Raw genomic sequence first — 144,179 nt, forward strand, 5'->3', positions numbered from 1 at the left:
AGTGGGTTTTATCTGCAATTTAAAGAATGCTAATGATGAAAAATGAAAAATTAATTGGAATGTGCGTGTTTTTTTCCAGTTGCCACAACCTTTTTATCCCTGACATCTTCAATCGAAGTTACATTCTATGGTTGCTGCTTGTTATTGCTGAGGTTTACCATCACACAGATGGTGAGCTGCAAGCCATAACTCATTTACATTGTTAATATTTGTGGTATTGCCCTTTAGATGGTGGGTAGCCATAGGCTGTAAGCCTTAAACCACTTACTCTGCCACATCTCAGCTGAGTTTGGGAGGAGCATCTGAGACTAAAGTGGTTTTACTTCTCCCAGCCATTGGTATCAATAGAGAGACAAGACTAGAAAATGGGCATGGGGGCAGAATTCTGATTTTGTTGTTGTTGTTACTAAGAAGGGCTGCAGGCCACAAAACTGATCAGGGTCACCAAGGGATATTGTAACACAGTGTGCATTACAACATGAAATAGTAGTTTTTACTTTCTACAGCTCAAGCTATGATGGCTGAAGGGCATCCCCAAACTGTGCAGTAAGTTAAGACTGTGCAGGAATTAAGCAATCAGTGGACTCACTGGCTCATTATGCTACTGCCATTGTAGGGTAAGCCCATTTCTGAGTGTGAAGGGGAGGTTGCTGGTTGCTCCACCCCCTCACACAAGTGACTTTCCCTGAAGGCAGCTGTGTCATAATGTGCTGTGCTAGGTAAGTCCACTTGCATATAAGGGAGAGGCCAAGACTGGCAGCTGAAGGAGCACCACCAGAGGGACAAAGTCAGGGTAGGCATTAGAGGGCATCAAGGACAGCATCGGCTGGGCTCTCCCCTAAATTCTGGAGCTGGCCCTGAAGGAGCCAGTGCACATTAGGACATTAAGGCCATAGAAAGTTCCTTCATTCCAGGAAGTTGGCAAATTCAGATATCTCAGACAAGAAGGAGGACTGAACAAATGGTTCAAGAGTCAGGAGCCCAGAATAGAAGGCAAGGTTGAAGGATCCTAGACTAATCACAAGGGAGTGTCATGCTGGCCTCCAAAGGAAGTACATAGAGGAGTTGCTCCAGCACTGCTCAAGCTGGATTAGCTTTGGGATAATGCTGCAGGAAAGTGCATTGCTCAATCACTCTTGGGAAAGTCAGTGCAGGATCCAGAAAATGTTGTTCTAGCCCTCCCTGATCTGCACAGTCTGGCAGTGTTGGCAAGGTTCTTGGGCATCCATTGCATCTTTTAGGTGGTGGTGAAGGCTGCAAGATGGAGTTTGCCAAAGAGGAATCACTTGAATGTAAGGTTGCTGGAACAGAGGCATGCTGGAAATGTAAACAGAGCCATAATGAAAATGTACTAATCTCACTGGCTGATGTTGGTGTAGGCTTCCCATTTTAGCACATGGCAAAGCTTGACTGGGTCATTTGTATTGCATTTATTGTTCTACAGCTAGCTCTGAAGACACTGTCTATGGCAGCGTTTCTCAAACTTGGGTCCCTGGTGGTTGGTGGACTGCAACTCCCACCATCCATGGCCACCGATCCTGCTAGCTAGGGATGATGGGAATCCAACAATAGCTGGGGACCCAAGTTTGAGAAACACTGGTTTATGGTTGCCCTTGCTCTCTGCTTCTGGTGCACTGAAGTCAAAATATCAATTTCTAATGGATTTGCTGCCTGGTGTGGCACACCCTCAATATGGCACACCTTCCCCATTCCATAGGCAGAAGCCAACTAGACTGGTGGCTGAAAGTGTTGAAAAGGGGATTAGCCTTCTCCATGGCACCTGAAGTAGCAGGCTACTTTAGGTGGTCAGGATAAGCTGTGTAGCCAAAACAGCTCTGCCCTCCAACCGAAGGAAATGGCTGGGGGGCTTCGGAGAAACAGCTGCCCTTCTAGCATCAGCTAACTCAGATGGTCAACTTACTTTATGAAATAGTAGGGCTAGCCTTGGCTGATGCCTTCATATTGGGCATGGGATCCACTGCTCCGATCAAATACACATCTCCCTGAGAATGCAGTACGGTGGAAAACAGACACAGAGGGAGCTTCACAAGGGGTCTTCCACATAACATCTAGTTTAGCTCTAAATCTGTGGAAATGATGATTCCCCTTTTCTCATTTTATTCAAGTGAATAAAACTTTAATAAATAAATGTGGCAGCCCTGGACTTTAGTAATCTTTTCCGCTGATTCTAAGAATTGTTTTACTATACTGCAAAGCAACAGCACTTAATTGAAACTGAATGCACTGGCAACCTAGGGAATGCAGAGTGTGACGAAAATAACTAAAATTTCTTACAGGCATTGGCAAAGGGGAAATTGTGTAACTGCCCTGATGCAAACACTTGCAATTGTAAATTCTGATAGCTTTTAAGGAGGGGAAAGGAAGTGAATATCAACAGGTTTTATAAGATCAATTTAATAAGTTTTTTTTAAAAAAACACACACAAAAAGCACACCACTTTATACACATCTGTCTGTGTTTGCTTTGTGCATGGTGCAGAATTCACGGTGTATAACAACAGTTATAGAGCCATGAAAAGAAATTGCTTCAATCAAGGAAATATGTTTATAAGATTGTCCGAGACCACAAACCATTATATGTAAATAGATTTTTATGGGGTGCGGCCTTATCAACAGGTGGAAACAATGAATGGAATCAAAGAACAGCCTAAATTCAGTGTGTTCTGGAGTAGAGCAACTGTAGCCAGCACCAGACAATTCCAAGAAGCAGCCATGCCCTTGATAGCAAAACTATGACTCAAAGCTAGTGTTATAGAACCTTTGTCTTGAGGGCTGCATGCAGCCCACCGAAACTCTCTGTCTGGGCCACAAGACCAGTGATGGCTGGCGCCCGTTGCAGCTGGTAGAGTGGAAGACAGGGGGACCAGCTGTAGGTTGGAGACAGAGCTTATGAGAGCTACGGCCAACTCATTCTAGTCTTCTCCCTATCCTCTTCTCTGTGTCGTTCTACGAGGGCAGCACTTGAGATCAGGGAGGAGGAAGCTGACAGACAGTGGCACTCATTGGACTGGTAAGAAGGCAGACAGGTGGGGGATATCTGAGGAGAGACTGAGATTGGTGGGCAGTGCCCCAGGCACCCAGATGGAGCAACAATGGAGTGCCCCAGCCATGCCCCTTCTCAGTGCCTCTCCTCAGGTGCCTTTGCCTTCCTGGAAAGTGTCCTTGAATCGTGCTAATACTTCTTGCTTATCTGGATGGGGGTGTTTTTGTATGTGTGGTGAAACCTCTTACTTCTGTGGCTAGAATACAAGCCTACTGTGCTTTGCCCACTTCTTGGCTCTAACCGCTGACATGTGGCTTCCAGAAGGTTGACCGCAAAGGACTACAGCCCTTGAGGTGAATAAGGTTCCCTGCCACTGCTCTAAACCTTATAGGGCACATGTAATAGACAAGGAAGTTCAGGGGCCATATTTGAAAGGATGGTTCCTTATTTATGAACCTTATTCATTTATGAGATGCAGCATAATAGCAGGTTATTAAAAGGACCACATATTCTTGTTCTGACACACACAAATATGTCCTTTTCTTACCTTCTCACAATGTGTTCTTACTTTAGAACTCTTCAGGCAAGCAAGGAATGTGTTGTGGGAAGAGGCAGTAAGGCGAGGACAAAAGGGGGAATGGTTAAAGAGAAAGATCCAGGCAGCCCAAGGGGGACTGAACAGAAGAGAAATGGGAAAGAGGAAGTTGTTGATACCAAATCCCCTCTTTGTACATTGGGGAGGCAGATGGGGACATTATAACACACACACACACACACACACACACACACACACACACACACACACTAAGTGTGATTTAAGCTTGGGATGTGGAATTTGTGGCTCTCTCTATATTGTTGGACTCCAAGTCCCATCAGCCCCAGCCAGCATGAGAGTAGTCAGAGTTGATAGAGTTGTAGTCCAACAACATCTGGAGGGTCTCCGATTCTCCATCCCTGATCACCTTCCTGCAAAATTGCAACACAGGAAATGCTGTACATATATATATAAATTGATAACATCCAAATAGCAAAGTGTATGGAAGGAAATGCCTTTCTCATGAGTACTCTCTTGTCCATGAAGATGTACTTTGAATTCTCTGATCTTTGGAAATGAAACTGGTGTATACATAGAACCGGGATATTTTTTGGGTGGTGATCCGCAATTTCTGGTATTTTATACCAAGGAAGACTACCAGGCATTCTTGCTTAACCCTTTTAGGGCTGGAAGACAATCTTACTTCAGTGATCGCCAAAGAGAGAATATCTACTTTTGTTCTGCTTTTTTTAAAAAATAATAATAATCTCGCTTCCCTTGAGATGTTGAATAGCTTGTTTTAAACAGAATTCATATTGAAATCTATCTTGAGTGTCCTGGGCAGCATCTAAATGGAGAGGAATAAATAATTCCAACTTGTATGAATACAAAGTATGGCATGAGTACTTTTTCTGCCACAAATACGTGGTACAGATGGAAAAGCATGTGCATTTCCCCTATGTAGGACAAACGCAACGTATGAAGCGACTCTTAACCATACTTGTTGCTTAATCTTCCTTCGTAGCAAAAGCATTCTTCTTTTTTTACTTCCCCGGACAACTTGAAATGATTTAGAAGATGCCAGGCCAACATTGCTAAGTTCTTTGTATGCAAACATCGGAGCATTAGAGGGGGAAACAGGAAATGGAGTGGAGACTTTGAAAAGAAACTGTCTGGAGAAGATGGAACCAATATGCTTTTATTTTGTGTAAATACACAGTTCTTCGTCAAAAGAGAGCAATCATGTGGCAAAGGCAGAACCGTTGTGTGAAATGGTGGTGAGTTTCTTTTTTAACAGATAAAGGGCACGTCTCCCGACTCAGATTTACATCTACAAATGTTGAATGGACACACACACACACACACACACACACACACACACACACAGTTTTATCTTTTCTTGATATTTTCTTGTTCCTGTCCTAAAACTTTAGCAGTTAGCAAATATTATCTGAAGAACAGAGAGCAAAATATAAGGTCCCACATCAGGTTCAGGGCCCAGCATCCATAGATATTGACAGTAATTCTTTTCTGAACAAAGATAACAATAGTGAGATTATGAAGCTATCTGAATATCATGCAGTGCCATCCTATCTGTGTCTTCCTATATGGGTCTACCTGTAAGGGTCTACCCATGGTGGGGGGCAGATGGATACACTTGCTCCTTGTCTCAGAGGTCTAAGCCAGCTGGGGGGTCCCACCAGGGACTGGCTTTTGTTTGAGTTTATACCTTTATTCTAACAAGACTTTCACAGCAGGAAAAGTTTCAACATGCAGTATACTGTACTATTCTGTGTCTTGTTCCAGCCCCAGTCCTTTTTTCTGACTTCAAGGTCTTCTACCTATCTTACCAATGAGTGAAGCCATATGCACAGATATTAGTAAAGACCGTAGGCTAGGCAGCCTTTGACGACTGTCCTGCTTTATTTCTGTATATGCAGCTAGAAATAGAAAGTTTCTAGGAAGATGTGTGGAGCAGGGGATACTATTGAGCTGTGCCTTGAAAAATTGAATTAGTTATACATGAAAGGTTACTTTACAATTCAACTTAATAAGAGCTACTGGTGTGAGCAGCTCTTTTGATGAAAATGCCCCTTGCTGTATAGAGCCTCAGGTCAAATCTTACTTCCTGAGTCAGTTCTTTTGTACCACTTTTGTCAAGCAAAGAATAAGTAAGTTGATGGATTTGGTTCCCTTACTATTTATTTCTAACATGTATGACAGTGACCCTGGAAGCATTTAGAAGCCAAACCAGGAACATATAGTGCAGGGTACCCAAAAAGGTGCTGTCCAGATGTTGCTGAACCGCAGCTGCCATCATTCCTGGCCATGCTGACTGGGAGCTGGAGTCCACCTGAAAGGCCACAAGTTCCCCATCCCTGCCCAAGGCCTTGTTTGCTGTCTAGCCTCCCTCCTCTGGGATGTCTAATAACTAGTTTGACATGCCCCACATGAGGGTAAGTGGGCAAGTCATGCTTATGACCTTACCATGAAAGCATTCAGTCACTGTATTGGGGGCCAGGGAGGAATTGCCCACCCCCTTTTGCGACTTATGGGCCTGTCTTCTGTGGGTTTTTGCCTTTGCAATTGTCAAAACTAACTTGGCAGTTAAGGACTTGGATTGGATCCTTAGTCTAAGGGGGGGGGGGGAATTGGGAGCCCCACTTCCTGATCCAGGGGATCAGGGTGCCCTGTTAAAGGGGTCCCAGGGTAGTGTTCTGTCCAGATGCCCAGATGGGGCAGATGGGCCATTGCATCGCCCCTCACAATGGTGAGCATATGGGGTTGCCCGACTTGATATATGTCAAAGGGTGTCAGCGGCTGGACTGAGGAGGAATGCTGCGGGCCACCCCCCCTTCTCCTGAACCTTCCCAAGGGCAGGAGCAGTGCCGGATTTATGTATAAGCTAAACAAGCTATAGCTTAGGGCCCCACGCTCTTGGGCCCCCCACAAAAATATACTTCTTAATTGTATTTCAGTTCAACAATTACTTTGTTAAAATAGGTCATGTTTTGCTGCTTCCGTGCATGCATGTGACATCATTTTGAGCGTCTGCGCATGCGCAAGTGGCGAAATCCAGAAGTAACATGCTTTGTTACTCCCGGGTTCCCATGGAGCGCAACCCAAACGCGCTCAACCTGAAGCACATTCAACTCGAGGTATGACTGTACTAGCAAACTGGAGGTTAACCTAAACCCTTATAAGACACTAACATGTCGTAACACACAGTTTGGAAAGCTCCACCATAGAGTGTTCTCTTTCCTCCCCCTCCCCTTTGAAGAGGTTGCATTCTGAGAAATGCGGACACAGCCATGAAGCAAAATCTACACATTTAGAGCAGTATGATACCACTTTAAACATGGCTTCCCCCAAGGAATCCTGGGAGCTGTAATTTGTTAGAAGAACAAGATCCCCTTTCCCCTCACAGAGCTACGATTCCCAGAGTTACTGGGGAAGAGAGATTGCTTATTAAACTACTCAGAGAACTGAAGCTCTGTAAGGGAAATTGGGACCTTGTAACAACTCTTAGCACTCTTAAACTACAGCTCCCAGAATTCTTTGGGGGAAGCCGCGACTATTTAAAGTGGAATGCTATTGCTTTCAATGTACAGTGCAGATGGGGTCATAGTCTGTGTATCAGACATTAGGGCATTAAGTTAAAGTGAGGGAGATGCTAGTAATTGGTACTTTTGCAAAAACAAGATATTTCTTCATGTTTGTTTCCCAATGGATTTTAATTTAATATTGCCTGAAGCAGCACAGAACAGTTCATTATCTTCAACAACAAAAAATACTGCCGTCCTTTTAAAATACAGCGCTGCTGACTGAGCTGAATGCTTCTTATTTAAACTTCATCAGCCTTTCCATCATAAATTCTGTTGTGGAGGAAAGGGGAGGGTGTTGAATTTATGACTTCAGCCGACCGAGTCGCATGCAGCAGTTTGGGGAAAGTTTTATTTTGTTTTTGTTTCTTTGGTTCTCGTATATGGCTCTTTATCTAGAGATATACACAAAAGAATAATTCACACAACACTGTCTTACCATATGCAAGGTAATGAGGCAATATTACAATTGCCTCTCTCCCATCTCCGAACTGGCTTAAAAACAGGATTGGCCACCATGCAGGGTTTAAGGCTATCAGTAACTAGTAGTCACAATGGCTGTATGTATTGGAAGAGGCATGCCTCTGGACACAAGTTGTTGGGGAGAATGAGAGTGATGTTGCGCTTGTTTCCCATAGATATCTAGCTGGATACTGGATGAAAAGGAAGCTGAACTCGATAGACGTATGGCATGATCTAACAGGGCTCTTCTAGTGTTCTTAACTAAAATAGTTTTCCATTTCTTTCTTTCAGTGTGAACAAGGATGATCTAGATGTGATACTGGCCACATGTCATGTTTATTATTTATTCCCCGCCCATCTGATTGGGTTGCCACAGCCACTCTGGACGGCTTACAACATATTAAAAAAACCACAATACAGTGGTACCTCAGGTTACAGATGCTTCAGGTTACAGATGCTTCAGGTTACAGACTCCGCTAACCCAAAAATATTACCTCGGCTTAAGAACTTTGCTTCAGGATGAGAACAGAAATCGTGCAGCGATTAGCTAAAGTGGTATCTCAGGTTAGCTAAAGTGGTACCCCATTAGCTAAAGTGGTACCTCAGGTTAAGAACAGTTTCAGGTTAAAAACGGACCTCCAGAACGAATAAAGTTCTTAACCCAGGGACCACTGTAAAACATTAACATTTTTTTAAAAAAAAACTTCACTATAGGGCTGCCTTCAGATGTCTTCTAAAGGTTGTATAGGTACTTGGCTTGGGGGGTCACATAACTCCAAACCCTCCAACATTTCTCTGGGGGGGAAAAGGGACATCCTACAGAAAAGCGGGACATTCCAGGATCAAATCAGAAACCAGGATGGCTTTTGTAAATCCAGGGTTGTCCCTGAAAAATAGGGACACTTGGAGGGTCTGTGTATGCGTGAAATACATTCAGCAGCGATGTTTGTGGCACAGGCCCACGGTTAGTAGAAACGATATATTATTCTAAGAAGGAGTGGAATACAAGTGCTGCCACAGAAAGAGTAAACAACAGACTTCAGTAACCTTAATACTTGTCCTTATGTGGCACCAGAGCTGGCCAGTTGCTGACACAGGCTATACAAAATACAGCCTCATTAAGAAACCACACACACACACACACACACACACACACACACACACACACAGGTTTGGAATTGTAAAGTGCATGACCTTGACAGGCTTGAATTCCACAATATTTTATGCAGGTTTTTTCGTGCCTACCTTCTTTCTTGCCAAGTAGTGACTGAGAATCTTTTCTTGGATGAGGCTCAGCTGGAGTTATGGGCAAACAATACTGCAAGGACGTTCCTTCCTGCTGACACAAAGTATTATGCTGATTCTTATTACAAATAAATAAAACTGTGCATTAAAAGCCTGAGAGGAAACCTGTGTGGAGAGGGGTTTGCAGGGAGAGCAGCCGTAAAGGTCCCTCTTGTGTCTTAATGCAGAGTATTGCTCACTTCCCTAAGGAAGGAAACAAAGCATCCATAGACAGCAAAATACAGTGGTCCCTCAGGTTAAGTACTTAATTCATTCCAGAGGTCCGTACTTAACCTGAAACTGTTCTTAACCTGAAGCACCACTTTAGCTAATGGGGCCTCCTGCTGCCGCCACGCCGCCGGAGCACAATTTCTGTTCTCATCCTGAAGCAAAGTTATTAACCTGAAGCACTATTTCTGGGTTAGCAGAGTCTGTAACCTGAAGCGTATGTAACCTGAAGCGTATGTAACCCGAGGTACCACTGTACATCAAAATGCAACATATTTACATATATTATCATTTAAAAAACCCTCATAAATATTGCAGAGCAAAACAGCTATCTCCTGAACAGTCCAGGAGGATTTTATGCCTTAAACAAACTGGCCTCATAGCAACAATATTTCCTAGCTTGCTGAGGGCCCTACACTATTTGGCATGTGGGTGTGAGGGGGATGCTCATGCTGTAAGACCACTCAAGTGAAGTGCAAGATCCCTTATGAACTTCCTGCCATACATTTATTGAGGTAGTCAGGTGGCAGTGTGCCAGCTTACTCTTCCAATCAAGGCGATACATTGCCAGCGTCTGGGATCAATACAGGAAGCAATTCTTTATTTTTCTGCATTCGATCACGCAGAACTATTGCCATCACGTAAGAGTAGAAAGTGAGTGACCCTTTTCAGACTGAGGGGTGCATTCCCCCATGGTATGCACCACCTTCTGGGGGTAGCAGAGCAAGAGGTAAATGTGGGCAGAGCAATGGATCCGACTCCTACCTCTATACAGTGGTACCTCGGGTTAAGTACTTAATTCGTTCCGGAGGTCCGTCTTAACCTGAAACTGTTCTTAGCCTGAAGCACCGCTTTAGCTAATGGGGCCTCCTAATGCTGCCGCGCTGCCAGAGCACGATTTCTGTTCTCATCCTGAAGCAAAGTTCTTAACCCAAGGTAATATTTCTGAGTTAGGGGAGTCGGTAACCTGAAGCGTATGTAACCTGAGGTACCACTGTATAGTAGATTACAATCCAGTCATGTAAAAGCCAAATGTATCTACACACCAGAGGCACTGGGGGGGGGGGGAGTGGGGACACGTGTGTGATGTGATGTCCCAACATCATGTCAGGATGTCAGAGGAACCAGGGGGCAGAGCCAAACGCGGCAGCAGTGTGGCTTCAATGACCAGTAGCCCCTCCTGCTGCCACTACTGGCCGGGGGCTGCTTCCCCCTCCGCAGCAGCAGCAGCAGCAGCAGCAGGAGAAACCAGCCACTGAAGCCACGTTGCAGTTGGCCCTGATATTCTGAACATTGGGAGGACCCAAAAGAGTTGGGGCCCCAGGCGTTGGCACCCCTGCTACACACACATCCAACAGTCCCTTGTTCATGCAGCCAAGAAGCATTATCACATTTCATTGACACAAAAGCACTTGAGGAGGGTGTGAAACTGGGGGAGAGTCCCAAGATCTGGGCATCTGACCCCGAGACCCTGCATTCCTGACACATTGCTATGCACTAACGCATTTGGAATTAAATCCCACTGATACTATGGAAATAAGTTCCAAGTAAATATGTTTAGGATTGGGGAGCCGGCATGCTCAGGATCATGGAACACTGATTACCTATGAAAAATTAAGCATATTGTTTTTCCACAGGACAGGGGGCACACAATCATATTTGCACTATTATGTGCAAGAAAGTGTCTGTGTCCCGCTCCCGTTCTCATTGTAATCTTAAATATACTTATTTGAAAGACACTTGCACTGAACAGTTTGACCAGCTTCTACAAAAGCAAGATCAGGTTATGAAGTACAGGGTATGTGCTGGTAAGTACATTTAGAAGTACAACTATTTCCCCCTGTCAAAAGACTCTTAAGTGTTTTTAGCTGGGATGGAGATGGCAGGAAGGAAAGGGCAAAACACCCCACACTGGGTAGCATAGTTGGCACAGCGGTCCAATCAGTGGCGTAGCGTGGGGGGTGCAGGGGGGGCCGGCCGCACCGGGCGCAACACCTGGGGTTAGGGCAAATCCACAGGTTAGGGGGCGCAAATCCACGGGTTAGGGGGCGCAAATCCATGGGTTAGGGGGCGCACATTACTTGCCTTGCCCCGGGTGCTGACAACCCACGCTACGCCACTGGGTCCAATTAACACAACCCAGTGGGAAGTTCTCTTGTGTAAATATTAAAACTGCTGTGCTCTAGCACAGCTCTCATTTCCTTAAATGGGAAGTACACAAAAAGGATTTCTGACATTTCTTACGTACTACAATGCTCTCATCTTTATGGCTCCTAAAGCCTAGAATTTGCTATCCCCCCCTTTCTTTAACACCATTGGCATATGTAAGCCAGTTTGGATGAATCATTGTTTATCAACTAGAAGCCTGGGTCAAATCTGTTATTAAATCTGTTTCTACAAGAGCTATGTAAACCAAACCTCACAACGAACACATTCTCTGAAGTTTGCACAAATACCCCACCCCACCCCGGTTTTTTTGTATGTGCATATTGAATGTGTGAGACAAAGAACACAAAGGTGAAATAATTGTAATATGAATTGATCTTTTAATTTTGTAAACCGATTCTGTTGCAATGTGTGAGGGGGAAAACATTGATCTTTGTTCCCACAGAAACATCTATCAGGGAAGTCTGCTTGCAGCTGCTATTTTGAACAGCAGCACAATGGCAGATGGAAATGCAACTGTGCAGAGGCAGCATTTTACAGGAAGTCATTCCAACGAAATAGTTCATGCAGATGCAATGGTTTTCACTATTCTACTGCAAGACTTTCAGATTGCAGTGGTGCAGTGAAAGCAGATGGATTCATGTCCCAAGCTGCCTTACCTGAATACTCTTGTTGCACGCAGTGGCATTTCAGGTAGTTAAAGCATCACTGTTTCCATGTATGAACCAGGCCTAACACCTAAATCCAACGAAAGGAGCATAAATGCAACTACGACTGTGTTGAGCTAAGCTTGTGTATCTCTACACCCAGGTAAGAGCTAAGGTGGGATTGTGACAGGAATCGTAGCTCTTCCACTCCCAGCTGCAAACCAGGTGAAGTGGAGCATGCATGTTAAGGGTGCTGGAGGGCAAACAGGCTCCTCTCGAGTCCTAGGCTGATATCTGCATAGAACATGATGCACGCGCTAGGCTGGATTGTGTCTTGCAATGTCCTTCATTAACCTTCACAACAGCTATTCTTTTGAACATAGTAATGTGAACATCAGTGAAATAAAAACCCTCACACAGTTTCCAAAATTCATAGTGTTTATTATCTCTAGTATCATATTATATTGCATAAATACTCTATCCTTGTTATATGTCTTTTTCTTTTTTTAAAAAAGTGATAACTTAGGAGATCATATTAGCCAAGAAATATAAAAATAAATAGGTTCATTATATGCATTTTATTACCAATTATAACCCTTCTCAGAAGGGAAAGAATATAAATACTTATAAAGTACGCATCCTCTATAGCAATATATTTTACTATATACATATGGAGAGCCATATTCTCTCATAGTCTATGAACTAGCACATCCTTTTTAAATATGCAGGGGCTGGCATACTGCTGTGGATGGACCTGCTATCCCGCAGCAATCTTCCCTGCTGTACAAGTGATTCAAACAATGCAAATTTATGGGGTGCCATGTATTAAGCAATTTTCTATCCATAAAATTCCATTAACTCTTTGTAGAAAACATAAGAATATTACTTTTGACAAGGTGGAGAGCTTTATCTGAACAAAATGGTGGCTGTTAGATAACTCAAATAGTAAGAATTTAGGAATATGTTTTCATGATGAAATCAGGCACATGCATGTGCTTCAAAGCTAAATTTGGGTTTTGTTGGAGTCCTGTGGAACAATTGTGGGCATGAAGAACAGACACACATACAAGGGAGCGGTCAATTCAGGACAGTGAGAACAGTGTGCGGTTCTCAAACTGCTACCATTCTAACTCTGCAGGTTGAGCATATCAGCTACAATGAAGAAAAAGGATCTCATTAAATCAAAAGGTTTTAAGAGCACTACATTCTAGTTATCAGGAGATTTTACAAGCAAACATCATTGTAATTGTTTGCTTCCTGGTGGAGAATATCACTCTACTGTTATATAAAACTATTGATAGCAGCCATGAACAATATAGTTTCCCCCCCAAAATACTGTTATTTTTTTTGCTTTTGTGAGGTAGGCAAGAGCTGACCAATAATTAAGCTTAGAGGAAAATGGTCTTCCCTCTCCAACTTTGATTAAGAGAGGGATTTTATCAGTACCATAAAACAAACTCCATAAGTTTTAACAAAAAACCCAACTCTCACTAAAACATTGAAATGTTTGTTTAAACTTCTTTGGCCACTGCCTATGTTTTGTTTAATTTGTAACAGACTTAAAAGAGGAAATTGTAATGCCTCAGGACTTTTACCTGCTGAAGATGAAACAGCTAGCAACTAAGATTGTTTTTTTTATCAGATTTTCAGTTGACATGGTTTTTTGTTTTACATTTCAGTATGCTATCTAACGTTATTTGCACTGTTCCATCTCAGTGGATTCCCTGTGAATTTTCCACGCGAATTACAATTGCTACCTCTCAATAGTTCATTTTCAGTGCTTTGGTCTGAAGGGGAAAAGAAAACAACCAACTTTAGCTTCCCCAACCTGTTACGGTTTAGCTGCAGTTTGTAACATTACAGAAGTCTATTAAATGTTTAGGTTTCTTTGAAATGTCACAGCTTTCGTTGGACAATGTGGCACCATCAAAGGACATGCATCTTAACAACCTCTTCTTGAAGCCTTTCCCACATGTCTTAGAGCATGGTGACCAGTCTCCCAGCTGCCACTGTGGGCATGGTGTGTCTGCACACGGCCGGACATCGCTTGGCTTGAGTTCTTTTGCACAGTCTGTGGCAGGCTGTCCATTAAGGTCTCTGCACTCTACAGATCTCCTCTGCCAACCAGTACCACAGGACTTAGAACATTCTCCCCATTCTTCAAAAATCCATTCAGATAAGATCGTCTCCTGAATTGCATTGAAAGAATCAGTCTTTTTGCTGGGAGGTTTCTCGGAACCCGCTTTCTTCACAAAATAGCTGTATTTGATCTTAAGTCGAAACGAATCACCCACGGTAAGGACCTGTATTGTTAAAGGTTCCTTCAGTGGGCTGAAGCTGCGGATTCTTTCCAGAGGAGCTGAGGAGCCGCTGTATGTCAACACACTGCCTTTATGGGTGATGTCTTGCTCCACAGTTGATAGTGTATAGTCACCATTGAGAATGTAGGTGCCGTCTGCAGCTTTAATAGCAAGGAAGCTGCCGTCCTGCCTGATACCTCTGTGATTCCGTTGTTTAACTTCTATGTTCGTTGCCCCAGCAGGGATCACAACAACATCATGATAACCAGGTCTAGAGGTAAGAAAAAGAGGACAGCAGTTGAGTCTCCAGTATATCCTTATCTACTCAAGGATCACATTAAGTACAGAAACTTATGATTGGCTAGATCTTTGCAGCTTCAAAAGTTGAAATTCCTGTACATTACCACAAGCTTTAAGTAAGCTTTCGATTTTAAAAGATGAAAGTTTGGTCCCTCAGCTGAACAATATAACTGCTCTACAATCCTAGTGGATAAGACATATCTGTAAGCTATTAGGAACAGCTAAGGATAAAACCCCACATACCTGGAACTAGAAAGTGTTCCAGACACTTTCTTGCAAGTAGATCCATTTCCTCCACAGACGCCACATTTATCAAACTTCTTACTGGAGCCTATGATGCGATCACAGCCAGCTTTTACACATTGCCCCTGGACACAGACTGAAGTGGACTCTGGGCTACACAAGGTTCCATCCACCACCTTTAAAGAAAGCAAAGAAGCCATGATTAGAAGGGCACACATGTGTTTGTACTAACACTAAACATTTTTGGCACCAGGTACAATCCACCCAGAGTTAAACACTTTTTAATCACAATAGTTTCAACAGAGGAGATATTCAATGGTCCCCACTGAAAATCAATAGTGGGCGTCATAATAAAACTGTAATTTTATTGTCCTTGTTCAGTGAGTGTGATGCATGTGTAGAAGTGGGTTTCCATAAACACATGACTGGCTGGATTCTGGACTACATGCATAGAAAGGTACTGCCTAACTGCTTCCTGGATTTCTATATCCAGCACTTGGGGGTTGTGCGCATAGTTTGTGATCATTAGGAACTGTGTTGGTATAAAACTGAACAGAAGTCCAGCTCTGTAAGCTAGGCATCTGTGAGGATTTTGGGGGGTTGGTAGGGAATGTAGCAGACTACAGCCTCCTCTTCCCTCTCAGAATTTAAGCCTCCCCAAATCTCTCACATTGGTGTTCAGAACTGACAACACTAAGTACTTTCTTGGGCAGTTGCTCATGCATAGCATCACAAAGACAGCTCACTGCTCCTTGCCTATCTCTCTAGATCAAAAGTTATAAATTTATATTCTGTAACAGCAACAAACAGACTTTGATCTTCCAGCACTTGTGTCAGCAGGAGCCTAATTAATTTCTTCAAGGATCAGGAAGTCAGCATATAGCCAAGTAATATTTCATTATGAAGAATACAACTATACCTTACTTTAAGCTTTGGGGGATGAGTTTATCTGACTAACAGCTTCAAAATTGAAACTAAATCGAATAAAAAGCATTTTATCACTTTTTAGAAGTTAGATGTTTGTTAATTAGGCATTGCTATGGTGTAGAGAGAGAATGAAGGAACCTGCTGGATCTTAGCAAATGAATAAATTCAGATACCATGTAAAAGATTTTCAAAAGTATTTTAAAAATAAGATATAGAAACAGAATGACTATTCACACAAATCTGTTTGCAGTGGGAAGATTGGACTGCCGTGAAGCAAGGGGAGTGAAGCTATTTGAATAAAGTGTTAGCTTCCATATAAGGGTGTGCCTCTCTAAGCAATAGTTAGGAGCAATAAAATTTAATGGCACATATAAAACTTTGCCTATAAGTAATATGCACCGACACTGACACCCACACCCACCTTAGGCTGAAGGACAAAGAAATAGCCAGTGCCTTTTGCAAGGCAGGTAAGCTTGCATCTGTCTTTGGGAGTGACTCCAGCAAACTTGGGTGTCCATTCCACTACAGGCCCAGTTCCAAAAGGAGACTTGGAAATGTCATTGTGAGTCTCACACTGTTCCTCCCTGAAGGTTTTGCCTGTGTACAGAAAATACATTTATTAGGCATTTTGAAGATATTACAACTACATTTCCTTTCTATTTGAAAAAAAACTGATTGTAACTTACCATTGTTGTCTGGACAGTCTTCAATGTTGCACGACCTGTACTGCACCCGCTTTCCCTCACAGTATTTCCCGCCGTTCTTGGGAACTGGGTTGTCACACTCTCGCAGAGAGTACTGCACTCCACCACCGCACGTCCTGGAACACTCTCCCCAGGAACTCCATGATCCCCAGGCACCATGAATAGGGGTCTACATTTCAAGACACAGAAATAAGCCCACATATTAAATACTTTTGGGGAAAGCATCTATCATTAGAAACATATTTTAGGCTGCAACTCTGTGCCCACTTTCTAGTGACTGAGGCTGCGACCCTATGCATGCTTACCTGGGAGTAAGTCCTACTCAAGTAAGTTCCACTTATTTCTGAGTAGACATGCATAGGATTGCACTGGCACAGGATCTGCTGGGTCCTGACCTGGCTATACTACCAGGTCATGTGACAGCAGCAGGGCAATTTGTTATACCAGCCTGGCAGCTAGCCTAATGGAGTGTCATTTTCCTCTGCTGCCCCTGCCCTAGTTGGCATGAGTGGTGTGACTGTGGTGGGAGCTATGCTGCCCCATTAGGCCATCCTGCTGCCAGTCAGACGTTTGGACTGCCCCCTTACTTCTGAGTTAACACACAGAGGATCACTATACTAAGCTAAAATATTTAGATTTATCGGAACTAAACTTGAGTGGCCCAGAGTATTCCTAATTTGTTTAGCCATATCTTCATGCTGCATTTTAAATGGTTGTGCATAGGATCTTGAGGTGAAGGGCAGGTAGCAAATCAAATCATCATCATCATAATCATTATTACTATTAATTATTATTATTTATATTCCACCATTTCCCCATTCTGGGACTCAAGGCAGCTAATAATAATTACACTGCACATCATCACTCTTGATTAGATCTATATTTTCAGGTTGTTGTTTTTTTTAAAAAAATAACCATACTTACATCATAATGCTTCCTGTCTGTCTTCTCAATGCACTTGCCATTCATGCACCACTTTTCCTCTCCACAAGTGGTGCCGTCTGCCCAAGGGAAATGTTTGGTTTGGCACACGAGCAGTCCACCAGACATGCCAGTACACCACAAAGTTGTACATGTGCTGGCTGCATCAGGACAGTGTTTGGAATCTTCTCCAAATGTGAACTGGCACTGCCTATTCACATCATACTGTGTTCCAGGCAGATCAGAAGGGAGTTGGATAGGCTTGTGAGGCTTGTCCAGCAAACACTCGCCTGGAGAAAGGGGGGGAAAGAGTGACAGAAAACTTTTGTTAAAAAAAGTTGGGTTGCTTTTCCTGTAAATAGGATAGTATCAGAAAGAGATTTGAGGGATTTCTGTTCTGAGACATGCACTCACTAGGATTTTATTTATTTAACAAAATGTACTGCAACAAAATACGTCTAAGCAGGTGCAACAGAGATATGTTGAACGATTGCATGAAAGTGATCAAAATAATGATTCAAAAGCACTGAGGAACATAGGTAGCAGTCTTAAGGCCACTGGGCCCACGCAGCTTAGTAGCCATGCTTACTAGGGCTGATGGGATTTGGAGTCTAACACCATCTGCTGGATGGCAGGTTCCCCATCCCTGGTGTAAATGGATTGGCAGTGGCTCACTGGGGTTTCAGACATGATGGCCTTTTCCTTGCCCTGTCAAGAGATGCTGGCGATTGAGCCTGGACCTTTCTGGAGGCAAAATGTGCCCATCTTTGCACACTACAAATGTTATTAAAATGACTGAAAAAAGGAATGTTTTAGACTATTGAAGTGAATCTGTCAATATTTGACAACATATTTTCAACCATAAAATGGAAGTTGCCCGTTGAACTTCAGATCACCCCTATGATCTGGCTAGTATAGCATTCTGTTTCCAGTAACAACCAAGCAGAGGCCTCTAGGAAATGTGTATTGAGGTTTCAAAAGCACCAGTCCTGCTCTATTTGCCCTCTCTCCCTAATACTCAGGAGCATGCTGGACACGAGCACAGGGACTGCATTTGTGTTACTATGACCAATAGTTGTCTGATAAAGCTGAAGAGCAAGTAAAATATGTTCTTGACATTGTCACAACAGTAAGGATGTCACACACAGGCGTTTCCTGTTTGGCTTAGATAACCCACCCACATGGCTGAATGAGCCAATTGTGTGGTGTTTTCTCATGCAGTCAGCACCCACCCCTTCTGGAATGGTGCCAATTCTGTGGGAAAGACCCATGTAATCCCCCATCCTTTAAATAATTTCCCAGGTGTGTGTAAGTGTTCTAAAGAGCAAGTAACAGCAGACTTATATTAGAAAGCAGCATAATGAAGTGCAGAATTGGTTCAGATGGCTGGAAATTAAAGTGTTAAATGTAAGCAGTATATGAACCCTAGCATTACAGAGATAAATTGAAACCACAACTTACCATGGCCATTATCCAAAAACGTAGTAATCATATAAGCACTGCATGGAGACCACGGCTGGCTTCGATCCAAGTTGGAAAGCATAGATGCCATCATATGGGAGTCTCTGCTTACACCATTAATACCAGCACATTGCTTTGCATCGTCATGGGGCATACTGAACACATGGCCTGAAAAGAAAGGTAGCATCATAAAATCTACTATATACGTTATGACTCTTTAAAATTACCTTCTGTTACACTAAGTATTAAACATCTGCATGGATGTAATTTTGATGTGTACTACTGAAGAAAAGAAGTCACAGTTTAGGAGTCCCAAGGACAAAATGATAACAGAGCAAGTTTTGCGTCAGGGTTGCAAGGCTATCTGCCAGGGTTGCAAGCAGCCAAAAGCTGCAATTCAGAGTATAAGTAAACTTTGAACAAAAGACCCTCTCTTACTTCCTTTGGTAATTCACATTTGGCCAATGGACCCACAATGATGCCCTGTGGAATAAGGCTGCATCATGCAGCATTGGAGAATTTTGAAAATAGTGCAGATTGGACTGCTCAAGCAGTTCTGGCACTGTTTTTATGGCAACAAAACTTTTTTTGCCATGTATTTTGAAGGCAAAGAGAGTAAACCCTCAGCCATCTTGTTTGGAATGGCAAGAAAGCTGCCCTTCCAAAATGTTATTTGAAAGAGTTTTCTTCCCCACCCCTGAAGATCAAGCTTGGGGATGGAGCTCATTGCATCTCCTCCACTTTGCTGAAATGCCAAAAAAGAAGAAGAAAGTTTTTGGCAAAACACTTTTACACAGCACTAATTAAAAGGCCCTTTCCCCCCATGATTGTTCTCCAAATGCTGCCCAACTTTATGCAGATTCTCAGTAAGGTGGCTGTATCACTTCAGACTACACAGACATGGGGATGCTACCTATGGTCTTGTTTCTTCAGATTACAAGTGGAGGCTGGCATAACTGAATGCTTCTCTAGGCAGGCGGGGAAATCAGAGAGAAGGGTTCTCACCTATCCTCCTTAAGATCTAGTTTTCTGTGTAAATTGATATTTTTTTGTTGTCGGATGGACACTCAATAAGGCATGCCCCCCGCCTGTAGTCTGAAGAGGAACAACCCAGGCAAAGGTTTACCACCTCATTGAGAACTAGACCACAGTAACAGAATCATGCTGATTTAATAGCTTAAATGCAGACTAAAATGCATAATGTATGTTTTAAAATAAATCAAGGCTGCCACAGATCTCTCTTGAATCTCAATTACCTAATTCATGAGTGGCGGTAAAAGCAGCTTGCAAGCCATCATCTTCTATGACAGAGCAACTGCGGTTTGGATCACAGGCTGTTCCCACATCAGCCATCCCAAGTGTATCACATGTCTTGGCACCACAGAGATCCTATATAAGGAGAAGAAGAGCCAGTTTCATTATTAATTAGGTCAGGAGCTTAACCTTGGCATGAAGAGTCTTACTTTGGCAGTTTGCCTTTCCTTCTGGAAAGAGCATTAATACTCAGAATTTCAACAGGTATAAAGATAATTCTCTCTTGGAAGGACTTGCACAAAACTTTGCTATGCTAATTGTGGTAGTCATGCTGCAAAGAAATATATTTTAAGTCAATAGTGTAAGTTTCCTATGGATGTTTTTTAAAATAAACTGTTTGGGTAATTATCCCACACTATAATGTATGAGTTTCCCCCACCTACTCTATGCAGTTGTGTGGCAATGGAAATTTACCTAGAACTTCTTGTGAATGAGTTCCAGGTGGATTTGCCGTTCAAGCAGGAGCCAACAAATCTCACAAATCAAATTCTCAGCAGTATGCACGCTGAACTACTTACTTTCTGTAGTTTCCAAAATGGGTAAAATTACAAAAAGTATAGAAAGTAAAACTGGTGAATTAACATATTTCTTCAGTGACTGGATCTTTGGAACAATATTTCTAAAAAATTCAAATGAAAGGTTTCTGGATGCATTGGTTCCAAAGGCTTGTGATAAATAAGTAAATAAATGTATTATTATTTTTTTAAACTTTTAAATCCTGTCTTTCCCCATCATGGAACCCAAACTGGGTCCCAGCTAGTCACCCATCCAAACACTAACCAGGCTCAGACCTGCTTAGCCTCAGCTTAGCCTATGTACTTCCAGACCGTACTTGGAAATCTGCCAAACAAACACATTCCTTTTTCATTCTTTTCTCCTTACCTGTCTAGTGAAAAGAATTGCAGTGTCATAATGCTCAGGATGCCGGTCACTAGGAGGATTGTGTTGCTTTTGCCAGTTGCAGAAATTTTTTAAGGTAAGCGCAGCATTTGAGGACACATCAGGCCCCTTCTGCTCATCATAGATGACCATTATTTTCACTACCACCAGACTGACAGAGTTCCGGATGCTGGGATGTTTATACAATTTGGCAGCCACAGACAGGAGTGTCAGAAGATAATGTTTCAGCCCATTGCCATGGAACTCTGCCATAGATTGGTCAGCTACAAGCAAGGTTTCCACATAGCGATGGCTTGACACAAATCTTTTCTTCCTTGTACTTCTATGTCCTGTATTTTAGAAAAGAAAAATAAATAGCTGACTGAGGACTTGTTTTATACCTAGAGCTTGAACAGTAAACATTTCCGACAGCGTTTAAAGTAGCAAAGATGCAACTTATTATTATTATCAAAAGCAAATTCTGTAATTCTTTTTCAATCCAGGCAATATTTCCATCACAGGTAAAAATATAAATCTCCCTTGCTGCTGTGAATCATTCTTCACAAGCAACCTAGGCCAAGATTGAGAGTCTAGAAATAAGAGGCTGACTCAGGATCAGGTCCAAAGTCTCATCATGGATCCATGCATGTTACACGTGCCCACGTTTCTGTGCTTGGCATAATATTAGGAGTGGGGTTTCCCCACTTTTCTTGGAAATGGCACACCTCCATGCTGTTGACAGCTGCTTTCTTGGTTTGGAAACAAAATTCCTTGCCTGCCTGTAGGAGGAGTTATTCCTCTAAGAAAGGGAAATTGTTCCCCTAATACTGCCAGTAGAGAAGCGAGGGATCATATTCCCTCTGCAAATGGGTAATGCCTCACGTCTCCATTGAGCTCCCTGCTGTTATAGTCAGGCAGAAAGATGCCCCACCTTCCTACTGCTGTAAGTTAAGTGTGCTGCAGACAGACACAATTGCTGATCCTCTTAAACAGAACAGAATTTTGTCGTCTTGTTGATCAAATGGTAGGCTACAGTAAGTGGAAGCCCAGCTCACATCAACTGAGGAAAAGCTTTATCCTTTTTGCATTGCCCGTTCAGCACTCAGTTTTAAACTGGAGTGTGATTTCCATGTGGAACAGCTGTAATGCTATTAAAAATAAAATTTGTACTTAAATAAAAGCAAAGGGTGTGTATGGAACCAGGAATGAACATACAATTAATTTGCAGTAGGATTAAAATGACTAGAAGCATGCTTGGAAGAAGTGCCCTCCCCCCTTTCCGGTAATAAAACCTTAGGATTATGTCATGCTGGCACTAGAAATCAAAAGCCTTGACTAAGATTGTGGGGCTCCACGTGGAAAGCAGAGTGCAGGGATAAAAGTTTGTGCCAAGCAGCCAATTGCTACTGTGACCCAGTTCTTGTGACCTCACTGCATCACTTTCTATGCTCCAGACACTGTGCCCTTGTCTTACTCCTACTGCCTTTTCCTCTACTTTCTCATTGGTTGCATGACTCATATTAAATGGTCTTCATTCACAAGCCCTTATTGGGCTGGAACTTCCCCTTTGCTACACCTGTGTCCAAAGGCATGGTTGTGAATGATCATACTGTACAGCAATTACCACAATTTTAGGATACTTTTGTGTCAATAAAGATCTGCCTTCTTTTCCCCCCATGAGCATATACTTGAGGATACAGTGAGCTCGATTCACTATTCATTCCTTCCCCTTGCCCTGTGTAATTTGCAGTGGAAATTTCCTAATCATAAAGGCCGTGGAAATGAGTGGAAGCAGCAACAGTTTTAAGTTTTTCATTTAGCTACGGGGGCTGCCCTTTCCTGCCCATGGAGCTAAAGGCAGCTTTGGAAAGGAGTGACTGATTTAAGATGAGGAAAGGTACAAGGTAGGAAAATATATTCAACAAGCATTTACTGCTGGAATTGGTGCTCGAGCTTCAGAAAACCAACAAGTATCCTGTGTCTGTGTCATCCATAAAGATCCAGTGATATAGATGGAAATTATACCTGAACTACCTCCTCTCCTTCATATTTTGGGACTAACAATGGTTGTTAGATTACTTATTTCTGAATAATTCTGCATAGGTTAAGGCTGCATTCCTATGCACACTTACTTGGGATTAGCTGTTATGTCTCTGGGATTTGCAAACTGAGGAACCTAGGATCAGAGTGCAATCTCTAATTTCAATAGAGCGTATGTTTTACTGTTCAGAGAGCACAGATTTACATATTTAGGACTCAAGAGTACCATCAATGTAATGTGATGTAGATATGTTTATTTATGAGTTAGCCAATTAGCCATGACATTGTTTCTTAGCCAATTGTTTCTTAGCCAATATATACAGGATTGCAGCACCACTGCTAATTGCACAGTTCTGCCTTGTTTTAACTCAAGGGAAACAAAATCACACTGCATTTAGGGTATGTTCAATGCAGTCCAGTTTACTTAGTAATTGTGTTTGGGACTGTAACTCAGGCTCTAATGAATTGCATTTCGACCCTTAGCCTGAACATTGTACATTCCTACACAAGCACTCCTACACATGCTTGATGGGCAGGATGACCCCATTTAACTCAGCAGAATTTATTTCCAAGCAACATAGGATCAGGTTGTGTGCTCATTAATTTCAATTCATATTCTGCTAAAGTGGTCTCCTCAAACTAGTAAATGCCACAGTATTACCCCTGACTCCTATGAGGTTATGCTAAAATAAGAGGTTTGCAGATTATGATGGACCTGCCTTTTTCATTTATTTTGGACCCCCTTACAACAATCTTTTTAAAAGGTTAGGGTCAGCTTTCCTCATTATATGAACTGCAGACTATTTACTTTTTAGAAGCTTATAATTTTAAATGGTAGAGGGGCAGGGAATATAGTAAGTACTTTGGGGGGGGGGGTTATTCTAGAATAGGTGGGCACAACTTGGCACCTGGCATCCTGTAATGTCTAACACTGGAATAATGGATCCACACCTAATTTACTCCAGAGCAGTCCCAAACAAAGACCTCCATGTGGACAATAAATGTAGGTCATTATTGGGCGATGCATTCTTGTACATGTTTATCGGGAAGCCAGTCCCACTGCCTCCAACAGGACACTCTCCACTTGCATAGGATTTAAACTGCTTGGAAATGGTGCCTGTTGCAATCAATGGAACTTCCAAACAAATACTCTTAGGATCTAAAATAAGGACATTTCTGAAGAGCTTATTCAGCCATACAATCGTTGCAAGCATTCTTAAGTGCGACGGAATGCAAACTCTGGAAACTACACTTATTTCCCTAAGCACAAGCTAGCTTTGTTATAAATCGATCTCTCTCTTTTTGCACCCACCCCCATTTTTTAGAGTGGCCAATCGGAGGAAGTCGACTGCAGCCTTTGGACCACTCCGGGCGCTTTGGCAAAAAAGTGCGGCCGCCCGGGCGCATGCGTGCCACGCCGCATCCCGCTGACGTTCCCACAGAGCCTGAACTCCCTTGGCTTGGAAGTTCAGCGGCTTCCCCGCCAAGGACAGCCAAGTGCAGGGAGGTTAATACCTGCGCGAGCCGCGTGCTCCGGTGCTGCTGCTCCTGCTGCAACCGCCGCCTCCTTCTCCTCCTCATGCAGCTGCGGCCGCCCTTCCGCAGCCGTAGAGGGGAATTCGGAGTCCGTCACTCCGCACTTCGCTCCGCCGTCTTGCCGGGGGCTCCTCCGCAGCCGGCGCCGCAGGACGTGCAGCCGAAGCGGCTCGTCTCCTCCTTGCGGGAGGGAGGCGTTGGCCGGTTGAATGAGGTACTCGACGCCGCGCAGGTAGAAAGCCCCGCGGAGCCCTCCGCACAGGCTGAGGGCGGCGGCGGAGTGCGCGTCGCCGTTGACCGTGCCGGAGTAGAAGCAGCCGGCCAAGGCGCCCGGCTGCTCGGAAGCCTCTTCCTCTTCGCTCCGGGGCCGGCTGCCCACGTACTGCAGCGTCAGGTCCGGCGCCAAAAAGCTGCTGTCGGGCTGCAGCTCCAAGCTGAGGCGCTCGCCAAAGGCGTCCAGGCGGTAGAGCCGCCGCTGCTGCTGCCGCCCGGCGGAATCCAGCCTCACGGGCACCACCAGCGCCTTCTCCTCCTCGTCGGGCTGCCGCGGGCTGCCCCGAGCGGCCAGGCAGAGCAAGAGCGCGCTCAGCGCCAGGCGTGCTGCCGCCCTCTCCATGCTGTGCTGTGAGGTAACTTGTGGAGGAGAGAAGGGACCGAGGGCAGGGCAAGCGAAGACGCCCCGAAGGCGGGCGTGGGCTCGGGCAGTCCAAGCGAAGCCCCGGCGCTCCTCTCGGGACGACTCTTGAGGCGGGAAGGGGCGCCGCCGGGCTCGCCTCGTCAAGTGAACTCTCTCGGGAGTCCGCTGAGGGAAGCAAGCGAGGCGGGTCCCGGCTTCGCGAGCGCCTCGGCTGTTCGCCTTGAATGCGAGCGCCGAGGCAGCCCGCCCTGCCCTTTATGGGATGCGCTCGGGGGAGCCCCCCTCCCCCTACCCGAGGAGGCGGGACCCCCGTAGACAAGCTTTGAGCTCACTGCGTGCGTAACTCGTGGCTGCTGCTGCTGCTGCAGCTCCTCGCTGGCGCTGGACGCCTGCCTCCAGCCCTGGCCGGCCGCCACACCCTCCGCGAGGAGGAGGAGGAGGAGGGCGGAGGCGGGGAAGGGCGACGGGCCGGGGCCGAGGGGGAGATACCTGCTCCGAGCACGGCGGCTCCCCCTGCTCAAGCCGCCTGGCCGAGCAACGCAGCCCCGAGGCCGCGCGCCCTTCCCCTCCCCGCCGCCGCTGCCAGCAGCTCAGGTTTTCCACGTAGGAGGCGCCTTTCTGCGGTCGCTCGGTGTTCCAGGGAAGGGAGAGTTGGAGGAGGAGGACGCCGAGGGCAGAGGTTTCCTTGAATCTCCTCCACCCAAGAAGATCTCCGACGACCCTGCCAGATCTTTGGGCTTCCCACTCGCTCTCTCTCGTTTGCCAAGCCAATTTTAGGAGGACAGAGAGAGCACACGTCGTTTTAGCACACGAGGCAGTGTGTAAGATTCTAGCAGGCGTCTTGTTTGATCCAAGGTACGGATCATTTCTCCAAAGGCGTCTGCCACTCACCTGCTGTGAGATCCTTTCTAAAGGGGGGTGACAGTGGCCCACGCTAGCCAACATCTGCCCAGCCCAGCTTGGAACAGGTTAATTTGTGGGCGCTGGATGTGTAAAACGCCTTTAATCAACATGTTGCATTTTTACTAGCTTTTTTATTGCACAGCTCTCACTTGTTGCAGCACTGTTGACCAAACCAGAGGAGAAAGGGTTAAGTGAACAAAACACATTAGAGCTAAATCTTCTGTTTCCCCTCCTTGAAATGGACAGTGGTGTGTGTGTTGTTCATTTGACCCTGATAAATTTATTTTCTTACTCTCAGATCAGGGCTCCTTTGGAAAAGGAGAACTAAGGATATGATGAAAAAGTCTCCAATTACAGGGCAGGAACAGCATGTCCTAAAACAGAGCCTCACGAATGTGATGGTTGTGAGAGTGATGATTTTACCTATAGCTTCCTGTTCTTGCACAGCTCTCATGACAGCTACAGTCTGTTGTACACCTGTACTTCTGGGAAGTTTGTATTATTTTTAAAACTACTTGAACAGGCACATTTGCGTATGTGCAGCAGCCAATAAACTTATCTTGAAATCCCAGCTAAACTCTAGAAGTACAGCTAATCCACTTAATTATTTATATGCAACATGCTTGAGATGTCCAGTATTTTGACTGCTTCTTTCCTCGCCCCTCACCCCAGTTAAGGGAGGCCTCTTCTTAAGACCCCAGGGCAAAGAACAATCAGGCACATGTCTGAAACATAGCTGTCAACTTTTCCCTTTTCTTGCAAGGAATCCTATTTGGAATAAGGGAATTTCCCTTAAAAAAAAGGGAAACGTTGACAGCTATGGTCTTAAATGAACAGAACTAGTGTGGTTATTGCTCAGCTGCTAATAGTTCTGAGTCCAAAGTTCTCCATTGCATCACATGCACACTACACATTAGGTTAAACTTCAGAGAGTTTCCTTCCTTCAGCTGGCCTTTGCACAATGACATTTCAGCACAATCATTCTAAATCAAAGGCTTTGCTCCCTAGATCCAAATGGAAGACTTTGCTCAGCAAAGTATATAAGGACACGTGAGTTGCATATTCATTATGTGGGATACATGGTAACCTATATGTATATTCATACCACAGTGCTGCTTCAGGTAGAGTTATACAACTTTCAAGGTTTGTTTCAGATGTGTATTTTACAACATATCAAATTATTATGGTAAGATAAGCTTTTGTCCAACTGCTATATTTTCACCCAGATAATCCATACCCCGTGGCACCTTTCTAGGGGCAAGTATAACTTTTTCAGCATACCCCTAGAACACCACTATCTTTACACTGAGCCAAGGGACATTACTAGACTAGAATTATTTCACAACCAGATAAACCTGAATCATGGTAGAAATGTAGAAGACCTTCCAAATGGAAGACAAATGGAAGACACTGGTACAATGGGTGTATGTGGAAAATCCCCTCTGGAATCCCCTAGTATATATTGAGAAAGTGAAACAGCAAGTTTATTTCAAAATGAGCATTGTGCTTTCAATAAAACCAGCTGTTGGTTGTGCATATGCTTCCTGTGCATTACATCATTTAAAATGCTGTGTCTCTTTTACTTGGAAGTAAGTCCTTGTAAGTTTGATAAGATTTATGCCCAAACAAGTAAATATTGAAGCCTTTGATTGCTGTCGTAATCATACTTACTGGGAAACAAGTGTCTTCAAGTTTAGATTCTAAGGAAGTATTATTCTAAGAAATGTACTTCCTTCTGTTAAAGTAGAACAATGAATTACATCATGTAAAAGACAGCATTATCTATACTTTTAGAATTATTAGATTGCTATTTTAACCAATTAGCTGCAGCTGCAAGTATTTTTAAGTTGTAATGGTAATTTTAGCCCTTCTGTATGCAGATACACCTCTTCACTGGTTAAGCTTAATTTACATAGGTCACAACACAGTTTTAATGCTATCTTGTATAACTTCAACACTACTTGTGTGTCTGTGTGCACATGCACATAAGCGTGTGTGTGTGTGTGTGTTGGAGGCTGGTGTGAAAGATACAGACCACCTTAAACTTTTTGACATTAAAAAGCTATTCGTTTCTCCACCAGGTGGCACTCTGCTATCAAAGATTACTTTCTAATAGTGTTTGCTGCAATAGATGCTGAACTGAAGTTAGTGGAAGCATTAACATTTTGTTCTATGGACTCAGTATTTTATTACAACAGTTTGTTTAACACTGTCACACTGTTTGTATAGTATCCGATGAATAATTTTAGCAATGTAGACACACTTAAGAGGCAGTTTTCTTTTTCTGCTTGGTATTTTAAGGCTGAGTAGCAAATTGAAATCCCATTGAAATCGATGGGAACTTCTGAGAAGACATGCATAGGATTGTGCTGTAAATTGGAGAAAAACATGCCATTGGGACATGCAGTACAAAACCTTGCATTTTGTTAGTTAAGCAATTGGGTAAAGTTCATACTAGCAGACAAGTGTTTTACCTGTCTAATAAAGCAGATGGTTGTTATAAAAAGACCTCAGGGTTATATCTCACTTTAAAATGTACTATTGGAATTTAGGGCATGGGTCCGAGTAGGGACAAGAGGAAGATCAGCCTTTAGTCCCACTGCTACCAAAGGAGTGTTCTTTCAGGTCCTTTACATGTGTAATCTGAAGAAATTCCCACTGCGTTCAGTGGGGGTTTCTCCAAAGTGAGTGAGTATGGGATTCCATCTTTAGGTTGAAATTCTGTAGCCACTTGCTTGGGAGTCAACCCATTCATCCCAGTGGGATATTCAAGTGGGCCTGCACTGTTAGTACGGCTTTAGTCCCGTTGATGGTGGGAACTAAGTTCAACTAAGTTAGTCTGGATCAGGCAGAACAGTCCACCTTCTCTGCCTCTTTGCACCTGGCTGGGAGCGGGGTTGACTTTCAGTCCCACTGCTAGTGAGATCCCTGCCAGCAGCAGTTAATAGAACACTCCGCAGTGGGGCTTCTTGGGCTCTGGGCTGGACTGCTTCTGATCTTGTGACAGCTTTGAGTTCAATTGCTGCATCAGCTCCAGGCTCACAAGGTGATCACCCTGCCTCCCTCCTTAGTCAGTGTGTGCAGCCCAGCTGCAGATGTGGCTGATGGCCCTACTGCTCAGCAAATCTTTGCTGCACTGGAGCAGCGGGGCGGGGGGGGGGCAGCTCCCTAATTCACTTAATGGAGTCTTGAGGCAGAGGATTAAAGGATGGACCAGCTGACTTTGGATGGGATACAGAATAATTAAAATAATCAGCTAAAATTAAAAAAAATACAAATGGAATGATTTTGGAAGGATTAAGGATGGGAATAGAGCGACTTGGGTAAAAATAAAGTTTGAAGGGGGCTAATGGACTAATCATTAACGGACCAATGAAGGAAGAGGGTGAACTGAGGGCGTAAGTTAATGTATGCATTCAGCATTTAATTAAAATGGTATTCATTTTCTGCTTTATGCCAATTTTTTCGGCCAAGCTTTCTTTTCTTTCTTTCTTTTTTTTGCCATGGGGCTTTTGGAGGGTTGGTCATGGCTCAGTATAGTCTTTTGCCTGAAATAGTTTAGCTAACCCAAATCTCCCCATATGAACCAGCCTGCGATCTTATGCAGAAACCCTTCTGCACACCCAAGGAAGGTGTGGAGGGCAAGCACAAGAGAACAGGCCTTCTTAGTAGTGTGTGTCCCCCCCCCCCACTTTGAGGAATGCCTGGTACCATCATTATCATTTTTTCAGGTGTCACGCCAGGGCATTTTTATTCACTGAGCTGGCATCTTTAATGAGACTATTTTGCTCCATCCAAAATTTCTCTGATACTGTCATATGGATAGTGAGTGCTAGTTTTTCCTACCTCAAAAATGGTTTTATAAACCAAATTTCTATCTGTGCAGTTTGTGGAGTTGCTTGGCGTAAGCAGAATGTAAGATCTCACAAGACATTCAGGTGTCAAGTTGAGCTTAGTACATTTTCTGTGTGGAATTATTGCATGTCCAAAGTGTTTGAGTCTGAAACCACAGTGGACAAATGTGTAGGCAATTGTGACTAAAGTGGTGGTTGTGGCATTCTATTTACTAGATGCATACCCATTTAGAAATGTGCCTACCCATTTAGCTTATTTTTGAAAAGAAGAAAAGAGAATATAAATAAGAATACACACCACCAGATGGCTCACTTAGATCAGGCAACTGCTCATTTTGATGAGGAAATATTCCAAAACATTTGAGTAGATTTACCAGTTCTGTAGATGTGGCTATTTGCCATTCATGCATGCCCATGGGTTTGAAAATAGGGGTGTGCATTTTGATAGGGTATTAGCTTTGTTGAATGTTAATGTTGGTTTAATGCTTTGGAAGTTAGGTAGTAGTTGAAAATTCAGCTGCAAGTGTTGCATTAGGGAACAATGTTGCATTAGGTGTTGCATTAGTTGAACATTAAGTGTTGCATTAGGGGAACAAATAGGAAACAATGTTATGTTAAGCATGCTAAATCTCGGTCATGTTCATTTTCAAGACAAAGCAGCTGTGCAGGGGTCCAATCCAGTTCATGAGCACATTACGTGGATAGGAGAGGCTTAATATTTCCCCCCTCCTGCCAATTTTAGCTATAAATTGTCCCTCTGGCTACTACTGTTCATTTGAGGTAAGAGTTTTCATCAGATAGGTGAAGTCGTTCATTTAGTTTATTGCCTCATTATAAGATATCTTATATTCTGATTCTTCAGTTTAGCAGAGAGTAGAAAGTCCCAGGTTCAGTCCCTAACATCTCCAGGTGGAGTTGCGAGAGACCCAGGTCTGAAATCCTGGAGGAATACAGCTAGCAAAATAGGCAATATTCAGCTAGATGAGCCAATAGACTGATCTAGTATCAGGTAGCTATCTATTTCCCTAAAGCTAATACCCTATTTTTCTCTGATAAACTTTGCAGGATGCACACGTTAGTAGATAGCCCACTAGCCTTAATTAATGAACTTTAATTTCAATTTGTCTTTCAGCTTTAGAATGATCCTGTTATAAATTCTATCAGTGTAAGGATTTTTCAAAGCGTATAATCATGCAACACTCTACCTTATCTCTACCTCTCTTCTTAGATCATAGATGCTTGGAAAAAAATTAACGTCTGCTTGACACTAACAGTTGCTTTGACTAGTCCTGTGGACCCAGGTCAGCTGTCCTTCATCTATTTACACAGTGACTCTGATCCATCAATAGAGATTGTTCTGCTAACAGATACTATAATGTTGATGTATTTCCCCCTTTGATGAGCCTCCAGCTTGCATTCTTAGCTGTAGCATTTGTCTGAAGATTAATGTCTGGTAATATGAGAGTTCTCATTTTGTCATCTGGACCTCACTTCCTTCAGGCATGCTTAATATTTTGACTATCAGGAATATGTTCACACTAGGACTGAATGAACTTCAGATTTCAATCCTTGTTTAAAGTGATTTTTAATCAGTGACATTAATCTGTAGATGGTTTGGGTATAGCAGGGCAGCCTGCCTTCCTGGTCTTTGTGTGCATATGGTATGTGGAGGGCTCCACTATGTGTTCTAAATTGCTTTATACTACAGCCTGTGTACCACAGACAAAACAGTTGGGTAGTGTACTAAGATGTGAAGGGGGCTTGTGAGATAGATGTTAATCAGCAGCAACTGGAAAGCCCAAAGTGCTGCCCAAAGTGCCACCCTTTTGGTGGATAATGGATCTAACAGCCTTTAGAGATGGTGTGTGTATGTTTGTGATTGTAAGACACCTGCTGTACCTTGAAATCTCGTGTTTACTCAGAAGTAGGGTCTGCTGCCGGGACGCAGGTGGCGCTGTGGGTTAAACCACAGAGCCTAGGACTTGTCAATCAGAAGGTCGGCGGTTCGAATCCCCGCGACGGGGTGAGCTCCCGTTGCTCGGTCCCTGCTCCTGCCAACCTAGCAGTTCGAAAGCACGTCAAAGTGCAAGTAGATAAATAGGTACCGCTCCGGCGGGAAGGTAACCGGATTTCCGTGTGCTGCTCTGTTTCACCAGAAGCGGCTTAGTCATGCTGCCCACATGACCCGGAAGCTGTACGCCAGCTCCCTCAGCCAATAAAGCGAGATGAGCGCCGCAACCCCAGTCACGACTGGACCTAATGGTCAGGGGTCCCTTTACCTTTACCTAGGGTCCACTGCAGTTGATGGGGTTCTCTCAAGTGAGTTCTCAGTGGGATGAGGATTGCAACCATAGCTGTTCTTTTGCACTTGGGTGAGGAATCTAGAAGTCCTTGTTTTCAGTTTTGTGCTTCTGCTTGAGGATTGTTACATTTTCATTGCACTCCAGCTGCAGGTTTTGTTGCTTGGAAAACACTATTTGTTTTGGCTCTTCTAGAAGGGTGCCAAGGAAAATGGCCTGGCTTTCAGTAGAGGTAGGGTTGCCATACAGTGGTACCTCGGGTTACAGACGCTTCAGGTTACAGACTCCGCTAACCCAGAAATAGTACCGCTAACCCAGAAATAGTACCTCGGGTTAAGAACTTTGCTTCAGGATGAGAACAGAAATCATGTGGCAGCGGCGCGGTGGCAGTGGGAGGCCCCATTAGCTAAAGTGGTACCTCAGGTTAAGAACAGTTTCAGGTTAAGAACGGACCTCCGGAACGAATTAAGTTCTTAACCAGAGGTACCACTGTATTTCAAAAAGTAAAATTCCTGACACCCACAAAATAGTGATTTTATGATTTTTGAATTGTTTCTGCTGCTTTTTCCACTGTGTTGCCATACATTCGGGTTTTCCCTGACATTTTGTAGATTCGGCAAAATTCCTCCTGGTGCCATTTTTACACCTGAAAACCAGGGCATGTCAAGAATTTTCCTGATGTATGGCAAGCCTAAGTAGAGGGGAAGGTATCAGTTACCTCTCATTTCTCCATTCTGAGTTTCTTGAGCAAATGAGACAATTTTTAGATCTGTTGGAAAGTCCAGCTTAGAATTAAGCCTTCTAATCATAGTCTCAGCTGTCAGGTAGTAAACCAATACAATTTAAACAGTCCTCTTGGAAAATGACAGGTTTGGAAATGCATGTGCTACTTTTCTAGGAGTGAAGATTTTGATGAACCTTAGACTCTCCTACTAATTTTAGTAAGGGAAATAGCTTCTATTTTCCTTTTATCCTTTCCCATAACAAGAATTGCATGAATTTGCTCGTGTGGTCCTTTGCAATAGGTCTAATATAGAACAAAATGAACTATATTTTCAATGAATATAAGAAATCTAAATTTACCTCAATATATCTTAGCTTACATCATCAGCCTTTCATCAGGCAACTTGGAGAGAGAGAAAATACAAAACAATTGTTAGTGTGCCTCAATGCTTGGATTGACTCTCTTCCATGTGTTGATGGCTACAACCTGCAACACAATGTAGTATAATATAGTTGATTCTGAAGTAACATCTCCAGATTGGTGTAATGCCATGAATATGCAGCTACATCAGCAACAAGAGTGTTGAACTCACTCCTATGCATTGCTTTAAACTACTACCTTGAAATGAGCCATTTATCCTTCTCTTAGTTTATTCATTCATTTAGGTGACCCATTATTCATTAAAATCAGTCTAAAAGTGGGGTACAACATAATATATATATAATACATAATAAATTTATCTTCAAAATTGTTTTCAAACATTAACTTATTTTGAATTTTCAGTGGTCTGCTATGGCAATGTGTGCAGGAAGCCATCCTACAGATATGCACAACCATTAGCATTATCTTGTGTGCATGGTAAATATCTCCAGTTCATCATTCTGTGCTGCCTTTGCAGTCCTTTGAAAAGACTCATTGGGAAGACTAAATATAAGATGTATAGATTTATAGCAACACAACTGGGTTTGTGGTTGTCCTGAACAGTAGTTTTGTTAAGTGCCATTACACCACATCCGAAAAGGGAACTAATGTTTCTGCAGCATTGGTATGGCACTGCTTCACGGTAGTGCTAGAGCCCCGTTCACCTAAGATGGCTTTCACATTGCAAAGAGAGGGATCCTAAGGTGTCTCATAAATGGCTTATGATAAGCTGGAATTAAAATAAAATGACACCTAGCAAGTTGCTATGGTTCCATTTGCCACACTAAAGTGTGTTTGCTGAGGAAGGAGGTGTCTTTTATTTTAAAAGGAGAAAAGAAATCGATGTAGTCTTAAACAATTTCTGCAGTAGGAACATTCAGCTATTTTCAGACACTATGGGCTTTGCTTTGCCTCCTGTATTATATTTCTGCAGCTCTTAGAATCCTATAGGCTTTGGTATATAAAATGCAGAGTGGGCATTTGCCCTTCTTGTTTTAGGGGGCAATCTAAATCCCTGGCACTGACCAGCAGGGCTTTATGGAGTGGCAGAACAACTGCTGCATCCATAGTCTTGTGGCTGGGGTAGAAGGTGCGGGAGATGGGCAGGATGATCACTTCAGCAGCCTGGAGCTGGCATAGTGATCAGGCCCAGATTGAAATCCATCGGATGCCCTGCTGGCTCAGCCCCTCATTGTCTCCTTATCTTCCTGTTTGGGGGCCTTACACTGCCAGCTGTGTTGAAAAGGCAGAAGGGGCAATTCTACACTGGTGGAGTAATGCTTGCATAGGATGAAATGAGAAGCTAGGAGGAGGCTGGCTAAGTTGCCAGAACTGGCCTAAAGAAGGTTTGGATTGCCCTGCTACTGTTGGAGTCAGCATGTGCAGATTCTAATCAGATGTGCTAAACATTTTGAACAGAAACATCCAAAGGCGTTTAACAAAAATCTGCTTTACAAATGTACATACATTTTTCCCTTTCATGTTGATGTCAGATGAATAAGCAGATGTGCTAAAATAGCCTGACCTGAAAAGTATAAACAAGTTTTTTTTTGTAAAAAAAAAATGACAAAAAGTTGGTCTGACTATATATTTAACTAAGAGGGCCCTCCCAATTTTATTAATGTACTTTTTCATGACTTTCCAAAAACAATGTTTTTATTGTATGCTTTGAGGAAAATAAAACAAGATCATGGAGAGGAGATTTTAAAATAGTAAAAACAGTGGCTTAGTGCATGAAATATAATTGTAGAAAACTATTCTGCTTTTACTGGTGCACACCATATGTTTGACATAAACATGGTGTCCACCAAAGAATCTTGGGAACTGTTGCTTGCTCCCCATCGAGTAACAATTCCCAGCACCATTAACAAACTCCAGTTCCAGGGTACTTTGGGGAAATGTGTTACATGTGCATCAGCTGTATGCATGTCTCCATACTGCACAGTTCAGTTAAAGAGGAAATAACTTTAATTGTCTAATTAAGTTCAGCTTTGATCCCTACAGTGTTGAAAGCTTGACATTTCTACAAATATGAAAAGTGTTACTGCCTTCTCTAGAAATTTGTTTAACTGCTAGGACTGCTAGTTCAAATCAGCCTGTTTTGCAATAAGTTGCCTTGGCTGATATCTCAATATGTAACTGGACAGTAATTCCAAATAGTAATGATATTTGGGTTGGGTGATCAAACTGAAATAGCTGCAGCTACTGTTATTGTTAAATAAAGTATTTCAGACTTGCCCAGTCCTGTGAGCCACAGCCTTGGAAAAGCCACAAGGCATACACAAACCTGACCCTTGAAAATGTGGGTGAGGAGACAGGTCCTTTCTAGCTGGGGGTAAAAGTATCTGAGGATGTTGCACAAAAGGCATTTTGAAGTGGGGTGTAGGTGGTTTGTCATCTGAATTTGTTTTTGGATTAGCAGGCAACTTGGAAAGAGTGTGCTGAGGGAGATGAGCTCTCATTGGGGAGAATGCACTGGAGTTAACAGAATGAGGAAGCTGTTAATAAATAGAGATGCTGGCATAAGTTGATGAGGTGAATGTTTCTAAATAGTGACAGGGAAACCTTTTGCTACTTAGTATTTGAATGTGTGTATATTAAGACAGCTCTAAAGGAAAATTCCTAAGTTTCATGAAAACATTCCAGCCAATTAGTGGTTGAAAGTAGGTCGTCATGTGATTTGAGTTATTCAGCCATTTTGCTTCCGTTTGATGTGTCTCGGGAATTAGATCTGCTGCATATTGTTGCAGGTCAAGAAATCAAATCATAGTGCTATTTTATGTGCACATCAGCACATAACTGTTTATTTGAAGGGGCAAAAAAGATGATGATGCAGAGATAACAAACTGTACTGCATGTGACAACAGAACACCCACATTCAGGAGTTTGGCCAAAAAGATGAGCAGGCCGGCATCCAGCTGTACAGGTATATGCAGCAAGTTAAGTGACAATACTGGAGAAAGTAGGGCCAAACCATTTCAGTTCAGGACAAATGCCTTGTCTTTGTTATTTAATGTTGTCTTCTACTAAAGTTAGTATGCTTAGAGCCAGCGTTACATATCTTCAGGCACCAGGCAGAAACATTCATCTCCCAGGCCTTTGGGTAATTAAACCATCTATTGCTTTTTAAACTGTGTGTGGGGTGGTTATTGCTTTTGTTTGTTACTATGGTTATTTTTGTGGTTTTATAATGTAAACCATCCTGTGATCCTCTGATGAAGGGTGATATAGAAATTTAGTAAATAATAAACACACACTCGTATCTAGGGTCTCAGTTTTGCATCTTGTATTTTTATTGCATTATCTTTTAACATTGTCCAGCACTTTGTGGGTCTTTCTTAAATGAAAAAAGTGGTTTGTAAATAAATGACAATGATTTGCATGATCAGCTGGGAGAATCCATACTCTGGAAGCCATTACTTCTAATCTTGTCTTTAATGTGAGCAGAACTGGTAGCAGCAGCTATCCATTAGGCTGTTGGAGGAGAGGGATGACAAAAGTGTAGAAGCAGAACTCCCTGGAGGACTTTGTTTCCATGCCCACAGCCTTTTTGACAGCTCTCTAAAATAATTTATATATTTTGTAGGTGGTATTATTACATTGGCAATACTGCATTGTAGTTTATTTGTTACTAGGGACGCGGGTGGCGCTGTGGGTTAAACCACAGACTTGTCGATCAGAAGGTCGGCGGTTTGAATCCCCATGATGGGGTGAGCTCCCGTTGCTTGGTCCCTGCTCCTGCCAACCTAGCAGTTCGAAAGCACATCAAAGTGCAAGTAGATAAATAGGTACCACTCCGGCAGGAAGGTAAATGGTGTTTCCGTGCGCTGCTCTGGTTCACCAGAAGCGGCTTAGTCATGCTGGCCACATGACCTGGAAGCTGTACGCCGGCTCCCTTGGCCAATAAAGCAAGATGAGCGCCGCAACCCCAGAGTCGGTCACGACTGGACCTAATGGTCAAGGGTCCCTTTACCTTTACCTTAGAGATGTGATGCCCTGGACAAAAAACTAGACAAATTCAGAAAAAAAGGGTTCCCACCCAAGCCTTTTAAAAAACTCTTTCCCCATCAACATCAAACCACCCCACCCACATTCTAGAAACACACATGTATCCTTTTCACTAATGTTTAGAAACAGGAGTGTGTATGAGAGGGAGGAGGGATGTCTTTGTGGGTGAGATTTGGCATGCAGGAAGGATTAAATACCTCCTTTCCCTTCCCTCTTAATTTTTTTCCATCCCAAAGCAGCTACCCACCTGTCTTTTAAAAGAACACCACTGGGGTATTGTTAAACACATTTGCTTGTAACTTTCAGTTACGTTTGGGGCAAACATTTAGGTATAGAAAATGAACTAACTCCAAAAGCATTTAGTATTTCAAGGGAAAGAAAAACCCACACTGACATCTGACTACTGATTTCAAGAGACTGAGGTTTACAAAAAATAATAATATAAAAATGAAAAACACCACCCACGATTTCCCTTTTTTTCTGTTGAAGAGGGGAAGCCAGATTTATAGCTCTGTGTATTGGAATGCCATGTCCTCCTGGTATTTTCTCTCAAAATCTTTTCATAGCTTAGATTCCTATCAAAGGAAGCTGTATCCACAGGTATAGATAATATGTGGCGATTGCAACAAGACCCTAGGCAGCTGTTCTTCTTTCCATTTCCCTCTTATTATAAGGAATGAACAGGGCTGGAACTAAAAAGGACAACACCGACTTCAAATGAGATGCTGGCTTGAAAGCAACTGGATGGGTAGCAGTTCTCAATTTGCCACATAAATAGAACTGGGACTTGGGAAAGAATTTTTACTCAACCCACATTGCATAGGTGTAACCCTGTTATTTTTGGAAAAAATATTACAGCACAGTAAAATATTCTCTATGGACTACTTTCCTGGGCAAATCAAAGCTTTCAGTGCTGTGTGGAAGAAAATCATTGTTTGGTAGTGTCAGGGGTTCAGGGAGAGAGACGCAGATGAGGGAGGAGACTGAGAGCGAGGGGGAAGGATCCCAGGGCGACGAGGAAGAAGATGACAATGAGTCGAGGGGTTCCATGAGTCTCTCCAGTGAATCGGAGGATTCCCAAAAGGGAGCGCCCCTGGTCAGGCCAAGGGGAGCCACAGGGGGGAGTAGTCAGGAGCAGGGCAGCAGCAGGGGAACCCCCAGTGGGAGTTGGAGATCGGGACCGGCTTCTCCACCGGAACGGAGTGAAGGGGGTGGAGTTCCCAGTGTGTCAGACGGAGCAGAGCAGGAAGCAGAGAGGGGAAGGAGATCGGGGCAAGACGTCCTGCCGGAAGGGGCGGAGAGTAGTACCGAGAGCAGTGTAACTGTCAAAAGGAAGGTCAGAAGCAGCGTACGCGCGCCAAGTTCAAATGTGGAGGCGCGCGGAAGTGAGGAGAGCCCGGAGGAGGAGCCTGGTCCCAAAGCACGGAGGAGGGGGGAGCAGGCGTCAGAGGATTCAGCCTCTGGGGAATCCCGGAGGGAGGGGACCCAGGGGGGCAGAAAGACCCTGCGGAAAAGGAAGGAGAGGAAGAGGTGGTCCAGCGCAAGCCTCTTAAACTGGTGTAGAGGCGGGACTGATTCAGAAGGGACTTCAGCGGTCTAAGCCTAACAGACGTGGGGTCACACGCCTCGGATGTGGAGCTAACAATGTTCTTCAATAAAAGCTTTTGTACATAAGCTGGACTTGGCGTTGGTCTCTTGTGAGCTGGGACCTTGGGTGGCCCTGACAGGTAGGCTATCTGTGTCTCTCTCTTGTGCCATCATACTATAGCTTAAAGTAGCTGCATATGGACAGCTGTATTAAAAACTATGTAGGCAGATTCAAGGGTGGGGGTGGACATTTACTTTGCTATTTTCTGACTATATATAATATATATCTACCCCAAATATGAAATCTGTTGAAGAACAACATAACATTCCAGAATGGAGAGAGAGCAATTTGGGGGGCGGGGCAGGGAATTTTTTTGCCTTTTCTCATTAATATTAATTGAATTTGTAAGCTTCTCATCTAAATGTCAGCTAAAAACCTTTTGAAGAATAACATCATTCTGAATTCAGGGGTGGTGAGTGAAGATTTCAAATATTTTTGAGTTTCCTTACTCCCTTTACTACCACTAAGGAAAGTTATACTGATAACCATTTTCACTGGGTAGAGCTTAGGTGCACCTCCCTCCACTCCTTCTATAAGTAAAAAGCAGCTGTTTTTTAATGCACATCTATTTATGTACATGAACAGCCATCTCACTGAACCTTGCAGAAAAGAAACAACCCATTCTCTGGTTAAGGCTGCTGGTTGGAGGAATGGAAAGACAAAATCTACAGGAACTAGTCAAGCCCATGACACAGTTTATTACTTCAACTGAAGCCACAAAATCAGTTAAGATCACAACTGGTCTCTTATACATTGGTCATCATAGTTGTATAGTTTCAAGGCGCTGGCCTTTAATGTTTCATAGTACAGTACAAATCTTGTACAATGGCTGACACTGCAGTGTTCTCCAGTGTTAATTCACTATGGTAAGGCATTTTTCCAACAAAAGACAAAAAGCTGGCAACACACACATCAGTTTCTTAAGGTGTACTTACATTACCAATAAATGTCTAAAACATCTAGTGCAAGGTATTACAGAACACAACGGCCACACTAACATTCAATAATGAGGTGTTTACTATAAGGCCAGGAAATGCAAAAAAATAAAAATCATTTTGGTTGGCATTAACAGCAGATTCATATGAAAGACCCAGGAGTTTATAGCACCATTATAGTTAGCAGTATTGGTTCTCAGCTGGAGTTACTGTCCAGCTTTGGTCACTGCACTGTCAAAAGACATGTTTAGTATACAGAAAACACTGCAGGGAGGCAAGGGTAAAGAGAAATCAGTATGCAACAAGGTTTTATAAGTAAAGGACAGTTGGCCTGGGGAATTCATTGCTCAGAGCAGTTGTGGAGTTTTGCTTCATCAGCAACTTAAAAGGGGGAAAAAAGCTGTGGTGCTTTAGTGCCATGATGGCCAACTTTCTTGGTATGTGTGCCAGAAATCGTGTCAAGCAGGGCCATGGAGCACACAGGCCATAGACTGGCTGCCTGTATTTTAGTGCAATGTGTCCTGTTGGTACCCCCAGACCGAACCTACTGGCTTTTAAGTCATCTTCCAACAGCAAGATCTCTGCTAGTTGTTTTTTTATTATTATTCTATGGAGTCCTAGTGTAGCCCAGCCTTTTCTCTCTTACATGTTTGTTCACTCCCCCACCCCAAAGTTTATTTATCTGTAGCAAGGTTAAAATTGATTGAACCAACATTTCTCTGGTGCATGGATGTTTAGTATAGCATTCGATGGGGCAGTTTACCATGGGTTTTGAATGGGTTTTGCTGTGAAGTGCCATTATGTTTTATAGTATAATATATCAAATTTGGTGTATTTTGCGTTAAATTCACATATATAATTATGTAAATTGTTAACTCTGGTGAAGTTATTCTGGCTATAGCCTGATGTAGTGGAAGTAATAAATGCACACTATGTACCCAATAATTAAATAGGCCAGCCTTTGGCAACTTGGTGCCTTTCAGATATTTTGGACTACAACTCCCATCCCATTGGCTGGGATGACTAGGACTGATGGGAACTGTAGTTGAAAACAGCTGCAGGGTTCCAAGCTGGTGAAGGCTGATGTTGATCTCCTTGCTCATCCATATACAGCACATATTTTATACAGATACATGAATCTGCACACACACACACACACACATCTAATTATTTAGTTGTACATAAAAGTCTTCAGCTGGCATGAAAACACATTTTCCGGCATTTGTTTGTTACATCTCAGCTTTGAATTAAGAGTTCAGGGAGCAGGAGCATTAGGCTAAGTGATTTCTGACTACAAGATACTAGCAAAATATCTGGTATTTTTGGGGTGTTAATCTGTAACAGTCACCTGTTACAATAGACACACCACCTGCTTAGATTGCTTCACTGAATCCAGTGTAACAGACATGAACATTTATTTCCCAATTTGTTATTGAGTTATTGAGAAATGAGAGTGCCTGCCCCTGAATGTTTTTCACATTCTAAAGCAACTGAGTTTACACATTCAAGGATAAAAGTAATCAATAGGCCAGTACTGCGGCAAAACCTGAACATCAGAAGTCATTCGCTAGGGCTAAAACAACTGAATTGTGAAACTGGACTGAGTAGCAGTTGGAAAACAACATAAAATGGTACATACAAGGGAAAGCTAATAAGAGACACACACTATCTTAACTTGTATGCTACATACTGAAAAATGTTTCGTAACTAGATTGAAATTTTGGTATTGCGCTCTCTCTTTCTCTCTATATATATATAGCTGTGCAGGGTGGTTGCTAGAATTCCTGAACTACTGGAAAAAAAAGTTCTCATAAATAGATGGCATTACATATTTATACCATGCTATTGTTAAGAGGAAAATTGAAAAACTTGTTTTGGAAGAATTGTCAGCAAAATGATCAGCATGGAATTATTCATAGTATTAAATAAGTGTCTGAACTTTTCTGTTGTGCACCTAGTGAAGCCATCTGGTTTCTTCAGCTACTTCACAAAATGCACCTGTTGTTATATATGTGCAATAGTGGTAGCTCCTAGGACTTTTGGCCATTAAAAATGTTTCAGATGTTGTAGCTGGATGCACCAGTAATATGTTGTAACCGTTTGGATGGAACAACCATCTGTTACTAGTTGGCAAAAGACAATGGCTTCCAACCTGAAGAGATTAAATACGTTTCAGAATCACTAATATGGTTGGTGTAATTTTTGTTTTGTGTATCTGATATGCACCACTGAAGGGGCCTTTAAACAAGTAAGGTGCTTCCAAGATTAATCTATACATTCCGACTTGGAAGTCCCATTGAGTTAAATAGGATTTACTCCCAGGTAAATAGGCTTAGGATTGCAGGATTTACAGTATGGTTTATGAAAAGTTGGTTTCACAAGCCAGTAATATTGATTTATTTAGTTGCTTTTGCATTCTCAATGCATTGGTACTTTCACATCCAGAAATATGACCCAGTATGTTTTCTTCATCCTCAGGCTTCTGCTTCCACTGAGGACATGCCAAAGCTAGTACTTGCTTCTCTGGGGCTGAGCTAATGATGTTTCCCCCAATCTTCAGGTTACCTGAAGCTCTTTGCAGGAAGAAAGAGAAACAGCTCTTGTATATACTGCTTCACTAGAAGCAGTGGGAAAGTGGATGGATGAGAGATACCCATTTGGTTGTGGGTTTTGGTACTGTGGAGTCTCCAGAAAACCTCAGGTGCCCCATCATACCTTTGCACACTAGATTATGAACCATGTATTTTAGGATATATGCGTGTTCAGCTCAAAATGCAAAGAACATTGAATCAGATGCCTGGCTATGCACATGAAGTGCATTTTAGAACCACCAGCTATTTACTACAGCCTTATTCAAGTCCCACTGAAATAAACATGTATTACAATGATGGATATATGCTTAGGCCCTATTGATTTTGAGGCTCTTGGCTGTCCGTAACATGAGATATCAAATGAATGAGACCGATTGCCATCTCTGTGGTAACTATGCTTTTTCTCTGGCAGCCTTCTACCCATGGAAAATGGTTTGTGTGATTAGTTTGTCATACCAGTAGTGCGAACAGATCAAAGTGAGCTTGCAAGACAAACCCAGACATTATTTTTGCAGCACAACTACAAATTAAATGGGGAACTGCCTAGATACCACCTACATGGGAAGCCATTATGGTAAGGGGCCCACTAATGTCAAAACACCAAAACCCATCATTTTCAAAGAAGCTGCAGGTATGGTTAAAGAGGAACCACAAGAGAGTTACTTTGCACAAACCGCTTCCCCATGACATCCCAAAGGAAGCTATAGAGGAAGCTGTAGAAATAATGTTTGAAATCAGGCCTTGGGTAGATGGAGGTACAAAAATGAGGTGATGGGAGAAGGTTCTTATACAATGCTTAAACCTGTGACTGCACCCTGTAACTGCAAGCTTTGAAAATAATGCAATGCAAGGTAGTTGGCAAGGAAAAGAAAAGCCATGGTTACAAAATATATCAGTATACATATACAGACACATATCTGTATGGATGCATGTGCATTCTGTATGTTTATATATGTGATAACACCCGCACAGCCATTCACCCAAGTATATTTATTTGTACTATTAACCATACTCTCACATGCATGCACCACATTCACACGCGTTCCAGATAAATCAAAGAAAAACAATATAAAAGCAACCAGTGCTGCGTGCTAATAAATTCACATAGTACTTTCCATTCAAATATAAGGCATAAATTAAAGGAAAAAAAGAGGGAAAGGCCGACAAAGAAGTGATAGCAAAACAATTTAAATATAGAAGAATTTTCACAATTGGCATTTCATGTTAAATAAGAATAAATAAATTCATTACATCCATTCACATACCAATTTGTAAAAACAATAAATTATTTATTTTTCAGTGCTATGTTGCTTTTTTACTTTTTACTTTTTTAAATTTTAAATTTTCTTTTTTTCTTTTTACATCTGTGATCAGTTACCAACACCATTCCCCACTCCTTCCCCATAGGATAAACCATTTCCATGGAAAAGTTACTCCATTCAGCCTTATTCAATCTTTAAACCACCCAATAGGTTTCGAACAGTGACAGCATGTGGTTTGAGGATTACAGCTTTCTAGTGTAGAGGATTATTTGGAAAGTTAGCCTTCACTGTGCAGAGATGCACTGAATCATGGCACCAGTTGTGATTTTAGCAGTGGATACGCTCCCATTCAAGCTAGTAGAATTCTCAGAGAAAATCTGAATAACCAAACAGTACATCAGGTGGTGACTAGATTTGAGTCTCTGGCACTGACCTGCTTCAAACATAGTCAGAAACTATAAAGTGACACAATTGGCACCAGTTTCACATTTATGAGTGCAGAAAGCAATGTGGAAGAGAGCAAGAGAGGTAGGGAGGGGGCAGGAAAAGGGCAAACACACAGTTCTCCTTAATTTTGCCTTTTTTATTTCTTGCCAAAGTGTACTGTGCTTACCATATGTCACACATGTCCTGGGATCATGCTATAATAAGGAAACTAAAATTCAGTTTCTTTCCATGCTTTTACCTGAGTTTGAGTAACTTACATGTGCCCATGTAACTTAGACCATGATGGCAGTGATCCTAAACACGCTTACTAGGAAGTTGGCTTCATGGAACTCAATCGCACACACTTCTACATGTATAGGATTACACTGTATGTATACCATCTCTGCATTTAGCTTACTGGATTCAGTTGCTTCTTTTGAGTTTTCCCTTTCCTGCTCTTGAAGGGACTACTTTCAGTTAAAAGTTTCCTATACTATTGCTTGGGAAAACTAGAGTGTAAGGCAGGGATGGGGAACCTGTGGCCCTACACATGTTGTTGGGCTATCACTTCATTCATCCCTGACCATCGGCCATGCTAATTGGGACTGATGGGATCTGAAGTCCAACAACATCTGGATGGCTACAGGTTCATCAACCCTAGAATATAGGAGCATTGATTCACTGATCTAACCAGTTCTTTTTTTCTAGAAAAAGAGATGCTGGAACTCACCAAGAGCACCTCCCTTGTTGCCTTATAATGGCAATGGCACCCACTTGAAAGGAGCTAGAACTGAGTTCCAGCAAGTTCCAGCTGGAAAAAAGCCCTGGATATAACCCATAATGTTCAAGCACCTCAGGCCTCTGCTCATAAAGAATTTAGGCAAGTACTGAAAGGTGATCCCGGACATGGTGCCAAATATGATTGATTCTTCAGTTAATATAAAAAAGATTAAATATTGAAGATTGGCACCAGCTTGAAGTTCATTTCCTGGGTTTTTAAAAAAATCTCTGCACTGCCCTTTCTTTCAGTTAAAAAAAACCAATCACATCCCAAGATCACTGAAGAAAGAGCTACATCTTTTATGGATAGAAAGCTCTATCTCCTTGATTATGCACATAAGATCAGCATTTGTTTAATGGCATGAGAACTGTTTAAAGTCAGGGGACCTCTATAATTTGGAACAGAAAGTGGATCAAAGAATGTACTAAACTGATATCTCTCCTAGTCCTATAGTCACAGGTGGAAGCATTCTGCAGAAGTGTATTTCATATGTGTCACTCTTTCCCTGGACAGGAATCACAGGTATAAAAAGGAGGCGTGCATTTGAATGTGGATGTTGCTAATTCACCTTGCAATGCTACAGACGGGATGCACTTTTTGATCTACATCTGGATGCACAACCCTATTCATATTCTGCCACAACTAGCTATGCGTAATTACATATGCTAGAACAGTGCTGGAGAACAGCTGTTTTAATCGATCAATGTGTTTTCTGGAAACGCCTGTTTGTTTGGATCAACATATTATGTACCTAGTAAATGCACCTACATTCTTCAAACCCATATCTGTTCGGCTGGTCTTTTAGGGCAATTAGGACAATGCCTGCCTTCCTACAATCAGTCCAGCGGGTGCTGCTGCTGTCAGCTTCCTCCTTGTTAGTCTTGGTGTTGCCATTTTATAATGCAACAGAGAAGAGACTAGAGACATACTGAGAATTCATTGGCTCCACCAGTCATTGGCTCTGGTTCTGGCTGATGTTGGCTCTGTCTCTGTCTACTGTTGGTCTCCCTGCCTTCTGCGCTACCAGTCCTAATGGGCATCAGTCTGACCTGGATGTGAAAGTGCAGTTGTCAATCATCATTGATGATAATGTCTTATCAAGTCAGGCCATTACTTATAAATGGGAGTACTACTGTACTCCAATGAAATAGCTGTAAACAGGACTTGTATCAGGTGTTGGCAACCTATAGCCCTCCCGATGTTGTTGGACACCAAACCTGACCAGCCCTAGTTCATATGTCCAATGATCAGGGATGGTGAAAGATGTCTGAAATGCCACAGGTTCTGGAGTGCCAACAGGAATGCAAACACATAGTTTTCTAGAGGGCCACAGGGTTTCCTACTCCTGGCCTATATAAATGGGAGTGGTTTAACAATCTATTCACCCTAAAACGTCCTACATTAGAAAATAAATGCTTGGAATGGTGCATTTTAACCACTGTTCCAGAACAACATCAGAACTGGTGCTGGAGTGCAAATACTTTAGATCAAAATTAAACTTGGGTACTTTCAGATATAGTCCTGACTCCCCTGAAATCTAAAACTAAATTGCAATGGAAAATCAAGAATTGTTCCTACTTGCAATATTTGTGGAAGGCACTAGGAGCAGAGGGGCAATCTTCTTTTACTGAGATTTTATACCCATATATATATATTCCATATTATATAAACATTATCCAAAAATCAATTAATTTCATCACATTTCAGATCGAGGTATTTATGTTACCTTTCTAAAATGGAAAATTTATTTGCCTATGCCCTGGAAAAAATTGCACCCTTTTATTGGTGGAAATACTCTTCAGAATATTGACTATAGCCAGTGCTCCCCCCCCCTAAAATAAATGTTTAGGGATACTCTCATTTTCCTACTCATATTGAAATACTGCCCCTCAATGAGGCTAAACTTATATTCACAAAATGTTTAGGGGTATGTGTACCCCTGTGTCCTCCCCCAAAAAGCACTGACTATAGCTATCACTTCTTGTGGCCCTTGCTGAGCTATACTGTACATATTTTCTCAGAAGCTAGTCCCGTTATACTCAATGGGGCTTACTCCCAAGTAAGTGGGTAGAGGATTGCAGCCTTAATCTACAAAAATATGCAATGTCACAAAAAATAAATATATTTTATAGTTTTGTTTTGTTTTTGTTTTAAAATTAACTAATTAAAACAAATTGTGCATGGACACCCCCAATTGTATGGGAGTTTTGAGGTGCACCTGAAAGAATTCAATGGAGTGGCCCAAGCCACATGTGCAGAAGATTGCACATGCTCCATCGCAACAATGGGACAGTTCGTGCACAATATATCTTGGTTCATAACTGAGCCTGTGCATTGGGATTGGTGTTGTCTGAGTGGTAAAAATGCATCCCAAAATTAGAAGTATTAGACAATACATTGCTACATGCAAGAAACCTATGCTATGTATTTTGATTTCTTCATAGCTTCTTCAGTAGATAACAAATTCACTACATTGTTAGATTTCCAGTAGAAGCCACTGTGAAACTAATAAAAGAAAGATGTGAATAGGTATCAGAATATTTGAGATAGAAGACACTGAAGGCGTGATCCAGTGCCTCACCAAACTCTCTTATATGTGCTGCTCCCACATGTAGAATTCCTTCACACTGTCTCCCTGCACGTGGAAGGATGCACATATGGGACTGGATCATGACCCTCTCATTTGCTAAAACAGAATTAAGTATGCCACCCTTTTACATTTTCAAGATACATACTAGCAGCTTTCTCTCTCTTTTTGCTGCAGAGGTCCACTAGTATGAGAATATCTGGTTAGAAAGGCATTAATACAGAACTAAAGTCTTGTCAGGAAATTCCTAGGATGGAAATGCATTTCCTTTTGTCAAAAATTAAATCTTTTTTTTTTAAATAAAGCAGCAAGCTCTTTAACTTTCCAGTAAAATATCCACAGCCATTTTTGAAAAGGTGGAGTCCTCAATGGCTGCAGACATACTTTGGTCAATCACTTGTGTTGTATAGAAAGGCCTTTGTTCTTCCACAAGATGATCAAGTGATTATAAAGTGACATACCAAAGCAGAGATATTTACAAATAGTATAAAAAAGCTATTGTGGTATCGTGGGTAAGTATGACAAGTTGTCTAAGGACATACTGTGTTAGAGGTAGGTGAGATAAGGGAGATGATTCACTGGTTTATCCTCTTCTTATTTGCAGATACAAAGGGCTTGTAGCGACTAATGTTTAGTGCCTTTGACATATCAAGATCACCTCACTGAGACTCAGAGCAGTGCATATCTTCATTTGGTCCAAATAGGCAGATTCTGCCCATAATTTGAGACAACATGAAAGCATATTGAAGTGTTGGCTTTTCTCTGTGCCGGGGTAGACCTTATGTCAACATGTCAACTACGACTTAATGAGGCTCCTTTTTAAGAAGCCGACAGAACCACAGGTTAACATTTTTTGAGCAAGCACTGCTTGAACGCTGAAGGTCTTTGAGACAGAAGACATCCTTTAGCTAATTTTTCATTTCTGTCTTTGCACTGGACAGTTCTTGTGTGCCAGCCTGTGTCACATGTTCGAGAGCAAGAAAGCCACGGCCCAGTCACCCACTGGGGTTGGGTGAGCGGCGTTGCCAGTTTGTTACTGCTGCTGTTGCTGGTGACAGAGTTTGTCATTTGGGTTGGCTTCTTTGGCACATAAAAACTGTAACGGACGTCCAATGGTTTAGTTGGGTCAGTTGCAAGAATCTGTACAATTAGGATCTCCTTCGTGCCTGTATGTCCCATTGCATGCAAAAAATCGTCCTTGTGACTCCAGCCGCTATAGTTCATGACAGTTCCGTTGAGGTCAATGATGGTTTCTGAGGTTGAGATCATGTACTTCCCATTGACAAGGTACTCACCATTTTTCTTTTTCAGGGCCAAGTAAGCTGTGAATCTACTCTGGTCTTTTGCTTTGAACTGTCGGATTTTGATGTGTGTTGCTCCTTCTGGTATTTTCACGATATCTGTGTAGCCCTTACTGAAATGTAAGAAAAGTACATGTTAATGAGGAAGAAATGGATAGTCTTTCGAAACCTATTGAAGCCATTGATAGTAGTTCACTTATCTGACAATGAACTGGGTCTAGCGTTAAATGTATCTGTCTTTTCTAATTTCCAATAGAAGATGAGCTAATTCAAATTCTGCTGAAGCCAATGAAAGCATCCCACTTATCTCACTTTATCAGCATTTGTTGAAATATGATATCACAAACGTGATGACGAGAAATAGGGTGATAGTCAACTAAACTTTACTCATAGACCCATTGAACACAGCTAAGTAGTTCATCAAGTTTTGTAGGTCTAAGTAAAACTTAATTGAAAACTATTTGAGGCTTCAGAAAGAATTTTTTGGACTTAATTAAACTAAGTTAAATTACTTCCAAGAAGAGGTAAAGGTTACACCCTCTAGAACCACCTTCATATTAAAATTTGAATGGGAGAAGAAATACCAGCTTCCCTGTCTTCTTAATTTCCCCCTATTAAATGTCATGAAACAATGACACTAATAGAGCAAGCTTGTATGGGGACAGGCAAAAGATGTGGGGTTAATTTGGAAAATATACCCGAGTTCTCCCCCTGCTTTTTAAAGAAATGAAAAAAATACAAGTGAATGAAAATTTAAATTAAGCGTACACATGCACACACACAAAAGTAATAATGGTAATACTAATTTTGATTATTTAATTCATAATCCCTGTGAAAAATAATTATTGGAGACTAGTATCTTTTTGTATTAGTATTAATTTCTGACTAGTATTAATTTCTGAGTTAATCCAAAAGCTACTTTGGAAGCTCACCTATCTGTAGTGGTAACATTTAACTAATACATTTTACACAGTATAATTTCTCTTGCTTTTTGAAGAATTATTACTCTCATGTGTCAGTCGTGTTATATATGAGTGAGTTTCATAACAGGAAACCTGACATTAAGTGAGGTCTTATATATTTAAAATGTGAAATTTGAAATATAGTTGAAATGCTCAGTCTGGTCAGGAACAAAAAAGGGTGAAGTATCCACACACATAATATAATATAATATAATATAATATAATATAATATAATATAATATAATATAATATAATATAATATAATATAATATAATATAATATATAATATCAATATAATAATATCCATAATATAATAATGTATAATATACACAGTTTGAGAGCAGTGGTAACTTGGTTGTGCAAGGTAGTTACCACCAATCAGTTATTAGAAATATTATAAGAAAGGTAGGAATATCTAGCAAACAAGCCAACCTAATCAAGTGGCATACTTACTTGCCGATAACAAATGCCTTTGTTGTAGGTAGAAAACTTTGGATGAAAACAAAATCTCTATTTTGTTAGTGTGTGTGTGTTAAATTGGTGGAAAGCAGCTTAGTGGTGGAAGCTCTGCTATCTGCTATATATGAGTTCTGTTACACATCTGCTACACACTCTATGTTTGAATGTGCAGCAGCACCTGTGAGACCTTTCCAGTGGAAGATGAGGTACTCTTGGCTGTATTTTTGCCATACAAATTTGCTGTTCAACACTGTATTTCACTGAACCCTACATAATTAGCTTTCACCATTGCAACAAACAATTCAGCTTGCAAAACTATAGCTGTGATCAGAATTCTTACCTTTTTTTATTAAAGGTTCCCATAATTTTTGTGCAGCTGGAATTGTCTCCGCCACAGATTCCACATTTATCATACTGCAGCTTTGAGCCAATAATGCCATCACATCCTGTTCTCACGCATTTGCCGCGGACACAGACTGAATTACTGTACGGCCTGCATTCCGTTCCATCAGTCACCTGTTGGATGAAGTCACTGCTGGTGAAAACTACAGTTTTAAGATTCATTTCTGGATGATTTCTTAGGGAACATTCTTAACTTTTTGGGAAGCTCAAGAGCAGGGATGGCAGGAATTCAATTCAGTTTGCATTTAAAGCTGAATCTGTCAGATTCATACTTTCCAAAACAGTATCAAGAATGAAGCACAGCTGTGTTTTCAAATTCGCAGTCATCTGAATTTTGTGATGCAGTTCGCCAACCAAACAATGTTGACAAAAAAGCATGGTTGGAGGAGTCATGACATGGTGTACTATGTCATTTGTTGTATTTACCTAATTTTAAGACCTGCTAAGGAACAGATGATTGTTACCATGTCCTGACATGGGTGGTGCTGTGGGTTAAACCACAGAGCCTAGGACTTGCCGATCAGAAGGTCGGCGGTTCGAATCCCTGCAACGGGGTGAGCTCCCGTTGCTCAGTCCCAGCTCCTGCCAACCTAGCAATTCGAAAGCACATCAAAGTGCAAGTAGATACATAGGTACTGCTCTGACAGGAAGGTAAACGGCGTTTCCGTGCACTGCTCTGGTTCGCCAGAAGCGGCTTAGTCATGCTGGCCACATGACCCGGAAGCTGTCTGATGACAAACGCCAGCTTCCTCGGCCAATAAAGCGAGATGAGCGGCGCAACCCCAGAGTCGGCCACAACTGGACCTAATGGTCAGGGGTCCCTTTACCTTTACCTATGTAAAACCACAGAATTCAAAGAAGGTCTTTTACCCATGTATATAGTCTGATTTCCACAGCATGCTAAGCCAAAGATTGGCTTCGTAAAACTGTGGGAGCATGCAGGTTCACAAATAACAGCTAGTAGCCCCCTTGCCCTTCCCTGGTTCTTTTTGCTACTGCACCATGCTTAGTTAAAACAAGGTTTGGCTTAGCATATTATCTGGGGCTTGCCAGATCTGTCAGGAGACGGAGAGAGAGAAGAAGCAACAGCCTGACCAGGAGCTGTTGAAGATTTGGATATATAAAATCTTTCAGCTTAAACAGACCTTGGACATCCCTGCTATTCATAACACAAATATTTTGATATCTGAGAGAGAAGCAGTTATTGAAACTACACTTACCTTTTGAGAGAAAACTACATAGTAGCCAGTTCCTTTGGCTCGACAAGTGAGCTTGCAAACATCTCCCGGCAGCACTCCTGCATACTTGGGGACCCATTCTACAAAGGTTTTGACACCTTTTGCATCAGACTGGTAACCGTTTCTTGCTTCACATTGTTCCTGGCGAAAAGCTTTAGCTGGAGAAGGATTATCATTCATTACTATTTGTGTACATATATTCTCCCAATGCTAGCATACACACAAGGTGTGCATCATTTCAAACACAAATTCACAACACTGGAAGACGCAGAATCCATCTTATCAAGGGACAGCCAATGCAAAGCTTATGGATCATATCCAACAAAACAAAACATCATAGCAAACAGTATGCCACACTGTTTCCATATGGTGATTCACCTGTGGAACAGCTGTCATAGCACAAAGTAGGTAGGAAAAAGCCTTGATATACTGTATATGGCCTGTAGGTCTAATGTGCAACTAACACTCATCTAGTGAAGCCCTAACAGATCCTTTCAAAATCTCTCCGGGCAACTCTTCATTTCTTGGACTTCTCTTCTTCAACCCACTAGATCAGATAACCACTTGCAATTGCATAAAGTGAATGTATCAGTGTAGTTAACCCAGAACAGTAGTGAATGCAGTAGTGAATGCAGAAATGTCAATTATTATTTAAACCTAGAGTCTCTGCAGAAATAGTCAAGAGTCTTTAACCATGTCACTATTGCTCTGGGTACAGTAAGAAACACCATTTGCACAACATTTAAGAAATACCACAGTCTCTGACATTGTTATTGACTTTGATTTGTGGAAAACATACCATTGGCAGGACACGGCAGGACATTACAGGAGCGATAGATTGCCCTCTTTCCTGTGCAATACCGGCCATTGTTTCTAGGTGCAGGGTTATTGCAGTGACGATATGCAAACTGAACACCTCCACCACATGTGCGAGAGCACTGTCCCCATGGGCCCCAGGAACCCCAGTTCCCATGGTTTGAAGCCTGAAATATAAAGGATAAAGGTTAACAAAGCTCATCAGCCAAACTTGGAGAAGAAACACAACTTCCAAATTCACTGGCATTTGTGTCCCTGTTTTCTAATTGCATTCATTTCTTTCTCTGCGTCTTTTTCTCTTTTACTGAAACTAGAAATCTTGATGTCGGTATTCAGCGTCCAAGTTCAGAGGCAGCATGCCACTGATTACCAACAGCTGGTATTCAACAAAAGGACAGAGCTGTTGCCTTCCTGACCTGCTTCTCAGCTTCTCTTGAGGCATCTGATTGGCCACTGTGTGGTATAGGATGCTACACTAGATGGAACATTGGTCAAATCTGGCAGGGCATTTCTTGTGTTCTCCTGCCCTTAGCATGTTAAAGGTAAAGGTAGAGGTACCCCTGCCCATACGGGCCAGTCTTGACAGACTCTGGGGTTGTGCGCCCATCTCACTCTATAGGCCGGGGGCCAGCGCTGTCCGGAGACACTTCCGGGTCACGTGGCCAGCGTGACAAAGCTGCATCTGGCGAGCCAGCGCAGCACACGGAAACACCGTTTACCTTCCCACCAGTAAGCGGTCCCTATTTATCTACTTGCACCCGGGGGTGCTTTCGAACTGCTAGGTTGGCAGGCGCTGGGACTGAGCAGCGGGAGCGCACCCCGCCGCAGGGATTCGAACCGCCGACCTTTCGATCGGCAAGCCCTAGGCGCTGAGGCTTTTACCCACAGCGCCACCCGCGTCCCCTTAGCGTGTTACCTTTTCAATATTCCATATTCGATCAGAATCAAACTAGGTGAGTACTGCAAAATGTTGCATTCTAGTGCAGGATAAAGGTAACACTAAGGTCACAAGGAGTTTGTGTTTCTAAAACTAAGGACTACAAGGTAAGGAAGAACTCAGAGTTAACACCCAATTTGATCCTGGGGCAGCCATTGTACCAGCAGCTATGTCAGGTTCTCCCACTCTGGTGCAGATACAATCACTTGGCTGTGCACTAACAGCCCATAATCAACCAACCAGGTAACATACTGTCATGGCACATGTATCCAGAAACTGTTCCAATTCCAGTAAGTTTGGTTCCAGTGAAGGCAGGAGCTCCTATCATGTGTTGTTAAAATGCTAGACTACAGGACCAGCATGTTCTGTGGCTGTTAGAGAGCTCAAGAATTCTTTTTAACCCAAGTGAGCAGGTAAGAGGTCCAGTATCAACTGTATCCTAACAAAGAAAAGTGGGATACCTAGACTAATACCTTGTTCTGTTGATGATTAATTTCCCTTGAATTCTCACTCAAAACAGGCCACAGCATGATTGGGCCTTGTACACTTTCATATGGTTTGATCATTAAAGTAGCAACATACCGAGTAATATTTTTTCTTCGTTTTATCAACACATTTCCCCTGAAGGCAGATCCTTCCTTTTCCGCATGGTGTCCCCTCCACAGCAGGGAGTTTTTTGGTCAAACACACCATCTGACCTTGGCGAACAACCGCACACCACAGACGAGAGCACACATCCATTCCAGGACACACTGTGTATTCAGACCCAAATGCCAGCTTGCATTGACGAATGGCATCATATGTTTGTCCTGGAAGCTCCTCAGGGCCCAAGATCTGTTTTCGTGGTTGATCCAGTAAACAGTTACCTGAAAGGACAACCCAGTTTATAATTTGCTTCCTCTCTATGATGCTTGCCATACCTCTGAAGCTTCCAAACTAGATAAAGTGATCAGGAGTTTGTTCCAAATCCATTCAGTTCTCCGTTGGGCTCTTGTATATCATGTGGAAACCTCTAACTGTAACCTGCTTGTGGCTATATATCCTCTGCTTTTACAATAACCTTTATTTCACAGGCTGCAATTCATAACCCATTTATTTTATTTTCTAGTAGTCCCACCAGAGTAAGTTGGTCTTTAAATTACAGATATAGAAAAAGTATTTTCCCTACTATTTAAAAAAGAAAAGATTGCTCTGGCTTGCATGTCAGTTTATAATTGGTACTATCAGCTTCAGAACCGGGCATAGGGGTTTTTGTTTCTTTTTAATTTCCGTGTACTCAAACCCACTCTGTGAGTGAGGTCTTCCATATATATCAATGGGACCTAGAGACATTTCAAAATAAACAAAGCTGTCATTTGAACATGCTGTTGAAAAGCTAAGCCTTCTTAATAAGGAAAGCCAGAAAAAGCATGACACACAGCTGTAGCCAAGGGAAACTTGTAAGAAGGGAAGAGGATTCATTAAATCAAAAACCAAATCAGCACAGGAAAGGCAATATTGGTGTCAAGTGCTCATTGGGACCCCCTAAAACCAAGGAGAGCCACAAGACCAAAGAACAAACAGTTCATGTCTATACAAACGGAAAAGAACATGGTATAAGGCATAATTATGTTATCTGTGATGTCAAGCATTGACCTGGCACCATCTCTTTGGAAAAAAAGCCAAAACAACATCAAGTAGTTGTCCTGGAAATTCAATTTTAGAGGATTTTTCTTTCTCATAGAAGTAACCGGCTCTTATGCTAATACAGGGAATTACAGCCAATCTGAAGAGCTTTCTGTCTTGTTTATAACCCTTGTAAGAGTCCTGTGTGGGTGCCTGTGGTTCAGCGAAGCTTCATTTCTCTTGAGCCAAAATAGATTACCACAACCTGTCTCTCGCTGCAAGCAGTGCCAACTTCCACTTGATGATGGATGAAAGCATGCAGAATATAAATACCTCCCAACTTCAGGGACTTTGAAAACATAATTGGGATAAAGGTCTATATTTCAGAACTCAACCACCATGATTATTTGCCCCCCCACCCCCCAGATTCAATTTTAGTTAAAACATTCTTCTGCATCATCACTTATTTCTCTGCTCAAGTTTATAACTTTATCAGCTCTCTGATGACCCTGAGCCAGCATGCAGGATATAACTTTTACCTCAGGCATATTTCATTGCATTTTAAAAATAAAATAATGTGTCCTTGCTACTTGATGATACATTGTTGTGAAATAAAACACCCCTGGGTTATCTTGTGCATGCTGAACTGTGCTTGGAGAATGAATAGGATAAGGAGACCAAACAACTTATTATCTATATATATGGAAAAGTTGCTTGTTTGCTATGAATTTGGACACATCTTAAGATAAAACCAAATTTTGCATTATGGTTCCTGAGATCAAGGAGCAGGGTTTTTTTTGTTTGGTTTATATTTGGATACAATCGGGCATCATTTTGAATCAAGACAGTGGAATAAATATTTCAAAACCACTGATTCTAATCACGAATTTAAAAATGGCCCTGTTTTTTGGCTTCTTAGAATTCTTGAGCAGTGCAAGATGCAAGGCTACTAGTCTATGAAAAACATTTACAACATATACACAGTTGCTACCTTTATATAGTCCACTGTATATGGTCAACAATATACAGCATGGCTAACACTGGAGTAATGTTGTGATTCTACACTATGCTAGCAGCAAAGTCAACAGCACAATAATCTCAGTAGTTGTTTCTAATATGGAAATCCACACACAACTAACAGCACCCTTCAAACAAGCATACTTTTGCCCGGGGAAATGCCAGAACTGCGCAGCAAAAGAAAACCTGCCATTCCTATAATATAAGCCAAGTCCATAGCCCTGTGGTTGGGAGAAGACATGTAGGCAGACCCACCCCACCTCAGAAGAAATGCTGGAATCCTGTGTCCCTTGGGCCAAAGCTGGTCAACCACCCACTCCTGTCTTGACCACACTGTACTCTTCATATTACTGTAGTCTCAAACCAGCCTAACATACAACACATATGTTTGCCTCCCTTTTCTCACAGCCATGCACATGGCAAAGCAAACCAAACCAAGCTATGTAATCTGGCACTGTGGGGCCATAGGTCTGTGGAAAAGTAATGGCTTAGTACACAAGAAGTCCCTGGGTACAATGTCCTATGAGACAGGTCAGGGAAAAACCACATACATTTACTGGAGTGCATCAAAAGAGCCAATTACAGTAATTGGTTTAACAGGTCTATCTTAACTATGGCCCAGGAGGCAGTGAAGATTTCTAAATTTCGTCTTGCTATTAATCTGTCCAGGGTTTTTAACCTTCTGTCTGGGCTTTGTAATATTGTAAACTGACCTGCTTACAGCTGTGGGTGCTAAAACCCCACAAGATTCCCATTTATAGCTTCAGTATTAAAAATAAATCTGAGGGCTTTACTCAAAGCTTCCATTTGTATCTGAAGGTTCCTCCCCTTGGTCTTTGTGTTTTCTAGAAGTGCACCAAGTGAACTTTCTGGATAATAGATAAGGGGTGCAAAATGCCCAGAAACTTAACATTGGGGGCCTCTGTCAAATAAGGCTTAAATGTAAGGATTAAACTGTTCCTTTTCTCAAAAACATTCTGTCTCAGTTCTTGGATAAACACATTTAGACACTACAAACAAGCTTCTTCATTCCTTTAAATGTTCCAATTAATGAGTTAAAACAGTATTTTTGGTAGCTCAGCATGTGACCCTCAATATTTACTCACCACATTGTTTATTCTAACAATAAACAGAAAAATAAGTCAGCTACTTTGCAAGTTTGCTATGTGTGTGGATTGAGAAATGCCAATGGCGGTCTATGATGAGGCAGCTGTTCAGAAGCCAGCTGGTGGCTGCAAGTACCCATGAAGGCTGTGCTTGAGAAACACTCTATTAACCACACATAGAACTGCTCAAGATTAAGTCTATGGCACTACTGCAGAAAGAGGTAGTGGAAGGTTCTAGTTAGGCTTATGCATTCACCCAGGAACAATATCCAAAACACAATAACAACAATAGGGGGGGGGGAGAGCTAACAAGACAGCCACCCACAAAGTCCACAGCAGCAATACTGACATATGGGAATCATGATGACACTTGCCAGCAGTGTCTCCCTATTAGGCATACATGGAAGGCATGAATTGCACATAGAGTCTGCCATGCATCGACAACAGTGCCTGATCTGTTAGGGCATGCCGTGGCCAATGGTTAGGAGGCTAGGCTGTAGGATTTATATAGATTTCTGGGGCAGGAGATGGGGATCTTCAAGTTCTGCTGCATCCTTCTATGCAGACAATGTGTGTAATAGTGAAGGCTGCACATCTCCCATAATGGAAGAGTTGCTTGATCCCCTCAATTGTTTTGGTTGCCCTTTCCTGCACATTTTCCGGCTCTGCAGCATTCATTTTGAGAAGCAGCAACCAGCAATGTATGTCATATTCCAAGGGAGATTGGACCACAGATTTATATGAAGGCACTGGTCACTTTATTTTCAGTCCCATTTCTAATGAACCCTAACATGGAATTTGTCTTTCCCACCACTGCCACACACTGGGCTATGTTTTCATGGGCCAGTTCTCCACAACTTAAAGATCTCGTCCCTGGCGAGTCTTTGTGTCTCACTGCCTCCACATGCTTCTTTTTGGGAGCTCAAAAACAACAATATTGTGTTTCGGAGGTGGGCGAAGGGAGAGACAACAGAAGGCAGGGTTGGCGTGCAAGAATCCTACTCTCAACACACACATGTAAGAGCAGAAAGGAGACACATTATAGGATTTTTGTTATCCTGGGAGTGAACCCTGTAACACACATCTCCTGCAAGTATCATGTTGATTGTGCAAACTATGCCTTTAACTGAATATTCCTCCACCACAGTTCCTACTTGCATTCTCATGTTTCATAGATGCAGCAGAAGCAGCTGGCCAAGTGGGGGAAGAGCTGCTATGCTAGCTTCCTGGTAGGTAGGTCGCTGTTGCTTGCTGGGAGAGAGGGGAGAAAGTGACAGGGAGGTCAGGGTAGTGCAAATGCATGGGTAGAGCCAATCCGGCACTCCTGCCAACGTGTCTGCACTCTGCTGACCTCCCCACTGCCTCCTTTCCCTGCCTTCTCCTGCCACCTGCCAGGAAACTAGCATAGTGACTTCTTTGGGACATTCACATATCTCAATGTATGAGTGTGCCTCATGGACCTTTGATGGTGTGCTATGATTGGCTTCTGCATCATCCACCATTAGTTATAGTGATAAGAGGGTATGGAGGAGTGGGAGGAGTTCTCCTGAGCTCTCCACTACCTCTTGTGAGTGCTTATTTTCATATAACAGTTATTTTGTTGATACCAACAGGGGAGTTGGGGCCTAGCCTGGGGGAGAATAAGAAGCAGACTAAGCCACCCATTCGTCTCAGAATGGGACCCCTATCCATTGCTTCTCCTTATGCCATTCTAATTACATTTGCACAGAACTTACACTGACTTTTAACCTTATGTTAAATCTTGTGACTATACCATCAGAACTTACCAAGCTGGTGTGATTTGGAGCTACACTAGCGAATGGACTTTTGCTACAATCCCATCCTTGTCCAGCTAATGTTAACTTGGATAAGACTGAAATGCAATGTGTTTAAGACAACAACAAAGGGGTGTTGATCTACTATGGGAAATACAACTGTAGATCTTTAATAAATGCCTTATAAAATTGCAGAAAGTTAATAGTACTAATAATTTTATTATTTATACCCCACCCATTTGGCTGTGTTAGAGGCAGTTATCGACAAATGATAACGGGATGAAACATACCATTGCACACCGCCCTCAAAACCATCCTACACAATGTTGCCTTTTACAAGTGCTGCATGCATATAGTATGTTTTTCATCCATAAGGATTTCAGTTTCCATAACAACTAGATCCATTCGTTCAGTTAGGTCATTTTTATCTAAGCATTCTGGAATTTGAAAAGGTTGTTTAAGAGCTGCAGTTGCGTTAGCAGCACAGTGAAGGATTTTAAGAGCATTTTGTTGTTGTTAAGGAGAAGCTGGGAAAGAACACTGAAATACTAATATTAGCTAAATAAATCAAACTGTCAGCTTTTGAAGCAGGGCTGTCTTCTGAAAAGATGTGGAAACCTGAGTTGAAATCTCTGTTTAGCCCCTGATGCCTTGGGCAAGTCACTTTGCTCAATTTTAGTTCTCTACCTGCCAACTGGTGATAAAAGTGGCCTACAGTGGTTCCTTGGGTTACATAGGCTTCAGGTTACATACGCTTCAGGTTACAGACTCCGCTAACCCAGAAATAGTGCTTCAGGTTAAGAACTTTGCTTCAGGATGAGAACAGAAATCGTGCTCTGGCAGCACGGTGGCAGCAGAAAGCCCCATTAGCTAAAGTGGTGCTTCAGGTTAAGAACAGTTTCAGGTTACGAACGGACCTCCGGAACGAATTAAGTACTTAACCCGAGGTACCACTGTACTGGAGGTTTCATCTCTGAGGAAGTAGCCCAAACCCCATCCTTATTTGAGTCTTGTGTACTGTAATGTTTCCTAGCCCTGGTTCATGGCAACCACTGCCATGACTTAGGCTAGAGTAAGTGAGAGGGACCTCTGTACTTCACACTGTTGTAAATAATCTACCTATTTGCAATCCTTTTGGTATTTGCTATTACTACTTATTTTTATCTGCCAGTATTACTAATACAACATCTCACTGCTGTTTACTATTCCTACTACAGCTTTTCCTCCTCATTTAGGTAGCGGTAGCAGAGTGTCAGGGGCTGTACTTCATTGCATTTAGGAGTCAGATAGCAATTACTGTAATAGCATGAAGAATATTAAATAAAAGTGAAAGTAACTTCAATTCTAATTAGAATAACAAACACATATTTTATAAATTAGAGTTAAATTTTTTTTTAAAAAAAAATAAAGTTCCTAGCAGCACATAATGTCCAGCATGATATAGGACACTAAGATATCCATACATACCATGGCCATCATCCAGAAATTCTGTTATTGTTGCTGAAGTGCATTTGGACCAGGGTTTAGAAGCATCAATGCTTGTTAAGATGGAAGACATAAGCCTCTTATCTTCCATGGAACCAAAGTTCTCCTCACAGAATTTGGAGTCGTCATGGGAAAGTCCAAGGAGATGTCCTGAAGGAAGGAAACAGAACAGCATCTCAGTCTTAATACTCCTTTTAAATTAAAATATCCACCCAACTATTGATTCATTAGTCATTTATTTAAGAATGAGGGGACAAAAAAACAGCCTGCCACTATGTTATTTCGGATTATACTTGCAAAGCTTTATGAATGTGATTGGGACTATAAAGTTGGATATAAATATTCTAAATAAACTGAATAATAGAATTGTAGAGTTGGAGGGTCCAACCCCCTGCAATGCAGGAATCTTTTTGCCCAACTTGAGGATTAAACCCCTAACCCTGAGATTAAGCGTCTCATGCTCTACTGACAGAGCTATTCTCAGAATCAGTATTTCGTTTATTTAGTCATTTAAAATATTTCTTAATCACCCTCAAGCAGGAGATTCCTGGGCAGTGTACAAAAGTGTGATGAAAACTATTCACATATCCAACAAAAACAAAAGATAACTCAACAAAAAACACAAAAAAGGTAGTAGAGCAAACACATAAAACTAAGGACCAAAGAAAGCAGTTCCAGTTAAAATAATCTAATCTAGGGAAATAGGAAAGTCCTAATCTGGCATCAAAAAGATTGCAATGTCAATGTGAGGCATTTTTCCTTGAGAAGGCCATTCTGAACCAGCACCACAGAAATGACCACAACTATTTAGATCGTCATACACAGTGTGATATTAACGTAGAGAACCAGTAAGTTTTATTCTAGATATAAAACTATAGATATTTATAGCTTAATGTTTGTACCTCCCCTGCCAGGTACAAACAACTCCCCATTTACACAGGGGTTGCGTTCCAAGGCACCGTGTGCATCAGTGGGACACACATAAGATCGGCGCAGTATAATGTGAGACCATGGTCTACTGCTGCAGACTGCTGCAGATGATCTTGGCTATAATGTGCTATAGAGGAGGAGATGAAGTGCAAGCAAGATGCTTCATGTCAGGGATGCTTGCTACACAAATTTGATAATGCAAGCTAGTGAAAGATCTCATACACCGCAGGGGAATATGTGCTGCCCCTGCTTCCAGGCTGCTAGCAGGTAGGATCTAAGCACACATCTCTCCTGAGACTTCAGCAATGGGCATATAGATTTTGTTAGCATCTCATTCTAAAGAAGGACTTCGTCCCACAGGTGGCAGAAGAAGTAGCATTACTGTATTACTGGCCTACAAATGGCACATCCTTGTAGCTTCAACCGCAACGCACTGGGAAACACTAGTAGGTGTGGGAGATTGTTTCTAAGATCTAGAGTGGGGTGGCAAACAAAAAGCTGCATCACAAACACAAAAATGGTTTCCCCTTAGTTGCTGTCATTCCATGCTACCACATTGCTTAATCTCACTTCTCTCGACTCCTCCCTTATTTATCCCTGAGGGAACATCTGGGGGAAATTTCCCCTTTCAAATCACTGCCATTTCTGAAATCACCAGAAAACTTTCAGCACAGTACTCAGCATGTACGATGCTTGTGTATACTATGGACTCCTGAAACAAACATCAACAAAAAGGGCCTGACATGTAACCATGGGCCAGACTGCACCCTTTGTCAAGTTGTGGATTCGTATACTTCCAACAGATTGGAAGAAATTTTAAGACAGAGGTTCTGTATAGTCTTCTTTCTCTGTCAGTGCCAAAAAATCTTGAAAGGCCATCCTGAAACAAAGGATGCCTTTAAGAAACATGAAGACAGTGCTGGCTTTGCTGTCTCCATGGCTGATGTTATCACAGAGAGTACATCAAACTCATGGAATGAGTGGCACCAGGATGCTCTACTCACTGTTTTAAAGGCACTGCAGGCAGGCGACACTCAACACTTCAATGAATTCTCAGGTAACTGAGCTCTTATTATAGTCATTTGCAACTGACATCAAGCTTGTTCTGAAAAAGCCAATGATATGTTAATGAGCTGGTTTTAGTAACCTGGGAATGTGGTGTCCCAAGAAAACGGCGTGTCTGCACTGGAAGCGCTAAGCTAATACATTGCTCCTGTAATTATCTCTGTCAGGCATGTTGGTAGGCAGAGGAACTGCTTACCTGGAAGCATCCTATATATGTATCCTGTGTAGATAGCAAGCACCGGGGGTGGGGGTGGGGGCGGGATGCATCAGATACTTTACATAAGAGCAGTGAAAAGATGCCTATGACTTTGGGGTTTGAACAATGTGTTATTGTAGTTTAATTTCAAGATTTGGACATTTAACAGATTCTGAAACATTTCTTATACAGTGGTACCTCGAGTTAAGTACTTAATTCATTCTGGAGGTCCGTTCTTAACCTGAAACTGTTCTTAACCTGGAGCAGCACTTGAGCTAATGGGGCCTCCTGCTGCCACCGTGCTGCCGGAGCACAATTTCTGTTCTCACCCTGAAGCAAAGTTCTTAACCCAAGGTACTATTTATGGGTTAGCGGAGTCTGTAACCTGAAGTGGGTAATTCTACTTGATCAATGGAATTGTGTTTGGCATAATGTTCCTCAGCAAACAGTCCTTAAGGGAAGTTTTTACATGTTTCCATTCCATTGGTATGTAACACTGCTACATCCTTATTGGATAAATAGAACAGCCTGCTGGTGGTGCAAAGAGGCAAGTGCTGGGATGTGAATTTTTTTTTAAAAAGTGTCCTAAAATAAGAAAAAATTCTGGGGGGATAAAACCAGGGGAGTGATCCTATCCAACAGTTATGCTTGAGGAGTGCAACAGGATCACTACTACATTCATTTGCACTGATGCAACTATATACAGACAGAGTGAAATCTATGCCAGTGAGCAGTATCACTGTGCCTGTGGGATCCTGTCACAAAGAAAAGTAGGCCCACTTACAGGTCACTCCCATAATGGTATGCTAACAATGGTATGCTAACAAATATGAATAATGGTATGCTAACAAAATAGATGGTTTAAGTAAAACCATTCCCATTGGGGAGACATACTGGTACATGGTAGATTTGGACACCTATCCGAACCTCCTTCAGTTGGCTCATGTGTCCCCTTTGACTGGCTAAAATACTGTACTATCTCAGGTGTGTGTCTGTGCGTATGGCAATTCCCCTGGAATTTGGGACGTCTTTTACACTAAAGGTGTGCTGTCCTACTAAGTTTCAGCACCAAACACAGCCCCGTGAGCGCTGGTCCACACAGCTAGGCACCCTCAGTTGCATGGGAGAAGGTTAAAATGAGTAACGAATTTGAGCATGTTGTATTTGTTCAAGACAGACTTGAATTCTACATGTTTTAGCTCTGTGCTAAATATTTCTACTTCAATGTCTAGAAATGTGCCAAGATTATGAAAAGCATGATTGTAACATTCCACAGCTGACACCTAACAGAACAGTGGTTACATGACCAACTTTTAGGGCATGTGTGTCCATATTTATAGAAGTTGTGAAGTTCATGTTGATTTTCCATTAGCTAAATCAAAGCTATACATTAAGGACTTATTCCACGACAACCTGCAGCATTATTTGGGTTTATTTCTCTTACCTCCCCCACCCCCCTTGCAACTGAAGCAATGCCCTTCAGTTGTACAAGCAGCTCTGTGATTAGATATTCTCTCTGCTCAGTTACTTTCACTTAATAGGTTGAAAACATCATAGCACAATTGAAGGGGCTCACCAAAACTATTTGGGTTGGAATTTTTGTTGCTGCAATTGCATGGTTAGAGAACCCTGGATTGTATCTGAAGCTTTTTTCTTTTCTTTTTAAAGGGAAGGTGGTTGTAGCGGCAACAAGAGGACAAGAGAATATTCCCAGTGCTTACGTTTGCTGACAGATTTTAGAGCTTGATTTGTTGGTTCATGGATATTTTGCCTTGTTGTATTTAGCCCTTTTTTCATTCTGAAGTTTGTTTTAAGATATTGTGCTTGCAACTTAGATACCATACATTTCAGTATAATCTCATAGAATTCTACTTCAATGCATCTTACATATGTATCATATGGTTAAGGGAAAGAGGTGTGTGGAAAAAAGAAGTCAGCACAGTTCTTTGTTGAAAATAATTGTGTTGAATAGTTGCACAGATGAATGAATGCATACATACATGTAAGGGAATCAAATGGAATGCATATATACAGGCATTCTGGTGACATGCACTGCCCATTCATCAAAGGACCATGACAATTCCAAAACGCATGCTCTAAATCAGTGGTCCTTAATCTAATTTTCCTTTAACCACTTGAAAATGGCTGGGGGTCCTGGCAGACCATTTAACAACCTTTTAAATAAGCTTAATAAACTCTAATAAACTATCTTGTTCTCCAAATCAAAGCACATACATTACTTGTTTTTTATAACTTTCCCCCCCAGTGCTGGCATCACCAGCAAAGCCAGCACCATAGTATGAAGTTCAGGGGCCTTCGGCCAGGACCTTATTAGCTGTTCAATAATTTCCTAGCAAAATGGCCTTGGTCACTGTCAGAAAGAAAGCATTCTTGACTGTTCTGCAGCCTTTCCATGAGCCACTTGAATCAGCCTTGGAGACCATGGTTTAAGTACTTCTGCTCTAAATAATGTAGGAATTTTGTTTTGTTTCTTAATACATGGCATTCAAAAGCAAACCTAAAACTGCTTTTGTTTTTGTTTCCCTGTACCTTGACCTGCAAACAGAGAAGCAGTGCAATTCCATAGTCGAATTCAACATATAGGCATGAAAATGAAGTTAAACAGAAGTGTTTGGAAAAGAATTATTACTATGCACAGGTGTACTACTTTTTATTCCATCAGAGCATTGCTGTCACTATGTTTACACTGGACCACTGGACAGAAGCAGTGACACAGCTTGCTAAGAATGCCACACGCCTTACAATATATTTACTCAGGAAGTTACAGCTTGCATGAGACATCTGTTTCTCAGTGTGGCCATGACTTTTACCTAACTTACCAGCTGGCATAACTGAGGCAGCAGGATGTCAAGCTACTTGCCCAGGTTGAGTCAGCCACAAAGACTATGCAGTAACTTGTTTATTTGTACATACACAGCAATGTGCTGATTTGAAAAGCAGTGTGTTAGGCATGCTCCTTGCAAGCTACACACCAAGAAGTGATGCTTGTTACAGGCTGCAGTCTTCTAACCTTTTGGGTAACCAGGGCTGGCGACAGCATCAGACATCTTTGGGTGCCACTGAAACCTACCCTGGGCCACCTTTAAGAAAATTTCCTGGCCTGGTGCTATGAGCAGCACCTGGCAGCTGGATCTAACTGGCATGTCATTTAACATGACAGTGGAGCATAGTGGGAAATTAAAATGGGATCGTCCAGTTACACCTTTACGAATTGGTGCACTGCTGCTACTTGCCACCATGGCCAGGCAAGACTGCCAGAGCCCATCAAGGGAGAGAGGAAGCCAATCAGAGGGCATGTTGTCCCCTCAAATCTGGCATCAGCCTTGGCCTGAGGCTAATGATTTGCAGATAAGGATTTTTTAATGTTAAGGTATTAAAACAGTAAAGCTTCAGTGCTAAACACACATGGTATGATCCTGAATACCAGTCAACTACAAAGATGCTTGTCTTATTAGAAAACTCTCCCCCCGTCCCTGTTATATATTTTGCCAAACACATAGAGGTCATATTTCCTCAAGGTCAAATTTCAACATCAAGATGCTAACGTTTAATGGGAGTCTAATATCGTATTGTTTACTAATGCCACTGCTTTGCAGTAAAAATATAATAGATACTGACATCCATGCTTATCATACATTCATCCCCCGCCCCCTTCAAACATAGATTCCAAGAACTGAGGTCAATCTCGGTTTCCTGCTGCTTTCCTGAGGGCAGGGATACTGAGATTTGGCTCTGGATATCTGGCTGAGGTTTCGAGCTCTGCTGTGTAACTTTTGAAAACATGACCTCTCTTAATCTAATCATCCACAGAGGGTACATTCACACAGAGATCAGCACAAACTTTAACCACAGCCAAACTCAAGTGGAGATGCTGTTGTGTCTGATGTACTTCCATGGTCTCGGCTAGAATTGTTCCCTTTGATTTTCACATGCCTGAGTTCCCATTAAAAATCACTTCACAGCCTCTGTAACTGCAAGACTGGAATCTGCTTTTAAAAACACTCAAGAATATCAGCAGTAGAAAAAGTATTGAAGAACCCCATTATTCCGAAGCAATTGAGTTTCCTTCTCGTCTGACATGCCAATTACAGAACAGAACAGCCTTCATTGAAAGGGGAAATTTCATGCCACCATGTCCGTACAGCAGGTGGGACAATTATTGCCCTTACAAGTTAATGAAAACAGACCTGGGCAAGCTAAGAATTTGTAGTCAAAGTTTAAACTGGCATTAATCAGCAACCTTTTGCAAAGGTCATGCCCAAGGCTGAAAGCAACAGTTGAAGTCTCTGCCCTATCGCTCACCTCTCACCAAGGCTTAATGCTGAGTGCTCGTCTTTTCTCTTTGCCCGAGTAAGCATGTTTATGGGGGCTTAGCCCAAATGCTTTGCTCGCACCAGAAGCTTAAATGGGGAACTTTTCAAAGAAGTAACAATGCGAATGCATTAAATATTTTCTTCCCACAGATGTCAGCAGAGCAGCTGTGGGTTAATTATAGTCTCTGGGTTTTTAGAAAAGCCACAGAGCCTGATTCAGACACCTGGATATTTGCCCAAACTTTATCTCTCCCAGGGGAAGGCCAAGATGAAAGCTAGACATCCTTCACAATTGTTTCTTTTGCCCATAAGGACTCCAAAAGATTTGCTCCTGTCTAGCCTAGGGCTTGCTCTTATCTAAGCTATCCTGACAGGCCTTCAACTCAGAAAGCTCCCTGTTCAGCACGGGCGTTAAAAAAAGAAGAAGCAACAGTGGATTTTATAATGTTTTCGCATGCACTTTTCAAATAATAAACTGCCCATACGGAACACAGTGTTTGCTCAAAGCAGTGCATGATGCTATTAGGTTAAGCATTGTGTATAAATTACTGAATCACAGATTTGAATGCACCTGTTACAGAGGACGTTGGCCACATTCTACATATATATATATAAACTTGCACCAATGCCATCAGGAAAAAGAAAGCTATTGACAGCAGATTGCCTTTGCTTTGCATTCTATCCTGTGATTCAGCAGGGCATCTTCCTATTTTCATCTGCCTTGACATCTGTACCATCTCTACTGCACCAGCCTTGCCATTTATCTCATACAGAATCTAACAAAGATCTACCTGTGATGCCTCTTCTGAGTTGGGCCACCAGCTGGAACCATATTACACCGGTTATTAAATATATGCATTAGTTGGTGTTTTGTTTCTGGACTGAATTCTGATTTTTACAAATGGCATATAAAGTCCTGAACAGTGTGGGGCCTAACTATTTGAGGGAGTACCTCTCTCTTTATGTTCTCACCTTTTAGTTGGCATCTTCCAGTGAGTTCCTCCTTACTGTCCTGCCACTGGGAAATCAGGTGAAAGTATTTGGGCATTAGTGCCACTGTAATTTGAAATTCTTGAGCCCTAGATGTGGAGAGAGAGAGCCTGAACTCCGATGAAAAGGGCAAGTCTGTTACTTGGGGGTGCTCCTTGATACGGCTTTGTCACTTGAGGCCCAGGTAGCCTCAGAGGCAGAGTGCCTATTTACAACTATGGCAGGTTTGTGCAGAAAGCATTCTTTCTTTTTCAAGCATACTAGAACATAAAGCCTACACACAGAGATAATCTCATATTCTCTGCAGACACACAGCATCCACAATCAAGGAGTGGACTTTGGTCTTTCAAATTTCAGTGGCACCTTGTGCAAAGCCAAAATTTGGTGCACCCTACCTTCCATTCTGCACATGCACAGCACCATAGTTGTGGTGTTGGCTTTGCACTCAATGTGGCTTTGCACTCTTGGCTTTGCACTCAATGTGGAAGAACCAGTCATGCTGCCCTAAAGTTGCCTCTGCCCCAACCTCATCACTCCTGCAATTGCTCCACTCACCTATATATTTTGTCCCGAGATAAGGTTCCAGAACTCCCCTCATCTATACTGACTAAGGCACAGATCTCAAGAAGTTTGGCGGTTGTTGATTTCTGCAACTGTAACTCATTCCCCACACCCGTAGTCTTTAACTGTAACACAAAGGAAACCTGGCTGCATTTAAAATATCAACTGGGGTTGAGCGTTGGGTGGTTGGAAATATCAAGGAAGAGAACGTGAGTAGAAACATTTGTTCCCATCTGATCTCTGTTGATGCCCAAGCTTTCCCCAAGCCAGTACAACCCTCTTTGCATCTCTTCTATTGTCTTCTTCATTCCTCCCACACATACATAAAAGTCAACCACATGCAAAACAGATGCATGCAGCTAGCTAGCCTTATGGAAGTTATTTTCCTGCATCCATGAGATTTGTCCCATGCCCATTCCATGACCACTTCCTGGAACATCTTAGACCATTGTCTGGTATACAGCCTTTTCCTTCTACAAGTCTACTTCTATATTGTTCAGACCTCTGGATATGGCTGGGTTGACATCATCAGTAACAACAGTGATTTTTGCCAAGAGCAGGGGAAGAAAATATGTCTGAGTCTAGGGCCATGTAGCTTATGGCATGCTTTTAAAAAAGAGCTATCCATGGAAATATGTGTAAGATGGTGAAGCTAGTTCCATCTCTGGTAGTAGACTAACATGGCCACTCCACTGGATTTGGTTCTTCCGCTGTTTTTGTACTACAATTCCCATCATCCCTGACAACTGGTCTTATTAGCAAGGGATGATGGGAGTTGTAGTCCAAAAATAGATAGAGACTCAAGTTGTAGAGGTTGAGTTCCAATGAATGGGGGGGGGGGGGTGCCAGTAAAACTTCCCAGCCAAGCAGGTCCCCTACAGCTCAACAGGACAAAACATTTTAATATTTGAGAACTATGGGTTTAAGGGATTCTTATTGTTTAAAAAACTTATCTGATCTGTTTTATATTTGCAACTGTCTCCAACTTAGTCAGTTACTCCCTCCGCGGACAGCGCCAGCTCCCGGCCTCTAGAGTGAGATGAGCACACAACCCTAGAGTCGGACACGACTGGCCTTCAGGCAGGGGTACCTTTACCTTTACCTTTACCAACTTAGTGCCGTCCAGATACTTTTGGACAACAACTCCTATCACTCCTCACCATTGGCCATGATGGCTGGGGCTGATGGGAGTTGGAGTCCAACAATGTCTGGAGGGCACCAGGTTGGGGAGGGCTGAATCAGTAAAACTGGTAGTCCTGTTCGGGCACGCTGCTTGCATGTAAAAAAAAAAAAAAAGCATGAATTTATTTTTAATCAAACGAAATACTGCCCCTTCCATTGTATGAAATTACATAGTGAGGGGGAGCACTTTTTTTAAAAAAACCCCCACAAGATAAACAGGGGGAAATGAATAGGAAGGAAGGGAAGAAAAAAGAAGCCAAAATGCAAAAATGGACAGCTTCAGGAGGCACCAGAGGCCACAGTATATGAGTTTGGGGGCTGTATGTGGCTCATAGGCAACAAGTTGCCTACCTGCGGGCTAAACCGCCTGGCAGCACCTCTCCAGAATTCCCTTGCTTTACTTGGAGATATCAGGAATTGAAGCCGGAATCTTCTGCATGCAAACTAGGTACTCTACCAGATTGCTACAGCCCTTCCTCCATTCTCCAATTTGGCCAAGGTTAATAATTATAACGTAAACTAATTCATTTTCTAAGCAAGTCTCCTTGTATTAGTTAAGGAAATGCTTGGAGCTGATCAATCTGAATGGTTAATTTTCATGCTGCCCTCATACAGGCCATGATATGTGACTACCATATGTCATTTCCATTTTTTAAAAAAGAGCACTTTTAACACTATTGCCTGGTGGTGAAAGCTGCTGCTGGTGAGTGAAAGTTGTTAAGACTAGTGGTGAAAGTAGCTAGAAAAAATAAATTTTCCCCTTGAAGGGGGGCGGGCACTGTCCAGACAAAGAGCTTATTCAGTTTGTACCCCCCAGAATGCTATCCAGACTGGAGTGGATTTAGGAAAGGGCCTTCAGGCTGCACACACCCGTCTGAACTTAGTCTGGTAGACAGAATGCAAGGGATACAGCCAGGAAATCCTGTGCTCAAATAAAGATGGGAGTTCCCTATCCAGTCAGCATCTTCAACCTGCAAGGAGGAAAGTGAGCAAGGATCGGGAGGAGAAAGCTCACTCCCAATCTCAGTGCCTCCCTGCAACTTCCACAAGTTGTTTCCTACATTCTTCAGAGCTCTGGATGTGGCTAGGTTAACTTTTGTAACAGCAGCAGGACAGCAGCAGCATACTACCAAATGCTAATGTCATTTGTTTGAGTTTAAGGTACCATGAAACAATAAGACTTGGGTATTTTTTCTGCAAGAGACTAACATAGCCAGACCTCTGGAAACTGCTACTCTAATGTAAGGGTAGCCAATGAGGTGCCCTTCAAATGGGATTAATCTCTGACTACTGGTCATGAGGAGAGTTGAAGTCCAACGACACCCAGACGGCACCATTCAGATTCCTACAAATTTTTCAGTGCAGTCCTGCAGCCAAGTAATGTGTACAAAAGTGAATATACTAGTGCCTGAAAATGCATTTATTAGTAAAAATAACAGAGAAAAATGCATTATATTAGGGGATAGACTTGCACAAACGTGTACACAAATGTGTGAATTGGGAGAAATTCACACTAAAGTGATGATAATTTATCTGAACCTAAGATTGGAAGGAAGGGACATAGGCGGCGCTGTGGTCTAAACCACAGAGCCTAGGACTTGCTGATCAGAAGGTTGGTGGTTCGAATCCCTGTGATGGGGTGAGCTCCCGTTGCTTGGTCCCTGCTCCTGCCAACCTAGGAGTTCGAAAGCACATCAAAGTGCAAGTAGATAAATAGGTACCACTCCAGTGGGAAGGTGGACAGCATTTCCGTGCACTGCTCTGGTTCACCAGAAGCAGCTTAGTCATGCTGGCCACATGACCCGGAAAAACTGTCTGCGGACAAACGCCAGCTCCCTCAGCCAGTAAAGCGAGATGAGTGCCGCAACCCCAGAGTTGTCGATGACTGGACTTAATGGTCAGGGGTCCCTTTACCTTTAAGATTGGAAAAATGAGAAACTGAGAGCAACAAGGTTCACTCATCCCTATGTAGCATAGAGTAACGAGACTGTGCAGCTTTTGAAAAGGGCTGGCTATGCAAGAATAACAGCAGCACAAACCTATTTGAGAGAAGCTATTCAACCAGGGAGTCCAAAAGCAAATAAAATTTGTACAGAATGGATTCAGACATCCAATTAAAAAACCTCTTCACGTGGGAATAATTTCCCCTTCCCATTAACAGCCACTGAATTGCTTTACGACAAAACCTTCAAATAACCACCTTTTATGTGATATTTGCTGTTGTCATATGAGCAGTTTGGCAGTTTGAATTATACCTAAAGTGCAGGGTAGAAGCAAATATAGAATTAATTTAGCAGATTTCTATACCACCCTTGAAGAAATTTATATCCAGGGTGCTCTCCACTATTACAATGTCACAAGAATAAAAACACATTATAAAGCCGTAGGCAGACAAGAAAGTAACACTGGCAATTTTTATAACTGTATGAAAGATAAAAGACTCAGAAAATAAAGCAGGGGTTAGTTGGCCTCTTCAAGATAGTGCTGTTGGCTTCAAGTGAGCTTCCCTGGGAAGGGTACACCATGAATGGGGAACCAACAATACAGTCTACTACTACATTTCAAATTTTGAGAGCGTGCCAGAGGAACCATGCACAAAATGGCTTTCATGGAGGGGCTGTGGCATAACAGAAAATAGCCACCACGGGGAGTGTGTCATAACACAAAATAAGAGAGATGGCCGCCCCTGACAACCTTATGCTTACCAGGGGGAGTCAGCTATGTTGGTTAGAGTGTGATGCTGATAATGCTAAGGTTGCAGGTTCAATCCCTGTAGGGGACAGCTGCCTATTCCTGCCTTGCAGTGGGTTGGACTAGATGATCCTCAGGGTCCCTTCCAAGTCTATGATTCTGTCTTGCTGGTCCTGATTATGGAGAAGATACACACATCCTGACATTGTTGCTGTAGGGAGCATTCCTCAGTACCAGCAAAAATATCAAGGAACAATCAAACCTCGGTTGTTGAATGTAATGTTTTCAGGAAGCCCATCTGGCTTCCAAAATGTTCGACAACCACGGTGCGGCTTCTGACTGGTTTTTTGACTTCATAATTTTTTTTGAAAACCGGAACACTTACTTTTTGGTTTTCGGTGTCTGGGAGCCAAAATGTTCCAAAACGGACGCATTTGAGAACTGTGGTTTGACTGTACCAACACCACTCTCATTTCAGATAAATTGTTTAGGGGTACCTGCATGCTTTCCCCCATAACTTTATTTCCAGTAGGACTGGAGCATCTCCCCAGGGGGTCACTGGAAGCCTTCATGGGTGCCATGGCAGTCACAGGCACCAGGTTGGTGATCCCAGGTCTACTCTAGCTGGCAGCCACTCTCCAAAGTTTCAGGAAGAGGTCTCTTCTTGCCAAGTGATACTTTCTGTCACAAAGATACAGGTCCTTTCAGCTCTTAGTGACACTTGGCAGCCTCAAACGGCTTGTTTCCTGAGGTAGAGAGCCTCAGTAATATGCCACTGTTATGATCTATTTCCAAATGTTTCCAGACTAGAGCTCCTCCTTTGCTAAAGGGTGTCCGGTGTCAGTAGTTACATTAGCACTACTAATAAAACCCATGATTTCAGATTTTGTGTGTTTCTTTGTGTTAGGGTCAAATGATATTAAGCACAACACCCTTGCATCCTACCTGCTCGCTGTTTGAAAACTGAACTGGCACGGCAATACTCCCAAAGCAAACTTTACTTTGGTTTGGCACAAGTTACAAGGCAAAGCCGTAGTTGGCACTCTCTGAAAGTTCCCTTAGCCTTGTTATTTCCTTCCAAGAATGTAAAGGGGTGAGGGAGAACTGTTTTCCATTTTTAAATTTAGTGTTCACTCTGCACAGCTAATGTTCCTCATGGAAAACATCTCTAGCGATTGTGACTATGTTAGCATGCAAGGCAAATGTAGACCTGGAAAGCCTACTCTCTTGGTAAACAGGGACCCCGAGTTTCACCACGGCTGTTACTTTAGGCAAGAAGCACCCTATATTCCATCTTACAGAATGTCTAGCTGGCACAAGAGACCCCCTGGTAAAAGGAGGGCTGATTTTGGAACAGCCCTCTCTTCCTGCTTCCTCCTGCGCTTAACAGCTCAGTGTAAAATAAAGGCTGTCGTTTAAATTTACAGCCAGCTGTTCTCTGGCTAAACTCTGGGTGGATCATCTTCCTTACGTGAATTAAAGCTGGAAAAGCTGTGGGTTCTCTGGGCACTGAAAAAGGCAGCTGCTGTGTTTGTGCATGTTCGTCGCTGAAACCGACCCACACTTTAGGAATGCAGGAAACTTCCTTGCATTTAAGGGGGACCATTCCTCTCTATAGCTCAATAATATCTACAGAGACTGGCAAGGGCTCTCCAGGGTGTAAGACACAAGTCCTTTCAAGCCCTGCCTGGAGATACCAGGAATTGAATCTGGGGTCTTCTACATGCAGAGCATATGTTCTGCCGCTCAGCAATAACCCTTTCCTTAACATGCATGCTCCAAGCTACAAATGATCAATATTTTGAGAGTACGTGTAGTGCAGGGCACGCCTCAGCTTGGGTGCTGCACACTTGAAACTTCACATCAGCCCACCGACACCTGATCTGCCATGGGGTGCTTGAGGTGCCTGGATCATGTTCCTGCCACTCCAAATAACAACACTGGAAACAGACCTGATCTTGCCAAAGGTGCCAGTCAGTCGGGAAGGTTGGCTTGGCTCAGGGAAGCAGGACTGCAAAGCACCTTGAGCGATTCTGGTGTGCTAATCAGTGCTTGCTGGCTTTGAAAAGCTATTTTGCCACTTTAGAATTGTAGGCATGGAATGGGTCCCCAAGGTTCATCTAGTCCAACCTCCTGAAGTGCAGGAATCTCAACTAGATCATATATGACAGTGGCCATCCAACCTCTGCTTAAAAATCTCCAAGGAAGGAGAGTCCACAACCTCCTGAGGGAGACCGTTCCATTGCCGAACAGCTGTTACCATCAGAAAGTTATTCCTGATGTTTAGTTGGAATCTCCTTCCTTGTAACATGAAGCCATTGGTTCAGGTTCCAGCATCTGGAGCAGGAGAAAACAAGCTTGCTCCATCCTCCATGCGACAGCAGGGTCTGGACTAGATGGCCATTGGGATTCCCTCCAACTCTACAATTCTATCATTCTATGAAATTGCTGTTATGGATAGTGCGATATTATTGTTCCCTGACTGCATGATGCATTGTTAGTATAATTGTATATGTTTTTAGTTGTGCGGCGGTTTCAGATATTCTAAGCTGCCTTGCGAGAATATTGTATTTTGAAAGGAGGTTAATTCATGCATAAAAAATAATAGTAATATCTGCATTAGAAAAGCCTTACATTATTTTTGCCATTCAAAAAAGGGATGGGAAGTGAAACTTGATACCAAAGCTTGCTGTTAATATCCGATGCTATTATAGCTGGCAGCTAATGTGACCATCCAGTCAAATATACTTTTAGTTAAATATACCCAGAAATACCTACTTGAAAAATGTTGCAGTAGTGTTCAAGCTACTGCTATTCTGCATAGAAATGAACTTGCAAATGCCAAAATTAGCTATTTGAAGAGGAAATGTTAAGAGAGAAAATGTTAATAACCCCCCCCCCCCAAGGAGGAAACTAATAGACTATCTCTAGTTCATGAATACACTTGGGCGATGGCATAGAAAATCAGAACTTGCTTGTGAACGTTAATGTCAGCTCTTTTTTCCTGCCAAGAAAACATTCCAAAATAATCCTGGTGTCTGTTCCTGGGTCTATTTTGTAATTATTGTAGAATCCCCAATAGATGAGCCTTGATTATCTGAACCTCACTGCTATCTAAAGTTACACCCCTACAGTCACACCACTGCCCGAGATAAACAGTGCTCCCTTTCACCAGAATTTCCAATTACCCCATCATTTGAAACTTGCATCTTGCCATTCAGAGGAATGTGGTGGTACAATATAAACAGCAAGCCACTTAACCCAGTAGGCAGACATATATAGAAAGCTGTTTACCCGCCAAGTGAGCTCAAATTCTTCATCGATGGGAGGGACCCCTCTTTGAAAGGGACATGAATGGACAGTAGCAGCCCTCCAATTTCCATCCCGATCATTGCTTAAAAGTGACACTGTCAGAAAGGAAACACCTACTGTGTACCTCCACTTGCCTTCTGATCCCCTATTAGTTAACCCCAAAGTGCCTATGTACACAGCCTTAATCCCCAAGTGTATATGTGAACCAGGGGGAAATCTGGAATTACTTGTAAAGTATTTTGGTTACTAATGCAGCTGTTACAAGTGTTGTATTTGGCAAGGGAACAGAAAAGGCACTGCATACCAATTTCGTGAGCCACCGTAAAAGCCGCATGGAGGCCGTCATCTTCAATCACTGCACAGCTGCGCTCAGGAGAGCATATGGTTCCAACGTCAGCCATTCCCAGAGTATCACATGAATGGTGCCCACATAAATCCTGCCGAGGAAGGAAAGGGAAAAGAAAGCATTTGAAGTACAGTTTTGCACCCACAGGCAATGACAGCTCTGAGCTGAAGGCTCTTTGCAAGCAGCAAGACACGGCGGACGATAACAGCCGACACCAGGAGGGCAACGACAAAGTCAACATGAGCAACGCCGTGGGCTCTTCGGCAGACTCGCTCAAAGCTCAAGCTGACAATTTGCTAAGATCAGTCGGAAACCGTTTCCATATATTGTAAAGAAAGCTGGGGGGGGGGCAGCTCTTGAGTTAACTCATATTCTGTATACAGAAACACCATTCTAAAAGTGTGAGGAAGACGTTCCTAAGGAGGTGAAGACACATGCTGGCTGTGGAGGGTTCGGTGTGGGCCAGTTCTCTGCGTATGCCTTGCTGGACTGGGAGGTGGCGTTCCAATTCTCTTTGCCAACTCAGGCTGACATGAGAATCTGCAATGTGCTGATTATCAGTGATGAAGGCCGCTTTGGCAACTATTCCCATCTCTGAGCTTTTCAGTGCTCCCCAGGGACTTTCCCCAGTTGCAGTATAATCTTCTTCCCCTTTCTTCTGACCTGCCAGGCCCGGGATGGTTGCCAAAATAATTTTGCTTTAAGGCAAGGGTTATTGTAGCTGAGAGGGCAAAGCTCATCTGTTTGGGTTCCTTACATGATCTATGGGGAAGTGCTTGGAGTATCAACTCCTGAGCCGACTTCAACTCCTATTGTTTTTAACGTGATCAGAAAGTAAATCTATCTTCTGAAAAAGAAACAACAAAACTTGGAAATGTCAGAGCAGCCTGACTCTCTTCTCCTTCATTCTGTGATAAGTAACTTTGAAAGCAGAGTTATTTCTCATGGATGTGGCTCACAGCTCCATGGATCAAGAAAGGATTGCTACTGCTGACCCTTTACCACATAGCTGTCACTTTTAATTTTTATATTCCTGCCTCAGGTTTCTTATTCCCTTAGAGATGTATACAGGTGCACAGGTAATTTTATTCATTACATTTCTATCCCACCTTACCTTCAATTTTATTTCATTTTTTTAATTTATTGAATATCTATACCACCCTTCATCCAAGGATCACAGGGAAGTTTACAGTATAGAAACACAAAACTACATACTGTAATAGTAAACAAAAACAATACCCCACACACAGTTTTAAAAGCCACAGATAGTTTAATTAGGCAAAGGCCTGCTTGTAGAGGAATGCTTTTGCCTAAAAATATGTAATGAAGGTGCCAGGTGAGCCTCCCTTGGCAGAGTATTCCACAAATGGAAAGCCACCACAGAAAAGGCTCGTTTTTGCTTTGCCACCCTCCAACCTCCTATGGGAGGCGGGCAGACAAAGGGCTTCAGTTGGTGATGGCAGGGCCCAGGTCGGTTCACTTGAGGAGAGGCAATGCTTGGAGCTCAAGATGGCAATGCATCGTTCTCCTCCCCCCATTTTATCCTCCCAATGACCCTGAGAGGTACGTTAGGCCAAGAAATACTGACTGACCTTAGGTCACCCAGTGAACTTCATGGCCGAGTGGGAATTTGAACCCTAGCCTCCCAGATCCTAGCCCAACACTCTATCCGCTACACCACACTGGCTCTAATGGACAGCTAATGGTAAATCCTGGACATGCAATTTTATGCATTACAGTGTTGTTGTATTATTGAAGAACTCTTCTAATAATAAGGCCCTTGATATGGCTGTTTACTTCAAACCCTTGATAGGTATTGTCATTTTAAATCATGGGTAGGCAAACTAAGGCCTGGGGGCCAGATCCGGCCCAATCACCTTCTAAATCCAGCCCACTGACGGTCCGGGAATCAGCTGATATACAGCTGATCCACACACCCCAGCACACATCCCACATGACGCTTTGGAGACCATTCAGCTTTCTTTGATTGAGATAGGCCCTCTGCTTTTGCTTGCAGACAGTGTACACAGACAGAAACACAGGGTTTGAAACGTGACCAATCCTGTTCTAATTTCAGGAGTTGCTCATGAAAGTTTTCCGAAAGCACCATTTTAATTTGGGATTATGTGACATGACAATGTATGACATGACTTTGTATGTATTGGCAAGCAACGTTTTTCAATTTAAGATCTAATACTAGCATTTCTGGAGAACATGGCCATAGCTGTGATATCTGCCCCTCCCTTAACAGAAAGGAAACGATGGATTATCCCACTGACGTAAGTGGGAATTTAAGTGTGACTAACAAAGTGTGGAGCCAATCCACTGAGTTGTTTGAACACATTAACAGCATAAATAATGCGGTTGAAATGCTCATCAACATAAAGGGAAATGTTTCTACTTAAAGCTCCTCATTTTATCCATTGCTCATTCTACAAAGTAATATTGAAACAAGTATGGATTCTGGTCAGGCACGCATATTCTATGCCTGCAATTCTACAGCATGTTCAGCACATTTCTTGCAATGAATGAGTGAGTCTCTAATTATTCAGAGTTTATGGTGTAGGTTATCCCATGTACAGATACCAAAACTGCTCAAAAAGGCCATAGGAAGGTAAATGTGGCAGACCCTTGATTAAAAGCAGCACCTGTGAAAGCAATTCAGATGCTCCCTAGGAGTAATTCCAATCAGAGTAAGTGGCTTTCCATTATTATTATTTTACCTAAAATACAAAAAATAAAAATACTGCTGTTTTTACAAGAAACCATGCAAGAAACCTATCAGCACGATGCCTTATTTTTCCAAATCCACAATTTCCGTTTTATTCAAATATTCTTTTTACCACTTCCATGAAAATTATGCACACATACTATATTGTTACTATCCCATAGTGACTCTTAGCCACAAGTTCTTAACCTCTCACTCTAATAATTCTGGCAACAGGGCATTGTAGACACCCTACTTTAACAACTGTTGCTTTATGGATGTGCGTGCATGTTTCTATACGCCACTAAATTTGATAATTTGCACGATTCATGAAATGTGTAGAATATTGCTGAGTTCCAAAATGCTCTGCCTAGTTAAGGAATAAAACCAATCTAATGAGTAACTCACATCATTGGCTATGCTTCTGCCTAATTCACCAACTTGCAGGAATTTGGCAAACCAAGCAAATTTAATGTTTTAAATGCAATTTATATAAAAGCTAGGCTACAGTCACATACATTACTTGCTGGGCCTCCCACTGAAATTTATTTTGATAAAAGGTGCTTACTTTTGAGTAGGTGTGAAGAGGATTATGCTAGGAGGGATTTCATGAAAAGAAACAGGCTATTTCATGAAAGCTGGAATACTTTGCTAATTTCATGACCAATTTTTATGATTGGTAGTATGACCAAAATGGTCAGTATGGTGGCTGGCAGCTGGATTGGCCAAAGACAGAGTGCGGGGGCAAAGGGATGACTCCTACTGCAGTGCCTCTCTCACTGAAGACCTCCAAAGGCTTCACACTGGAGTATTCATCTATTTGCAACTAAGAGCTGTCTCAGACAAAGGGCCAAATGAGACAAGATGTCATTCATTCAGTGAACAATCGTTCTATCTGCCACTATGGCTGGGGCTGTGAGAGACATCAGAAGCAGCCACCAGGTGAGGAAGTCCTGGCCTGTGTGGGACTAACATCTAGATGCTTCAGTTCTGGACCTGGAGACTCAGCTACAGACCAGCATTTGTTGGAGCATTGGAGAACAGGGGTGGGGGGAAGGGAGGCTCATGGAATTTGCAGGTGTCACCAAACTGGGAGGGGTAGCCAATGCTGCAGAAGATTGAATTGGGATCCAATATGTCCTTAACTGATTGGAGAGCTGGGCCAAAACTAACAAAATAAATTTCAATAGAGACAAATATAAGGTTCTACACTTAGGCAGATGGAGGACACCAGTAGTACATGTGAAAAGGATTGAGGGGTCTTAGTCAACAGCGTGATGCACCAGCAAAACAACAAACAAACAAACAAAAGCAAATGCTTTTCTAGGCTGCATCAACAAAAGTATAGCGTCCCAATCAAGGGAAGCAATAGTACCACTCTATTCTGCCTTGGATCTGCAGTACTGTGTACAATTCTCGGTGGTAGAATTTAAGGAGAATATTGACAAGCCGGAATGTGTGCAGAAAGGGGCAACCAAGCCTTATGAGGAATGGTTGAGGGAGTTGGGTATGTTACCTAGGCCTCTTGACTAAACCCAGCTGTACCACACATGCATTTTAAAAGAAAGATTCCAGCAGCTGGCCTCAACTTATCTGATATTCTTTCAAAGTAGCTGGATCAATACAAAGTCACAGCACAGGAAGCGTGCAATGTAGGGTTGCAATGTATAAGGAAACCTAAGGCTTGACACTATTGATTTAGGAAAAAATGAGCAGGACATCACAAAATCTGTAACTCATTTGACAGTGTCTTAGAGGTCAGGATTTTGGGGGTGGGGCGGAGTTACATTTGGAAATTAAAGATAAGGGAGTTTGTATTTTCCCATAACGAACTCATTTTCTGAGTGCCTATCCTTATGAAGTCAACATGAGACTATCCACATAGAAAAAGGAGGCATCAACATGCTCAGAGGAAGCCTGATGTTTGCAGAAGTAGGGGAAAAAATAGGTGGGGGGACGGGGACTAAGAGGGCAAGGAACCAAAGTCCAAATAGCCCAATGAAGTCTGAGCTTGCTCAGTGGGCACAGAACTAGCTGACTGTTAGAACACAGAAACTGAAAACTAGGGAGGAGGAAATGAAACCTCCTAGAATAGGGCATGGCTGATGGACTGAAACACTGAGCAGACTACGGCGCAACATTTTGTGCTAGGTACCACATGCTTAGGAAACCACCACCAAGAGCTACCTGTCTGATTTGTATGTCTCTTCAGCCCTTTGTTTCTATGGTACAGTGGTCTCTGGAGGTACAGCTACTACTATTTGTCAAGTCAAGCATTACAGTTGAATAAACCATAGCACAAACCATGGTTTATAAATCCACTTCAAACCATGGTTCGACAATTCAGATGCCATGCCTAACCATAGTTAATCTTCCTGTTACCTTATTTGGCATGACATCTGTACTACACCAGTGTTTTCAGTACACCATGCAATGCCTACAGTAACTTGAAGTGATGGAAGGAGGGTATTACAGTGTATGTTTGTTCACATGTTGCACAACTAGATAATTTCTTTTAGAGATAATCCTATACCACCATAGTAGAATGACGTATTTTAAGCATGCTAGCCTATATTTACCCGAATGACAGTGGAGAAGTTTCTTTAGGAAGATCAAATGCAATCGTTTTAGCACAATCAGGGTCTCAGTTAAAATTGACATTAAATACTTAGAACCCCTATAGCTATATTGCTGGCATTTGGTATTATAGCCTATCCCCTGGAATACTGACATGGGATAGTGGTTTGTTAAGGAAAAGTCACTAGTGCCAAAGAAAGCATGCATTTTGCTGAACATAATTAGCATTTATAGGACTTGGATAACTCAGCACTTGCTGTTAAGTTTCAGTACCACTTTCACTTTGATAATTAACCGAATCCCACATACAAGTGCTGCATGGAAAACGGCAAAGCAATGACCTCTGGCTGATATGTGGTTTTTCTTAATGAGACAGGCATGCTAACATTATCGTTGAATATACCACCCAGTTCTTGAACCACCCAGCTTTCAAGACTTGGCTACTTTTATGTCTTTCGTGAGAAACATCTCTTTCAGTTTTCACATGACTTGGGGAAGGGTGAGAGGGAAATAATATAAGTGGACTTAGTCCAAACTGCTTACTGTATTCTGTCTTCCAGAGCTTCTGCTCCAATTGATCTCAGGTGATGACGGAAATAGATTTGGTGGATTTTACAGAGTGACAATGAAACAGGCTCAAGTAATGAGAAGAATGGCGTTGGTTTAGACAGCTGGAACCCTCTTCCATCATGTGTTTGCCTTGTGACAGGCAGTCTGGAGAACATTGTTTGAGTCAATAAGCAGTGTTAACACAGCAAATAACTAGTTTCCAGAACCACCAAATTAGTCATGGGCAGACAGGACTGATGCTCAACATATTGGCTAATGTAAATGGACTTAACATGCAGAATGCCTTGGGCATGAACATTTGAAAATCTTACCCTTGGCAGGAGTTCTTAAGCAGATCTGGCTTTTAACCAACTACATACCCACGCAACCCAAATAAATTACATGTCTCATCAATCTTCAGTCTTATAATACCAATTTGGAAGCAATCCCACTGAACTGAGTATGGTGCTGTTAACAACTCTACTTGGACCAATGTAGGCTACTAGGTTAAATTGTTGCCATATTCCATGAAGTGGCTTTTACATTGTGTGGAAGTTCAAATATAAAGTGGAAGTTAACAGGAAACATCAAGAAAACAGAACAAACAGGAGTGGGAAGGGGAATGAAAAATCTCACTGATAAGCAGCAAGGCAGTTAAGAGTTCCTCTAACTTTCTTTGACTCTCACCTTAGGTCTCATTCCTACATCTTTTCCAACTGCAGTACTGTTAACCTGTCTCAGGGTACTGAGTTAGAACAGGTTATCAATTGAAACAAAGATTGAAATGCATGCAACAGAATAAGCTCCCCCCCCCCAACTTCACAAAGAACAACCAAATTCAATAATATATTGTGCAGGTATTTGTGCAAATAAAAGTCCCATGTGGCTTATTGACTCACTCACTCCATCACAGAGACATAAATTGTTAGTTTACTTCTACAATTATTAAGCTAAAACTTGGTATATATGTGGTCCAAGAACACAATCACTGCAATTCCTAGGGGGAAAGTCTAAAAATGGGACATTTTTACAGTTAGCAGTCAAAATTTGGTAAGTAATTTTTTCCTCCAACTCTACAATTCTATGAAACATAAAATATGCCAGTATTCCAGCAGAGACACAGATTAGCAAAATATGTGACTGAATGTTGGACTCTGAGTCCTCTAGACACTTGTATCATCCTCAGAAACACTCTTCACGTTACTCAACACAGATACTAAACAAATGCTAGAAAGCTGAGTTTTGGAGGTAGTAATAGTAGTTTTGTAGTCATTTTCAGTAGTGTTCAAAGCAACCCCCTTAACAGAATAAGCCTTTGCATGCTTACTCAGAAGGAAGCCTCACTGTGCTTGATGATGCTTACATCCTAATTAAGGATTGCAGCCTAAGTGTATCATGAGTCCCTTGATAAGAAGAATGGCAACAGCAGACAAGATTTCATGAAAGTCAGTATACCTACTATTTCAGATCTTTCCACGAAATACAGTCTTGGGAGCTTACAAGGTATGCTCTGGGCATGCATGCGCTGTTGTTACAGAGCAAGTGCAGAACCCCTCAAGCCTAGATGGTCAAGTGAGTGAAGAAAGCAGGGCATGATCCTCTGCGGTACAAAGGCATCCATGTCAAGTCTGAAGCTAACTAAGCAAATTTACTACAGAGCAAGTAGAACTTGGTGAGACAAACACACTGCACATCCCCCTTTAGGCTCAGTGAACTAGTTTCAGCAATTTGAGGGGGGATTCTGACCACTGCTTAAAAGTTCAGCATGATAAAATGTCACAAGAAAAAGTGTTGCTACATAACAAGTAAATAAACACATGTTTAACTAGTACAGTGGTGCCCTGCAAGACGAATGCCTCGCAAGACGGAAAACTCGCTAGACAAAAGGGTTTTCCGTTTTTTGAGCTGCTTCGCAAGACGAATTTCCCTATGGGCTTGCTTCGCAAGACGAAAACGTCTTGCAAGTTTGTTTCCTTTTTCTTAACACCGTTAATACAGTTGCGACTTGACTTCGAGGAGCAACTCATGGAACGCAGTGTACATAGTAGCCTTTTTTGAGGTTTTTAAAGACTGGTGATTTTTGAAGCTTTTTCAAAACTTCTTTTGCAGCCATTTGGTAAGTTAAGCTTTTAAAACTTTTTTGGGGGGTTTTGGATTTTGGGTTGGGGTGTTTGGGATTCAAGGACTTGGTGTTGGGGAGGGGTTTGCAAGAATCTGGAAGCTTGTTTTTCCCCCCTGCATTTTTATGATTTTTTGTGACCATTGGGGCACTCTGCTGTTTTTTTTTAAAAAAAATTCTGGATTTGAATTTCTGTGTGGTGGGTGGCTGGGGCAACAGTTGGGGAGGGGTTTGCAAGAATCTGGAAGCTTGTGTGGTTTTTTTTCTGAATTTTTCTGATTTTCTGTGACCATTGGGCCACTCTGCTGTGTTTTTTTTTAAAAAAATTCTGGGTTTGAATTTCTGTGTGGTGGGTGGCTGGGGGAACAGTTGGGGAGGGGTTTGCAAGAATCTGGAAGTTTGTGTTTTTTTTCTGAATTTTTATGATTTTCTGTGACCATTGGGCAACTCTGCTGTTTTTTTTAAAAAAATTCTGGGTTTGAATTTCTGTGTGGTGGGTGGCTGGGGGAACAGTTGGGGAGGGGTTTGCAAGAATCTGGAAGCTTGTGTGCTTTTTTTTCTGAATTTTTATGATTTTCTGTGACCATTGGGCCACTCCGCTGTTTTTTTTAAAAAAACCTGGGTTTGAATTTTGAAATGCTCTTTACAGTATGTGTGACTTTAAAGAGCACTTAATAAACTCTTGTTGTACCAAATTTGGCTTTGTTTGGACTTTTTTTGACCATAGGAACGCATTAATTGATTTTCAATGCATTCCTATGGGAATTCGTGATTCGCAAGACGAAAAATTCGCTAGACGAAAAAACTCGCGGAACGAATTAATTTTGTCTTGCGAGGCACCACTGTAACTCCATTTTAAAAACAGCCTGTATTCTGATAAATGTTACATGCTTTCAAAACAAGAATTTCTGAAGACTAGAGGTGTATGGAAGTGAGAGCTGGACCATAAAGAAGGCTGATCGCTGAAGAATTGATGCTTTTGAATTATGGTGCTGGAGGAGACTCCTGAGAGTCCCATGGACAGCAAGAAGATCAAACCTATCCATTCTTAAGGAAATCAGCCCTGAGTGCTCACTGGAAGGACAGATCCTGAAGCTGAGGCTCCAATACTTTGGCCACCTCATGAGAAGAGAAGACTCCCTGGAAAAGACCCTGATGTTGGGAAAGATGGAGGGCACAAGGAGAAGGGGACGACAGAGGATGAGATGGTTGGACAGTGTTCTTGAAGCTACCAACATGAGTTTGACCAAACTGTGGGAGGCAGTGGAAGACAGGAGTGCCTGGCGTGCTCTGGTCCATGGGGTCACGAAGAGTCGGACATGACTAAAAGACTAAACAAGAGATGGTTAACTTGTGGCCATCCAGATATGGTTGGACTTCCACTCCCACCAGTCAACACAGCCCCAAAACCAGGAATTATGAAGGTTGTATTCCAGTGGCATCTGTTAGTCACTCGTGTTATAGACCATTGACAACATGAGAGCACATCCTATGGCAATCTGAATATTTAATGAACATAAAGTTAGGCATGAAGAATTGTTTGCATAGTGTGTTTAGGGATGGAACGATCTGTCCGTTTAGGTTGTCTTGGTTTCTCCTTTTTCCAGTCTTAAATTCAGTTCTCCACATTTCTGGGGCAATTTGTGATTTTTAAAAAACCACTGTTTCATCAGCATTTTCATCACAATTTCTGCTAATGAGCTTACTGTTATATGCAGTTTTGACTGATTTCTGCAAACAATTTCCCCTATATTATTATTTCTATATTACCCATTTTCTGCACACTTTCCTCTAATATATGCATTTTTGTAAACATTGGTTGAAGAACTACAAATTCAGATACCCAGCACAAATTTCAAACAATGCCTGCTTTTCCATTTGATAGATTTGCCTTTGGACATGAATTGAACTGAATTGAACTGAATTAATTCTAATTGTGGTGGGCTCCTTTGATAGATGATATGCAAATATTAGTCTACTGAAGTTCAAAGTGGCCTTGAATAATAAACAGGGATGGAAAGTGTACCTCACACATTTGATCCACAACCGAAAAACAAGCAATTTAGAAGAAGGCATCTGGGTATACAAAAACTTAACAGAGCAGCATTCGGAGCCCATCAAAACATGGTACTGTGGCTAAGCGTCTAGTTGCTAAGCAACTGACTTCATACTTTCAAAACAGAGTTGTAAAAGTTGAACACTCATGCCAATTGCTGCTACTTCTCGTCTTGTTGAAAAAACAAAAATGGGAAGAAAAAACCTCCACAAAAAACACTAGTAGGCTTGAAAAAGCCCTGTGCCCTGTGAGATGTTTCTCCTCTGACACTTTTACCTTTTAACTCTTTTTCATGTTTACAGTTTGCAAATGTGAACAGTGAATCATTCACTTCAAATGCCATTAGATGAAGACCTATGCACATTTATTCATTCCTGGACACCTCTCTTTCTTCCCTCGATTGTTTTTTTAATTGAGGAAAATCAATTCAGATGTATCTCCAATGAACTGCAAATGCCAGATTTAGACATCAGTTTATATAATCTGAGATAACAGAGCTGAAGTGAGCAGAAGATGTGACGGTTCTCGTGTTTCAGTTACTCCTTGCAAGGACAGCATAGACAAGGAACGCTATGTCTGGCCATTAACTTTGTTGCAAAATCTGCATCCCTTGTTAATGCTCAAAAGAAATGTCAGTGGGACAAGGCAAAACTCACATGGGCAAAATGTATGGTTCTTGTTTCTTCTACATAATGTTCCTCTACATTGTTTTGATGTACCTCCAACCTGCAACTTAACCATCTCATTCCAAAGTTTTCAAAATGATTTAATGAGAGCATTAGTAAGGTTGAGTAAGGGTTGAGCATCACAGTAGATACCCAATGAAAGGCCCACACAAATTCTTCATTACAAGTTGGTGCATTACAACACAAATCAATAAGTCAGCAGTCCATTTCTACCCTTCTTCAAGGACTGAACAAAAAAAAAGACAAACAACTTGTGTGGGCCAGCTAGCTTGTGCACCGTGATCCATGTGGTAATATCTGCACAAAGCATCCAGAAGAGTAGCTGTATAGGTCTGTTGCAGTAAAAACTAAAAAGATTGCTGTGGCACCAAACACATTTATTACAATGTAAGATTTTATGGCCTAGAGTCCACTTCATCAGAAGAGAAAGTGGATTCTAGTCCAAGAAAGAAAGCTGATGGCATGTGTTAACCTTTAAGGTGCCACAACGCTCTTTGCTGATTTTATACACAAAGGATTTGTGCTCTAGATGGCAATTTCATATGACTATTCCACCATGTACACATCCAGTTCATGTTCTGAAGGTATAATGGCTGTCTATCTATATGTCTATTTGAATTGGTTATATATCTGAAGTGGATCATCCCACTTTGGTAATATGGACTGCTCCTAAAAGCTATTGCTAAGTATCAGGAGGACACTACATTGGTCATCCCTGATGTGCAGTAATTAAAAACTTGTCTTAAGAGTACTGAGTTGCCACCTTGTTAGATCCCTTTCCCTGGGAAACTCTAGTGCATGCATATGTGTGCGACTGTATTGAGAAAAATGCAAGTTGTCAAGCTCTGTTCTCTCCAAAGCAATTTTCTAAAATCAGGTGGACCATCAAACGGCTTGCTTATATAAGCTGCAGAATCAGATTGAGGGAAGCTAGTCTCAAAGGAGCCTAGAAAAGCATGTCAGATTTTGTTTTTGTTGATAAAAATCTGGGTTGAACTCAGGAGACTCCTGAGTTCATGGTTGAAAACAAATGGCTTTGGACATCAACAGAGAGAACATACAGCACAAGTGCAGCACGACAGGAACACCATAATATTTCAAGTATTTGGAGGAATAAATAAACATACGAGGGCTTTTTCTGTCTCTCTCCTTACTCCTTCACTGGAGTAACTCATTCCACAAACTATCCCAAGCCTCTCTTTTTCCTGGCACTCTTGTGATGTAGCGGAGGAAGGGAACTCTAATGGAAAGTTATGTGTTTTTCTGAATTAAAGAAGGAAAAGCGGAAGAACATGCTGAAGGGGACATTCATGTTGAAATGTTCTGCTGCATAAACAGTGTCACATGTTCCTCTGGAACCACTCCCCTTACCTAGTTCAGCCAATGCTGCTGGATTATCACTCAGCACTCATCCAGAAAGCTGTATGGAGAACCCTTGCCAGTTCAGAATTCTAACAGATTAGGAGACCAATTTCCACGCTGTGGATAACGAGGCATTAGAGCCCCACCCCTCGCCTACCTTGGTGCACCACTTTTCTGCAGCTATGTTTACATGTGGTTTGAATTTACGTTCCCCTCTCTTGAGCCACACATGTTGCGCCTCTCCGGTTTTATTGCTACTTTCTTTTCATGCTGGAAATGCCATGTTAAATTACCAGCAACTAAGCAAGGAAGTTGTGAGCTCCCTGAGGCCACCTCACACATTTTCCTTTCCCTCTAATCTCAACAGAGTCAGACTGGGATTTGAGCCAGAGGTGTTCATAGTTCTTCTTCTCATCTGGTAGATACACTGAAAGATTGGCAAGCCTACCAGTGCCTTATCTTATTACTTAAACGGGTTCATTTCCACCACCACCCAACAGAAAATTTAGGTGAGCTTCAGCACTGGGTATACGTTTGGCTAGAAATGTGTTGCGTCATCTTAATAGAGGGATATTCATTGCTGTTCAGGAGCAACATCAATAGGAAAAAAACTTACTTTTATTTATTTATTTTAAATCCTAACAGCTTGCTCTCCTATAATAAGAATCTCCTAACGGTTATTCTATGCAAATTATGGACACATGACAGCCTTATGAGAAAGTTAACAGGTTGTAGGTGGAATGAGGACATGAATCTTGGAAGAGCTAGTTGAAAGATGAGCAATGCACATACTTACTCTCTGCACTACCAGGTGTCAGGGATGTCTTTGGCACAGAAGAGCCAGAAGGCAAGTTTCTGCTCACAGGGCAGGATTTAAAGACCATAATTGCTGTGATAGGTCATAGCTCAGTGGTTAGAGCACAGGCTTTGCATGCAAATGGTCCCAGGTTCAATTCCCAGCACCTCCTCATTGGACTGGGAAGTGACCCTTGTATGAAACCCTGAAGCTGCAAGTTAGTGTAGACAGTACTGAACTAGATGGACCAATGGCCTGATAATTTCCAAAAACCTCTGGTTGGCAACTGTGTTTACAAACACCTGTTTAAGATCCTGATTTTGCTGCAACATGAATTGCATCAGTTCTTCACCATCAGCATACAGAGCTCCAACGGTTCTACTTCCAATCTGTGCACCAGTGGGAGAAACATCTCATGGTTAGTGCAATGAGTGCAGGAGGATGCTGCATCTCAAATGGACACATGACCCAATTGCTTGTTATTTTGATTGGAAACAAGGGCACTTCCACACAACAGTTCATTGTGGACCCAACACTGCTCATGCATGCAACTTTTGCACATGTGATATTCTCATTCAATTGCCAACCTATCCTCCCCCTTCCACACTGAATCCAGAGTGACTATTTCCAATGATTTTTTTAAAAAACAAACCAAGCAAAACTTTAGTTTTCTGCAGGAACAGTAAGCCTACAATAAATGGGAAAATAACAGGGGACACCTTTTGATGAGGACATCACATGAATGCTGTGGAGAACTTGGGCACAGGAGCAACACCGAGTCGACAATAAGCTGCTGTGTGGAAGCACCCTGGGCTTCCCTATCCATATGTCTATATCTATCTATCATCTATCTATCTATCTATCTATCTATCTATCTATCTATCTATCATCTCCCCTTTCACTCAGGCTCCCTAGCAGATGCTTGGAATTATTACTGGAACCTCAAGTATCTACTAAACCTGATGTGACACCACCTTAGCATTAGTGATATTGAACCCAATGGCAAACAGGTGTTTTCAGTAGCACTTTGGATTCTTAAGACAGCATCTACAAAACCTTTGGACATTTACAGCCAGAGATGAATTTTAAAAGAAAGAAAGAAAAAGACAGCAGCAATACAATCACATACATTCATAAAGCCCAAGAGAGGACCTCTTAGGTCATCAAGTCCAACACACCTGCAGTGAAGCAGAAGAATGAAGCTGAGGGTGATGAACCCAGCTCCGCAAGGCTGGCGGAGGCCTGAGCGGGATCCCTCAGCCACGGCCTCCTCCCAAACCTACCTCACGGGTGAAGAGGATGGCAGCGTCGTAATGTTCCTCGTGCTGGTCATCCAGTTGGTTGTGCTGGTGCTGCCACTTGCAGAAGTTCTTGAGGGTGGTGGCCGCATTCTTGTTCACCTCCAAGCCCTTCTCCTTGTCCCCCAGCACCACCACCTTCACCACCGCCAGGCGGATGTGGTTCTCAATACTGGCGTGTCCATAGAGGCGGGAGGCAATGGTGGCCAAGGTCAACAGGTAGTGATGGAGACCCTTGCCGTACTTCTTGGCCATGGAGTCGTCGGCCACCAGCAGAAGCTCCACCTGCCTGGCCCGCGAGATGGAGCGCCGTTTTCTGTTTCGGAGGCCGGCCGGCGGGGAGAAGTTTCCCGACAGCGCCGCCCTGGTGGTGAAATCCGTCTCCTCCTGCCGCAGGCCCAGCTTCTTCTGGTCCAGAAAGGGCACCTTGGGCGAGCCGCGCGTCTCGCAGCTGGGCCGAGAAGGCACCATTTGGAAGCTGAAGTGCTCCTTGGAGAAGAGGTGCGCCACCCGCGCGGACTCCCCGTCGTAGATGCGCTCCCGGGCGGGCTCCTCCTCCTCCTCGGCCCCTTCCCCGCCGTCGTCTGCCAGACGCAGCGGCTTCACGGTGTAGCGGGCGTGCTTGACCGCGAAGTAGCCGTCCAAGCCGCCGCAAAGGTCGAAGACGGCCAAGGACTGCGCGCTGCCATCCACGGTTCCGCGGTAGTAGCAGCGCCCCTTGCCCTGGAGCAGCTGCTCCGCGGAGCCCAGCAGCGCGTCCTTCTCCAGGTCCAACAGGAAGCGCTGCCCGCCGGCGTACAGGACGTAGCCCACCTTGCCGCCCCCCGAGTACGTCTGGTCCACGCGCTCCACGAGGCCGCTGGACCCGCGTAGCTGCTGCTGCTCCGGGACGAAGAAGGGGGGCGCAGCGCCCGGCGGCGTTGCTGCTGCTGCTGCTTTGGAGAGCTGCACAGCTTTATCATAGGCAGGTGCTGAAGTTGCCGGGGAAACTCCGGCGGCCGAGGCAGCCGCTTGCAAGCTTGCAAGCAGCAGCAGCGCCGGCAGCGGAGGGCAAGGCAACTTCAGCAGCATGGTGGGCTCCGCAGCAGCAGCAGCAGACGGATAATCGATTGCCGGGTCGGCGATCCGGGCGGGAGATCGGGCAGATCGGGGCGCGAACGGGACAGGCTGGTGGAAAACAAAAGGCTGGAGAAGTCTTCGCCGGACGAGTCAAGCGCGCATCGGTGGGAGGGAGACGCGGCTCTCGCAGCAGCCAGGAGGCATCGGCGAAGTTGGGACTTGGCGCCTCGCTCTCTCTCGCTCGCTCTCTCGGCCACCGAGTCATCCGACGGGAGCGAGGTCGGCTCTGGCACAGCTCCGAGGGTCTCGCCGGCTTCCTCCGTCCCCTTGTTTTTTGGGTTGATGAGTTGGTTTGGAGAGGCGGACGGCAGAAAGAGTGAGTGAGTGAATGTGTGTGTGAGAGAGAGAGGTAGGAGAAAACAAGCCCTCCCTTGCCGGCCAGGGGGTGGGAGAAAGGTCCCAGATCCTCAAGGTTCCCCCTCCTCCCTCTCCGAGTTTAATGGGTGTTTGGTGGCGGCGGCGTTATCCCCAGTCCGCCGATGTGAACAAGAGGAGAAGAGCGAGAGCTGTGAAGATGAGAGGAGGTGGAACAATGAATTTATAGTGGAATGCCATCCTGCAATGGCAATTTCAACAATTCGTCATTGCAGGCTGCCTCTTAAAGGGAGAGCTTCGCAGCCTCCACTCCCACACTTCCTTCTCGTTTAATCAGACACCGGAGCGCGCGGGGGGGGGGGGCGGAGAGCGGAGAGGGGGAGAGGACCGCTGAAAAGGGGAGGGGGGAGGAAGAAAGAAGGACGGGGCGGGGGAGGTTCGCGGAGGTGAGAAAGCGAGCGAGGCAACGGAGCAGGGAGGGGACGTTTGTTCAAGCGGGGCGGGGGAGGAAACCCACCCGATCGCCTCTCGGAATCCTTTAAAGCCACAGCGTCCCCTGGTAAAAGGTTGAGATTTCTTCACCAGCCCTGTTTACTTGCTACAACCTTTCGCTTTCTTCCCCCGGTGTCCTGCCAGGTTGGCCCCTGATCCTGTTATGGCACTTAGGTCTTTATTGGGCGGGTGATGAGACAACTTTATAGGGACAGGAAAAGGCTGGATCTTCCTGAAACTTTTTCTTTCTTTCTTCTGCCGCCGTTTCGGCAGATGCCCGGTAGGGAAGAAGACAACAACACACGTGCGGCACTTTCCTGGCGTGCGGCAAGCAGGGCGAGGAGGGAATGGTTAGCGCACCAGAGGCAGCAGCCGCTGCGACGGCACCAAGGAAGGCTGAGGGGGCGCTGCTCTGTCCTGCAGCTCCTGCCCAGGGCAGCAGCTGCCACTTCTCTGCAAACAGGAGAAAAAGCCGAGCCCTTTCCCCTTCCTTTTATCTTTATCGCCTGGATTCTCACGGCAAGCCTGCCTGTCATTATCCCAAGCCAACTGTCACTTAGTCTCCAAGGCCTGTAATTTCCTCCCACGCCCAAGAGAAGGGCAGAAAAGGTTAGGAAGAGTTAACTCTTACCACAGTCTTGGGAAGGAAAACGCCTTCCCACCTTCTGCTCGGCCTAACCCATGTCCCCCTGCCCTGGTGACCCAACAGACGGGCACATAGTCTCAGCTGACTGCCAATTTCATTATTCCACCCAGACTGGCTCTCTGCAGTCCCAAAGGAAGAAGCCAAGATAGAACTGCCTCTTTACAGAAGTGGATGTGACAAGTGAAAAGGCAACCAGGCCATCATTCCTGCTAATCTGGTCAAATGAGGTACCAAAGTGGACAAGTTTCACAGGAGTAAACAAGGAGTCCTATTCGTGGTTGTGTATGTGTGTGTTTGCTGTGCTTGTTGGAGCTCTGCAGCTTCAGAGGCTATGTAAATAATGGGACTCTATCACCTATGTAGAAAAGAATTCTGTCTGGGAAAGATAATGACCTTATTTTTATTCACAGAATCATAGAATTGCAAAGGACAGCAAGGATAATCTAGTTCAACCACCTCCAATGCAGGAATCTTTTTGCCCAACGTGGGGCAACCCTGATATTAAGTGTCATGAGCTCTATCAACCAAACCGTATACAAAGTATACAGTATTGTGGCCTGTGAAACATAAATGTGACAATGTCTTGGCTAAGATAATCAGTGTTTCAATTCTATTTTACTTTTAGAAAGGACCAAGTAGAAAGAACTCTGACCCCAACTCTTTGCACTTCTTCAAAGTCCCTTACATTTGCCTCCTAACAAATTAATGTATGGTTCATGACTGGCATTCTGAATTAGCAGTCCCAACCTCAAGTCACTTAAAAAAAAGGAAAAGGGTACCTGGTCCTGTTGACAGTGAAGCTGTGAATATGCGTGTCTACTCATAAGTAAGTCCTCCGGTTGAGTTCAGTAAGGCCATAAGGGCTTAATCTCAGGCAAAGTGTGCATTGGATTGCAGCCTAAGGCTACTATGCCACTATCCCATCACAGACCACACTGGGCTACAAGCAGGGAGCTTGTTGAAAGGTGCAAGCAGAACAAATAGCTCCACATGATTGCAGCAAAGAAACCAAGGTCCAGTGTACAGACTCTGAGTAGTCCCGATGGACCTGGGCTGTGATCATAGGACAGGCAGTTGGGAACATTACACTTGGCCTTCTCTATTATTCTGGAATCTCTAGCGCAACAAGAAAGGATTCAGCATTTCCCCTGTATTCATTTTGGATTGTCCATATATATATATAACTTTCCTAGCTGAACAGGAGCTCCTGGCTTAGTTCAGACATAGTATCAAACCCTGTCTTGGAGTCATGCGAATGAGTGTGGGTTGAGGCTTAAGCTTCATGCTCCTGACTCCCACTCCCTCCTATCCTCCCATGCTGTGATCACTTCCCTACCTTCCTGCTTCCTGCTGTCTATATCTGAACTGCCAAGCTGTAGTTTATGCTTTCCCTGCAAGCCCTGGTTTGCAGTACAAACTATAATACACCCAACTGGGCTGTAACAGCAAACCATAGACTTCTTTAGACACACAAGAGCAAACTGTGGGAGGCAGGTGTGTGCCTCCACCCCCTACACTTCCCAGTCTCCAGCTAAATGTGCTTGGAAGCTCCCTTCAAAATATTGCAATAAACAGAAAGATAGGAGCACACATGGAATGCTTGAGTGAATCCAAGCCCCTACATCCTTGTTATTGTTGCATGTTTAAACACCTGAAGTGGGCCATGGTTCATCAGGAAGGGAATCAGTAGTTTGAGTTTCCTGGCAAGATTTTATTGTAGCTGTATGATTCTAGAGGTCATCTTTTTTTTTTTTTAACAAAGAAAAGACAAAGGATTAAGCCTGATTGCTTGATTTTTAGCTTGCCAGAGTGGTTCCCAGCAATTAAAACCCAATGTAAATTACCATTAAAAATGCTGCTGCAGAAGGGGAGGAGGTCGTAGCTGGGTCTGAACTGAGAACTGATAGATTCTAACCTTAACAGAAATTCTTTGGCAAGACCCATGCAGGATTATATAGATTTATGTTCAGAACAACACTAAGGAGGCTACCTCAGTTACATGCCGTGGTCGTAACAAAGATCCTTTTATTGAGAGATTAGGAGGCTTCAAGAGGCCAAACACTTTGTAGCAAATATGGCATTTACTATCATGACCGACCCCACAGAAACTTTGTAGCAAGACCTGTACATAATTATATAGATCGCTGTTCAAAAGAACAGTATTTCAGCACTATGGAGACTACCTCAGTAATATGCCTTGCCATAAAGAATAGCTGTTGGTGGAGAGATTTGTCAAGGCCCACTATAATACATCATTATATAATAGTTTCTTTTCAGTGTTTGTCCTTCTTGCCCTCTTTATTCTTAACAGCATTCCCTTCTTAACATTTCTCAGGTTACCACACCACCAAATCCTTGTCAGATAGTTCTGACCTGGAAATCACAGGGCTGACCTTTCTCAGCTCAAAGGTACAAAGCCCCAAATCCTTGAATAGCTTGAGATCGCATGAGTTACATTTTTTTAAAAAAACCCAAGTGGGGCCTTGGTTGGAACTACATGTACTTTTGACAGCCGAAGGGTATAAGTTACTCTTTGTTATTAGATCACCACACTGGTTAGAATCAGCACCGGGACAGTAACATGGGAACCAATATAGATATATTTTTTTCTTTTGTTTAGATTCTTGCAAAACAGGCCTTATTCTACTTAACATGAATAAAAACCTTTTTTTAAATTGTATTCTGCTCTAACCAAGCAGCCTAGGTTTTGCAAAGCTGTCACTGCCATAAGATGCAAGAGAGCTGACAATGTGCTTTGCTATGTTATATCAGTCTCGGTCTTTTCAGAAGTTGCATTGTCTTATGTGATAGTTTGACTAGGACACCACAATGAAGAAATGTGACCAGAACAAAAGGAATTGTTGACCCAATCAAGCAAACTCAGAAAACGTGCCTTACATACCAGCCTGTCTTACAGATCAGCTGTAAAACAGCGTTAATAACTAGAAGGTAAAAGGACCCCTGGACGGTTAGGTCCAGTCAAAGGCGACTAGAGGTTGCAGTGATCATCTCGCTTTCAGGCCAAGGGAGCCAGTGTTTGTCCACAGATAGCTTTCCGGGTCATGTGGCCAGCATGACTAAACCGATCCTGGCGCAATGGAACACTGTGACAGAAACCAGAGCGCACAGAAACGCCATTTACCTTCCCGCCACAGCAGTACCTATTTATCTACTTGTGCTGGTGTGCTTTCAAACTGCTAGGTTGGCAGGAGTTGGGACAGACCAACGGGAGCTCATCCCACCACAGGGATTCAAACGGCCAACCTTCTGATCAGCAAGCCCCAGAGACTCAGTGGTTTAGACCACAGCACCACCACACTAGAATGCTACAGTGATCTGCAGAACAATTCTAATTCTGTCCTGGGGGAGAGACAGAGGTACTGCCATATCTGAAGCCCTGCTGACCCCTGTCAGTCAAGGCAGGTGGGCCAGCCTAGACTCCATTGACCCTTGGCCAGGCATGCTCTGCCCTGCACCTGAAGCACCACATTTGAGGGGCATGTGCTCTCTGCTGCCGACAGGAATACCACCAGCGATAGCTCCAGAACAGCTCACACCTTCAGCAGACACAGCAGGGGCTTCTACAGCCGACTCCCCCCCCCCACCACCACATCCAAGCACACACATACCACAGCATGACTGAGGAAAGTTTCCAAAATGTAGTTTTCCCATCTAAAAATATTCATTTATAATTAATGCAGTGAATTGCTTTTGCTTCATGTTAAAGAGGATTTTCCTTTTGCCCTGCATGGAGCACTGCAGCTTTAAGAAGCAAAGTTTTGCTTTTCTTTGTGATATCTTCCTGAAGGAGAGCAGCGTGGGAAGTAAAGGAAACGCCTTTGGCTTAGCCGTTGTGTTTTTGTAAGTGGGGTGTGTGTGTGTGTGTGTGTGTGTGTGTGTGTGTGTGTGTGTGTAACGTATGTCTAACGGTTTCAGCAGGCTGAAAACCTACATGAGCGTCATATGTCCTCTTAAGGCAAGTAGCTGTATGTGGGTCAGTGCAGAAGCTGGGTCATAAAAAAGGCAATTGGTTTTACTGGTGTGTTATATCAGGAAGAGCCTGTCCATGAAATTGTGGGTACAAAGGGGGAAAAAAGATGGTTGAAAATCCAAGCACTCTAACGTGTTTCTGCTTTGCTTCAGAAATCAGCAGCAATGGGAAATACTGAAATTTTATGGCACAAATATCCCCAGTATAATAGTTTAATTGATACGCCTTCCAAAGAAGATAGTTTTTTTTAAAAAAATCCACATGCCTGTGTGTGTGTGTGTGTGTGTGTGTGTAGAGTGCATGAAGTCTTGTGTATTTTATAAAGGCCTCACATCACACCATTTTCTAGGTTTAATGCAACTGCTGAACTCACATAAATCACAGTGAAAAATAAATGGGTAATTTTTGACCACTGAACCTAATATGAAACGTGTTTAAAACACATGTTGGGTGGAGACATCTGACTACAGGAAGTATCGGATGCTTTTGGACCCTTACCCTTTCTTCCCAAAACCACAGCAAGAATATCAAGGGAAGAGTAAAATGTTAACTGTTCCCTTTTAAAAATATATGAAACTTCTTGTAAAAACAAGATATCTATAGATATATCTCTATACAGAGATATAGATAATGTAGTTTCCAGCTGTTGCTTCACAAAAATGCAGAGGTCAAAAACTTTAGAAGACTTTGCTCTGGGAGAAGCAAACGTTTCCTTAATCTCTCTCCTGCCATTTAAGGGCCACTTCTGCAATGGTTAATGTATCTGTAGCAAGGCAGGACAAATGTAACTAGGCCCAAGTGCAGTTCAAATAGTAGCCCTTGAGGCTACTATTCCTTGAAAAGGGCATTCAAAACTCAGAACGGCCAATAACTTTTTTGTGTTGCTTTCAAGAGTGCCATCACAGCAAGGGTTAAGCCTTAACCCTTAAAAGTGGAATGACTGCTGGTGCTGACTGATCATGTTTATGTGCAAATGGGTGTGAAGTGGGATTGCGCCTGTGACCACATCTCCTCTATGTGCATTCAGCATAACTTCCAGACACAGCCTACATGAATATATGAAGTTGCCCTGTACCAAAGCAGGCCATTGGTCCTCCTTGCTCAACATTTTCTAGAGCTGAGCAAAAATTTCTCACAAGACATTTTCCTGTGAAAATTTCTGGAGATTTTTCTTCTCCCTTCACTCTTAGCCTTTCTGTTCCACATAGCCTGTTGACTCCAATCTTCTACTTCTCCCACAGTACCATTTTCCTGATCTTTTCTCTTTTCTCCATCCACTTTTCTCTCTTAACATCTTTTCTCTCTTTGTAGGAAGCCTTTCCCTCTACCACCATTTTCTATCCTCTTCTCTGTGATGTATAATTTGGAGCTCATTTCAGAGCATGTGAAAGAAACACAAAGATAATGGCAATGCCCATATGAAGCTTCTGAGATATCCTGAAATAGCCCACCAACGATCTAGCCCAATATTTGTCTACTAGGACTGACATGGACTCAGGTGGAGGCATTTTTCAGCCCCTCTTGAGATCCATTTAATTCAAGATGTCAGAGGTTAAGCAGGATATTCTGCATGCAAAGTATATTTATGAGCTATCCATCTCCCAATGGCAATAATATCAGTTTTCATGGTTCCTCCAATTCACCCTACACTACAATACCTTTTGTGAAAAACAGAGTCTACTGCAATTTCTCTTCACTCTCTCTGTGTCTCTTGATAGTAGTTTCATCTACTAGATATGGGGGATACTGTTCCAATAGATCAGAATAGAAGGTTCCCTGATAATTGTGCTTAGAGCTTTTGAAGGGTACAAGTGTCAGACATGGCTTTCAAATAGTAGAGTTCTACATCCATATAACCTCACAGCTGTAATATTCATTTTGGAAAGCAACCCCATCCAAGGCAAGCAGTCTAATGATTATACATTATTACAGCAGCTGGCCACTGAGCAAAGTTTGCTTTATCCTTAATATTTGCCTAAAATAATAGTATAAAAAGAAGGGATATTCAATCTTTTATTATTATTTTAAGCCTGCCAAGAAATTTTAACCTGGGGGAACAAAACATAGATGCATCCATCCTGTGGTGACGTTTTCAATACATCCTTTATAGGAGTCTCCAGACTGATATAACTTGAGATTCTCACTAGCTTCCCTTAGGATCAGGTGTTGCACTGTGCATAATATTCCATTCTGTGTCTCCATATGAATGGCTGGAACAGAGGAAACCTTGTGTATTCATGCACCTCTTCCAGTTCATTTCCTCTATTGTCCTGTGCAGTTCATTTTCTCATCTAACCTGAAAGCCCTGTCTTAAAAAGAGAGAGAGGGAGAGAGAGAAATTGTATCCTTCTGCCCCTGATAAATTATCATTGAAAAGTAACATAAAACAATAGCAGCACTTACTCTCAAAGGACATTACTGTGTAAGACATTTAAGATGGACTAAGGAACCTTAAATTGTTTTGCAGTTTCCTGCAGGAAGATAGCAATTCTGTTCAGTTACAGCCAGTAAGTAATAAATGGTGAACCAAGCACTTTCTAGCACACAAAGATCTATTTCACTGGCCTGCCCCTGATGACCTATCATTGGCAAAACTTCTATATTGCACTGTGTGAGAATGGGGAAGGTACTCAACAAAGTTGTACTCAAAGGTGATCTACTGAAATTAATAAACATGACTAAGTTAGGTCCATTAACTTCTCTGTGTAAAACTTATTTGAATACTACTCAATATATTTCCAAGCAGCACAGTCTTGAGGTTAGATCCAAAGGTTGTTTCCTCAAACTAGTCAATAAAGCATTGTTTTATGAACAAGGGAGAAACAATTGGGGTATAATATTTCTCTACTAAAAGGCCATACTTTCATGTATTGCTAATTGTGCCAGTTCTGAAGAAATTAATGACAGCAGGTGATTTGCAAATGGATTTCAGGCATAATTGACATCAGCAACAGAAAGGCAGCTAGTTCATACTCAGTGTATTATGGAAGGTCTTACAGCTTTCGACATGCAATGTGAACTCCTATTTCTGAGTCAGTTTTGCTGTGATAACAGCGCTGCTTGGGAGTAAGTATTGGCATTACATGTGCAAACCTTTAAGCATGTGCTTTACTGACAATTATTCAGTGGTAATCCATTCCCACCCAGCTAATCTCCTCTACCCACTACACTGTTCCATCTTCTGTCCACCCACCCAGTTCCAACATTTGTTCCATGCTCCCTTCAGCTCCCCCATCCTCCTTACATTAATATTTCATACTCCATGTGATCGCCTCTTCTCTGCTGTCCAGACACAACCTCTAGATTTCGTACATTCCATCTGGACTTATTCCCTAGACATGGCAGTGGTACAATTAATAAGTTGATGGGTGGACGAAATATATGCTTTGCCAAGCCTAGGTTACAACCATGCTATACTGTGCCCAGTGGTGCTGATCTGGCCCCATAGTGGGCCACAGTCAGCTGTGAAAAGGGCCCCATCTGCATTATACATTTTTTAAATTGGGTTTTATAAACAAGAACAATGTTATACAAATACATTTAAAGCAGTAACACAACAATTCAAACAGTCATGGCTTCTCCCAAAGAATCCTGGGGAGTGTGGTTGGTTGTTTTTTAAGGGTGCTAAGAATTGTTAGGAGACCCCTATCCCACTCACAGAGCTACAACTCTCAGAGTGCTTTTACAATCTCTGACCAAGTCCTCTTCCCAGGCCAGTTGTTTTGAGAATCCCATTATATACAAATGTTGAACAACTAACCAGTTTTAATCATTGGAGTACTTTTCCTATATTAATCAATATAAGTGAAAGTGCAAAACTAGGGAGGACTTTATATTTTACCATTATTGTGTATTATGCCTTGATATACCAAAGCAGTTTGGGGCTTTTCCCTTGCAAAATATGTTAAAATGCAGAATTCAATTTTCAAAGGATCAATATGTAAGCATTCTGTTTTTCAGGAATGGATAAGAACTTACAAGCAAATGTTCTCCTCTAATTGGACACACTCCAGCAAAGCTCCCTAATATAACATGTTTATGTTATTTGCAGTAAAACCCACATTTTTGTGCATTTGTATATGCATTTTTTTGTACATGCTACTTGATTGGAGAACTCCATTGCAAAATTTGAAGAAGTGCAACTTTTAAGGATGGCTATGCTTTTTTGGTTTGTGTATTGTTTCAGAAAGTATGAATTGTGCAGATTTGCATTTACATATGATCTGAATCAAATTTCTCCCCCATCCTTTTGTTTTTAAAGTCAGGCAGAGTATGGGAGAATAAGCATGGACAAACCAAAGTATAGGTTTTCTCACTGAGGTAGTAAATCTCTTCCTGAACCATATCACTTCAGAGTCTCTCTTGGGAGGGAGGTGAAGCTCAGATTATTAGATGATCCTTCAGACAAAATAAGCCAAGGAATCTTCAATGCTAGAGAAAAAGTTTCTACTCTATCTAGCCTTGACATTTTGCTTTCTATGTGCAGCAGTACAGCACATACGTAGCTTCACCCCTTCAAATAAGAACTACTTCACCCGACCCTTTCCCCCATTCCCCATAAGGGCACTGCTATGTTGCACCATTTGCCACAGTGTGGTGAATTCTTACAGGTTCGTTCTGCAAATTGATTCCTTATCCTGGCCCCTCCATGCCTTGTGTCAGTAGTTGCACTTGTTGGTGAGAGATGCGCTATGGCAGAATCAGCCCTTATGTGTTTGTGCTTGTTTAATGCAACTGTGGGGAGCCTGTGACCCTCCAGGTATTCTTGGACTATAGCTACAACCCTTGATCCATGTTGGTTTGAAGATTTTGGGAGTTGGAGTCCAACAGTATCTGCATGCTCAACATCCTTTGTGTCACACATACTCTGGTGACACAGTTATACATAACTTTTTAATAAGATAATCAGTTATATGTAAAGCAGACAAGGACCCATCCTCTTAGTACATTATCTGTAGATATTTGAAGAAAGGAAATAAATGCATTGCTTAAAAGATATATCTGTTCTAAAACTCTTCTTTGAAATACTGTATCAATATTTCTCCCGAAATGTGACTTATATTGGGACACAGGCAAGATTCCAGAACAAATTTAAATAGGCACCGCTGGGGTAGTAAAAGCCACAGAAAGTTGGCAGTCTAATGGTATTACATATGGAAGTAGTGTGAGCACCTACCATGTGTTTGCTCTGATAAAACCCAATGAGGCCTGTCATTATTTTTGAAATGTGTTTCTCTTACCGCAGGTAAACTTGCATTGTGTGCAAGCCCCATTTGGTGGGACTACAGGGTTTTTGTTCGGTTCAAATGGCTGAAATCTCTTTTGCTTGCCAGCCGTGGGTGTCTGAGCTTTGCTGGATTGCAGAGTAATCAGGAGGAAATGATAGACCACAGGATGCATACAGCAGTTGGAGTTATAAACATTTACCAGAACTTTGCTTTCAGAAAGAAACTCAAGCTGCTGCATTGGCACTCTTTCAAGTAGAGGTCTTTTGGATCCATCCCACTGACTTGGGAAATTCCAAAATGGTGGTTTTCAAAATAAATTTCCAAATCTAGCCACATCTGAAGCAACTCAGAAAATGCTGCTTTGGAGGCTAGGATTAACACATTTCCCACACTCAACAACAAAAACTGTATTTTGGTATATCGTTTTCCTCCCTCTACTACCACAACTCTTCTTCTTCTTCCTCCTCCTCCTCCTATTCATCTTCTTTCCTCAGAATTTCCAAACATTCAGTTTTCATAAAATGTCAGTAATAAGTGGTGTCTATTAAAACAGGCAACCAATTCAATTCTCACAGGTGAAATATGAGGTCTACTGACTGTGCAACAGTAATTGTTGCATTTTGCACTACTTGCAGCTTCTGAAATGGGTCTAAGGGAAACCCCACATAGTGTGAATTTCAGTAACACAGTCTGGAGGTTACTAGAGAATAGGTCACTTTTTACACAGGAGTACTACCCCATCTAAAGACAGGTTGTATCATCACTTTCTGGACTCATAAACCCAGAACACATAATACTTTCATTTTGTGTAGATTCAGTTTCTTTTTCTTTTCTTTTTTTGGCCTTCCTCTCACCCATTGCTACCTCCAGGCACTTGTCCAGAACTTCAGTGGCATCTTATGATTCAGATGGAATGGAAAGAGAGAGCTGAGTATTATCAGCATACTGATGGCAACTTACTCCAAATAGGAAGGCATCCCTATAGACCATATGTACCGAGGGCTTCAGCTATTCCTCTGCTCAACTCTGCTATTGACAGGGAATAATCCAAACTAAAGTCGGCTGGCTGTATAGGTGGTAGGATTTCTTGTGTCATAAAGGAAGAGCTATCTTCTTGTTCGAAGGTTAATTTTGTTTGCATAATTCAGTGCCAGACAAGAGTTCAGATAGCTACAAAGGGGACATACAGTATTGGTAGAGATAAACATCCAGAAGAATTTAGAAAACACACATAACAGAGGCCACCTCTGACATTGTATATATCCTGTGTCTATATTCAAGGGAAGCTTACATTTTGTTAAAGAACCACGACATAATAAATCATAAGATCAAACAAATAATGCATCAGAGTAAAACAGCATATAATGGAGAGTTTCAGGGACCAGATTTTTTTAAAGGGTTGTTCAGAGATTTCATCCATGGTTAACATCACCGTGCAAGCAAGAAGTGGTTCTGCATGAAACAGGTTCTTCCCTTGGAATCTGCAGGTAGAATACAAATATTGAAAGGAAGGGCACCCTTAATGAGAGTCAAAATATTTTAATACTTCCGTTTAAAGCTATGCTTCTCTAACTGACATTTTATTGAAATGTAAGCATGCTTTTTTAAAGATAAAGTTGTGTTTCTTTCATAATATAAAACAAATATGCGGTTCAGAACTTTGTAAAGGTGGCAATTAAGGATGTGCTCACAACGTATCCATTTTCCGTGACACAATTTTATTTTTATCATTCTAGCAAACTTAACATGAGTAATGTTTCCTTCACTCATGTTAGTTGAGCAAATATTTACTGACTTGTCTAAAATGTTTAAACTGAATTAGATAATTTACATGGATGTAAGCCTCACCAAACACAATGGAACTTTCCTCTGAGTAGACATAAATTGTGCTGTTAAAAATGCTATTGATCACAAAAAATTGTGCACATTCAATTTTAAGAAGATAAGTCTTATTCAGAGGAGAGGTGATTTATTGCAGCTGTTTAGCTATGGACAATGGGAAACATGAGATAAGCCAATGTTGTCTTGGCTGTGGGAAGTAACAGATTCGGTTTAGGAAACTGGTTCAAATAGGCGCATATTTAGTTATAGACTGGCTCTTGGCAAGCCACTGACTTCAAACTTTACATTTTCTCACATATGGTGGTCATGTGTGCATTAATGGGGGGGGGGAGCAAATGCATCAACAAAAATGGGGACAAAAGAAGACATTGATTTGCAAAATATAATAACTGCATGTGCTAATTTATATGTATAGCTGTTGATGAGCAACTTCAAAGCCCCTGCTCTCATAACTGTTTATCTTTAAACAGGGCAGCCCTTCAAACAGAGGGCTATTCTCCGTCATTCAAATAGTGGACTTCTCTATAAATTAGGACCCATGGCCAACCTATCTTCACAGTGATGGGTCAGGCTAAAATGCTACACACCAAGCTCTTGGCATGAAAGTTAGGATATAAATGCTAGACATAGCCTCCATTCCAAGGAATTTCTTACTTCTGATGTTCATTCCATTCTATTCTTGATTAAATTATTATTATTTATTGAATTTATATACCACCCTATACCTGGAAGTCTCAGGGCAGTTCACAGAAAGATCAACATAAAAACCACTACACACACACACACACACACACACACACACACACCAACCCAATACCCCCCCCCCAAAAAAAGAGCCACATTTTAAAAGGGCATAGAAGGTAGAAAATTCAGTGTTTGGGCTTGATCCAGGGCATGGTGAAGTCAATGACCTATCTCTTTTTGACATCAAAAGTCCATGAGCCAAGCATCACTTTCACACACACAACACACAGTGTATGTTGCAAAGTGTGGGTGGTTATAGATCAAATGGCTCCTTTGCTTTGACAGAAAATACATTTTGTTTTCAAAATGTGTGTATCTAGGGGGATTCAGGTTTCTGCTAAAGCCTGAAGTGTGATTAGTGCTTCCGTTCTTCTACTTAGGTATCAGCATGGGGTGACTTGGCCAAGTCAAAACCAAGGAGGCTGGTTAAAAATTCCTCCAAATAATATTTTCCAAAAGAAATCAGCTTGATGGTAGTAGATGAAAGGCTGTCAGCTTCCCTTCATTAGCTTTTTCATGCATGCAGAACTAAACATGTCATTTTGGTACGTGTGGCTTACTATTTCAAAGAAAATGGAAGCTTCTTGGCTTCTGCCATTTCACCAGAGATGTGTGTGCCACCTTCCCGCCCACCACTTTCCTCTCCAGCAGGAAGGCAAAAAGTGCAAAGAATCAAAATATATTTTTTGCTAAATGTATATTATAGATTATATGCCTTGTCTCTGAGTTGCTATTGGAATGACAAATATTTACCAGATACCTAGATGGCTAAGAGCCTAATACATGCAGAGAAATCTTTGTCGCAGTGAAATGTTCCTGGAAATATACTTTAGAGCATGCATGCAAAAGTAGAAAGTCAGAGACAAAGATTCTAGTCCAGCATGTCCCCCTAGAAAGGAACTGCATGGTGAATATAATGGCTCCCACTTCATTAATCCCTTAATCGGATTGGGAGCAACAAACCACATTTGAACCAGTAGTCGTGATTTGTTTTCCTTGGACAGACCATGATTGGGAAAACAAGAATAAACTTTGGCTGATCATCTTGATTTGTCGGGCACAATGCAAACCATGATCCCTGGTTCAGATATAATGTTCAGCCAAGGATGATGGCTGGTTGCTCCCACTCCAGCCGAGGGAGAAGCAAAGTTGGTGCCATTATGTTCACAGGTGACTCCTTTCCTGGGGACAGTCTGGGCCAGGAAAGGAGCAAAGCAGGAATCATCTGTGTGTTTATGACAAACTATTAACTATAGTTTACTGTTATGTGTAAACACTACCAATGTGTGACCCTGGAAAACCAGGGTTCTACTGCTGCTCTGTGACATGAACTGCACTGCGCCTTTGGACTGGGTGGAATAAAAGTCTAGATAGATAAAATAAATATGGAAAAAGCCTATAATACATCATGAGGGCTTTTAGAAAGTTAGGCCAGACTTTCACAGATAGGTTTGGCCATTACTTTCTTGAAACATCCTTTTGCTGCTTTGATATAGACTGAACAAATTAAAAATTAGTGGAAATATGGTTATTGTAAGGAAGAATCGATTTCTAAGGTAATTTATTCAAACTAAACAGCTCTGCTTTTAACAAGGACTTTTAATTGGGCAGTAGAACTTCCTGCCCCCTCTTCTCTCTGTGTCCCTCTGAGCAGCCCATAAATCTGTAATTAGGTTTCCCCAACTCTCCGGAATAGATTTAGGGGTTGGGAGGGGCAGGAAGAGGAGAGGGTGGGGAAATTTCATTGTGCAACTAAAAGTTCTTGAACTAGTGTGATTGCTTAGTTGGATATCACTCTAAGTGAAGTGTTCACCAATTATTTATAGATGGGGTTGGGGAAAGAACTCCACTCATAAGATCTTGTAGTAGCATGGGTCAGATCTAAATTGAGTCAGTTTGTGTTTTTTTTAAAAAAAATATTGACTACATTTTAAAATATGATTAAGGATTAAGAATTAAGGATTAATATTTGATGGACAGGCAGGTATGCAATTATATATAATGAAGGTATCTAGGTATAATTTAATGTACGGCAATTTATTTCATTAAAAATACAAATGGGTTTTTAAAAAATGCCCTCAGAGTCCACATTTCACCCTGAGAATCCCAAAATGTGCCCCACCCAAAGTTTGTTTCAATGTCTGGTTCTTTATTTTACATGCTAACACGGGTGGAGAGTACAAGAGATAACAAATCAAAAACATTAAATATTAAATGAGACCATCACATATTTTTTCTCTCTGTGGAAAATATTTGAATATATAAATCTTTGTTTCTAGTCTGAGGTCATACTTCCAAGTAGTTAATCACTGGAATGAGTTTATGGAGGTGCACCCAGTTCTCCAAACTAACTTGCACAACTTGTTACTCCCGTTAATGTAATATATGTTCACACTCCCACCATAGTTTATTACCCTTCAGAGGAAGTTAGGGCATAAGAAGACTGAAGCTGGGAAGTTTCTCAATGCATTCCGGTCCTTATGTGCCTGAGGCAGTGTGAGTCCTTTGGAAATGGATGGGGCTGGCACGGAGAGGATTTTTGAGGAGAGGTGTGTTTAAAATAACATATTCCTGGCAGGACAGGACATTCATGATACTCTTTTGCTTTGCAGAGAGTGTCACTATTAGCCAAATGTTGCTGCTTAATTTCTCCAGAGCCCCCAAAGGGAGGAATATTCTGCTTAGATGAGGTGGAGCCCTTATAACTCACAGAATTCAAGAGCCTGTGGGTACTAACATTCTTTGAAACGTCTGCTTTTAATTATACTCAGATTTGCTCTGCCAGATAGCAGGTGGAATGACTTTTGAGTGAGCAGGAGTATCTTATATAAGATCCGCTCAGCAATTCTCTTTAAGGGTTTCTCTTTCAAGGTTACCTGCATTGGCTTGAGATGATTCTCAGTGAACTCTAGTGAACCCTCTAACTTCTGGAGCAGCCAGCCAGTCATAAAATGAGGCATTTGCTTCTGTACTAAAGAGATGGCAATACAAACCTGCCTTAGCTATTTTCGCTGTTCTTCGGTCACATGATTTTTACAGTCACCCCAAGGTCAAGGCCAGCCGAAGACATTTTACTGCCTGAGAAGGACAAGGCGATGGCATTCCACATATGGAGGCTAATGACTTTACTTCAACACTAGAAAGGGGATAACGTTTGTGAGTGGCAGGGCAGCTCAGGCAGTGAAGACATGGCTCAGTCTCCTGCTGCGCCATTGCTGCTTGCTCATGGCTTTGCTTGGCCCATTTTGCCACTCAGACAAATACTGCAATACAACAGTGGTGGTGCAAGCACACTTCACATGAACAGACCAACATATGTACATTTGCGATACCTGCTGGAGTGTGTGGCTTCGACTGGCTGCATCTCTGCTTGCTCAGGCAGGGGTCTTTCCCAACAGCTCTGTCCATGATGTGTTGGCTATTTGCAAACCCCTTAGCTCAGAAAAGGGACGTGGGTGGCGCTGTGGGTTAAACCACTGAGCCTAGGACTTGCTGATCAGAAGGTTGGCGGTTCGAATCCCCACGAAGAGGTGAGCTCCCGTTGCTCGGTCCCTGCTCCTGCCAACCTAGCAGTTCGAAAGCATGTCAAAGTGCAAGTAGATAAATAGGTACCGCTCCAGCGGGAAGGTAAACGGCATTTCCATGTGCTGCTCTGGTTTGCCAGAAGCGGCTTAGTCAGGCTGGCCACATGACCTGGAAGCTGTACGCCGGCTCCCTCGGCCAATAAAGCGAGATGAGCGCCGCAACCCCAGAGTCGGTCACGACTGGACCTAATGGTCAGGGGTCCCCTTTAGCTTAGAAAACCACAGGTGTTTTGCATTGTAATTTCAAGTGGCAAAATTTGGGGCTTACCATTCTCTCCCATCATTTAAAAGTTAGCAGAGTGTGTTGCTCAAAAAGCCACAGTTCTGTAACAGAACAGGTAGTGCAGTGTGACAGGAAGTTTAGAAACAGGGACAGAAGTGTTCGCTCTATAACCTGGAACACTAATGCAGTGATCCCCGCATCTGAATGCATCCTAAATCCTGATGGGCAAGGGTTGAGAGAGCATATTGTGGGCCACACATCTGGAAGCATCTGGTACACATTCTCAGGCCTCAAAAAAGAAGGGGGAAAAAAGAAACTGATCCCACAAAATAAAAACAAGATCCTGCAGATCCAATGCAACCACTAGGCATGTCCCCAACATACTCTGTTTTTGAGCTCACCAGCTGACGATCGCTGTCAGTGGAAAAGTGACAGTAAGAGAGCTTTTAGTTGCCACACTGGAGAAGCCTCCACCCACAGACGCTCATCTCTGCATGTTGATTGGGAGAAGCACAGCATGTGACAGCCAGTCTCAGCATGTGAAGTGGGGCTCTGCCCTCCTGGCTGCCATGGTGTGGGCACTTACTGGGACCAGTATGGGGCAGAGCAGAGTGGTGGCAAGATTGGCAAAAACACTGGGTGGGGGCACACCAGCCACCCTCTCAGACAGTTTTTATTGTGCGGTTTGCTATAACTGATTTTTTCGTTTTGTTTTAAGTTGTGTTTTTTCCAATTTAATAAAGGTAAAGGTAAAGGGACCCCTGACCATTAGGTCCAGTCGTGACCGACTCTGGGGTTGCGGCGCTCATCTCGCTTTATTGGCCGAGGGAGCCGGCGTACAGCTTCCGGGTCATGTGGCCAGCATGACTAAGCCGCTTTTGGCGAGCCAGAGCAGTGCACGGAAATGCCGTTTACCTTCCCGCCGGAGTGGTACCTATTTATCTACTTGCACTTTGACGTGCTTTTGAACTGCTAGGTTGGCAGGAGCAGGGACCGAGCAACGGGAGCTCACCCCGTTGCCGGGATTCGAACCGCCGACCTTCTGATCGGCAAGTCTACTATGCAAATAAAACAAATACTACTAAGTCAGCATATGAACATCTAATATTGTTTTGCTTTTGTGTTAAATTGAACAGTCATTTTGCCTTAGATAAAACTTCATAAAACTTTTCACAGGGCATTGGATCAAGTAAAAACGTTCTGGCGCAATGGAAAAAACTGCACTTCACTTTTCACCTGTCTTTTCCAAAACGTGCTGCCAGAAATATAAGACGTTTGACAGAGTTTCAGTGGAATGCTTTTCTTCTCAAAGAAACAAAGGCTTTATTTTCAGACTCTTCAAATCCGTATCTAAAAAGAGACACTTGCTTTGTGGTCTAGGGACTGAGACGTCTGTGTTTGAAATAATTTGGTTAACACGTGCTATTCCTTTTATATGCCTTTGTTAGAACTTATTTTTATTTCTATTATGACCTTAAGACTCTCTTCTGCAATCTGGTGGGTATATCCACATTTCCAAGGGAAAGAGATGGAAATTATGCAACTCAGTAATGTGGATCGTGTTTCAGAATTAAGCTTTAAGGATTTATCCTAAATGCTATTTAGTACTCCCAATCCTGGTGATGGAATGGAAGAAACTGATCAGTGGCGTCAACACCTGCCAAGACCGAGCTGCCTATATTAGGGCATTTGTGCATAATTTGAGGGAAATGATCCTGTGACCACAGAATGCCTCACTCAGCTTAACCTACATTTACTGCTTCATAGCCCAATTCACTTCTAGCAGCTTAGCAATGGAGTGATAAATGTAGAATGAACTGTGAGGAGGGGGCATGAGGAACCAGTCACCCAAGTGTTTTGCCGTACACTGAACTCTGCATGGATCTACTCAACCTACTGTCACTATATGCAAATTCAGTGGTGTAGATTAATTAATTCAAGTTGAGCACTTGAGTTTCAAGACAAATGTTCACTTTTCAGTTATCACAGCCCCTTCACTACCATAGGTTTGAATGAGGCAGGTGTTACTCTGAGTCCCAGGGGAGGCTAGTCCATTAGGGCAAATATGGTATTGTCCCCATAATCTTCAGTCTTGATTCCTCCAAGCCCTCCTGTCCAGAAGGTAGCTTTGGTGTGGTTTCAGTGTTGACCTTGTAGAATTCAGCAGGAACAAAAGGAACTAGTTGGTTAGAGTTAGATGGTTCTGCCTGCCACTGGCTCTTGCACCGCCTAATTTCAATCTCCCTGTCTTCTGCCCTACCAGCCTCAATGTGCCTCAGTCACTACTTCTGAGCCCTATAATGCAGGAATGGTTAACCTTTTCTAGTCAAGTCAAAAATGTCTTGCTTATTGGCCAGTAATATGAAGATAAGCTACTTGAGAAGTCTTGCTTTTATTTCCCATATTTCACTCGCTTCTGTTCCAAATTTCCAGGGCCAGCCCTACCATTGGGCACATTTAAAGATGCAAGAAAGTATGGAAAGTAATGGTGGCAGCCAGTAGAGGTCAGTGGGGCAGTGTGGATGGGGAGGTCTGGCTCACCTGGCTTCCCAACACCGAATGTTGCTGCTGTTTGTCAAGAGGGGAGGGGCAAACTTGCAGGGAGCTCAACATGGTGTGGATGTGACAGGGGAGCCCATCCAATGTTCCCACCATTGTGGTTGTGCAACAAAACTCCTCTTCCTCCCATTCCTGTGCCTTTTGACAAACAGCATCTATGCTCCATGTGGGGAAACCAGGTGAGCAATATTACATCATGATCACTACTGGCAGTGACTGCTCCCTTTGTTGGAAGACAGAACTGTGTGTGCCATGTGGCCTGTCTTTCACTGCCCAGGCTAGCCTGATACCTTCAAGTTGAGAATCCTATCACCAGTGTCTGCCTGGTCAGCTGCTGTACATGGAATATGGCTTAGGGCACTATTGGTCCTGTGCCTCAGGCGGCAAAATGCCTTGGGCCAGTGCTAAAAAGGCATCACATGTCATGTTTTACTGATCCACTTACTCTTCTCTTTGAACCATGTTATATTTCCCCTACCTCCTAAAATGGAATTACTTCATCCAACAGCACTTCCATGTAATTGCAGCCCTCTGTTGCTAATGGAAAGTAGTCATTGACCCAGCAATGTTTACAAGCTTCGTAGGACAAGGCTATATAGACTTCTTGCTTCCAAGATTCCCACCTACCCACACAAGTTTTTGCTTTTTGAGCCTGGAGAATTAAATATCCAGAGCATCTGGACCAGCCACATAATTGTGAATTATGCAATTATGTAGGAGTGTGTGGATTGCTGAACAATTCCCTGGCATGTTTGGTCACTGTGATGTTCCATGTTCCTGCCTTTTGTGCACAACAAAAATGTTTTGAAATGTGTCAGAGCAATTGGCTGGCTGTTCATTTTTAAAGCCAGATGAGCTGTGTTTTGCCTGTTATTCCTTAAAGGAGTGGAGATAAAGTTAAGCATCACCAACTGTTTCCTTTTTGTCAGCAACATCCTTGCGTGTCCTTAACAACCTCTGCAAATACAAATGGAGCTGCTAGTGGGGAGATCATATTTTATCTTTATTTTCTCCATCTCCATATATGTCACTGCATATTAGCTGGTAGCGGTACTGCATTAGCTTCAGTAGACCACAAACTCACCTGTAACACTTATTGTATTATAGCCCATCACCTTCCAACATGGAGACAACAGTGCTGTGATCCATGTACGCCACAAAGTGGACATAACACTAGGCCAGCTCAGTGTTTTGGATGGGGTTGCATTCCCCTTGAAAAACTAGGTGGGCAGTTGCTGAATTCTGCCTTGTTCCTGGATACCTAACTAGTAGTTGTGTCCAGGAATGCTTTTGTCAAGGTTAAGTCTATACACCTGCTGTGCCTGCTTCTGAGAATAGAGATGTTGCCATGCCTAAGTTACATCAACATTTTACTTACTGTAATATGTTCTATATGGGGTTGCATTTGAAGAACATCCAGACACACAATGGCAAATCTCTTGACTGACAGATTATTTTTATTGTACACTATATACTATTCTGACCTCCTTAGGGAGGAAAAGCAAGTTATAAATGATTTTAATCATGTGCAGACATTTATATACATGCATCCATTTGCACATGCAAACAAGATGTGATCAACAAAGGATTTGTGGCAACTCTGATCTCCCTCCACACATCAACTGTATCCACAGTCGATGAAGAACATTTGCTGTTGTGATTCTATCCCACGATAATTTCATTACTGATTTTAACTGTTTTTTTCTGTGCTCCAAAGGAGGAAAGTTATGATAAAAAGAAAAGTGAATCATAGTTTAATTGTGCAATTGTATACAAGTCTATGCAGAAGTAAGCCACAGTGAGTTAAATGGAGTTGTCACTAGGAGGTATATATAAAATTGCAGACTTAGCCTTTCTCTGGTTTCTATGGTCACACCCGGATGATACATTTAAAGTGCACAGCTGCACCCAAAGAATCATGGGAATTTTAGTTGGTTAAGGGTGCTGGGAATCATAGCTCTGTGAGGGGGGGTAGATTAACCTTCCAAGGCTTAATTGGGGGAAGCAAAGACTGTGGGATAAAGGTTAGTGCAACCCAAATCTCTTGCAGTTACCAGTAATTCATATTTAGTTTACTTTACCATCACTCATTTGCTGCAACATGGATTCAGCGGCCCTTTGATGTTTATTTGTTAATAAAGGGATTCTCTATTTGCCGGCAGTTTTGTAACAAGGGAAGTTCATTTCAAGTCTTTTAAGCTTTGGAAACTGTTCTTTGATCAGATCCTGGCTTAATGCCCTTTGGATGGGGAGAAAAGACCAAAATTGCTGTCTGCAATGCCAAAATGATTTAAAGGCTGCTTAGCTTAATGACAATTGTAAATGGTTAGTCAGAAGGTCCTAGTGACTCCCTTGGTTTATAGCCCTAGCTACCAGAACCTTCTTCTTCTTCTTTTGTTAGACAGATGGTGCTAACAAAGGAGGGTCACTGGATGCTAATCTAATCTCTGAAAAGAGAGGGGCTTTATTTGCAGTTAAAAAGGAAACACTCATTAAGAGACCTGAATGGTGAAACAGAGAGTAATAAAAAAATCCTGTATAAAAATAACTGTAGAGTTGATCCAACATAATACAGACAGAAGCCACCATCTGTGCAAAAACTCACGTTAAATAAATAACCCTTATGAACCCCACAATAGTCATAAATGTCCCTTCGCCTTAACTCAAGATATAATTTTTAGGTGTTCATGTTGGGCAGGAAAATACTTTTTATTGCTGAAAGTGATAATTAGACGCACAATATGAGTAGTGGTGTTTGGTAATTGGACCTCAACTCTGGATGAATATAAACCTAGGTACATTTCAATCAAATAAACTTACATTTCTGTTAACATGTTTATCCCCCTTTGCAGATATTTTAAGTGTAACTCTCCTAAACATCCCAACAGTCTAGCAGTGTGAACATTCTTGCAATCATTCTCGAGAGAAGGAGACTTTGTTCACTATATGGACCATCACAAAATGGCTCAGACCCAGGAACGGCCAGATGCCATGCCTTTTGCCACCGAAGGCAGGACTGGCATCAGCACCCAGCACTTTCCGGTGCTGAAAGACAATTTCCCTGGCACTGGTGCTGATGAACATACCTGTTTGTCCCTCTCACTCACCTATGGTTAATTTGGCCATGGATTTATCTGGTGGCAGTGGCAGTTTTTTGGAACCTGTCCTCCATGATGCCTAGAGCCCCAGATACAGTATGAGACATGTGATTTATTTCATAAAATTTATACACTCGATTGTAAAATACTTCAGAAAGGGTTTACAAAATGTTGCAAGGCAGGCTGTTTCCTAGATCCACTATAGAAAAGTTCTAGGACGTGTCATTCAAAACTCCAGAAAAATAACCCCCAACCCATTTTCTACCATGCTTCCCCTCACGCTGCAAAATGACAAGTAAAAAGAATCAGGCCATTCGCCATTTCAAAAAAATATGTTTGAAAGCTTGTGAATAGGCCTCTACAAAAATAGTTGGTATAAGAGAACCTGAAAACTCACACCAGATACTTCAAGATAAACAGTCTTTGTCAACCTGATGGCAAAGACTAGTTGTCTTCCTTCCAAGGCTTCCCTCCCCTCATTGTACTTAACGTAAAACAGGAATTGTCATGCACTATTGCACAAATAAATAGATAAATGAAATGAAAGGATTCTGAAGAGCCCTTCAAAACAGATTTCATTTGTACGCTTCGTTGGCGCTTGTTTGAAGTCACCTCTCTCTTTATACTGAGCTTTTGATCATTAATATTAATAATGTCAATGGAAGCATGGTATAAAGATTAATTTTGAATAATCGGAAGTGTGATGAAAGACCCGTTTGAGCTTTTAATGCACTGACAACTTGAAAAACAAATTGAGGAGCCGTGGCTTTTGAAAAATAAAACAATAGGAAAAGGGTAACTGCCTTATGGAAATATATCATTTAGCAACCTGAAATGAAATAGGCTAACCCTTTTTAAAAAAATCTAAAATGATGTAACATGTTTTAACTGTCTTTGGGTGGGGACTAGAAGCTGGAACCTCTGATTCAGGGGAACAGAGCCAGAATCATCTCCAAAACCATCAATAATCAAAAACTCAAACACTCCAGTACCTCCTAAACTATACTCTTCTGAATACCATTTGCTGGAAATGACAGGAGGGGGAGATGCTATTGTGCTTCATCATTTAGTGGTAGCATTCATATCTGTGATAATGAAATAGGCAGCATCTACACAGGCTACGACTCTTCCTATACAACACCAATCTGAGTATGCTGTGGGTTGTGCTAGTACAGTTCTCTCTGCGGCATTGGAGGCAACATGGCTGTGAGTTTGTGATGTAGGATGTCAAAAATCAAATCCTGGGCCATGTTAGCCCTTCCTTTGGTTCCACACACCAGATTTCAGCACAAAACTGCAGAACAGAACATCCTTGTTCCTTTTTTGACAAATGGCCCCCACAGCCATTCTCACAGCTTATGTCAAGGCCAGTCAAACCTCATTATGAATTAAAGACCAGGCTTTTACTGTTTTTCTGCAAGCACTCAATTAAAGGCAGGTGTCCGGGCCTTCATCAGCACTAGGTGGTCGTGATTGTTTTTCCCTTTCTCGGTGGTGACTTAATTTCTTTCTTCACTTTGGAAATCCTTAAAACAACCCATCATCAATTCTTAATCATTTCTTTCCTACTGCATGTGTCAAAGTTCCCAAGTTATAACCAGGATTTCTTAAGCGGGGCTTTCAAATTGCTGCTTCCTCATTGCTTAAGTCAATAAGAGTGGTTAGTGATTGCAACAGAAGCTGGACAGCAGCTGCATGGCAGAGCAGCTGGTTTTGATTGAAGGGTCTGGGATTACTTCAGACTGTCTGATACAATCGCACCTCAGTTGATCGCTTTGCTTAGTTTGTTAATGACTGAAACAATTTAGATGTAGCACTGGCACTCAATCTATGCCCCAAAGTCTGACAGTGAATGAATTGTGGTGTCCAATTGGTTTTTTCAACTTGAGTTTCCAGTCCTCTTTGTATTCCTGGAATGTCCCCTTTCCTGCTCTGCACTCCACATTGGGTACTGATAGAAACCAATGCAGGTTTGGCCTGCACAGAGTATCTTCTGGCTGCAACTGTCACTACTGAGGACAGCCAGCATTGCATGGAAAATGCTTCATGCCTTTGAGGGGAAGCTTTGAAGGTCAAATGGCAAAGCACATACTGGAGTGCTGCTCTCTAGTTCTGCGGGCTCTTGAGGCTCAACATGGGACACAGACAGTTGGAACACGAGACTGAGTCAAACAGAGCTTACAGGACCTTGGCCAACTCCAATGGTCCATGCTAAGTCACATACAAGAGAGGTTATCTCTTCAGGGGACTAGATCCTTATGTAGGCTGACATGGCCTGAAATGCAATAAGCTTCACCTCCCAGGAGGAGTTGGTTTGTGGATTAAATGGCCCTCATTTTATTTTGTATCCTTTGGCCCCTGAGAGGCTGGAGTGAAAGAGATACTGCAGAGGAAACAGTTAAGAGTATGGCAACAGTCAAGAGTATGGCTGCAGGACTGGGCTGTCCTGTTGGAAGTGCTGAAGGCTTTCTCTCTGAGGAAGTAGCCCAAACCCCATCCTTATTTGAGTGTTGTGCACTGCAATGTTTCCTAGCCCGGGTTCATGGCAACCATTGCCAGCCACTGTAGGCTAGACTAAGTGAGAGGGATCAGTGGTTTGGCTTGATGTGAGGTAGCTTCCTAAGAAGCTGATAAGGCTGGTAAAGCACCTGGTGAGGTTGGCTTTGTGCTGTTGCATTGAGATTGTGATTTCCATCTCCATTTCATGACCTTGTATCTCCTTTGCATTTGACTGCATCAATATGAGATGATGACTTTGCATCAGCACTTATTAATGCAACGTCAGGCTAGGAAGATGCTAATTGCAATTCGCCTACTTGTTTTTGTGTACTGAAGGAGAAATATAGCAAAACACCCACCTGATCATGGGATCTGTTCTTTATGTTTTGTGATCAATATAAAAGTAGAATAAATCCATAGACACTGTTCAGTTTATGTAGAAAACCCCATTTAGTGAGAATCTTTTTTAAAAGAAAAGGAAAAAAATCCCCTATATTGGACAAATGAGATTATACCTTTTAGTAAACTAACAAATCTTTAAATATTGACTGCAAGATTTCAACCTACACAAGACTATTCTTCCATATACAGATTTCAGAAAAAACAGAAACAGATATTGCAGAGGCAAGGTTATGCTTTCTCAGCTGAGCGTAGTGCTTTTTGAACAAAGAAATTGGAGCAAGTGCTATTTCAAATCAACCACAAACTGGCCAATCTCCTCAATACAGAAACAACCCACTGACAGTGCCTCTGTCTTCCCAGGCTTCAAGCTCAGCCCTCATTTCAGTGGCCCTCATTCAGCCCACCACTGCATCCAAACAATAGTCTAGATCATGCTCAACCTCTCCTGATTAAGATATTATAGAACTGTATGGCGAGGTAGAGTTAAGGGAGCATGACCTGTTCAGTCACACTGGGCACGGAGCCTTGGGGGTGCCACAGGGGATGCCCAACTATGATGTTGAATGGAAGGCAACGGGGAGACAGGGATGGAATGACAAGTTTTGGCATCACATAGGGTGCCACTGAAACATGAGATGCCAAGATCTGCCACTGCTGCCCCCAAACTCCTAATAAGCACTGTTTTTTAGTGTACAAAAAATTAATGCATCACTTATCTTTTCAACTCTGTGGGATAGGTTATATGGAGTTGCTTGCCTGAAATCAGCCTGTCAGCTCAATAGCAGGGAGCATGGCTCTTACATGCGGGCACTGTACATTCAAACAACTCTGAGGTCATTCAATGTCCTGCACTCCTCACTCTAAATTTCAGTCACATAAGCTCTTGATCGCTTCGAAGCACGGAACTAGATCTGTGAATTTATGATGTACAGTGCATTTATAATTGTTGGCATCCATCAGTCTCGAGAAGCAATGGAATAGTGCACCATTGGGGTTAAAGTAAACCATTGGAGAGTTACAGCACATGCTGTGGCTGTAGAAACCAATATGGGAGAGATATGTTTTATTGCAGCTGGGGCAGATAAAGGAGTCTGGTTTTGCTGCTCCAGATTCATCATGGTGCATGCATTTATACATACCAAAATATTCACAACACATCAATTTAGCATAATCAAGCAGAAAACAGCTGTTGCTTTCTGTCTGTTCTACACTGGCACAAGTGAATGCCCACACTCAGTTTTGGTGAAAGAGAAAAATAGGTGTGCAGTGGAACTCTTTAAAAGGCCACTGGTTGACCATATGATTACAATTGTGGTCTTGGTTAAGCCCTTCCAAACTGTTTTCCAGGTAACAAGCATGTTGTTGATTCTAAGAAAAAGGAGAGGAAAATATTTTCCCCCACCTTCCACAAGGAAGTTCTTATGGAAAAATTGTGAAAACCTAATGCAATCTGGATGAGCAGCAAAAAGCCAAAAGATGTCTGACTCCCTTCCTGTTGTGTTTGGAGGGACAGTTCAAGTCTGTAAGAAAATTTAAGAGGGAAGAAAATAGCACTTGTTTATTAAGATGATCAATGCAGCTGGTTTGGCATCCAAAACAGAAAATTTTGGTTCATTCCCAGAACACATTTAAAAATTCCCTGCAGAATACTTGACAACTAATGCATTTCTCTACACAGGAACAAAGTATTTATGAATGGCATCTGTCGAGTAATTAGGAATATTTACAAGGCCAGCATCAGGTGTTTGGATTGTTGGGACCTTCCAGGATTCATGTTGCTGCAGAGGCTCTGGGAGTCAGCAATGTGGTCCCTATTCTAGCATGGACCTTAGCAGGTGACAGCAACAAACAGTGGTAGCAGCACTCTATTCACGCTCCACCCACCCCCATGGGCAGCTGAATGGACTGAGCCCACAGGAGAGGGCAAGGTAATGGGCAGTTGTGATAGTAACAAGGGGGAGGTGGGCCCCCAGACAGCATTCCATCCAAGTCCTTTCCAAAACTTGGAGTTGACCCCAAGTGCTCAACACAGGAAAACCTGCCCATTGAAAACTGATTAAAAATCTCATAAATATTATTTAACGTTTCTTTAGTTCATTCCAAATTCAAAGTTAACACAGTTCTTCATCGTTTGAGTGATGTTAGAACTATAGCTCCCTAAGGAAAAGTGGATCTTTAACTGTAGTTTAGGGATAAGCTGCGGTCCTGGTGCACTTCCAGGTATCACTGAAAACATATTTAAAATGAAGATTTCAGCCTTAAGAACAAGCAATGTACTTGTTACTAATGTCAATCACTGTCAAATTTAGATGCTTAATAGCTGCCTCTGCTATCAGAAACAGGCTCCAAGCCTCGTCTAAAAGACTTAAAAATAGGAACATCTGGGCCCAATTGTAAGTGAATGGAAATAGGGGTCAAAATAGAAAGATTTAGGGAAATTGATCATCCACGGTATACAATGTGTAGCACCAAAAGTTATCCTCTTTTGCCTTGATTGACAAGACTGAAGCCATTCAAATAGCTCAAAATGTTTTGCTGCCAATTTGTGTCTTGTTTTTTAAGTACATCATACTTACACAAGTCAGGAACCTAAGGATCATTATTCTATGAAAAGCAGTATTAACATAGTTCTGGAGGAGGTTTAGTTTAGCCATTTTGGGAATTAGATATTTATAGAAAGTATGTGCAGAGCCCACATGTACGTATGTCGTTCCAAATATTGAATGTAATGCACATTCAACGTTGGATTGTTCATTCCTGCTCAAATACAATTGTATTCTGAACTGGAGGCAAAACCATATGGGTATATCGGTGATGCGAAGTGTCTGAAGCACGCTTTGTAGTGATTCCCATGATTATAGCAGGGACGATGAGTATTTGGAAAGACAGATTTTTATCGTCTGTGACTAATGGCCATTAAAAAATAAATTGCAAAGGACCACCAAGACAATGCAAGAGTAAGTTAAAACATGTCAACATATCAACTATCAAGATTTCAAGTATCAAAATTATAAATTATAAATCTCCTCATATCATTTACAGAGCAATCCAAACCTGCTCTGCATTCAGCACATGGACACTGCCAATGCGTTTAGAGCATCTCCCCTGGGAGTAATAGGACTTAGTGACTGATTGATTAAATTTATATCCCATTCTTCTTCCCGAGGGAATGGCAGCAGACACACAAAACACAAAACAATTACAACATCTAAAAACAATTCCAATACAGATGCAGACATGGTGTTGTTCCACCACCAGAGGGAATTGTATGGCTGTCCCCATGTTGCTAGCCACTCACGTGGACACACATTTTAAAAGAATTTGGGGTGGGTGGGGGTTGCCTCTCAGAGCACAACCTCCTGATCACCTCATAAATGAATCTGCCACATTGCAGATTCTGAAGTGGACCATTGATCTGATCCAGATCATGATCCATCCTAATCAGACTGGAAAGTTTTGGAATCTGAGTAGGGCAGATTCCTCCTCCATCCCAAATAAAAGTAAGACAACAAGATGGCAAGCCCCTCTGCAAGAGGTTGAAATTCTCTGCCAGAACTTCCCTGCTACAAGTGAAGAATAATAATAGGCAAAACAAGCAGCAGATCGTGAACTCTGTAATTTATTGTTAGAGATCTTCTGCTCAGATGACTAGGAGCTTAATCAGTAATTTCAGCTGGTTGCTAAACAAGAGCAATCAGAGCAAGTTTGGGGAATCTCATCCTTTAATAATTGTAGTGGATTACACCTCTTTAGCAAGAAAAGCTATGTTGACTGACTGTATGTGTTCCTTTAAAGCACGACCAAGATTCAGACATTATTCATTGTAATATAGCAACCCGCCATTAAACAAAATTCAGTCATCAAGCATTTCATAATACTACAGTTAGGTTATTATTTAATTCTGTTTAGCCAACACATAATAGTCGTTTCAAATAAAAGAAATAGAAATGCCATTTTCAGTCACTTTAGGTTACATTATATATTGCTAGAACCACTTGATGCCTCTCTTGGCAGTCAGAATTGTGATGAAGTATTTCAGGCAGGCCGACATCTGAATTACATAAGCAGAGAGAAATTCAGCTGTTCAGAGTGCATAAAAACAGCTTTGACCTCACACTGGAGGCAAACTTGAAGGACCGATTATTCATAAAGCAGAGAAATTGCTCAATGGTCTGCTTTGAAAATGTTCTCAGAAGGAAAATAGATGGCTCATTTTGAGGCAATAATGCAATTAGGATATGACAAATGTAATTGCTACATTTCGAATGTTTCTAGATGTTAAGACGTCTGTTATAGACACTAATTTGTCTGGTGTCAAAATATAGCTGTATTTGTTAAAAGCTTGTCATTCATTTCATAAAGGGTGTTCTCAGTAGCTGATTTAGGCAGCATAGTACCGATGTCTAGTGGCTTCTTAAACTTTTAGTTTCAGAGGACAAAGATATTCCCAGAAATTTGGAGTCACTTAGTGGTTTTCACCAAAAAAGTGAGGAAAGTCTATTAGAAAGGTGATTCACACCATTATTTTCCACCATGGGAGCTCTGAATAAGCCTGATTACTGTAGTTGCTTGGTTTAGATTGCCCCATGGAGGAAATCCTCAGTCCCAGTTGTTTCCTCTTTCCACATTAGACAGGATGGTTGGTATCTATTAGGGTTATAGGACATAAGAAGAGTCCTACTAAACCAGAAACATACAGGCCAGCATGCCATTTCCTACAGTAGTGAAAGAGATGTCTACAAACAGGGCATGAGTGCAACAGCCCTCTCTCACTGTTGTGCTCCAGCCATTGGGTGAACAAGTGGGGCCTCCTGGCTTCCCAACACCATGTCACTGCCAGTTATTGAGAGGAGGATGGGCAAGGCATTGGGGACAGTGCAGGCATAGCATGCTGAACTCTCCACTGCAAGAGAAGAAACGGCATAGCTGGCAACTGCCGGAAATGTACGGCATTGGGAAGCCAGGAGAGCAGCACGGTCTTGGCTGTGCCATCCTGCTGGTTGCTATGGTTAGCAACCAGTCTTCAGAAGCACTCTGCCACTTAGATGACAAATATGACTAGGAGACATCAATGGTCTTATGCTCCATGACTTTGTCTAATACCTGCTTTCAAAACCATCTATAACGTAAGTTACCTAGTTTTCATCTTCCAGAAGCCAATGCCTTTGAAAGTGCAGGGCGTGTGTTTTGTGCACTCAAAGTTGTGCCCTATCCTCAGCCTCCTGATGCTCAAGGATGAAATATGTAGGCCTCATGACTAGAAGCCAGCATGATGCGCCATGACTTTGTGTAAGCCCTCTTAAGGCTTTCTAAATTGGTGGCCATCACCACATCTTTTTGCAACAAATTCCATAGTGAAGTTATGTTCTGTGCATTGACTACAACTCCACAAGGAAACACAGGTTCACCAGTGTGTGCCTTAGCCCCAGGCAAGTGTGGCAACACCATGAAAATCAGTATCAGGGAGGGGCAGCTATGTGTTCTGAACCCATGGCCTACTTGGCAACAGGTCAGTATGTCAAGTCCTAAGTTCAAAGTCCGAGGGTGAAGCCACACAAGCAAAGTCCAAAGATCAGGAAATGCAGTCCAAGGTCGGTTAGGATACAGTCCAGAGTCAAACCTGAAGCACAGTCCCATAGAGGTCCAGGAGCAGCCAAGTCTAGGTCCATCAACGTTGGCAGACACAACACCTCAGCTCTGCTTCCCTTAGCATCTGGACTTGATGAGGCATGTGACCCTCACCTGTTCCAAGCCTCCTACAGCTGAAGAATCACACCTCTCCTCCCAGAGCTCATGAGACCCACCTGGCCAGCTAGTGGGCTGGACTGTGGGCCTTCCCTGCCTCAGTCTCCTAGACCACCACTCCTGCTGCTCCCTATGCCCCAGAGCCCAAAGTGTTCATGGAGATAGCAGAGACAGCAAATTTCTTTTTTTCACAGCTCCAGTTTCAAAGTAGTCACCCAATAGAAAATTCTAAACATACCAGTATTCATACTCTGTATTTCCTCAAATTAAATATAAACTGGTATATTTTCTCTACTTTTCTCCACTCATTAACTTCTATCCACTAACATAAAGGATTGCTTCACCACAAATGATTTGCCAACAAAGAGGATTGCTAAACACCTGATTTGTTTTGACTTTATGAAGAAAGCTAGTAAAACATGCATGATTTATTTAGCAGCACATAATATAGTACAGCAAAAGATAAAATAAAAAATCTGATCCTACTGTTTCCTCACCTAGGAACTTTTCCATCATAGAGGATTGCCTTCAAAACATGAAAGTTGTAAATCAAGGTTTATGTCACAGATTTAAGGTTCACGCTGCTTTTTAACAAGCTTACACAGTTTATTATTTATAAGACAAATCAATAAAGCAAATATAAAATATTAGTAACTGGAAATCAGATGTTGTGAATAATTCACTATGCACCAGCAAAACTAAAAATGGCTACCTTTTTTTTTAAAAAAGATGCCCTCAAACAACCTCTCTCTTTTATTTCCAAGAAAAGCTCCCAGTTCCTCAGTTGCTTGCTTTTTTCTAGTTTTATTATTTATCCATTGGGATGTCTTTTTTAAAAATTGTCATATTAAATTTAAGGTACTTACTCCCAGGTAAGACACCAGTTCTTATTCCACTAAGTAAGCCACAATGAATTCAGTAGGGCTTAGTTCTGAGTGGATTGCATAAGTGTGTATAGGATTACAGTCCCCGCCTTGGGCTCCTGCAGGAAGGATGGGATACAAATGCAACAGAGGAAGCAGGTTTAGTCGTTGTCTGGGGACTATCCCTGCCTCCGGGTCTGGTCCTGACTGGACGGATACTAGAATCAGCAAGAGATACCCACATGACCTGAAGGTGCTGCTGTGCAATGCCAGGTCAATGATTCATAAGACCACTGCCATCCATGACTTGATCATGGATGGAGGATTTGACCTGGCATGTGTAACAGAGACTTGGTTGGATGAAGCAGATGGGCCTGTCCTTGCCGCTGCTTGTCCACCAGGTTTCTCTTACGCACAGCAACCCAGGCCTTGTGGGTGGGGAGGGGGGTTGCAGTGATTTTTAGGAAGTCATTAGTTTGCACCAGGCGTCCTATTGGGAAGACCCAGTTCTCTGAGTGCATGTTCTGGAAGTTGGGCAATAGGGGCAGTACAGGATTCCTTTTGGTGTACTGACCTCCCCGCTGCACCAAGGATTCCCTGCCCAAGCTGCTTCAGGTCGTGGCGGATGTTCTCCTGGAGACACCAAGTTTGGTTGTCCTAGGGGATTTTAATATCCATGCCGACACGACCTTACAAGGGGCCGCTCGGGACTTTGTGGAAAGCATGGCCTCCATGGGGCTGTCCCTGAATAAGTTTGGCCCAACCCATAGCCGCAGACATGCCTTGGACCTGGTGTTTACCTCTATGGATGTTGGTGATCTGACACTAAGTAAAAGCAAAACAAAAGAAGTGCCATGGTCAGACCACTTCCTGGTGCAACTGGACTTCTCTGCAACCCATCCCCTCTGCAGGGAGGTGGGACCGATTCGGATGGTCCGCCCCCGCCACTTAATGGATCCAAATGGTTTCCAGAGAGTGGTAGGGGATGCTTTATCCCATGTTGATGGCCTTTCAGCCGATTCCCGGTGGCCCGCTGGAATGTGGAGTTAACCAGGGCTATTGACTGTTTGGCTCTGAAGCACCCTCTCCGATTGCATGGAGCCTGGACAGCCCCGTGGTTTTCCACGGATCTGAGGTCAATGAAACAATAGTTGAGACGGCTAGAGCGCCAGTGGTGGATGACCCATTCTGAAGCTGACCGGACACAGGTTAGAGCTGAATGTCGAGCCTACCAAGTGGTGGTAGCGGCAGCGAAGAAGACTTTCTTCACCGCCTCTATTGCATCTGCAGAAAAAAGCAGCAGGAGACTTTTTCAGGTGGTCCGCAATTTAGTGGAACCACCTGCTACATCGGGGCCCAGTACGGGCCACATGATCTCCTGCAATGATTTTGCAAAGTTTTTTGCAGATAAAGTTGCTCAGATTTGGGAAGAGGTAGACGCCACCGTGGGAGCAGGGCCAGGGCGGGAGAGTGCTAGAGTCCTGTCTAGTCAAATTGCATGGGATCAATTCCAATCTGTTACCTCCGAGGATGTGGACAGGCTGCTTGGACAAGTGAAACCAACCACCTGTCTCCTTGATCCTTGCCCATCCTGGCTTATAAAAGCTAGCTGGGAAGGACTGGGCAATGGGCTTCGTGGGGTGGTGAATGCTTCACTCCGTGAGGGAGCCTTCCCAGACCCGCTGAAAGAGGCAGTTATTAAACCGCTTCTTAAAAAAACCATCTTTAGATGCGGCCACGATGGCCAACTATCGCCCAGTCTCAAATCTTCCATTCTTGGGCAAGGTGATTGAGTGAGTGGTTGCTGAACAACTCCAGGCACGCCTGAAAGAAGCGGACCATGTGGATCCCTTCCAGTCGGGATTCAGGCCTCATCACGGGACTGAAACTGCCTTGGTCGCACTGGTTGATGATCTCCGGCGGGCTAGGGACAAAGGTGAGAGCTGTTTCCTAGTTCTGCTGGATCTCTCAGCGGTGTTTGATACCATCGACCATAACATCCTTCTGGACCGTCTTGAGGGGCTGGGAGCTGGGGGCACTGTCATACAGTGGTTCCACTCCTTCCTCCTGGGCCGTGTTCAGAAAGTGGAGGTGGGGGATGAGTGTTCAGACCCCTGGGCTCTCACTTGTGGGGTGCCTCAGGGTTCTGTCCTCTCCCCCATGCTTTTCAACATCTACATGCAGCCGCTGGGAGAGATCATCAGGGGGTTTGGGCTGGGTGTTCATCAGTATGAGGATGATACCCAGCTCTATCTCTCTTTCAAATCAGAACCAGTTAAGGCGGTGATGGTCCTGTGTGAGTGTCTGGAGGCAGTTGGAGGATGGATGGCGGCTAACAGATTGAGATTGAATCCTGACAAGACAGAAGTACAGTGGTACCCCGCAAGACGAACGCCTCGCAAGACGGAAAACCCGCTAGACGAAAGGGTTTTCCGTTTTGGAGGCGCTTTGCAAAACGAATTTCCCTATGGGCTTGCTTCGCAAGACGAAAGCCCATAGGGAAATCTCCGGGACAGCGGGGAAGCGCAGCGCGTCTTCCCCACTGTCCTCGGACCTCCTCCCGCCGCCCGGCATCGGAACGAAGCTCCGATGCTGGGCGGCGGGGCGGGAACGCCTTCTCCCGCCGCCCGGCATCGGAACCAAGCTCCGATGCCGGGCGGCGGGGCCGCGAAGCCTGGGCGCGCTGATCTCAGCGCGCGCAGGCTTCGGCATGCTGGCAACTCTCCGCAAGCAGCGGGAGCGCTCCCGCTGCTTGCGGAGAGGTCCGCGAAGCCTGTCCAGGACAGCTTTTGAAGGGGGGGGGGAAGCAAAGACTTTCGCCCCCCGCCCACCTTCAGAAGAGGTCCAGGACCTCTTCTGAAGGCGGGCGGGGGGCGAAAGTCTTTGCTCCCCCCTGCCTGCCTTCAAAAGCCATCCGGGACAGCGGAGAAACGTGCTGCCTTTCTCCGCTCTCCCGGGAAGGCAGGCAGGGGGGAGCAAAGACTTTCGCCCCCGCCCGCCTTCAGAAGAGGTCAAGGACCTCTTCTGAAGGCGGGCGGGGGGCGAAAGTCCTTGCTCCCCCCTGCCTGCCTTCAAAAGCCATCCGGGACAGCGGAGAAACACACTGCCTTTCTCCGCTCTCCCGGGAAGGCAGGCAGGGGGGAGCAAAGACTTTCGCCCCCGCCCACCTTCAGAAGAGGTCCAGGACCTCTTCTGAAGGCGGGCGGGGGGGCGAAAATCTTTGTCCCCCCTGCCTGCCTTCCCAGGGGTTTTTAAATCGCCCCGGACAGCGGAGAAGTCCTCCGCTGTCCCGGGCGATTTTAAAATGCCGCCCGCCAGCATTTTAAGATTGCCCCGGACAGCGGAGAAGTCCTCCGCTGTCCCGGGGTTTTTTAAAATGCTGGGGGTGGGAAGAAAAGCCCTTGTCCCCCCCCCAGCCTTCAGAAGAGGTCGGGGGACAGACTGTCCCCGGCCCTGGTCTGAAGGCGGTTTCCTTAGGAACGCATTAATTGATTTTCAATGCATTCCTATGGGAAACTGTGCATCGCAAGACGAAAAACTCGCAAGACGAAGAGACTTGCGGAACGAATTAATTTCGTCTTGCGAGGCACCACTGTACTGTTTCTGGGGGACAGGAGGCGGGCAGGTGTGGAGGATTCCCTGGTCCTGAATGGGGTAACTGTGCCCCTGAAGGACCAGGTGCACAGCCTGGGAGTCATTTTGGACTCACAGCTGTCCATGGAGGCACAGGTTAAATCCGTGTCCAGGGCAGCTGTGTACCAGCTCCATCTGGTACGTAGGCTGAGACCCTATCTGCCTGCAAACTGCCTCGCCAGAGTGGTGCATGCTCTGGTTATCTCCCGCTTGGACTACTGCAATGTGCTCTACGTGGGGCTACCTTTGAAGGTGACCCGAAAACTACAACTAATCCAGAATGCAGCAGCCAGACTGGTGACTGGGAGCGGTTGCCGAGACCATATAACACCGGTCTTGAAAGACCTACATTGGCTCCCAGTACATTTCCGAGCACAATTCAAAGTGTTGGTGCTGACCTTTAAAGCCCTAAGCGGCCTCGGTCCAGTATACCTGAAGGAGCGTCTCCACCCCCATCGTTCTACCCGGACACTGAGGTCCAGCACTGAGGGCCTTCTGCCTTCACTGCAAGAAGCCAAGTTACAGGGAACCAGGCAGAGGGCCTTCTCGGTAGTGGCGCCCTCCCTGTGGAACACCCTCCCACCAGATGTCAAAGAGAACAACAACTACCAGACTTTTAGAAGACATCTGAAGGCAGCCCTGTTTAGGGAAGCTATTAATGTTTGATGTATCACAGTATTTTAATATTCTTTTGGAAGCCGCCCAGAGTGGCTGGGAAAGCCCAGCCAGATGGGCGGGGTATAAATTGTTGTTGTTATTGTTGTTTGTTGTTGTTGTTGTTGTTGTTGTTGTTATAAACAACTTGTTATGCTTTGATATGTACTGCCATCCTGTTCTTGTTTGTTCTATCATGGGCTGCTTCCAGCACATTCATATGGAAAAGAGATGTACAAAATGACAACGTTGGTTGATAACATTCCGCTGTTGCAGCTGAGAAGGCCTGAGCCATATTAGAATGGGGTATCACTTGGGAGCTATATATAAATTGTTCTTATCTCCTTAAAGGAGGAACAGGTTGTATCTTTAGTTCTTAAAAGCAATCCTAGCTACCTCTCTTCTCAATCAACAGGACATTTATTCTTCTCTTCATCTGAGGTTTTAACTCTGTCATGATTAGCTCCACAGACTGATTCTGAGGGTATCTTAAGGTATTCCTGCCTTCCTTTCTCTTGAATACACAGAATTCTTGGTGATTCTGAGTGAGGTTTCTGAGTTCAGGCAATAGTAGGCTTGTGAGTTGCAGTTACATTTTCTAACTGGCTTCAGATCAGACTTTTAAATGAAACATTATGGTATCCCCCCCCCCCCCCGTGTTTGCCTAGTGTGGAATAATTGTGTAAAAGAATAAAAAAGGACACCTGTGCTTTAATATCTTTGCAAAAGGATTTAACAACAATGAGGACATGCATCTTGCACAAGAAACAGTAATTAATCAATTTTTATAGCAAAACAAATGATAGTTGCTTATTCTTCAGTGATTGCAGATGTTTCATAATTAGGAGTAACCGAAAAGCAATGAATGTTTGGATTGATGAAAAGTGAAATGAGGTGTCTTTTTGAATCATTGATTTATTAGGAAGGGGAGCTGGCATTTGAAGTTTCTCTTATGCACCATTTTGATTGCACTTTAGTCTGATTTCAAGATGTTCCCTTGCCTGTTCATTTTTGCATTCTATGTGATCTTTTACATGATATAAAAGCCACTTCTGGAAGTCTAGTAGAAGTTTAGCGCTCATTTCTCTGTTAATTGTTTCTAGGGGAAAAACCACACAATTTGGAACCCTGCTAACTCGGGAAATAGCAGGAGTATTGTGCTGATGGGATTTGGAGCAGTATGTCAGCATACAGTTCTTTCTCACCATTTAAAATATAACACAACATGGAGTAATATTGATAATTCTAGTTCAACACATCCAAAAAGGAGCTAACTGTAGTTTGTGTCCAGACTAGTATAAAATGAACCAGTTTGCTTCATGTTCAGTTCAAAGTTCAATTCATGTTCATCTGAGTGATTCTTGGCAACTTTAATGCAAACTGTTTAATTTACTTCCCTACTGCTTTATGCCTGTGAATACAGATTCTTACTCACTTTTTGAAATTTCTTCTGCTCAGGTAAGACAGTACCAGAAGTGGGGAAAGGGGCAGGAAATACTGTAAAGTGCTTCTCAGAAGAGACACTAGCATTGCAATATGTCATTGAAATCCCTGGCCATTATTATTTGTAACTCTGTTGTGTTCCATTTCTTCAAGCTGTGATAGACTTCAGTGACTCATAAATGCTCTTTGGTGCTTTCCAGTATCTCCTGAATAGCTGCTTTACATTTGACAGGTTCTAGCTGAGCCTCACAGCTCATTTTTAGACTCAACAGATGGTGCTCGGAAGACATTTGCAACATCACTGAATGAAGAGGACCCTGAAAAGCTGGCCATGTTTGAATGCAGTCCTTGATCTTTTGGGAAATGTCATTCTGATTTGTTTTCTAAGGATCCACAGTCTACACTTGGGCATAATTTACATATCTTTGAAACTTTAGCAGGACTGATCTTAACTAACTGTTACACATGTAGGAGGACTTAGGTCACTTCCAGATGGCCTGTTTATTGAACTTTCAGCCTAATTGCTGTGCACAAAGTTTGCTGGGAGGTTATACAACATTGGCTGTTCATTGAGCATTCATTCTGATTTGTTTTCAGGGAGGGTACACAAGATCACATCAAACAATTGTTATCCTGCACATTCCCTGATGCTAAATGCTCCATGTATGTGGAAGGGGGTTTGTTGTGTTAGAGTACCAAGTCCATTTTAATTGTGCAATTATATTTTACCACTATGCACTTGAATTAGTGACAAAATAGGAGTAACTGGGAAGCACCCTTAAATTGTGGGTGGGAAATCTCAATTTCCTAAAAGGGTGACCCACACGATCTTTTAGTACAGGGAGTGCCTGGTTGGGGATTCTGATATTTTCCTTTCAGGCAGCACTTTTTTGTGTGCTTATCATATTTCCCTAGCTCAAACTATAGTTAGTGGAAATATGTGATTCCTCCTCCCAAGCATTATAATTGCTACTGCCATTGGCATTTGGAAGATGGTTCAGTAAATACATGACAGTACTTGTGATGTTAATGATCACCAGTAACACAATATTGACCTCCAAATATTTTGTATTCCACCCCTTCCCCCCAAAAAAGGGTCTTATTTAGTTTTAAAAGGCAAGCAATGTAATTGAAAGAGAAGCAGGACCATAGAAAATTGATATCATTGACCACACAGTATTAATACTCTATTAATAGAGAGCAAGTGTTGTATAGTGGTTAGAATGTTGGACTAGGACCCAGAGAACCAGGGTTCAAATCTGCATTCGGCCGTGAAACTCACTGGGTAACCTTGGGCCAGTCATGGCCTCTCAGCGGTGAGAAGTAAATGAGGAGAGGGAATACCATGTATGCCACCTTGAACTCCTTAAAGAAAAAGGTGGGATATAAATGCAATAAATAAATGTTAAAATCACATGAAAATTCACTTCAAAAAGAATATGAAATCATAGAAATCCCTTTTTGCTATGAGATTTTCTTCAGGTTCATCTCTATTCTGATCTCTAATAAAAGGAGACCAATTGTCTAAAATGAACAAACATCTTCACTGAAGCAATGTGTCACACTTTTCTCAGCTATTCATCCCAGCAAAGGTGTCACCGCCCCTCACAATGTTGCCAATAGGATTCTGACTGTCAGCAATGAATTGCTAACCAACACCTGATGTTTTGTTCTCACTCTCTCTTCTGAATAAGCCAACAAAATAATGAATTTTCATAACAGATTACATCCTTAAAAATATTGAAAATGGTATGCCAATTTTTTTTTTTTTTTGTAACTCCCCCATATGTGGAAAAAAAGAGGCCTCTACAGATTGATTTCTCAAGCAATTCTCCAGCAACTCCCACGGCCGTTGGTATTCATTTCCTCCCCTAAGCTGGCAGGTATATTGAAACCAAATTGTGTAGAAAGTTTATTTCAGTGACATGTTTAAAGTATACTTAGGACTGAACCTGCACATAATTCAGTGAAGTGCATTTCAAAATAGTGCTCCGATAATTGCTTATATTTTATATCACCTGGTACAACTGCCTACATTTTAGACAATAGGCTCTTTTAAAGCTTCATAGCAGGAAGACGTTTCAAAGTTAGTTCATGACCTGGTAATAAATAATTTCTAATTTGAACAGAACAAAAAAGAAAGGGAAATGACTGCCCACCTTTTCTATTACCTCATTAAATGTAATAAATGGCTCATTCACACAAACACACACACTAGATAGGAGCTAATTCTTAGGAGCCGAGGTCCCTTTGCCCCTCCTAAAATATTTGAGGGGTGTGCCCCCTCTAAAGTTGATGGGAATTGCCATTCAAATGGGGTCTGTGCACTGTGTCTTGTGACTGATTATGTGGGGTGGGGCTTGCTTGCCCCTCCCCCAATATTTTATTCAAGTTGGCACCCCTGCACTAGATCTAGATTGCAAATGGCCCATTGGCCATTTACTTATTCTTCTCACTAGTACAAAATCATTGTCGTAAAATATGGTTGCTAAGGTAGACTTTGCTGGTGCCAAAAATTATCTATATAATAAATATCTGTATTTATCCCCAACTAAGCTCTGATTAGGTCATTCTTCTTGGCTGAGTTTTCTCCTGGTTTTATATACAACTCCAGCTACATAATGGGATAGCCACACATTAGTGCTTCAGACCCAGCAGATGTTATTACCTTTACCTTCAAAACCAATAGCATATATTGTTAAGTTCACAGGAAAATAACATAATGGGGAGCACAATTCTAGACATGATTACTTAGAAGTAAATTCCATTTAATTTGGTGATATGTTCCTACAGGTAAGTGTGCATAGGATTTTTAGGGATTTTTAGGGATTTATATTTCAAAACCAAAACCTTGAATTGATCTCAGTGGCAAGCAGGCAGCCCAGTGGAATTATATAAGAGCTGGTATTGTAAGGTCTCTTTAGCTTTTATATGAAATACTCTGGAATCTATAGAACAATTTCCCCTGTCTACTTCAACAGGGTACTGTACCTTTAACTATCCTGTGGAAATGGGTCCAGGAAAGAGAGTGGGGAGGGACTGCCCTAGTTGAACTCCCCACCCCCCACCCCGTAGGGCTATTAACTGCTCTATGGGAAGGATCCTGATGACTTCAGTATGTAAGAATTCTTCCTTAAGGGCTGGTTTCAACTAGCTAATGGAAACTAATGGAAGCCGGTGCAAGGTCTCCTCTACTGCAATGGGGCATTCCCTTCTTTGCTCCCCTATGCCCCTCCAATCCATTCTAGAGGGCTGTGAGGACCCCAAGGAAAGTGTACAGGGGGAGGGAAGGGGAGAACATTTCGTCTGGCAAGCAGGACTGCTTGTGGTGGTCGAATGATTGTCTTAGCATGATGTTGAATTCCATGTGTTTTTAAAATATATAAGCTGTTTTGGAAGGATTTATATTCTCAGAGGTAGAATATAAATCAATGCAATAAAATAATAAATAAAATAAAAATAGCACCACTGTTATTAACAACTTTAAAATCATTTGGTTTACTTTACAAACGTTCCCATGTTCCTTTGGGGAACTAATTAAACTTTTTGCTACTACTAACTAAAGGATTTTAAATCCGTGCCAAAAGAATGTGATCTGCATTTGTATTAACTGAATTTTTCCAGTGCTACTTGGATGCATCTATGTATCTCCTCTATCCCTGAAGGCTAAACATCCCAAGGAGCTATTGGGGTTTTCCCAGTGGAAATTCCATAGAAATAAAATCTCTATGGATGTTTCGGTTCCTGTTACCATTCCAGCTGCTTTCCCTTCCACTTCAGAAAGGATTCCAGACTCAGAATAAGAGGATGTTACATTCCCTACTCCTTGTATATGAAGGAGAAACACAGAGGCAAAGGGAGCAAAGGCAGGGAAATGTATCTGTTAATGCAAACCATGATAGTGGGTGTTGGTGGGATTTTCCACTAACACCTTGGCAACTATTAACAAAGCTGTTTTTAAAGGCATGCTCGCTGTAACAATTTAAGACACTGCTGTTCCAGGAGAATTGCAGAAGGTCATGAGAATGGATCGTAATAGACAAGGTTAAGATTGTAGTCAATCTCAGGGCTACCCATAGAATTATCTCTAAAGCCAAGTTCTTAGTGGGGGCCTCCCACCACTTTAAATCCACTTTCCTTTCCCTCCCGCTTTGTGCTCTGGCCTCCCAGGGATTGTGTGATCTCTCCCTGCACCTGGTCGATCCCCTGCTAGTGCTGTGGCTGAAGTACCTTGATGAAAAGTGTGGCTCAGATTGCATGGAGAGTTTCCACATCAGGGCTGCATATTCCTGGCAACAGAAGAATCGCACAGCTCTAAATGTGGTAGCGTTAGCCGTATGGAGAATCCCACTGTGGGGGTGTTTCATCCACCCACCCCATATGGAAAATGTGGTGGTTCGATCTGAACTTATATTGCTTCTGAAATATGTTCAGGCTACGGCAGTCACAAATTTCCAAGCTAAATAGCTTTTGTAACGCAGAGCAACTATTGAGAATGCCTATTCTTGAGATTTTCATGCCAGAATGTAGTGCACCAATAGACATTGTTAAAGGGGTTTTTAGCTCAAAGTTAGGGCTTGGGATCTCCCTATCAGGAGGCAGTTGCCTTAAGTGGCAGGTGCTAGAGGGAGGGAGTGGTGCCAGTGTGTTGGAGACAGAAGTGTATGTGCCATGTGGTCTGCTCTGCTTTTGGTAGGATAGCTTACTGGACTCAGGTATGATGGTGGATGCTACCCCATCATTGGTACAGTGGTACCTCAGTTTACGAACTTAATCCGTTCTGGAAGTCCGTTCTTAAACCGAAACGAGGCGCGCTTTCCCCAATGAGACCTCCCACCACCGGTGCCCTTCCACCGTTTGGATTCTGTTCTTTAACAGGGATAAAGTTCGCAAACCAGGACACTATTTCTGGTTTTGTGGAGTTTGTAAACTGAATCATTCAGTTCTTAAACCAAGGTATCACTGTACTGAAGTCAGATTCAACTGTATTTGGAACTGAACCTGGAATGGGTGTATGTGCCATCTTGTCATTCAACTCAGGCAGCAAATATAACAATGTTAAAACAATCCAACTTAAAATGAAATGTATTTAAAGCAACTAAAACCGTGTGAAAACATTTACAAAAGATTACATACCCCCATAGTTACTGATTTCAATTGGCCATCAAAAGCCTGGGTAAACTGGACTGTCTTTAGAATTCTCCAGAAAGTCAGTAGTGAGGGAGGCAGAGGAACCTCAGCAGAGAGGGCATCCCACAAATGGAGAAACATCATCAAGAAGGCCATGTTGGTGATTGGGCCTAGGATAGTAGATCTTGGGAGAGTCAATCCATAAGGTACTTGAGTCCCATGCTGCTAATGCTAACACCATGAATCTGGCTCCTTGCAACATCCCTGTTGAAATGTGACCTAATAAAGGCATTTAGGGGTTTCTAAGCCATGACCTTGAACTGAGCTACAATAAGGTCATGCAGTTCTGAAGTTCTAGTGAATTGTGTTCCTGGTGGCCCAGGGTGAGGGTTAATTTTCTTCTCAGGAAATTAGCTGTTGTGTTTTGTAAGGATCTCAACAGAAATATCATCATATGACCCAGCCTAGACACCACAAACGCATCAATAACCATAGCCATGTCTGCATGAAGAAAGAAAAGACATTGCAGCCTGCTACAGAAAGAGGCACTGAGACTCGCACCCTGCCAAAACACAGCCAGCTCTTCTATAATCGTCTTCAACTCTGCTAAAATTTTTGTGCTGTAGGTCTTGCATGTAAGCATCACAGGTTTTTTTATTTATCCAGGACAGCACATTGCTTACTGTGAAAGGTAAGATACATTCCAAAAATTATTTGCCACTTTGTTTTGATTGAAAAACCCCAGTGCAAACATCCTATTTATATAAAGATGGCTTCTCTCTGTTCCAAAGCACAAATTTCTTGTCAAGTGTGAATGGTGTTTAGTATATAGATGCTTATGTTTAGGCCCAGGATATATTGCCAAGTGTCACACAGGCTCTCTGCGGTGACAGGAAAGGCAAAAGGTACAAATCTATTTATATTGCTCAAATTAGGGCCAGATGGGCTTTCAAAGAAAAGCATGGACTACAAGGGCTCCATGTCAGTTTTTATCTCTCAATTTAAAATGACATTGCACCTGAGAGCTAAGGTGAAGCCATCGGTACAATCCAATGTGAGTGCAGCTCACAACAAAATCCACTGAGAAGAATGCATTAAACCACAAGCAGAGGAAAAAGAAAAATGAAAATCTGATGTGAAATTTCTAGTAACACAGGGTTGGCTCAGTCTGAAGTGAACTGTTTTGGATCCCAGAGCTGAATTTGCATAAGGTTACTTTCAGAAAGGAAGGGACGCGGGTGGCGCTCTGGTCTAAACCACAGAGCCTAGGGCTTGCTGATCAGAAGGTTGGCGGCTCGAATCCCTGCAACGGGGTGAGCTCCCGTTGCTTGGCCCCTGCTCCTGCCAACTTTTTTTTTTTAATAATAATTTTTATTAAATTTTTCCTTTTACAAATTCGCCATCTCAAACAATATTCACAAATTTCAGCTTTTTGGACTTCCACCAGCTTCTCCACCAATCATCCATATTTTCTATTTTTACGCATTCTCTAAATTTAATATTGACATTTAATATTATCCTTTCAGTTCTATTTCTTTTTTACAATACATCTTTAACTTTCACAAAGCCTCTTTAAATCCTACTAGCGTTGTCTGTTCGTCACATATGCTTTTCAGATAATCTGTAAACTTTCCCCAGTCCTCGATGAACTTGTGATCCCGTTGATATCTAATCTTCCCAGTCAATTTGCCCAATTCTGCATAGTCCATAAGTTTCATTCTCCACTCTTCAAGGGTCGGTAACTCCTCTTGTTTCCATTTTTGGGCCATTAATATTCTTGCCGCTGTTACTGTGTATTGAAAAAGTTTGCTCCTGCCAACTTAGCAGTTCGAAAGCATGTCAAAGTGAAAGTAGATAAATAGGTACCACTCTGACAGGAAGATAAATGGCATTTCCGTGCACTGCTCTGGCTCACCTTAAGTGGCTTAGTCATGCTGGCCACATGACCTGGAAGCTCCCTCGGCCAGTAAAGCAAGATGAGCGCCGCAACCCCAGAGTTGTCCATGACTGGACCTAATGATCAGGGGTCCCTTTGCCCTTTACCTTTCCTTTCAGAAATATTGCTAGCACAAAGCTAGTCAACACAGTTGCAATTCAACAGTCCCACAAATCCTTTCTGAAGGATCTTCCAGATTCTGGATACTGTCTGTCAAGCTAATATTGTCTAATGTCCAACATGGTGTACTACCAGCATAGAACATTCCTAGAAGGATGCTCTGTGTTCTTTATAGATGTTTATAGATTAGTATGATTAGTATCAACTAGAGGCACTTTGTGTACAGGCAACTCCCCTTTTATGTGAGGGCTACACGCACTCATGAAATCATGTACAGTGGTACCTCAGTTTTCTAGCGTAATCCATTCCAGAAGACCGTTCGACTTTCGAAACGTTAAAAAACCAAAGTATTTACTTACAGAAAACTCAATACGGAAGTCACATGGCACGTTCGACTTCCGAAAAGCGTTCGAAAACTGAAACAGTTACTTCCAGGTTTTCTGCGTTCAAAAACTGAAATGTTCGACTTCCGAGACATTCAAAAACTGAGGTACCATTGTACATTCAAAACACTATTTAAAAAGCCTGCAGACACCCCATTCTACCCCTGCCCCTTTTTGTGACATTTTCAGGTCACTTCCGGGATCAGGTTGATGTGCATATGCATGGTTGTGCACATATTGAATGCAGAGGGTTTAATGGGCTGGTCAATTGAGTTAACCTAGGAGAAAAACTTAACCATGTCGGGGGGGGGGAATGGTCTATTAGAACAAATCATTAAGGACTCTTCATTTATATGTCAAGTGTTCTGACAGTCCCATACTTTAACTAGCCACTCCTATCAGAAAGGAGATGATTTGGACTTCCAATGGGAGGCCACTGACAGGAAGCTGTTAAGGGCACAGAAGCCTTGCCAAGAATAAAAAAAGTTGGCAACCCTGTTTAAAACCCAACACCTTGTTCTCTTCTGTAGCAGCTGTGCTGACTCTGGAAAAGAACCAAAATATTTTAATTAATCTCTATAGGTGTTAACAGAAAATTGCAAGTTATTATAAATGCGACATCATGTTAATATTTGGTTCATTTTATGTTTTCTGGAGAGTTAATGGTACAACTATGGCCACCTGCTAGATTTGGTTTCTCCAAGAACCTTCCACGAAAGGTATTTTATAAAAGGTTATATTTGTCTATTACAGTTGCAGTTGGCCACATAATCTTTCCAACCCTGTGCTCATTGTGGCTTAAGGTTGATTTGTAAGATTGGCATTGTACACTTAAGGTTGTCAATTTCAGTTTTCCAAGTTTCTTGTCTTTCCAATCTTATATTCACTTCTCTGCATTTTTGCAACATTTTGCATTAAAACAAATACCTTACTAAAAAGCCGTCAGCATTTTAGTACGTATTTCTCCTTACAAACATATATTTGTATGCAGCTTGACTAATATACACATTTTGCAAATGGTTTCCCCTAATGTAATGCATTTTGTATACCATTTCCCGTAATATGTGCATTTAAATGCACATTTTCTCTTATATATGTTTTTGTACACATTGGTTGGGGAAAGCTCATGATTCTTCCAGTGATGTATGTTGCTTCTCTAGGGGAAAATTCACAAGGGTTCTTGCACAAAATCTTATAGGTTGATAGCCTATAATTGTGTACATTACAATCCAGATTATATGGGGAATCTGGTGTCATATGATTGTGAACTAGTAGGTTTCTCAGAGTCACTGCAAGTATTTGATTGCATTTATCCTTTTTTTTTAAATTGTCCAATTGCAATGCTCACAAAGTAAAATATGTTTGGTTCTTAGTTAGGAAAAGAGATAAGTAAGCTCTGAGAACTTAATATCTGAATGGAGAAGTAATTCAGGATCGTTATGGGAGAGATGTGAAAATGGCAGCTACCAGTGGAGGAGAGACACAAAGCAATTTTGTTCTCCAGAATGATGTAATGCCAAGGGCATTCTAGGCACATAAAAATGGTGGCTGGAGAAGATAGGTCTCCTCACCCATGGACAAGTGATAAATGAATATCCATTTGTTGCTCATGCCATTCATTTCAAAATGAATGAAAATGGAGTGGAATGGACCCCATATGGTTCAATTTTCCATTCATTATGAAATAAATGCACTCATATAACTTTTCTAGTGATTCATGAATCAGGCAGCTTTGCTCAACATAAATCTATAACACCTTTCACACTCCTTTCTGCTTACTGGTTTTGTAATGTTTAATAAACAAACATGAGCTGAATTGGTATGCACTGACTCATATTTCTTTCATTTCTCTGCATATGCTATCAGTTGTTTGTTATTCAGCTGCCTTTGATGTTATTAATTTGACATCTGACTTTGTTATTATTCAGTTATTATTCATTAATTCCACATTTTCCATCTTTGATTTGTGTGTGTGTGTGAGAGAGAGAGGGGGGGGGGCGGGGAGGAGGGAGGGAGCTAAACACATGCAGGTATCATTTGTGGAGAATGATTTACCCTACTTGTTTTTCGCACTGAGCTAGTCAAAAGCTTGTGCTTTCAGCCAAGTGGAACTGGCATAACATTCTTGCATGAGGAATGCCCAGTTAGTAACCCACTAATTTTAGGGTGGAACTATTTCTGGAAATGCTATGTGCTGGAATGCTGAAGAACCACTTATTCTGCAAGTATATACACAGGAACTGGAACTTTGATTCAGACTTGGGGTATGGGGGGAGGGAAGCCTGGGGGAACTGGCCCATGAATATGCTTGCATATAATGTATGATTTTAACAGGTATTAGTAAACCTGTCACCACTACTGTGACATGGTTTTAACACTATACCAATTGTATTAAAAACCCATTCATCTACATGACTTTTTCTTGAACAAGGAGAAAAATTCTTTTTTCACTCAGTATCACATGTTTAATCATTCAAAAGAGAGAAAGGGATAAGGTGTTATGTAGAACTACCAAAATTTCAGTCTTCTAAAAAAAAATAGAATAAGGGTTCTAGATGAATGGGACTTAGGCAAGTATTCCCTTAATGCAGCACTTGCTTAGCACACAAAGATTACAATCTATAGTTTTCAACCAGACACTTAAGACAATGGCTGAGCTATAGAAGATGCTATATAAAACCCTTTCCCAAACTCCCCCAGATATTTTGAACAACAACTCCCAGCATTTCTTAACATTTCCATGCCATTTCGGCTTGATTTGTAGTCTGAAACACCTGGAGATTTCTAGAATGAGCTATGCTTCCCTATATGGATATTTTGCATGACAACAGCTAAATCAGGACTCCTAGGCCAGCACATAGACTCTCATGGTCTTCAGGGGGGATTCAATCCAAGACTGGTTGAACCTTATTCCCTGTTCTGCCTCTTAGTTGACCAGAAGCACCTCTATTTTGTTTGGATGAGCCCTCACCCAGTCCATTCCCAACAACATTCAGAACTTGAATAGAATGAATTTAGATTAAAAAAGAGAGAGCCATCAGCATCCTGGTGACATTGAATCCCAAAACATTAAATGACCTCTCTTTAAGGCTCCTACATGCATCTTTCAGCTGTGCCAATGGTATAACTAGACATAAGGAGCTAAAGTTACATAAGGTTAGTACTGGACCAGTACTAATTATGGCATCCAAGTCAGCATGAATCTGAGTGAATTTATCTACAAAGCATTTTGCAACAGACAAACCTAAACCATGAACTGCTAGAGGCTTGAACTGAAAGTGCAATTGAGAAACACTGATCAGCCAGCTGTGAACTCCTCATTGAGTCAAAAGCACAGGCCATGGTTCTGTTGCCATAGCCTTTCTATTCATTTTGTATTCATTTTTTTTTTTGCTTATCTTTAATTATGCATACCTTTTGTATCCTTGTTAGTGCTTCTTCAGTGAAGTTCAAACTGGTGCCAATCTTTCAAATAAGCTGTATATACTCCGACTCTTTCTTTAAAGAGCACTATCACCCAATGTCATCACCCAGCTGCCTATATGACCATGTCTTGACATCTGATATCATGGAAGTGCTGGGAGCCCATTCAGACAAGCATCAGACATGGCCTTGGCATTGGAAACAACATTAATCTCATCTGTCTATGATCTCCTCAAGGCAGAAGAGAGAAGCCAAACATTCTTGATAGTTTTGAGTGACCTTCCTTTGACCTTCGGTTTTCACCAGTGATCCGATATGGTTGATTTAATGGAAAATTCCAGCAAGAATAGATAATGTCTCCAGAGAGTGGTTCTGCATGCTTTTCAAACAAATCCCAGAGGCTGTTATTGAATTGCTCCTCCTCCCCAGATGCCCTCAGCTTCTGAATCCTGCATGAGCTTGTTATTCCTTTTGTTTACCATCTGTGCCATTTCTCTGAGGGAGATGCTAGACTAATATGGCTTATGGGGCCATAATTATACTGATGACACTCAGTCTTCTTATGTTCTTTTGTGTGCACATTTATCTCTGTATTCTTCCAAAGTCTGGCAAATAATAGAATTCATAATGGATCAACCATGTGAATAAAATAGGTCCACTAATGGGTAGACTATTTTTTTTTCTACAGCAGCCAATACTTTCCAGTTCAAGTGAAGGGATATATATCACCAGAGTCAGAATTCTAATATTCCAATAGTTTCATTTGTGAGTATATATTTTGAAGATGCCTTCAGAACCAAGGATACTTTCAGATTAATGGAAAAACAGAATTTGAAGGCTGGATTTTAAATTCACCGCCTCTTCCATTAAGTAGAACTAATGGTGTGTGTGTGATGTATCTAGTATTTTATCATTTTAAAGCATACACATTCAGATTAGCCTGGTTTAACCTTTTCTTTCAAATTCAAATGACCTGTGACCACAGGATTATCTGAACATGTGGATAAGACACAAGGAGCCCAACATATTTCACATATTTCACATAGAGAGATATGGAATGTAAGTTGATTCTGCCTTTGTGAATGGCTGGTGCTGTTGGATAGGATAGTAGATTTTGAGTAAGACCTTCACAAAGATCAACTTATTTGTTTCACCTGTTATGTATAATAATAGTAATATTATATAATTATTATTTCTACTGCTTATTGACATAGTAGTAGCTCAGTAGTAGAGCATCTGGTTTTTTTTGCAGATAGTCCCTGGTTTAATCCCCTGATGTCCCTGGAAGATCAATGCAGGTTAATATATAGGCACAAACATGTCTACGTATATGCCTTTCAAATTATTGGGATTCTTTGAGTGGTGAAAATGTGATGTCTAGTCATGATTTAGCGTCATCATAGGCAGATTATAAAAATAATATTGTATCACATGCAAATACATATTAGTTTTCATAGTCCTAATCAGCTTGCTTAGCTACCACACTTCCCACAATCAACAAATATATTTGTGCTTAAAGCAGTTCATATAAAAAAAAAATCTTAAGTACAAAAGTCATCATACATAGTAAAATTATATTGCCACAGTATAACACCAACAATTCAACAGTTAGCAGTTCATTAAAAATATATGCAATTTTAAAGCAAGCTTACTAATTGGTCAGATAAAGATATCCAATACTTCCACATCTCAAAGTAGCTCCAGACCTGATGGCAACACTGTCAAGGACCTGCCCCTTATACCTAAATACAAAATGCCAAAGAGCCTGCTCAGAGTTCTGCTGGAATTAGCTCCTTTATGAAGGCTCTGAGAACAGGAGAGATGACAAGAGAAGTAGCCAACCTCTGATGGCAAACACAGATTATCACTTCCCTTTGCAGTCCTTACAGATTCCAGATGTAAAGAATTGCTTCTTATAGCAAGAGAAGACAGTCATAACAGCTTGTGCAGGCAAGGGGAAAGAAATTAGTGTTAAGAACTAGCTGCATGATTTCCTGAGGGATGCTGACATAACAAATTATGTGCAAACATAACTTAATATGAAAATAAATAAGTCACAGGAAGCCAGGAAGCATCATTAAACTTTAGAGTATGGTACCATAATTTACCAGATGAGGAAAGGTTCTCCTTTGTGGTCACTTTTGGGAAGTTGGAGAAATTCTCCAAATTTTCATGTATGCAGGAATTTGGGGTGTTCCAGTGCTAAAATCTGGTGAATTAATGAGTGGTTTCTGGCTCTGCAAATACATACATCTCTCTATATCTCTGTATATACTAATTATATTAACATAAAGATGTAGTGTGTGCTATGCCGATGATGTTGCTCCCAAATGACGTCTTTGATCATTAGCTTCTATGGCAACAAATCACCTATGCTTGGCCAACTCTTTAGTATTGCAAAGGTCCATGCAGAATCCAATTCCATATTTGGCTACAACCCTATTTGTTTGGCTATCTATTAGACTGTCCAGAAAGTAAACCCTGTAGCAAAATATTTAAAAATGGAGACTGAGCAAAAAAAAATTATATTGAAGAAGAAACACTTTTGGAAAATATGTTGAAGGTTTCATGAAAGTGAATAGGTGAGGGAAATATAATTAAAACAATTGGACTGACCCAGATTTTCTGGAGCTGCTTATATATTTTCCAATTTTGTCTAAATAGGCAGTTAAAAAGATCATATATCTGGGTATGCTGTGGAATGAAATGTTTATTTTTCATCACATATGTTTGGTAAAGACAAAAAACAACATCTTGCTCCACCAGGGAAGCTATTTTGCTGTAACAAGCAGCTTTAGTTGTGAAAATATTGAAATATCCATGAGGATGAGCATAAAAGCTGTTCTGATTTCTTATTGCCCTATTCTTTGTAAATAGCAGATTATGAACTGCTAAGCATTTTAAATCCAATGCTCTATCAAACAAACAAACAAACAAACAAACAAACAAACAAACATTCTGAAACATCTCCAACTCCAATAAGCAATATAATCCTTCATCTAGTCCACAGATGGTGGTATCTCTTGGTTCCAGGTTCAATGTGACTCATGGAGGCTTCACTTTTGGTCCTTAGGGCCTTCTTGTTTGCCCTTCCAAGTTCTATATTTACTGCAGGAGAGAGGGGATCAGCAAAATGAGGTGGATTGAGACATTAGTTGGTGGGTGGTGGTGGGGCTTTAACCCTTCGTCTCCTTATTGTAGCTCTGATCCTAATCAGGTTCCATACACCTGCATTTAGACTTGTCAGAGAAGGAACTGTCTCAGTTCTGGCTCTGTTCATTCAAATGCTTATACTTCCCACAAAATTATGCACCTGGAATGGAAGTAGATGAAAGGCTGTTCTTCCCCAGGCACGATCCCACTACACAATTGTGTTATGAGGCATTCGTGTTCCAGATGCTGCTATGGTCCAGGAGTATTACTGGGAGGAGAGGTAAGGACAGGAAGAATGAGGACAGGAAGAGTTAAAGTCCTCTTTCCTCTATGTCACGGTCTTGATTCATCCCTTCATCCTGCTCTTTGGCTTAACAGAAAATGCAACACCAAATATCTGTTTTGGCCTTTGCTCCCTTCATAACTATGACCTGATATCTTGTTCTATTCTTCATCTGTTCTGCTC

The 144,179-nt window shown here is 42.5% G+C and overlaps 2 protein-coding genes and 1 long non-coding RNA gene across 3 annotated transcripts; 1 reads left to right on the forward strand and 2 right to left on the reverse strand.

Moving 5' to 3' along the window:
* Positions 1 to 12,347: 12,347 nt before the first annotated feature.
* ADAMTS1 (ADAM metallopeptidase with thrombospondin type 1 motif 1) lies at positions 12,348 to 25,581 on the reverse strand. The gene is made up of 9 exons (XM_028726978.2): positions 24,532 to 25,581; positions 20,980 to 21,326; positions 20,040 to 20,172; positions 18,784 to 18,951; positions 17,326 to 17,612; positions 16,384 to 16,570; positions 16,119 to 16,294; positions 14,771 to 14,946; positions 12,348 to 14,498 (listed from the first exon to the last, which is right to left on the reverse strand). Exons 1-9 carry the CDS (start codon positions 25,166 to 25,168, stop codon positions 13,766 to 13,768), a joined length of 2,844 nt encoding a protein of 947 aa, XP_028582811.2. The 5' UTR covers positions 25,169 to 25,581; the 3' UTR covers positions 12,348 to 13,765.
* A 14,140-nt stretch (positions 25,582 to 39,721) lies between these two features.
* On the reverse strand, positions 39,722 to 92,267 carry ADAMTS5 (ADAM metallopeptidase with thrombospondin type 1 motif 5). Its single transcript, XM_028726979.2, has 8 exons — positions 90,474 to 92,267; positions 76,297 to 76,429; positions 60,714 to 60,881; positions 54,326 to 54,609; positions 52,790 to 52,973; positions 51,973 to 52,148; positions 50,691 to 50,866; positions 39,722 to 49,042 (listed from the first exon to the last, which is right to left on the reverse strand). The coding sequence occupies exons 1-8, from the start codon at positions 91,557 to 91,559 to the stop codon at positions 48,472 to 48,474; spliced, it is 2,778 nt and encodes a 925-aa protein (XP_028582812.2). The 5' UTR covers positions 91,560 to 92,267; the 3' UTR covers positions 39,722 to 48,471.
* LOC144327506 (uncharacterized) lies at positions 91,832 to 96,907 on the forward strand. The gene is made up of 2 exons (XR_013392576.1): positions 91,832 to 91,923; positions 92,688 to 96,907. It is a non-coding gene; the product is annotated as an uncharacterized LOC144327506 (long non-coding RNA).
* Positions 96,908 to 144,179: the final 47,272 nt, after the last annotated feature.

The sequence above is a fragment of the Podarcis muralis genome, chromosome 4 (assembly GCF_964188315.1).
Source record: "Podarcis muralis chromosome 4, rPodMur119.hap1.1, whole genome shotgun sequence".
Classification (NCBI taxonomy): domain Eukaryota; kingdom Metazoa; phylum Chordata; class Lepidosauria; order Squamata; family Lacertidae; genus Podarcis; species Podarcis muralis.

Excerpts from the sequence above, each read along its gene's own strand:
- ADAMTS1 (XM_028726978.2), bottom strand. The coding sequence starts at position 25,168 with ATGGAGAGGGCGGCAGCACGCCTGGCGCTGAGCGCGCTCTTGCTCTGC. Across the intron at positions 20,173-20,979 it reads CAATTCTTTTCACTAGACAG|GATCTCTGTGGTGCCAAGAC; the intron begins GTAAGGAGAAAA and ends CTCCTTATATAG. Across the intron at positions 18,952-20,039 it reads TACCGCCACTCATGAATTAG|GCCATGTGTTCAGTATGCCC; the intron begins GTAATTGAGATT and ends CTTTCTTTTCAG.
- ADAMTS5 (XM_028726979.2), bottom strand. The coding sequence starts at position 91,559 with ATGCTGCTGAAGTTGCCTTGCCCTCCGCTGCCGGCGCTGCTGCTGCTT. Across the intron at positions 60,882-76,296 it reads TACGGTGGCTCACGAAATTG|GACATCTCCTTGGACTTTCC; the intron begins GTATGCAGTGCC and ends TCCTTCCTTCAG. Across the intron at positions 52,149-52,789 it reads CCTGCCGTGTCCTGCCAATG|CTAAAGCTTTTCGCCAGGAA; the intron begins GTATGTTTTCCA and ends ATCCTTCTCCAG.